General features: G+C 48.2%; 11 protein-coding genes, 1 long non-coding RNA gene and 3 other non-coding genes across 15 annotated transcripts in view; 6 read left to right on the top strand and 9 right to left on the bottom strand.

Annotated features, from left to right (window-relative positions):
• Positions 1–12,498: 12,498 nt before the first annotated feature.
• DEFB108B (defensin beta 108B) lies at positions 12,499–13,994 on the bottom strand. The gene is made up of 2 exons (XM_065731108.1): positions 13,607–13,994; positions 12,499–12,760 (listed from the first exon to the last, which is right to left on the bottom strand). Exons 1-2 carry the CDS (start codon positions 13,665–13,667, stop codon positions 12,639–12,641), a joined length of 183 nt encoding a protein of 60 aa, XP_065587180.1. The 5' UTR covers positions 13,668–13,994; the 3' UTR covers positions 12,499–12,638.
• Positions 13,995–19,731: 5,737 nt separating this feature from the next.
• LOC136045276 (gallinacin-12-like) lies at positions 19,732–20,721 on the bottom strand. Its single transcript, XM_065731107.1, has 2 exons — positions 20,517–20,721; positions 19,732–20,133 (listed from the first exon to the last, which is right to left on the bottom strand). The coding sequence occupies exons 1-2, from the start codon at positions 20,647–20,649 to the stop codon at positions 19,985–19,987; spliced, it is 282 nt and encodes a 93-aa protein (XP_065587179.1). The 5' UTR covers positions 20,650–20,721; the 3' UTR covers positions 19,732–19,984.
• A 14,355-nt stretch (positions 20,722–35,076) lies between these two features.
• On the bottom strand, positions 35,077–35,149 carry TRNAR-ACG (transfer RNA arginine (anticodon ACG)). The gene has a single exon. It is a non-coding gene; the product is annotated as a tRNA-Arg (tRNA).
• A 1,079-nt stretch (positions 35,150–36,228) lies between these two features.
• On the bottom strand, positions 36,229–36,300 carry TRNAW-CCA (transfer RNA tryptophan (anticodon CCA)). The gene has a single exon. It is a non-coding gene; the product is annotated as a tRNA-Trp (tRNA).
• A 267-nt stretch (positions 36,301–36,567) lies between these two features.
• Positions 36,568–36,639, top strand: TRNAW-CCA (transfer RNA tryptophan (anticodon CCA)). Its single transcript has one exon. It is a non-coding gene; the product is annotated as a tRNA-Trp (tRNA).
• An 18,189-nt stretch (positions 36,640–54,828) lies between these two features.
• On the top strand, positions 54,829–56,172 carry LOC136044926 (gallinacin-9). Its single transcript, XM_065730462.1, has 2 exons — positions 54,829–54,967; positions 56,039–56,172. Exons 1-2 carry the CDS (start codon positions 54,910–54,912, stop codon positions 56,170–56,172), a joined length of 192 nt encoding a protein of 63 aa, XP_065586534.1. The 5' UTR covers positions 54,829–54,909.
• Positions 56,173–58,419: 2,247 nt separating this feature from the next.
• On the bottom strand, positions 58,420–59,199 carry LOC136044961 (uncharacterized). Its single transcript, XR_010621869.1, has 3 exons — positions 58,762–59,199; positions 58,601–58,703; positions 58,420–58,496 (listed from the first exon to the last, which is right to left on the bottom strand). It is a non-coding gene; the product is annotated as an uncharacterized LOC136044961 (long non-coding RNA).
• A 4,406-nt stretch (positions 59,200–63,605) lies between these two features.
• On the top strand, positions 63,606–64,275 carry LOC136045274 (gallinacin-7). The gene is made up of 3 exons (XM_065731106.1): positions 63,606–63,663; positions 63,861–63,990; positions 64,219–64,275. The coding sequence occupies exons 1-3, from the start codon at positions 63,606–63,608 to the stop codon at positions 64,232–64,234; spliced, it is 204 nt and encodes a 67-aa protein (XP_065587178.1). The 3' UTR covers positions 64,235–64,275.
• Positions 64,276–68,459: 4,184 nt separating this feature from the next.
• On the top strand, positions 68,460–71,245 carry LOC136045237 (antimicrobial peptide THP2-like). The gene is made up of 5 exons (XM_065731065.1): positions 68,460–68,510; positions 69,752–69,830; positions 70,277–70,397; positions 70,597–70,609; positions 71,058–71,245. The coding sequence occupies exons 2-5, from the start codon at positions 69,773–69,775 to the stop codon at positions 71,130–71,132; spliced, it is 267 nt and encodes an 88-aa protein (XP_065587137.1). The 5' UTR covers positions 68,460–68,510; positions 69,752–69,772; the 3' UTR covers positions 71,133–71,245.
• A 2,053-nt stretch (positions 71,246–73,298) lies between these two features.
• LOC136045273 (gallinacin-1 alpha-like) lies at positions 73,299–73,719 on the bottom strand. The gene is made up of 2 exons (XM_065731105.1): positions 73,643–73,719; positions 73,299–73,429 (listed from the first exon to the last, which is right to left on the bottom strand). The coding sequence occupies exons 1-2, from the start codon at positions 73,698–73,700 to the stop codon at positions 73,299–73,301; spliced, it is 189 nt and encodes a 62-aa protein (XP_065587177.1). The 5' UTR covers positions 73,701–73,719.
• Positions 73,720–82,040: 8,321 nt separating this feature from the next.
• LOC136045272 (gallinacin-5) lies at positions 82,041–82,741 on the bottom strand. The gene is made up of 2 exons (XM_065731104.1): positions 82,467–82,741; positions 82,041–82,171 (listed from the first exon to the last, which is right to left on the bottom strand). The coding sequence occupies exons 1-2, from the start codon at positions 82,522–82,524 to the stop codon at positions 82,041–82,043; spliced, it is 189 nt and encodes a 62-aa protein (XP_065587176.1). The 5' UTR covers positions 82,525–82,741.
• Positions 82,742–93,783: 11,042 nt separating this feature from the next.
• Positions 93,784–97,673, top strand: XKR5 (XK related 5). Its single transcript, XM_065731103.1, has 7 exons — positions 93,784–93,841; positions 94,270–94,453; positions 94,757–94,935; positions 95,404–95,613; positions 95,715–95,884; positions 95,977–96,088; positions 96,624–97,673. The coding sequence occupies exons 1-7, from the start codon at positions 93,784–93,786 to the stop codon at positions 97,595–97,597; spliced, it is 1,887 nt and encodes a 628-aa protein (XP_065587175.1). The 3' UTR covers positions 97,598–97,673.
• A 3,626-nt stretch (positions 97,674–101,299) lies between these two features.
• TRAM2 (translocation associated membrane protein 2) lies at positions 101,300–113,264 on the top strand. The gene is made up of 11 exons (XM_065730525.1): positions 101,300–101,487; positions 106,218–106,281; positions 107,388–107,497; positions 107,731–107,847; positions 108,838–108,896; positions 109,231–109,315; positions 109,418–109,488; positions 109,794–109,898; positions 110,257–110,415; positions 110,954–111,117; positions 111,359–113,264. Exons 1-11 carry the CDS (start codon positions 101,368–101,370, stop codon positions 111,430–111,432), a joined length of 1,128 nt encoding a protein of 375 aa, XP_065586597.1. The 5' UTR covers positions 101,300–101,367; the 3' UTR covers positions 111,433–113,264.
• A 3,331-nt stretch (positions 113,265–116,595) lies between these two features.
• EFHC1 (EF-hand domain containing 1) lies at positions 116,596–134,873 on the bottom strand. Its single transcript, XM_065730533.1, has 11 exons — positions 134,552–134,873; positions 128,217–128,438; positions 126,481–126,768; positions 124,554–124,703; positions 122,889–123,081; positions 122,391–122,611; positions 120,927–121,067; positions 119,559–119,772; positions 119,165–119,312; positions 118,125–118,341; positions 116,596–117,130 (listed from the first exon to the last, which is right to left on the bottom strand). The coding sequence occupies exons 1-11, from the start codon at positions 134,561–134,563 to the stop codon at positions 117,023–117,025; spliced, it is 1,914 nt and encodes a 637-aa protein (XP_065586605.1). The 5' UTR covers positions 134,564–134,873; the 3' UTR covers positions 116,596–117,022.
• Positions 134,874–137,353: 2,480 nt separating this feature from the next.
• PAQR8 (progestin and adipoQ receptor family member 8) overlaps positions 137,354–137,755 on the bottom strand; it is an 11,694-nt gene continuing 11,292 nt past the window's right edge. Inside the window, exon 2 of the mRNA XM_065730461.1 lies at positions 137,354–137,755. This exon is cut by the window's right edge and continues 3,166 nt beyond it. The gene's annotated coding sequence lies outside the window, so the exon portion shown is untranslated.

The following is a 137,755-nucleotide window of genomic DNA, read 5'->3' as shown; positions in this document are numbered from 1 at the left end:
CCATCATAGTATCACAGAATCATTCAGGTTGGAACAGACCACTAAGATCCCTCGGTCCAACCCCAGCCCACCCCACTGCACCCACGGCCCTCAGTGCCACATCCCCACGGTTCCTGAACACCCCCAGGGATGGTGACCCCACCACATGCCTGGGTAGCCCATTCCAGTGCCCAACCACTCTTTCAAAGAGGAGGTTTTTCCTCCTCTTCAACTTGATCCACACTTTTAAGAGGGATCAGGACCTTTGGGGCAGACACTCTGGCTTCATTTCCCTTTGGGTACCTGTCTGCCTTTGGTCTTGCTCCTGTCATGTCTCAGATTCCAGAAAATTCAGGAGGAGCTATGGTAAGTGTGGACCAAGCTCACGTCAAGCTCAAATCCCAGAGAGATTGTGGATGCCCCCACCCTGGGAACATTCAAGGCCAGGCTGGATGGGGCTGTGAGCAACCTGGGCCAGGGGGAGGTGTCCCTGCCTATAGCAGGGGCTTGAAACCAGGTGATCTTAAAGGTCCCTTCCAACCCAAACCACTCTATGATCCTATGATTCTGTCTCAGCCCTTTCTGTGAGCACCAGCACCTTACCTCCCTTTACTGCTTGCTGAGCTTGCACTCTGGGGCCACCTGACTGCCATCTCTGCCCTGGCTTGTGATGGAAAGTGAGAGCTGGCTCTCCTTCCTGTGGTCTCCCCCACTCAGATGATGGATTTACATAAGAGGAAGTGGGGTGGGACAGCTCTTGTGCTTCAGATAGAAACCTCCAGCTGGCCCTGGGGGAGGAAATCCATAGAAAAGAAGAAATGAGAGAGCAAAGAGAGCTCTGACACATACTGTGAAAATCTGCCTGCAGAGTATTTTTCTGTGCGTGCTTGAGACATGGACAGAGAGAGCAAAATCCCCTTTTGTGTCCCCTGTTCTCCTGCAGAAAGGGCATCTGGGGGCCTTCCATTGAGAGCAACCCTGTGGCACCCTGACTGTACAGATGCTGGGGGAAGGATGTAATGGTTCTGTCTTTCTCTGGGAAGATGATACAGGCACGGAGGCTGTGTCATGTAGGATTCAGATGCAGGGAGACACCAGTTCTTTTGCAGAGCCATTGTCAACCAAGGAGCAATGGTTTTAAACTGAAATATATATATATATATGTAGGTTTAGGTCGGCTATGAGGAAGAAATGCTGCGAGGTGAGGGCACTGAGGCACTGGCACTGCTGCCCAGAGAGCTGTGGGTACCCCATCCCTGCAGTGCCTATGGGCGTGGATGGGGTTGTGGGCAGCCTGGGCTGTGGGAGGTGTCCCTGCCCACATCAGGATTAGGGCTGGGCGGGCTTCAAGGTCTTTTCCAACCCAAACCATCCCACGACTCTATCCGCTTCCCCTCTGCAGAAGGGAAACTGAGGCACAATCTGACAGTGAGCCCAGATGGAGAAAGCAGCAGCCTTGGTCTCTGGGGCTAAGATACAGCTGCTTTGCTGGGCAGCCTCCCTCCTTCTGCCTGCAGAGCTGGGACAAGGCTTGCTGCCTGCTCTCAGGGAGGGAGACGTCCCAGTACTCTTCAGGAATGGGTGTTCTTGGTGCTCCAGTGAAAGGTTATCTCACCAGGCACCGTGCCAGGTACTCAGTGACGTGTGTGTGTCCTTGGTGTGCTGCTGGCCGCCCGGGACCCATTCTGTCCCTGTAACCCTATTCCTTGTTCTCTGCTTTATTTATACATGAGCCCCAAGGGGGGAAGTGGAAATAGGAAGAGAAACGGTGGGACTGGAAACTGGGGTCACTCCTAAGGAGCTGGGACAGGAAGGACAAAGGGCCAGGAGGGTTTGCTGAGGGACTGTGGATTGGGAGAGATGGCTGCCTACCTAGCAACCTGGTTTGGGTTGGAATGTATTTAAAAAAGTAATAGAGGAGAGGGAGGCTGATGGGGAGGTACCCACAGAAGGAACGCTCCCGTGGGAGCTGAGCCCGGCTGCATCCCGATGGGGACCTCTGGGTTTTACTGGTTGGAGGGGAAACCGTTCTGCTTGGGGCTTCGGTGGTTCTTAATGCCATCTCGTGGTCTGGGGAGGCTTTGCAACGTGCTGAAAGCCGTCCTGCTCCTGCTGCGCCTTCCCAGGGCACGGCGAAAGCTGCCCCTGACCACAGCTATGGGCAAGTGCCGCTCCTCGGGGGCGATTTCCATCATGCCATCCCGTAGCACTGGGAATGGCTCCCCTGGGGAGCTGGGACATTTTGCTATTCTTATCCCATCCTATTTTACCTCCTTAAGGGGAAGGTCCATTCCCCAGCAGTGGGCAGAGATGGGCAGGGGGTTCAGCTCGCACTTACCCCAACCCTACACATTTGTGCTCATCGCCTCTGTCTTTGAGGGAGCTCAGGTGGTCCACTTCTCTTTCTCCCCTTCTCCAATTGAGACCAAAATGCCGGAGGTGTGTGCATCAGGAATGAACAGGAAGCTGAGCACCTGGCAAGAAGACCAAACCTCCTCTGGTGCAAACCCTGTTGCCTAATGGGAGCCCACATGTTTGTGAAGCTTGCTCAGCCTTTGCAGCTGCAGAGATCTGAGCAAATCGCTCCTGAGGCAGCAGGGCTTCCAGCTGGGAACAGGGCATGCCAAGGGATGCAAAAAAGTGAGGAGCAAAGTGGGGTTTTGAAAGGTTTTGTGTGTTATTCTTCCTTGATCTCATCATTACAGGATGCTGAGGAGGTGACAAGGGTACTTAAATGCAATGACCTTGCTTTCAGCAGCAAGAATTCCCATTTTAGGCTGGGAATCCCTTCGCTGTGTCCGAGGGACAGTGAGGAAGGATGGGGGAATGGAGACTTGCTCCAGATCATCTCCTGGCAAAAGAAATGGGAAAGAATCCTGGAAAACTCCAGCTGGAGATGAAGATCACAAATATTTAGGAAGCCTGCACAACAAGCCCAGAGGTGCTAAAGACCTAACAATGATATGCAGAGCACAAGCTAATGAGAAACAGCTTGCCAGCTTCCCAGGGGGATGATCTGGGGGAGAGATGGGAGCATCTCCTGACAGCTGTGCTGGGACAGAGCAGTCAGGTGGCTGCAGGTTTCTCCCAGGGCTCATTTCCAAGGTCTGGCCACCCCCACTGCCTCCCAAAGCATTTTTCTACCAGCTAAATATATACAGCAGGAGGAAGGTAACAAGTTTGATTTGATGGGAACACTGAGCATGTAAAATTGTGGTATTCTGGAGCTTTGAGAAGTATTGGTTTTTTTTTTTTGGGGGGGGGAAGTCAATAGTTGAGTTGATTCCTAGCTGATTAGGTAGCAAGTTGGTTACACTGAAATGAGTCTTTTCTGTCATAGAATGGTTAAGGTTGGAAAAGATCTCTGAGGTCCTCAAATCCAACCCCAGCCCACCCCACCGTACTCACTGCCCACATCCCTCAGTGCCACATCTCCGTGGTTCTTGAACCTCTCCAGGTTCAGTGACTCCATCACCTCCCTGTGCAGCTGTGCCACCGCATCACTACTCCTTCTGAGAAGTTTTTCCACAAGGTTACCTTCTTCACATAGAGAAAGGAAGTAGGTGTCCCAGCACATGGCTTGGACAGCCCTTGTGCACAGTGTTGTTATCTCCAGATGTGTCTGCACTGTGGAGACCTCAGCTCATCATCCATGTCTGACCCTGGGCCCTCATCCTGGGACATCACAGTGGTGCAGGAGGTTCCTGCCATGGAGAGTCATAATAAAGGATGGTAGCCATTGTAGAATCATAGAATGGTTTGGGTTGGAAGGCATCATTTAGTTGCAGCCTCCTGCTATAGTCAGGGACACCTCCCTCCAGACCATGTTGCTCACAGCCCCATCCAGCCTGGCTTTGAATCATCATAGGACTGTTGGAGTTGGTAGGAGCCTTTGAAGTTCATCCAGCCCAACTCCCTGCAGTGAGCACCCACAGCTCCATCAGTGCTCAGAGCCCCGTCCAGCCTGACCTTGGATGTCTGCAGGGATGGGGCATCCTCCACCTCTCTGGGCAACCTGTGGGGACCTCTTGCTGGGAACTGCTGGGCCCTCCTGACGTCGTCCCCATCTTCCTCCCCGCTGCAGTGCTGTGCTGCACGTCCCAACAACTCCCCCACTCCAGAAAGGATACAAGCACCCGCTGAAAAAGCCAGGACCAGTGTTTATGCCAGATGATGCACAAACATCTCTGATGAACTACCCTGACCTCCAAAGGAGGCATATTTTTGCTTACCTCTGCATCCCCGGGGTAGCCCTTAGCAGAGTTATTCTGGGATCCCGGTGCTGTTGTTTCCGCCTAATGCTATTTCCTTCAGTGTGGGGTCAGAGCTACCACTCTCTCAGTGAGGTCCCTGTATTGCCCGTGGTCCCCGGGATGCCCGGGGCTATCTCCAGGAGGACATCAGCCAGAGGAGGAAGCGTTTTGACTGGAGCCAGTAGTGTAGGAGCCAGGGAGGCTGGAGGGTGCTGGGCGAGGAAGAAAAACAGGAAAGTGGTGGTAGATAAGGAGAAGAACCTGGAAGAGGAATATAGAGCAATAATGGAGGAAAGGATAGAAACTGAAATTCTGGCTTCTCCTACAGCAGATGTCGTGCTGCAAGATGAGGCCGCCAAGGCAAAAGCGGACCAGAGAAGTCTTTGTCATTGCGTTAAGAAAATGGCCCCCAAAGTTGGTGTGGGGTGAAGGTTGGGGATCCTGCAGGTCTGCGTGTGGGGATGAACGGGCTGCACAGGCAGGTGGTGTCACCGACCCTGGAGGTGTTCAGGGAATATTTAGACGTTGTGCTGAGGGACATGGTTTAAAGAGATCTTTTGGTGACAAGTGGACAGTTGGACTGGGTGATCTGGTGGGTCTTTTCCAACCTTGGTGTCTCTATGATTGTCACACACCTGCTGGGTCATTCCTGCCTGGCTGACTCCACGTACAAAAACTGATAAGCCCGTTGTGAAATCTTGCTAAGTGATCTGTTAGGGACATGCTTCCATCATGGCATGACTGAGCTACTGCTCTTGGGATAGCCAGCCCAGTTGAGGGGGTTGTCTCGGGGACAGGGCTTGATGGGAACCCACAGTTTTGAATGAAACATCCCATAGTGTTACATAGCAGATTTTTGTGTCCATATCCCCACTCTGTCCAGCCTCCGAGTTCCCTCTGCATGTATCCTAGTCACGTTAGAACATAGCAACCATGTTTCCCTATTGATTTCTGTGAACAGCAGCACTTTCCTGCTGGCCCCTCAAGCCTATTCTCTGAGTATCACATTTGAGCAGACATCTCTCGCTTGTGCTACACAAAAACCTTGTCCTTTTGCACCGTTTTTCCAAGGTAAAACCTTAATCCAGGTTCCTAGAATCATAAAATCGTACCACTGTTTAGATTGAAAAAAGCTGATGATGTCATCAAGTCATCAACCTAACTGTACCAAATCCACCACCAGACTGTGTCACTAAGCACCACGTACACATGCCTCTTAAATACCTCCAGGGAGGGGGACTACAGCACCTCTCCCCATCTCTCTGGTGCAGGATGGGACATTATATGATGATAATATCTGGGTTATGGTATCCAAAGTCTCCTAGCATTTCCAGGCATGGCTTGGACAGCTGTGGGAATGGGGAACTCCAGGATCCATGTGGTCCCTCAGCGTCCTGCTGCTCTGGGTGTCTCCAGGGGTGTGCACCTTGCATCCTTGTCTGGTGGGTCTGGATGTGGACATGAGATCTCGCAGTGGGCATGAGATGGGAAGTGAGATATGAGGTGTTGCTGGCTGGGATGGGCAAGGACAAGATCCCTTGTGGCCTTTCAGGTGGTAAAATGACTCCAGAAAGAAAGCCTGAAAGCATGAGAAGAGAAATCCCTGCAGCGAAGGCAGATCCAGGACCACACTCTGGGAGTTGCTCAGTTTGGGAATGGGTTCATCCGAAGAGAGCAGAAGACATTGTCTGCTCCTTGCAGTGCTTTTGCTTCTTCTGTACACAGGAAGAAGAGAAGGTGGGGAGCAGGGGGTAGTGGTGGTTGTCCTGTCCTAGGGGGGGTGGGGAGGCTGCCTTTGTGAATGGAAATCTGCCACCGTGTCCCTGCTTGGGGCTGCTATCTCTGCTGCTATTTTGGTCAGCAAGAAGCAGGCAAGCCCTTGCCAGACCCCGGAGAGGAGCCTGGAGAAGCAACAGGAGAGGGTGGGGAGTTGGGGCAGCTCCTCTGTCGTCAGAAGACGCCAGTTCCAGCCAAGGTCTCCGCCAGTCCAGAGATAGCGGGGTCCTCTGGAGACGGGGCTCGGCCCGGGGTCATTGAGCTAAGTGGGATCGGTGACAGGCTGCACATGAGTGTTGATAAGAGCTGGATAACAGTAGCCAAACTCCCACGGCCTCGGCAAGCACGGCTGGGCACCCTGGGGACCAGTCAAGGTGGACCCTTGCATTTGTTTTCCCTGGGGTGGGGAGGGAAATGGGTTCACATCCCCCCCAGGAGGGAAAATTGCATGGGAAGGGGTTGAAATAACTTTTTTTTAATATTTATTTATTTATTTATTTATTTATTTACAGGAGGGATTTTTGTGCAGAATGCTTTTACTTTTTGGTTTGCTCAAGGTTAAAAAAAAAAATACATCAGAGCCACAGTAACAATCTGTGTCCCAAGAAAGCCTCTATTATTTTAAAGATATAACAAAGATATTATTCTAAGATATTTCTGAGAAATGGTGGTTTGACACCTTCAGCTCCCACTGAGAGCAGGTGATCTAGGTTGCCCTGACTGGAGCTGGGGTGGATTACAGACATATGAGGTCCCCTCCAGCCTCAATTGCCCCACATCATCATGAGCATTCATCTTCGGGACGCTGCATTACCTTTGCCTCTGACTCACAAGTGGGTAAACTGAGGCAGGAAGATCTGAAGAGCCATTCAGAGGCAGAAAGACCAGCTCACCACGTGACTGAGCAAATGCTGTAGCTGAACGAGTGCCAAACCTTAAATACAGAACTTTCCCTTGCCAACCCCTTCCTGACCTCTTGTTTGCTGAGATATTGTCTGAGGCAGGCGCAGCCAAGAAAAAAAATACTGTTTGTTGATTCAGTATTTATTTCACTGCCTGAAAGATGGATCAGCACCAGAGATGCTTCTGGACTGGTGCAGAACCCTCCTGAAAGTTTCCCTGCATGAACTTACTGATGATGTAGCTAAAGGAGTCAAAAACTTTGCTTTAAGATTTCTCAAGGAGGGCGAGCCCTTGGGGGAACCTCCTTTCCCTTCTTCCCATGGCTCATATGAGTGATTCTTAGAGCTGATCCATGCACAGCTGAATGTTAATTTGGGATCTGTCTGCCTCCAGAACCATCATCATATCAGCAAATTCCACCCTATGTGTTTTCAGACAATATATTTCTGTCCTGTTCCCAAATCTGGTGGAGTTGTGCCGTGGTCCATCCAAGCTGGTTGAAGTTCCACTTGCGTTATCTTTTCCATGACCCCAAAAGTTGGGCTCTTACCCCATGTACCATTAGCCCATCATACTTCCCTGGAGCAGATATCACCCCTTCAGAGCTGATCCCCCCCCCCCCCAACTTTGGTGACCCACAAGAAGGAAAACAGTAAAGGAAAGAATAAGAGGCCTTTGGGCACGGAAGCAGTGGAGGTGTCTCTGGCCTCTGCCAAACTCCTGCAGTCCAGCTGTACTGCTTATCTTCTGGATGGTTGAGTTTGGAAGACCTTCTGAGGCTTTAAGGGAAACCCTTCTACTCTTCACTTGCCTGGACAGAGAAAGGACAAGCTGACAAGAGTCTCGTGTACACAAAAGCTACACGACATGGATACAGATGCGTTGTACTTACGTGTAGATATGAGAATTAAAAAAAAAAAAAGAAGGACTTTCTCCTCTCCACAGTATCCAGTTGGCTTTATAAGACCACTGCTACATTTCATAGAATCATACATCATAGGATGGCTTGAATTGGAAGAGTCCTTAAACCCCATCCATGTCCCAGTCCTGCCATGGGCTTGTTGCCCATCACCAGACTGGGCTGCCCAGGGCTCCATCCAACCTGGTCTTGAGCATCTTGAGCACCTTCAGTGATGGGACACCGAATTTCCTCTTAATAGTTAATCTATATCTCCTCTCTTTTAAGTTCACCTTCCCTTCCCTTCTCAGTATCTGCCTGTGTAAAAAGTTGGGCAAAAGATGACCACTACTGCTGCAAACTCATCCATTCCAGTCTCATCCATCCATTCAAACCCATTTTCTCTCCAGTGTTTGAGACACAGAAGGGCTCCCTCCATGTTCTGAGGGTCATTTTTGTCTCAGGATGTCTCAGCTGGTGGCACAGGGGCTGGCAATGGGATGATTCTGCCCATCCTCCAAAGGCATCTCTGGCAGTAATCATTTCACTGAACAGAAAAACCTGCACATTTTTTCCCCACCTTGTGCTCCCGTGTGTTTTCCCGTGTGTTCAGTGACCAACCCCCTGAAATCTCACCTATATATAACCTCACTCAGCTTCTTGCCCTACAGACCAGGATGTGTCGCCATCACAAGTATTGCCAGCTTGAGACTGCAAGGCTCAACAAATGTCTTTTCCTAAAGCTGTAGCGATGAGTGGTTCCTGGTGTGGATTTTGTTGTGTTTCTAGTCTTCTCCCAAGACTGAGAAAGCCAGGTTTCAGGCTCTGCTCTGCAAACCAGGACTATGGGCCAAGACCCTTCCTTCCCAGAGCTTGACAATCTGCTCACTGCAAAAACATGAGACACAATGTGCAGTTGACAACTGGGTTTGTACTCCATGGGGTCTTGCGAGCCCAGCCAATATCCCTCCAGAAGGTCTTTCCATTTGTACGTACACCCGTATGAATTAAGAGATATGCTTTCAGGAAGAGAGTTTTAGGATCTTACCCAAGGAATTCAGTATGGTCTCTTCTGGGCCAGCAGGCTGTAGGTCTGATGTAATTATGTTGCCAACATGTTACTCCAAAAATATATTTTCCTCTCCTTTCATAGGCCTGGGAGCATGGGGTGAAAGAAGGATGGAGCGGGTGGGCAGTCATCCCCATCCACCTCCCTTCCTTTCCCCCCTCCTCTCCATTGCCCTCCCCAACCCCTTCCCCTCTTCTCAGCAACGATAAGCTTGCCAACGGAAAAAATGTTGTCACACATATCTCACTTCCAGCGTGTGGGAGTCACTGATAGCAGCCTGAAGATCTGGACAATAAAGCCTCCTGACAGCTTTCGTGTCCCTCCCAGGCTTGGGGAAGGGTCCTGCTCTGCTGTGTGCAGCACTGAAAGTTTAGGGCTGGAAAAGGGCTGCTTGCTGGAGACTCTGGGAAAAGGAGGATGGGGAGGAAGAAGGGCTCACCTACCATCCCATGTCTGGGGTGAAAAGCCTTCTCCTTTGCTTTCCCCACATTCAGTGCTGCTTTCCATCCTGGGGTATATCCAGACCAAGAGCTGCAAGTTTTGGCAGCATCCTTGGAGCCAAATCTTAGATTTGCAGCCTGGGAGCTGCCTGCGATGTTTGCTTTGGAGCCATCCCACCACTTCCATCCTCAGGGAGCTGCATTGCTCCTGCACTGTTCTTTTTACACGTGGCCCAGAGCACCTTGCCAGGAGGATGAAGTCATTTATTTATGCCTGGAAAATGTACTTTATTACACACTGAGGCATCAGCTGTGACCAAGTGACATGCTTTTCTCTGACATGGACAGACAAGGTCAGCATGGAGCAGCCTCTATGGCCACAGAACCAGAAACTCAATCATGTTGGAAAAGACCACTAAGATCCCCCAGTCCATCCCCAGCTCACCCCACCATGCCCACTGCCCACGTCCCTCGGTGCCACACCCCCTTAGTTCTGAAACACCTCCAGGGACAGTGACCCAACACCTGCAGAGTGGGGTTTTCCTCTCAGTTTTCCTCCAGAGCTCTGGCATCCTAAGGGGGATGTGCACAAGACAATTCGTCGGGGTGCAGCAAGAAAATATTTCTGTATCGCTGATCAGTAATACATACAACTAATGTTCATTTCATCTCATCTTTAAAAAAATAAATTTCCCTGTTTTGAGTAGGTTTGATAACGTATGCAATATACCAGGACAGTATTGTAAGTATAAAATTTCGTAAGTACATAAAATTATGTATACTGGGGCACTTCACACAGATCTTCTGCTGACGAGGTTCTCAGTCAAAAATGTTTGGAGGTCATGGCTCTGTGGAGCCATCCCCCTCCTTGGTCTGCATCTCCCATCTCTCACCAGGCTTTTCCTTCCCTGGGGCTGTGTTGTAGGAGGGGAGAGGCACAGTTTGGTTCTGGGTTTATCTGAAAATGCTTTGTTCTTTTCTGATCTTTTCTGGATGGGACCCTGGCCAACATGATCCAGTGGGTGGCAACTCAGCCCATGACAGCAGGGTTGGAACTGGATGGGCTTTAAGGTCTCTTCCAACCTGAGCCACTCTGTGATTCTATAATCTAATGATTCAGTGATTCAATCATTCAATGATTTGATGATTCTAATATTCTAAGATTCTATGATCAAACCTTATTTCTAAGGGAGAGAAGAAAAGAATGGCTGGTGTTAGATATTATTGCTTTTCTATGGACAGTGAAGATTTTCTCTTCTAAGTTTGGGGAAAAAATGCTAGAATCCTTTGGAGGAGGACATGCTCCATCTCACAATAGTTCCTATTGTACATTCACCTCTCTCCCTCTCTGCCCACAGGGCCCATCCTCCTCCTTGGATGGGAGAGAGGATCTTTTAACCCTTCAGAGATGACCCTGTATGATTTTCCAGCTTGCCTGCCCAGGATGGGAGAGGTTAACCTCAGCAGGAGCCTCACTGACTCCAGCACACAACTGATAGCTGGCTCCATCCTGCTGTGAGCTATTTCCCCCCTTGGCTGCTGCCAGGAGCTGTTTCCAGCACACACACACACACATACACACACACACACCCTTCTCACAAGGCTCCCATTCAGCTCTCCCACCTTCTTCCCCACTTGGGTCCCCGAGATGTCATCCTGCACTGATAAGGCATGGAGGCAGCTGCGGGAGGAAGGCTCCCAGTTGCTCCCGGCGCCAGGCTGGGTAGAGGCAGACGTGTCGACCCTCACCTCCTCCAGCAGTGCCTTCTCCTCTACAGAGCCAAAAACAGATGACATCAACCCCTCACTCCCCCCCTAGAATCCCTATCGGCCTCGTGGAGCGCCGTGAGCATGGAGGAGCGAGGAGGAAGAGCAGGGAAAGGAGGGAAGAAGAAGCCTGGAGCTGGAGGTTGGTTACTTTGGCAAGCGGACAAAGTTCTGCACAACTTCACCAGGCAGACTTCAAAAAGGTGGAAAACTGGAGGCTTGCTGCTGGCAGGTCTTGTTATCGAGGGGAGCCTTATCTGCTCCATGAGGCTGATGGCTTGGGTAAGCCAGAGCGGCTGCTAACCTCTGGCTGAGCTTTCCCAGCTCCCCAAGGAGCTGCACTGTCACTCAGAGGAGAGGAGCAGCATCCTGAGATGGGGCAGCATAAAGAATCATAGAATCCTTAGAGCTGGAAGTGACATCTGAAAGCCATCTAGTCCAACTGCCCTGCAGTGCTCCATCAGGTTGCCCAGGGCTTGATCCAGCCTCGCCTTGAAAGTCTGCAGGGATGGGACATCAACCACATCACTGGGCAACCTGTGCCAGTGCCTCACCACCCTCACTGTAAAGGCATAAAGGCATCCTGTTTGCAGCCATGGAGCAAGGGGAGCAAGGTTGGGGTATTCCCAGCCCCAGGGCACATGGGTGCCCTGTCACACGTTGATGTAATTGCTCTCTCAGGTGATGCTCTGCTCCTGCGAGTCCAGCTACAGAGCACTTCATGATGAGCAGCTCTTTCTTCCTGCATCAACAGCTGACCACATTTCTCCCTGGTGTAAATATATTTGGCCCATTCCCACTCATACTCCCACCTACCAGATCCCTTCCCTTCCCTTCCCCAGCAGAAGCAGGGAAGCAGGCTGGGACTGCCACCTGCTGTCATAGCCTGACACATCCTGCCAAGCCTGACATAACCAGATTTTTTTTTTCTCCTAATCAAGCAGCATTTTTTCATCGACTTATTCGTCCCCCACGTCAAGTGCTTCACACATGTCAGCATCCTGAGCCCATCCAAAGTCTGGTTGGTGGCTTCAGCCCCCCTTCTTCTGTCCCATAGTCACAAACACACTCAGCCTGGGGTATCCCCTGCCAGCAAACGAGACCAGAAGATCTCCTTTTGTTTTTATCACCATCTGTGTGGAGAGCTTCCCTTTTTACTTAGCTCTCCCACTGGGCAAGCAAGATTTCACATGAGGGTTGTTCCGTGCAGATACAGCATCATGGGATCACTGAGCCACAGGACTGTGGAAAGGTTGAGGTGGGAAGGAACCTCTGGGTCCATCTGGTCCAAGTGGGGACACCCACAGCGGGGTGCCCAGATGGTTTGGGTGCATCCCAAGCATCCCCAAATGCCTCTGCGTGGGCAAAGAAACCTAACCCCAAGCATCACGAAGGAAGGTCCAGATGCAGAAAGACGTTAAAAACTCAGTGCTTTATTGGTGGCAGACAAAACCAGGTGTGGATGTAGTCATGGTGGTGTCCGAGAGCAGCTCCTAAGTATGATCCTGGTTGCGTGGTCCCTGGGGTGCTGGTCCATCCCAGTGCAGTCCCTGTCACCTGCAGCAGCGCAGGCGGCCGTTCATGCAGCTCCCGGCCCAGCTCTCCATGTGGAAGCAGAGCCTCCGGCAGTGGCCGTGGTTGTTCCTGCACAGCTGGCTGTCTGAGAAACCTCTAGCTGGAGAGGGAAAGGCGATGGGTGAGCTGCTTAGGAGAGGGCTGGAAACCCACACAGAGCCCCACTGAGCAACCAACACCTGCAGTTGGAACAGGGAGCTTCGTGGTGAGTGCTTGGGAACTTCACACCAAACACTGCACACATCTTAACAGCTAAACCTAGGCAAGAAAGCCAGCAGTGTGTTGTCTGTATCTGGTGAGGTGGATCTCTTGGGCAACATTTCTACTCGTAGCAGGAACACCGGGTTTGGGGTGAGTGTAAACACACCAAGTCAATAAATCTCTTCTTGATTATCAGAGTTGATTTCTACAGAAGTCATACCGTCACAGTCCTAGTAACACCTCAGTGACCCTACAGCTGGATGAGACCTGAATTCCTAACTTGCATTAGCCCAGAGAGGTGGTGATGTCCCATCCCTGCAGATAGCCAAGGTCAGGCTGGACTGGGCTCTGAGCACTAATGGAGCTGTGGGTGTCTCTGTTCACTGCAGGGGGGTTGGACCAGATGGTCTTTAGAGGCCCCTTCCAACTCAAACAACTCTATGGTTCTATCTACAAGCAACCAGTTGAACAGCACAGCTACGGAAGACTTCCCCATTAAAACAGATACCCAGAAGAAGGGAATCAAACAAAAAAAAAGTCTTTCTTCCTACTTTCTTTCCCAAGAAGGGTGCCTTTTGCTTGTCATGGGGCTTTGCAGAGAACAGATTTGTTCCCTGGAAACAAGACTCAGCCAGCCTTGACTTGCCTTGACTGCTCTTTCTTGCCTGCCTCTACTTGGGGATCGAGTCCAGTCTCTTATCTCTTCACAGTCATATACAAACCCCTGCAAATATTTGGTCCTTACCTGGAGCATCCTGGAGGAGGATAATGATGACAATGGCAAAGAGCAGTTGGAGGATCCTCATGGCTGCACGTGGGTGGGCGTCCTGCCACCAGAAGGGCTGTAGGGAGATAGAGAAGAGGGAAATCCTGGATTTATAAGGCCGGGAGTTGTGTAATGCTCCTGGAGTGGATGGAACTTTGTCAATCTCAGATGCGTTTCAACATGACAGCAAACAGTTGCTCTGGGAACTGCCTGCTCTCGGACACCTCACGTTCAGGGGGAGGAAAAAAAGAAAAGAAGAAAAAAAAAGTGGAAAAAAGGCAGCATATTTCTGTCAACAAACTGCACTGAGCACTGGGGAGTCTGCTCCTGGTTGCTTCTGGAGACAGGATGTTGGGGCTGACCCAGTCTGGCCGTTGGTGCATTTGTAGGCTCGAGCATGTGGCGTTGGAAACCCATCCAAGTGCTTGCAGGGTCAAAGTGTTTTGCTTTTTTTTTTTTTTTTCATTTCCAGCTCCAAGTCTCAGTACACATTTGACAAAGTCCAGCATGAAAAAATCCAGAGCCTCCTGCTCCTCGACGCTCCCCAGCAATGCTAGGTTGGCTTGGAAAGCATGGGCTCCTTAAAAATCAAAGGTCTGCTCGCATTTCCCAAATTCTGGGCTGCAAAGAGATAGTTTGCCAAACTTCTGTTTGCATCTGTCGAGAAAATGGCAATTCAACATATTCCTTTATGAATTTATTACATAGGAAAGCTGGGATATGTCCCCATAATTAGCAGGATCTTTAGGAGAAGCGTGTGTATTGCTGCTTGCTGGTGGTTTATTTTAGTTCTCCAGACCAGTTCCAGGAAATCAGCAGATATAGGACCTGAACTTCAACTTTGGCAAACAACACAAAGCAAACAGCGAAGAGAAATCTCCTCCAAACAAAAAAGAAGTGGGGCAAAAAACTGAAGAGGAAACGTAGAAACGTTATAAAGGTACCTTTTTACAGCAATGAAGCAGCAGAGAGCATCACTAAGTCTTTCATTTTCCCTCTGTGGGTCACCTTGATGGCCTTTTATTTGCAGGCTGGGCACCAGGCACTGCTGGAAAATGCACAAGTGCTGTAACGTAGTGGGACATGACACGGCCTTTGGGCTTCTTGAACAGAACAGGGATCACCTTCATCAAACAGAGCAGATAAGGGGCCCTTCACCAGTTGGACTTTAGGTCATGGGACACGGTGTATTTAAACCTGATGTCCTATAAGCCGACCACATGCAGCCTGGAGAAAGGGAGCAGGCCTGTGTGCAGGAGAGGTGTTTGCAAGGGTGTGTGTAGACTCTGGGCATCTTGTTGCTCTGCGTATCTGATAGTAGGGCAGCTCTTCTGGCTTTAAACTAAAAGAGGAGAGATTTAGGTTAGGTGTTAGGAGGAAATTCTTTACTTAGAGGGCACTGAGGCCCTGGTGCTGCTGCCCAGAGCTGTGGGTGCCCCATCCCTGGAGGTGCCCAAGGCCATGGATGGGCCCAGGGCAGTCTGAGCTGCTGGGGGCACCCAGCCCACCACATGGGGTGGGACTGGATGGGCTTTAAAGGCCCTTCCAACCCAACCATTCTGTAATTCTGTGATACAGTTCTACAACCCAAGCAGAGAGGAACTCCTGGGCACTTAAACGAGTGTCTTGCTCTGATGATAGGATTGAAACACGTGCATGCAGACAGTGGGAGGTACTCTGGATATTGATTTTAGAGCAGAACCAGTGTACCAGGTGCACATGGTGTACCCGATGATGTGCAGCAAAAAGCCATCATTTATTCCTAGTTGGCCAGCTCAGAGGGTGAGCTCTATGTGGAACCATCAGAATGCTGCTGGCTGCACAACTGTAGGCACAAAGGTGGTTGAGATGCCTCCACCCCACTTCTGCAAGTGGTGTCCTGCCTTCCCTCAGATGTTTTTAGTTCAGAAACCACATCACACAAAGACCAGTTTGTGCTCTGCCACAGCAGTGAGCTCTGGGGTACCTCAAGGGTTTGGAGCCTGTGAAGAGTCAGGTCAATCCCCATCCACTCATAGCTCCCCATGGGAGGGGGTTTCTCGCTGCCATCCTCTGCCTTTGGGTCAGGACCTGAGCAACCCAGAATTCAGCCTGTGGTATATTTTTATAAGGCCGTGGGCAGGCTTTCATTACAGACCATGATGGGGGGTTGGAACTAGATGATCTCTAAAGCCCCTTCCAACCCAAGCCATTCTGTGAGTCCATGATTCTACAATAAGGGATGTCCTTGCCCAGCCTGAGGGTCCGTCCACCTGCTGCCAACAAGGGGCTGTAAGGGGAGGCCTGAAGGAGAGAGAAAATTGCACTTCTGTGATATTTATCCCAATTTTTCTCCTAATCCCAGACTATTGTCTTCTCTGAGGGAGAGAAATTCTACATGGCAACGTCCTTCAATAAAGATGTTCCTTGATCATGATCCATATGACCATGGCATAAAGGAATATTTTTTCCCCTAAATTCAGTTCCCACACTTCTCCCTAAAGTTATTCTTCATGATGAGACCATGAACAGCGAGGACACATTCACCTTCAGCTCATTCCTTGATACTTTCCTGATCTTCTAGGCTTCTGGCATACTTCCCCCCGAAGCCAGCTGATGCACTGAAGGGACAAACTCTGCCCAGAAGGCTGTTGTGCCTCCGTGAGCCAGAAAAGATGTTTGGGGAACAACACCAAAACCCTACGCATGGTCAGGCTCACAGATATCTTATGCCCACCAATCCTATCCTCTGGAACGTGTAGGTTGTCAAGTCCATAAGATATCTGAGTGCTGACTGAAGTCAGTGGGGACTTAGCACCCACTCCAGTTGCCTGAATACAACATGTGTTACCGTGTGGGATGCTTTGGGGTTCCTGAGACAGCCATGCTGGCTGGTAGGTGTGATCCTGGACCTATGTCCCCTTTTCTTTTGGCAGCTGGAGGTCACCACGCCCCTGAAGATGGGTTTTTGTAGGGGTTTTTGGTGGTGTATTATCAATCAAGTGACAAGAGCTGGAGGAGGAGGAAGAATAGCCAAGCACACGGGGTTAGAAAATGCCTTAGTATGTGTGGGGCTGCTTCGTGTGTAGGGGACAACCAGGATGTAGGGGACTTGCCCACACATACAAAGCTCACTAATCCCAAATAATTCTGGTCCTGATTATGCAGCTGCATTTACAATGGCATTTAAAGAGCTGGATTTCACTTCAGCCTTGGCTATCTCTGCCAAACCAACACTGGCCTGTTGCTTGGGAACAGCAAACAAATTCCAGTCAAGGTGACGTTCAGGCCAGCGGTTGATGAACTCATATCTCCAGTCATTCAGGAGCAGGGGTGAGGGCAGAGCTCTGCCCTAGCTGTCCATATGGCTGCAGGTACCCAAATGGCTGCAGAGACATTCATCTCCTTGGAGGGGTGGGCTGTTTCTGTATATTTTTTAGGAGCTGCTATAGGACTGCTGGCACTGAGAAGCCACAGTCTTTGTAGCCACCTGAGCTACATGATAGGTACAAGTAGCTGAAGTTTAAAGATTATCCACAAATATTCTTTTGTTCATTTGACTCTCACCCATAAGGACAAAAATCTTAACGACATTTCAGAGTACACCCCCGGTCTGATTTAAATTCTCTCCATCTCTCAAAGGATGGGGGACTTCACCTTTCTGTGATTCTGTGGTTTCGTGACTTCACTGGGGTTTACACTCTCAGAAACAGCCCTGCTGGCCATGGGCAGATGTGCTGTGGTTGTAGCAAAGAACCACACTGGCCATGTCTTCCACTGTGTGCCTCCAACAAAGAGTATAATTTCCTTCTGATTATGAAGCGTTGGAAAATGGCATTTGGATATAAAGAGCTGCACAGAGAAGCAGTGGGTGCCCCATCCCTGGGGCCATGGAGGGGGCCCTGGGCAGCCTGAGTTGGTGGGAGACGCCCAGCCCACAGCAGGAGGGTGGGTGGTCCTTAAGGTGCTTCCCAACCCAAACCATTCTGTGATTCCATGGGTGAGATATAAAGAGTTGGATTAGAAAGGGTTTGAAGGGTCTGCTTTGGGATATGAAGGGTTGGAAAACGCCTGTAGGAGTTTGGTGTTGTGTTGAATGGAAACACATCGTGGGGAACAAATCTCTGCTGGGTGGATGAACACGTTCAGTAAGACTGAGTTCAGCTCTTCCTCCCTGGGGTTGCAGGATACGTCATCCTGGAGGACATTACTCTGAGCAGCATCCTCTATAGTACTTCACTTACACTGAAGCATCTTATATTGCTGTTTTACTTCAGGGGAGTGAATGGGTCAAGGAACCATAGAGAAGGGTTGTGTAGGGTACTGTAGGGTACTGCTGCTCTCCATTCTCCATGTGTGTCCTTCGTCCTTCCTCTGGCCTGCTCTGTGCATCTGTTCATCTCATTTGTTGGTCAGAAATAATAGTGGGTTTTTGGCTTTTGTGTTGATCTTGCTTTTTGGTTTGGGTTGGATTGGGCTTTTTTTGAGGATGATTTCCAGCTAGATTGGTGAGCAATGGAACATACAAATGGGGGAGAATGGGACCATGCCTGGTTGCATCAGCTTGCATCTACCGTCCCAGTCCCATTACGATCTTGCCTATAGGAGGAGCATTCCCACCTGACCCTGATGGAAGTTTGGCTGGCTGACAGCTTCAAACCAAAGAGGCAGAGGGCCCAGCATCTGGCAGGGAGATTTATGGGATGATCTGATGAGCTCATAGACCACGCTTTCGTAGGAAAACAGGCCATAAATATGGCGGCTAACAGTCTCTCAGATAAGAGGCGTGAATCACAAACTTTGTGGACAAATCTGGGGAAGAAACTGTTTGCTTTGGAAAAGAAGCTTGATTTAAATGCCCGCTGTGCTGCGTGTGCTGGAGAGCTGGGCTGCAGCCTGCTGGGTGGGGAGGAATTTGGCTCTGGGCTCTGTTTGCTGCAGCAGTTCCCAAGCACTCCTATGTGTTTGTAGGGATCTCCAGGGGAGGGCTGACACCTCCCTGTGTGCCTCGGTGGCCTGGACCGTGCTGTGATGACCCAGGATGAAGATCCGGGCTGCTCGTGAGTCAGGAATCGAGGCAGATGATTCACTGCCAGACCTCTGGCTCTGGGCCCTGAGCGTGGTGAGGTCGATGGGAATTTTCCTGTTTGGTTCATCAGAGCAAGAATTTCATCTCCCATGGAGGACTTTTCCCTGGCTGTGGCCAACGCTTCAGCTAACTGGCATAACTCTGTACTTACATCACTGTTTTCTTGCTTTCACAGAAGTGACTGACCCAGAGAGATGCAGTTTTACCTGGAATTGGAGACCAAGAGCATACTGGCAAAAGGGAGGGAGGGGGGAATCAACATTTCCTGCTGCAGACACACAGAAGGGCACAGGGTGGATCTAGAGAGCGAATGGATATTGGCTGGTGCAGCTTAGAATCATGGAATCGATTGAGTTGGAAGGGACCTTTAAAGAACGCCTGCACCAACTCCCCTGCAGTGAACAGGGACACCAGCAGCTCCATCTGGTGCTCTGACCTTGTATGCACGAAGCTGCTAGGTGCAAACCTGCTAATTGCTTTGAGATAATTGCCGGGAGAAACAGAGGAGCACCAGAGATGCAGCCTAATTGCAGCATTGTACAACATTCAGATCCCTCCCACCACTTTAAGCAAGCAAGCCTGGGGTCTCCCTTCCTTCTGCTGCTTTGTGGAAGAGGGACAGTCCTGCTGGGCTTTGCATTGTCTGATCTAGCTGGAGGAAGAACTAAGAAGTGATGGCACATTTGCTCCTGCTATGCCCTTTGCCAGTGGGGTGTGGGGTGTGGTATGCATGTAGAGCATCCTCGTTCCCTTTCAGTGCCTTATTTGTTATCCAGCCCTTCCCGTTGGAGCCTGGCACATTGTAGGAAGGGTGAGTAGGTATGTGCAGGGGGTGGCACTTGAATGCTGTTGCATGTGAATATGCATTCTGTGAACACACAGAGTGCACTTCTATTTATATTAAACCAGGCTGCACTGAAAATGATGGAGGAGAAGGCTGCCCCATTGCAACTGTTCTCCCCAGGGTGGGATGGGAAGAGTGCTGGGTGTCAGCAGGAGTGACAGACGGGCACTTGCTGCTCTATTAAACCTTGGGTTTATTGTTTTCATGTAAGGAGAAAGGCAGTTTCTCACCTGTGCATGACAGGTAGCAGCTGGATGCCAAAAGGAACAACATATAGTCTGTGTGGCTCCGCTTTAGAATGTCACAGTGAGAGGAAAAGGTCCACAAGCAAAACCAAAGCCACTGAGAGCTGGAGCAGTCCTCCTGTAGAAAGGCAGAACACATCCTCCCGACCTGTTGCCTGCTAGAGGAGCTCTCCGCCTGCTGCAGACATCTTCAGACATCTTCAGCTCTTGGTGGAAGTCGGTGACAAGGGTTTACAGCAGAGAATGACAGGTTTAAAGCAATACTTAGCCAGGTATTCCCCGGGGATGCAGTTCCCCATTCGGCACAAGCCCCTGCCGTGGTTGCAGCTGCCTGGGCCGTGAGTGCTTCCTGCAGAGAGGAATGAGATGGTGAGTGAAAACACACAGTGCTTCCTTGGGCACTGTATTCGTGCTGCAGTGGAGCCTGGGCACAGCAAGGAGCACCCCCAGCATCCCTGGGAAGGAAGGAGGAAGTTTTCTCCCAGTGCCTCCAAAACCCAACCCCAGAGCAGGAGAGAGTGCTGAGATTCCCCAGCCAGGCTGCTCCCAGGTTGGCTGTATCATGTTTTAGCATTACTCTGGGGGATGATATCATGCTTTTCACCAAAGTGCCCCACTACCTCATCCAGAAACCTGAGGACACCTTCCCCCATCAATACCTATAGTGTTATGGTTTGATTGCACAGCGAGGAAAGCTTACTCCTGTCCCCAGCTTAGTACCCCCAGACTTACCGTGAGCGAGCAGGGAGATGAAGATGAACACGAAACAAAGGCTCCCCATCACTTTGCTCCTGCTGGGGAGCAGCAGGGCTGAGCGTGAGATTGTGCAGAAGCCTCTGCATGGCGTTGGCAGGCGGGTTGGCATCCTGGAGGAGGGAGGGTGCAGGCAGGAGTTAATTATATCCCGGTGACATTCACTGCTCAGCAATCTGCTATGTCGTTCTGACCCAGCGCCGCAGCTCCAAACAATGCTGGTTTGCTTCACTTTTGCTTCCTCTACCTGGCAGATGGTATTTTGGATGGGTGGGTTGCCAGGAAAAATGAGTTGCAGGGGTTCCTCTGTTCTCCACCGGTGAAGTGCCCAGAGAGGAGATGGGCTGAGTGGTGGCAAGCTGCTAAGGAGGGCTCCGGAGTTGCTGCAAGCTGGGAGTGGTTCATTTCTATCTGAGCTCCCGTGAATATTTGCTAAAACTGAAACCTGGGTGTGATTTTCCTGCCAAAAAGGCCATTCTAGCTCTGGCTTCTGAGAAATCTGGGAGGTTTCATTCCTGAGCCTGATGACCACATAGTATTGGTGGAGGAGGTTACCTCAGCAGTGTGCCACTCGATGGGAATTATACGAGAGATGTGATATGCAGCTTTGGCTGCAAAATCTGCATGTGATATTCCAGCTACCCTTGCCTGGCTGCTGTCTAATGCTGTCCCTTCCACTGCATTAATATAATTGTTCTTGTGAATACACCTTAAGCTGGGCAACTGAAAGATCGAGGTATAAAATTTGGGCTAGATGACCTTTTATGGTCCCTTCCAACTCAAATGGTTCCCTTCTCCCTCAAAAAATGTAGTTTGGATGCACCAGATAGAGTCAAAGTATGCTCAGCTGGATTAGTGACCATGAAGAGCCTGATTTTTGCCACTTGAGATGCCCAGGAACTGGCCAATTCTGCATGAGTGACAGTGGCAGTCAAGACATTCCTGAAGCATGGTACCTTGGTGGGGATGCCTGAGTCCGGCCCTACAAAGCCTAAGAAGGACAAAAGGCAAATTTCACAAAGTTCTCTAATGTGAAGTGGGTTCAGACTTCTTGATTAAAGGCTAATGAGTCCTGATCTAAGGCAGTCAAGTGCCAAAACCTGAGCAACCTGTTCTAGCTGTAGAAGTTCACTGGTGGGAAGCTGGACTAGATGGTCCCTTTCAACTCAGACAATTCTATGATTCAAAAAAATCTCTCATTTTTTTTCTTGTTCACTGATTACTCCTTTACATACGGTCATCTGCTGCATCAGGAGTAGGTCCAAGACCCTCTTGGAGTGAGAATTAGTCCCTTGGGAGTGGGACTGGTCCACAGGACTTGAATATACGTTAGGCAAGGAGTTGACCTGGGACCTTTTCACAGCTGGTTGCACTGTGAGTATTTGGATTTGCCCCTCTGGGCTCTGTGGTTGGCAAATGTGCAAGGCATGTCTGGCAGAAAAGCTTGTAGTTATGGACCATTGAGTCCAGAGGGAGACTGGTGTCAAGAAACTGCAGATAAATGACTGTGTGGGTGTATCTGTCAACAAAAACCACAACAGAGGAGCATTTATCATGAAGAAAACACTTCATGGCACCATCTCCTGTCTGCCAGCCTCAGTCTTAGGGGAAATTTTAAAAACACTTACCAAAAATGGATCTGAGAGCTTCAATTCCTAGTTCCATTGGATGGCTGAATGCATGGGGAAGTGGAGAGGAGGCTCCTGGCTCACTGAACTGCCCCATTTCCGTAGACCACCATGTGTCAACAAGGCATTTTTCTCTGCTTGCATGGAGCTTTTAGAGATACTGCTTTTGTTCTGGGGCTGGGTAAAGGTTTGTGGGCTCAGACCTGCCCAGGTTTTCCAGCTGTGCCAGTCGGCCTTCTGTTCATGTAGATCTTGCTCTGCCTGTGTCCTTCAACCAACACAGTTGCGTTGAAGTGGTGGAGTGACCTCAGAGCAGCCTCTCACCTTCAAACTAACTTTGGGAAAGGTTCTGGTCTTTCCAGATGAATTCCTGCTCCATTTGTGATACAGTCTCAGGGGACACCTATACAATATGCACCTTGAACTACTAGCAATAGGTTTGGCAGAAGAAAACCTCAGAAATGTTAAAAGAGCTCAAAGAATGGAAGCATGAACATCCTAGGACAAGAGGTGGTAGCCCCAAGTCTCACCAGGGGATGGTTGGGTTGGATACTAGGAGGAACTTTATCTCACAAAGAGCAGTGATGCAGTGGCACAGATGCCCAGGGAGGTGGTGGGGTCACCGTCCCTGGAGGTGCTCAATGTGGAGATGAGGCACAGAGGGCCGTGGTCAGTGGGTGTGGTGGGGATGAGTTGGGGTTGGAATTAAGTTTTTTGCAACCTTAACAATTCTATGATTCTATGATTTTTTCCTTGTCCAGGCTCCTTTAGCTTCCATATGAGCTCCTAAATCTCTAGTGCTTTCCTTATCTCTTTTATTTTGCAGCATTTCTGGGTGACAGCATGTTAGGTATGCACATTCCCTTTGCTGAAAGAGACTCAGAGTCTGACCATTATGACTTCATCCCACAAGTCCCCATGTCTGCTGGCCTACAAGCTCACCTCTTGCAGAGAAAAGGCAGGTGGATCCCCGTTTGCTTTGCTCAGAGTGATGGATAGGAGCAGTGAGGTTTGGCTGAAGAGTCTGTGAAGGCTTCTTGGCTCTTGTGTGCCTGAAAATGTCTGGGCTTTTCTTAGCAATATTCATCAGTCCCTCTCCACAAGCCTGTCCTTGCTGGCACAAGGAACATTGTAGGAGGACAGTGTGGGTCTTTGGGTAGAAATTATGATGTGGGGTGAGCTGAGAAGGGCCATACCTTTGTCATTTATTGTTGTATATAAGGGCTTATTATCTATGGGACATTTCTTGGAGAGGATCTGCACGTGGTTCATGCATCAGACTGATTCAGTCCTTTAACCTGGCAGCTTGATGAACCCATGAGATGCATTTATCTTGACTCAAATCTTCCTTGCTTACCTGTCCACGTCATCAATCAGAGGGATTTGTCAGATAAGAAATATCAATCAGATCAACATTTGGGACCAGTAAATTGTGAAGCCCAGTCAGGCAGCACTTTTTGGCAGAGAGACAAGAGTTTTCGTGCAGAGGGATAAAACATGTAGAGTGAAAAATATAATCACAAAACCTTACTGAGATGAAAATCTATGTATTGATTTCCACATCCATAAGCAGTCTTTATATAGACTTCTTTTCAGCAATTCCCTCATAAGAGATGTTGCTGTGACTGAGGAACTCTTTGAAGTATATATAGGGAATGAATTTCAAAATGATTTATTCGAACATTGATGCAAAGACAAATAAATCAGGAGTTGACAGTAAGCTGGAAATGCTTGTGCTCTCAACCAGTTGGGAAAGGTGTACCACATGAGCAGTATGGAATGGATTTGGAATATTCCCTCCATCCAAAGAAGCCCACAAGCTGCATCTGTATGAGGCAGAAAATGGATAGCATTCAAAGAAATCACAGCTCTTTCCTACCACACCGATAAGTGTGAAAGAATAGTCACCGTTCCCATTGTTTTTAATAGAAGGTAAAGATGCCATCTTCACAAATGATCTCACTTGCAGCACTAAGCACAGAGGCTTTGCTTTGGAACAAAGGTGGGATGATCTTACGAAGCTGTCTGAACAACAGCTCTCTCCACAAAGATGAATGAATAACATAATACAACGTATATAAATAACATAAAGATGATCAAGGTTTTATCTTCCCTCACAGCTCTGCACACATGGCTGTAACAACTGCCATGGCTCTCGGCACTGCAGACATAGGTGACCTCCTGAGAGACTCCCCTAACTACACTCTTCTCTGGCAAAGGGCTCAGGAAGAGGGGAACACTGTCACTGTTTATCAGGATTTGCCTTAGAGTGTGAGCATTGGGAGCAAAGAGTGTGTCTTGAAGGAAGACATCAACTGGAGATCTCCAACCAGGACAGTCTGCATGATGGGACAGAAAGAAGAGGGAGGTGAAGCTTAGGGTGGAGGAGGATGTGGTTTCCAAGGGCTTAACAGCTGTGTTTCTGTGCATTTCTACATGTGGGTGTAAGACAGAAGCCTTCTGCCTCTCCATGTATATATGGGACTGTTCTACTGTTTATTCAGTGTTTATTGCATTATGTAGATTTAAAAAGCCTATTGCCTCTAATGAGTTTGCAACACTTCATATGTTGAGAAAGCAAGAGTGTTTGTTCGTTCTCTTGTCTGTGCAGTTCTGTGGCTTCCTGCAGTTCCGCAAGGTCTTCATTATATTTCTTTGCAGCACTTCCATTTCTTCAGACGGCAAAGTCCCCGCTGCTCTTGCAGACATCTGATTTTTGGAGATACACAATGGCCCCCCTCATCTTGACAAGAATGGAAGTCTGAGGTAGTGTCTGGAATGAAAAGGACTGAAGTCAAAATGGGAAACGTAATTACAGCACCATCTGAGTCAGTGGTACACACCTATACATAAAATATTGTGAAGTTCTGGTTCATATTCCTCGGAAGCAAAGACATAAAGAAGGACTATGGGGCTATTCAGGGCACTTCTGTGAAGGGATGAGTTTGTGCCATATCACCTTGAAAAGGAAAGTGAAGGGGGGATGTTATGAAGCTATGAAGAAGGTGGCTGCACACTGACTGCTCATCTCAATTGCAGCACAGAAGACAATAATGAGAGAAGTGGTTTTCAAATATGCAGAAGAAGTATCCAATATCAGGGGAAAAAATCCAGTGAAGGCTTTTAAACACAAGGATATCTAGATCTGAAAGCTGCAAATTCATGAAAGCCAAGAGAAATTGTAATTATATTGCTGTGAAGTTCATTATATCTATTTCACGCTCACACGAAGACTGACCATATAGAAGCATCCACTTCTGACTATGGTCAAAAACAGGATGCTGGATGAACTTTGGGTCAGATTAGCACACCTGGCTAAATAAAGCGTGTATAGATGCACTGACATTCATTGATCATTGAGGAGCTCCAAAAAGAAGCAAGTCCATAAAGGACTAGACAAAGTTACATGAAAGAGGTCAGCTGGTGTCTATATGCGATCAGCTGTCCTCCAATAGATGGTGGATGCTGGGAACACATATCAGTTAAAGTGTACTCTGTGGGGGCCACAGTTTTTGTGTTCTTCCACCAAACAGCTGTTCTGTGGGAGACAGAGCACTGGGCTTTACATTACTGTGACATGGCAACTCTATTCTTGGGCTCCACGCTGCCATGAGCACAGGGACAGCCAGATCCATCTGTGTAGATGAAAGGAGAGGTCTTGAACCACTTGGAGACAAAGAGACAAAGAGATTGTTTTTCTGACTTCAGTATTCTCCTCTCCAGACACTGCCTGCCTGGGCAGGGTTCCTGCACATACCTACACAGCAGGTTTTCTGACGCCAAGAGCAAGTTCCCAAAGCAGCAAATGGCTTGGGGCAGACTTTGGAACGGATGCAGTACCCATGGTAGCCAACACAACGTGAGGTGTCTCTGGGCAAGCCGAGACCTGCAGGAAGAATGGGATTCCCAGTTGTGCTGCAGGATCAGCCCATGTCTCGTGATCTTCCTCCTGCTGAAACCCCGTGGACCCCTATTAGGGTTGCGACACAAAAACCCCCAAAGCACAAGACGGCTTGTCCAAAAGTTTTGAGAATCCTCGTGGACCTCACAGGACACCAAAGAAGGACTTTGTACAACCAGCTATTGATGCTGTGAGTTTCTGAACATATCCTACTCACTGCACATCATAAGGGGTAGTTTTTTGTTCTGCAGAGCTGGTCATAGAAGGGAGAGCAATGGGCTCATACGCCCCGAGCTGTACCTATAACTTGTCCAAAAGTAAATGTTAGGTTCTGGTCCCATTACCACTGACGAGATTTGTCTGGTTTCTTCCTTTTTGAAAGCCTTACCCTAAGATGGGGAGTTTCATGAAGCTTGAAGGAAAGTTAGGCTAAAAGCACAATCAGTAAATGAATTTTTGAACAACCGAAGGGCTGGGGAAGGGGAGCCAGCATATTCAGAGAGCTAAAGTGGACTTCACTGGGATAGTTCAACTTCAGTAATGCAAGGGAACACCTCTCCCCCTCTGCTATAGTTCCCCAGAGAGAGGACCGGTGACCCTGGGTTATGGGCTCCTTACCTGGAACTGCCTGGAGGAGGAAGAGGAGCAGAGCCATGAGACAGGACAGGAGCTTCATGGTAGAAGGTCTCAGCTGCAGCATGGAGTGACAACACCAGAAACGTGGAACAGGGGAGCAAGGAGCACTCTTGTTTTTATAGAGCATTGGGAACAGCCCGGGCTGTCCAGGGGACTTTGGCATAAGGAATGTGGAATGCAGGCCATGGAGTAACAAGTACAGCTTGACCGCTGCACACGGCTAAGCCTGAACAATGGCAGAGGGTCAAAAAAGGCAGCAGAGAGGTAACCATACCTCCTCACCGTGCCACAGAAAGGCTGCTGCTCAGAACCAACCCATCCCAAGATTCTCCTTACTCATTAACTTCAATTTGTTCTTTGCTGATGGGCCACTTGGAGAAAATGAGTCATTGTTTTGGTGGTGGAGAAAGCATCTGGGAATAACATCAGATTGTTGATGATGTTGAGTATAGGAGAGGGCCCAAGGTGCTGCTGCAGTGTTTGCAGACTTCATGTATTGGTGCTTGAACAAACTAAACAACCACATTTCTTTCTGAAAACATTAGTTGGTTGATAGAATCACAGAATCACAGAAATCCAGGGGTTGGAAGGGACCTCTGGAGATCACCTAGTCCATCCCCCCACTAAAGCAGGTTCCCTAGAAGTAGGTTAATGTGGACTTAATTCAGTTGCCCAAGTATATAGGCCTAACTCCTCTGTGCTGCTCTGGGGTCTCCAAGATATCTTACAGATCTATTAGGTAAGACGTAGGACTTTTGGGGCAGTCTGCATATGACTATAGGGGCAATTGAGTGCCATTCCTGGCACTGAACACCTGTGCATGGTCAGTTGATCAAAGCCCAGTGGTGGTGGAGGCATCTACAATGGATACACCTCACAGGAGTAAGATAATGTTTAATTAGTGCTTCTAGGACTGAAATTACATGATTGGCCTCACTGGGACCTTAGGGGGCAACACGTATACAGTAATTTGTGCTGTAGCTACCTGTACTTAGCTGACCAAGTACAGAACTGAAGGCATCTGTTGGTCTGTAAAGATAACATAGGGATCTCGTGTGGCCTCCAGCTGCTGCTCCACAGATCCCATGCATGCCCTATAGCTCCTGCATGAAACCTACAGCCTCAGGCAGATGTTTTTAAAATCACAGGGTCTGTGTGTAGGTCATTCCTGAGTGTTTTGTTCAGTTGTGAACTTCTGCTACATACAACAGGGTCAGGAAGGGAAAGTGAACATTTTTTCTTCAGTACTTTTCAGACTTGACAATCTGAAAAGGAGCAGTAATGGATGTAGATGCTCCCAGGGTAGAACAAAACTGTGGCTATGTCTCATGCATCCTAGCTACACCTTGCATTCGTGTAACAAAACACACATTTATTTGTGAGGGGCAAGCCTATGCCTAATTATTGTGCTTGGGTTCTAGTATTTGAATCAACGTGGATTTTAACTCAGCTCTTCTTACAATCCCTTGTGTAAGATACAGGAGATGTTCACTTTGTCAGAACAATGTGTCTTTATTTGCTGTGTCTGCAGTCAATAAAATTGGAATTATTTCCCTTCAAGCCATCCATAGAAGTAATCCTAACTAACTGGATGAACACCATGAATCAAATATGGAAGAATAATTCTTTTATTGAGGGATCATGGAAGAGCCTAAGCTGAAGAGCAGAAATATGTTTGATGCTAAGAACACAGATCCTTTTTCATTTCTTTCCTGTTTGGGAACATACATTATTCCTGTGTATTTCTTACAGTATTTGTATGCATTAAGGAGGCATTCCCTAACCCAACACTCATTTATAGGGTAGTAGATTCTGCAGCTGCCTCTTCTGTGTGCACCCTGGAGAGCATCAAAGATGTTCTTGCAGCCTTCACATAGAAAACAATACATACTCTGACGAGAGAGGGGTAAGCATGAAATGTTATCAGATGAATGAATTAATGGCTAGGTTGCCTGCAAATAATACATAAGTAATATATAAGCAGTGTTGCACACATAGCTAGACTGAATGACTCTAACCTGGAAAACAGAAATGGGCTTGGTTTGGACTGAAGTGAGCTGGGACTTCCCCAGCTTGTTGCTATGAATTTGTCACTGGGAGAAAAGAGGAAGAAAATAAGAATTTATTTCGCTTAACATCAAAATATCTTCACTGTGCAAGTGCAGAACACAAAGGAAATAAGTTGGGTCTTCGGTGGTGCCCCCATAGTTTTATCATCTTTCTAGCAACAGAAAGAACCACACTCCAGCCTATCTTCTACACATAGAAAGTAATTGAGCAAACTATTTCAGTCTCTTCCAACTGAAACATCAGAAGTTTTTAACCTTTTTTTTCCCCAGAATTGTCTAACAGACAATTGTGAGCAACCTGCAGATTTCACTCAGAACTTTGGGGCCTCATAGAAACTTTCAATTATTATTTCTGAACTATGAAAGGACCCGGGGTCCACTCTAGGATGAAGCCATGAATTTTATGGACAGGGGTAGGACAGATAGATTGAAGACTTCCTCCTCCTAATCTTGTAGGTAATTTTAGCCTACAAGCTCTTCTGGAGCACCTCATTATGTCCTCTTTCAAGGAATAGTCCAGATACTTGACTATTTCCTACTAGCACCAAGTTTAGGCAGATGAGGCTTGCTAGGGAGAATAAGGCCTAGGCACTCAACAGCACCAGCACAGCAACTCAAGTCACCCTTATGGTATTCATGAGCCATAAACAGACATAGAAACAAGCCCTACAACCTGAGGGCTCCACTGAGGCATCTGCCTAGAGGACATAGGGCCATCTGAGGTGGGCTGTGGTGCCCTGCTGCCCTCCAGCTGTCCATCCAGAGTGGCAAACCTCTACCATGCCCCACTGGATCGTAACCATGGATGGGTCTCTGGGGAGGAGTTGGAAGACTCAGCATTTTCATTTGCATTCTGGAAAAATGAGCCTTTTTACAGAATGTGTGAGTTTAAAGAAGACAGTCAGGTGGTGCTACAGATGGACTTATTTATGGGAGTAAATAGCCTGTTGCTGCTGAAAAAGCTTACAGGATATAAGTGCACTGAAGCTCTGCCAGCTTCTGGAGACCTGGATTTCTCTGTCTTTCCATTCTTTATAAAGAAAATCAAGAGCAGAGCAATCAGAAGGTATGAAGAGGTCCTCGTGGCCACAGTTTGGTCTCAGACTCACAGAAGATATACAGAAAACAGCTTCAGCAAGAATAGAACGGTGAGGCCCTGTATTTGTATATGCAGGCAGATGAAAATGACACAAAAGGTCCATAAAATCCATAGATAGCCCCATGAAGTTGCCATAAACTTACTTTTCACTGTGAGGTGAGGGCTACATGGCCCTTTAAGAATTCATCTACTTGCACTGATAAATGGGAAGTTCACTTCGCCTTGGATCCCTGATAATTGCTGCTAATGGCTCTACCAGTAACCTCTGTCAACCTGGGGACACTGGAAACCTCTCTTTCCCTCACAGTGGCAGATGATGAAGGAGATTATATAAAGTCACATAGATGATGGGCTGTCAGGGCTGTCATAAAGCATTGTCCTTCTCATTCATCCCCTACACCACAAGAACCAGGGCACAAATCCCAGGCCTTGTACCTCCTCCACCCAATTTCCCTACCTAGCACATGCTTCCTAACTTGAAAGCCAAATCCACCTCAGACACTGATTACCTGCAATTGGAAGCACAAACCTTGGCACAGAATACATCTCCTGGATCCTGCACTGGCTCATTTTGCTCTCAGACACCTTGGAAAACACCCAGACGGTTATTTAACTTACTCAGGTCAAGTCAGCACGGACCACTGTCGATTACCATCTCCACTCATTTGTCACATCAGAATAGAAAAGGACTAAGAAGAACTTATGCCTCAGAGGTGAAGATTGATCTTAATATTCTTCTCATGTGTTTTTGGTCCAAATGTGTCATATATCTCGTGGAAAACGTATGTGTCAGTTGAAATGCTCCAACCTGGAATCCTGGGGACAGCTCATTTGGTTTTATCACGCATGTGGAAATTGCTGGAAGTGAAGTTCCCACTCACATTGCTGCAGAACTTCCTATGCTTCAGTTTTTGGCCATTTAACATCATCCTATCGCCACACACTGCTGAGAAGAGTCCGGCCTCGTCCCTTTGCCTCCCACTCCTTAGATATTTATGGATGTGGATCAGATCTCCTCTGAGTCTTCTTTTCTCAAGGCTGAACAGCCCCAGGTCTTTCTGCCTCTCCTCATAAGGAAGTGTTCCACATCCTTTATCATCTTTGTTGACCTCCACTGGACTCTTCCCAGGAGATCCCTGTCTGTTTTGTACCGGGGAGCCCAGAACTGGACACAGTACTCCAGGTGAGGCCTCACCAGGGCAGAGTAGAGGGGGAGGATCCCTCCTTAGAGTTAGTGAGCAGCACTCTTGGTTTCACAGATGCGCAAAGAGCAGAGGACAAGTGATTCATGACAGCTTTCTCAAGAAACCATCCCCTAGTGCTCAAGTCACTCTGCTGACAATACATTAGAACTGTCACTTATTTGAGCCTGTTCCTGTGTATGGTATTTATTGATGTTGTTCCGACCCAGTGACCTCGATGTCAATAATATAAACATTCCCCTTAGCCCACGTGCATTGTTCTCTGCCCTTCTGGTTTCTCTGTTGGCTTTTCTTTCCAGAGTTGCAGGTGCCATTGTGTCTCCCACACTGTTCACATCCATTTTCACACATTCCAGAGAAACAGATGAAATGAAGGCATTGACAGGGAAACCACAGCTGTCCCAAGCTCCAGCTGAAGCCAAGACCCAACTTCATTCTTCACCAGACTAGAACAGGAGCTTGGCTTTCTAATTCTGCAAACTTGTACTTAAATTGCAATAAAATGGCCCTGTTCTGCTTAATTAAGGACTGAAATGTCTGCTTTATTTATTTATTTGTTTTTCCATGGGAAAGGAGTGAGAAATGCAATACCTTGGGTGTGTTAATAACCTGCTGGAAGAGGAGTGCTTTTCCAACAAGCTAACCTTCCAAGTCCTTCCCTGTTATTTCCAGCCTCTGCACATGTCAGGCTGTAAAGTTTTGTACAGCCATGATCCCTTGCAAATTATGATCACAGGCCCTGTAAACACTGAATTCTCCATCACCACCTGCTGGGAACTGACTTCTCATTCACACGTGGGTTGACAGTTGCACTAGATGACTTTACTGGCTTTTTCAAACACGTACAAATTTTATATGGGTTTCTCCTCATCTCCCTTTCCTGTGCAACCTGCTCTAGGGAGCCAGCTTTGGCAGATGGGTGGGTCCAGTGATCTTCCTTCCCTCCCAACCTCTAGGACTGTGGGATTCTATGATATCATGGCAGACTCACCTGGTGCTTGCTTCTCTACATCAGCTACAAAGGGAAATGCAGAGCTCTGGTTCAGATGAAGGCATTGTACTGTCACTCTCCAAGAGAACTACAGTGAAACTCAGCTCATCTGTCTAATTTAACACCATTTAGTTTTTCTGGGAATCAGCAGAGACACAGAGACTTCAACCCTGCCCTCAGGTATGTGTCCGTGCTATCTGAGATAAGCAGTCTTTAGAAGAGGGTTGTTTCTTTTTTCTCAATCTGTGGAACAGAGATAAACCCTTTGGTGATTATTCTGCTGCGGAGCTGATGTTGCTAATCTAACATTCCACACCAATGCAAACAGTCCATGTAACAGCATCCCTGCTTACTTCTGCCAGCCACCTTAACTAAGGTTATCGAGGCCACGGGCAGGAAAAGGTACTGTATGGCTATCAACCCCCAAATGTACATGCAAGGTCACTTCTGATGGGAGCATGGGAAGCACTGAGTGTGTATTTCCAGAAGGTGCCTCCATCTGTGCTGCAATTGGTGGGCAAGAACTGTGCATCAGTGATCAGTACTCACCTTCTCCCAGGGAAGCATTAGGATGGATATTTGGAACAATTTATGCTCAGAAAGAGTGGTGATGCAGTGACACAGCTGCCCAGGGAGGTGTGGGGTTGCCATCCCTGGAGGTGCTCAGTGTGGAGATGTGACACTGAGGGATGTGGTCAGTGAACATGGTGGAGGTGGGTGAGGTTGGACTGGGTGATCTAAGATCTTTTCCAACCTGAATGGTTCTATGATTCTATGACTATAATTATTATTATAATTAAGGGATAAGTACAGTGAGACCTAATGAACTAGTTCTCCTAAAGCTGCAAGGGGTTTGCTGTGGGAAAAACCTCTGGTACTGCAGAGAGCAACCCAGCTGTGGGCTTGCCAGCTACAGCATCTCCACCAGGCAGCTCTCCCTATGAAATCTCTATGATGGCTCCCAAGAAGAGTCCACCAGGTGGAAACACTGCTGGTGTAAGACCTGGAGTAAAGATATGCTGAAGAAGAAGACAGACAGCAATGAGGGAGAAGCATCTACCCTTGAATGGAATGTCTGATCTCCTCCCGTGAACACTCACACCATTTGGAAGAGTGAAGAAGTGGAGCATGCACAAGATGGGAAGATTTCTCATTCATTTTTAAGCTTACATTCAATGGCCATGGGGCAGTCCTGAAGTAGCCTGGGACACGACAGTTTTGGGAACCAGCTGCTTTCCCCAGGTTTGCATTCTAGCAGTGTAAACCAGCAGAATTTGGCTGCAGTTGAGGTTAAATGCTTCTCAAACTATCTGATAAGATGACCTTATTTATACTATTGCAAGGGGGTGCTGAGTGGGAAACTGGATATTCTGGTGATAAATTGGAACAATTTGGCATTTGTCACATTGATATCACACGCACACCAATATATACTACTTGAAAACAGTAAAGTTAAGTATCCAGAAATACCTTCTGCATCTCTCCAAGACGCATCATGACCCGAGGGTTGTGTCAGGAGTCTGACACACAAATACAGCTCTGTGTGGAGGGATTTGCAGCCTGGCCTAGGGATGGCTGACCCAGCACTGAGCACAGTGCTCCTCCTGCAGCTTGCAATCCCACAAGCTGTCTCCTGGCTCCCTCTGGTGGAAATGGCTCGGTGGGAAATGCTGGCAAAGCCTCTTTACTCCATCTTCAGCATTGCTAGTTTATGTGAAGGCATATGATGGCTGGCCGTTTATGGGTCTGGAGAGTAGGGAAGAGGTTTGGTTTCTGACACCAAGCCCTAAGGAGTGAGCTCCCCACATTTAAGTATATAACTATAACGTTAACTTTTGTGCAACTTTATATAATTGTATCTAATGTGTAATTGTATAAAAACAGGTAATTGTGGCAGCAGATCTCCCACTACTGCTTAGTGCATCAGTAGGCACCTTCCTCAAGCAGATTCCAGCCCAGCAGTGTTTCATGCTGCTCATCAGGCACCCCGGTGGGGCAGAGCTGATGCACAGATCACAGCCAGGGGCACCATGACAAATTCTACAGTGGAGTTAGACCTTTCTGAACCCCCTATAGGGGAAACAGCCCCAGCATAGGGAATGCATCAGTCAGGCCTCTCACCACTGGGTTGGTTCTGGCCCCGCTGTGGTTCAGGATCCACAGGAGATTAACGTGGATGAAACAAGAACATAATGACATTTGGTCTGAACAAGCACCACCAGGATCATCAGGCTTTCTTATCTATATCCCTCCCAAAGCTCATGCAGCAACAGAAGCCCCCAGAGTCAATAGGGGCTGGGGCCGGTGGTGCAGTGAACAACACACCTAACTACAGATCAGGAGACCAGGATCAACTCCTGCCTTGCTCACCCCAAAACATCCTGGCTGCCACGGAGGGGACAAAGGGAACAACCTTCCTCCTCTGAGGCCTTTCCCCATCCAGGCTTTTGAAAGCCCATCTCTCAGACATCAGCACCACAGGAGTAGGATCTTGTGACTTATGTCAAAGCTGTGACCATCGCCTGCTTTGAGAGCCACTATTCCTCAAGACACTTTCAGTCTAGCATGATGACTTCCTAGGACTATGGGGCAGCAGGAGAAATCCCGAAGTCTGAGTGTCTGTTCTCCTCAGGAGCCCTGGGCCAACCTCCTCTCTTTCCTCCTGAACTCCACTGAGCGGAAGCCAGCAGAGGACTGAACATTAAAGGGTGGGTGGAAAACAGGATAGAACATTGGGATTGAAGTGCAAATAGGGACTAATTGCTCCTAGTGCTCAACAGAGCTCAATGTTAACACTGTCACTATTAAACATCTTCACTAAATTACTCAGTAATAGGATGGGGTGAATCCTAAGTGAGTCCATGAATGACACCAATGGGGTCAACCACCATTCAAAGTGATCTGGAGCTCAGCAAAGGAAGACATAACTTACATCCTTCAGCTGGGATGGGATAATCCCAAGCAGCACTGCAGGAAAACCTTCAAGGAAGAGCTCTGAACAGATAAAAAACACCGAGCCAGGCAGGAGTCGAACCTGCAATCTCCTGATCCGTAGTCAGGCGCGTTATCCATTGCGCCACTGGCCCAGGCCCTGGGGTGTCTCTGGGGGCTTCCATCACTGCATAGGGTTGGGTGGGATGTAGATAAGGGGGCCTGGTGATCCCAGTGGAGCTCATCCAGCACACAGTGTCAGGTGCAAGCATCTAAGCCACTGCTGGATCAGAGGGATTATTCTCACATCTAGCACGATCCCATGACTGCACTGGAAGCTGGAGTTTTGTTTTCATTTCTCTCCATTCCATTGACTGAAGGTACAGATTGTCAAGATGAGGGCAAGGTCAAACCTCTGTGTTATGACCACACCTTGACCACTGTGTCGTGGTGGTCTGGGCAACAGCTCTGCTCTCATAAGGGCTGAGGACATCTTTCCTTCCTGCAGGGCAAGATGTCTCCCCATCCCTCATGCCCTACAGAAGAGAAATTCCATGGTGATGTACGAGAGCCAGGAAAAGGAGGAAGCTGATGGAGGGAGTAGAGGGGAGTCCAAGCAGACTGAAGGTATCAAGCCAGGCAGGCAGGTGACAAACATGCTGTCTCCTGATCTGTAGTCATGCACATTATGTGTTGTCCATTGCACCAGCTCCCACCCCTCACCAGCCTGGTGCCCTGGTTGGGCTTCTTGTTTCCTTCACTCTATACGGCCCTCTGTGCCCATCAGCAGCATCCAAAGAAATACCAGGTGGTGAGGAACAGCAGCTGAACATCCAGTCACCAACTGCAGCCCACCAACCCACTCATCCAGATGCTTTGCCAGCTGTCTTGTGATTCAGCTGCATTTGGGTACAAGGATGACGCTGGAAGATCCTGTGGAGGACAGCTCAAAGCCATGGTAAACTGGTCCTTTGTATCCTTCCTGGCCACTAAGGAATTAAAGAACCTGGGAGCAGGATGTGACCGGGGTGAGCCCATGGTGACCCTTCCTGCAGCCACCTTCATGTCTTTGCTGTGTGTGGGCATGGCTCTGGGAAGCATTTTGCCATCGTTGCCCCAGCTAGATCCAAGGTTCCCAGCTGTGGGTGGGTAAAGGTTTGTCAGGATGCCCATGAATCGCAGGCAGGCAGAAAAGCAGAGGTAGGGGAAAGAGCACTAAGTGTCACCCCATGCTTGACCCCGATGTGATTTGAACACATAACCTTCTGATCTGGAGTCAGACGCGCTGCCCTTGCGCCACGAGGTCAGGGTGGTGGGCTCCACATTCCTGCTATGGCCCGTGGTGGTGCACACATCCTCTCCAAGGTGTTCATCCCCAGTGCTGGGCAGCTCTGCCTGAAGTAGGGCCGTGGGAGGCGGAGGGGACAGGGACACCACTTGGAGAGAAGGGGCCAAGTCACTGTAGCGCGGTGCTCAGACAGAAGGATGGAAAGCCAGGGCAGGATGGAGCTGAGATGCGGATGGAGCTGCATGGGCCTTGGCACAAAAATTGAGCAGAGAATCTTTCATCCCTGACCTCGTGGCGCAATGGTAGCGCGTCTGACTCCAGATCAGAAGGCTGTGTGTTCAAATCACACCGGGGTCAGCACTGTGCCCCTCTCTGGGCTGCTGTGATGGGATGGATGGTCCAAGGATGGCTCTTTTGCCCTCCTGCTCCAGATCTCACAGCTTTACAAAAGGGCAGCAAAGGTGCCCTGGCAAGAGACGTCTTGCCTTCCTGTGCCAGAATTGGGAAGTATCTGGATGGCTTCCATCTTCTTTCATCCCATTTTTGGGAGGGAGGCAGTGGTCATGCCAGCCTGCTGTCATGTCTGGGCACTGCTTCTTCCATCCCTGATACCCATCAACAAGGACAAGTATAGCTGATTCCAGATCAACATCTACAAAAAGTCTACCTTGCAGTCTCCTGATCCTTAGCAGGGCACATTATCTACCTCAACACTGATACTCGCTGGTTGGCACCCAATGAGAATCTGTCCTGTTTTGGTAGTTTGTACTTTTGCCTCATCTGATCACTGCACACTTTGAGAATAGTCTAATTGCATCCCTGTTAAGTGGAAATATCTGCATTAAGATCACTTTATCTCCTTTCAGCTGAACATAACCCAAATCTTTCCACTTCTCCTTGTCTGTCGTGTTCCCTTATTCCCATGCTGTATTATGCCAGTATGCCTTTCTATTGATCCTGCTGTAAGGAACGGGAAGTCAGCTATCAGGACTAGTCATCAGGATGTTTAAGTCTATACTTGCTCTCTTTCTGGTGCTCCATGTGCTTCTTGATGAGATGGGCAGAGCAGATGGAGGAGAAAAGTTTAATTAGTAAGCCTCACATTGCCTGGGAATCACATCCACAGACAGAGGAAAGAATAATCTGATGCACACGGGATGACAAGGTGTTTCCACAGGTACTAACTCTATGCCGAAAACGTGGAGTGTACACCTTCCTGTGACTCACATTCTCATGTTTCTGATAGAGCCTAGGCCAATCATAGAGAAAGAATCATAGAATCGTGGAATGGCCTGGGTTGAAAAGGACCTCAGAGATCACCTAGTTTCAACCCCCTGCTGTTGGCAGGGTCACCAGCCACTAGAGCAGGCTGCCCAGAGCCACATCCAGCCTTGCCTTGAGTGCCTCCAGGGATGGGGCATCCACAGCCTCTGTCCAACCTGTTCCAGTGCGTCACCACTCTCAGAGTGAAAAACTTCCTCTGAATCTCCCGTCTTAGCTTAAAACCATTCACCTTTTTCCTGTTACTATCAACCCATGTAAACAGCCTTTCCCCCTCCTGTTGATACGCTCTCTTCAAGTACAGGAAGGCCACAATGAGGTCTCCCTGGAGCCTTCTCCAAGCTAAACAAGCCCAGTCCCCTCAACCTTTCCTCATAGGAGAGGTGCTCCAGTGCTATAATGGCCCTTCCTCGTTGTCCCAAAAGTGTCTGTGTGTCACGGGTGAGTTGCATGAGCAGATTTCTTCGATAGCCGTCCTCCAGATGTCGCTACCTCATTGTGTTATGTCCTTGGCTCTTCCAAGAAGAAATCAGCAAGGGAAACACGGAAAGGCGGATGAGGTGGCACCTAAGTGTGGATAAGTCTGCACTGGAAACTGAAGTTTCATTTTCATTTCCCTCCATTCTGTTGACGGAATGTACAGTAGTCAAACCTCCCTGTTAGTGGCCAAGGTGTGGTCATTTTTGTTCTCCTGAATGTTTGTATGGACAAAGATCCTCCTGATTGTGGAGGGAAAGTAACTCTGAGGGAACAGTGTCAGTAACAGTACCTAAAGCCTCTTCTTTCCTCAGTGTCTGAACAGAGAGTTATTGATGGAGAAGGATGGAGGAGTCTAATGAGATCCCAGTGTATATTTTGTTGATAGAAAGTGGCTGTTCTCTGCAGTCGGGAGGCAGGATTTGCAGTTAGTACACTAATATCTTTAAAATCTGACCATAAACCAGATGTGACATGAGATGGATTATTAGCAAGGAATCCAGAATAGAGAAGTGCATGTCTGGAATGATTTCATGGCACAACAACAATGAAGAGGACTCAAAGCAACATCTTCTATGTCTTTGTTGCAGTTCTCAGACCTGAAAACACACATATACACACAGTTGCATTTTTCCCTTAGGATTTTTTCAGGAGTCAAGACTATCTAACTTCTTTATTCCATTGCTCCCACCAATTATTCACATCTTTTTATGATACCAGCTTCATGACCTGCATTCACAATGATTTTTAGTTCCCCTTTGCAATTTTTCACTTCTTTTTCAAGGCGCACACCCAGAACATGCTTGTGAGTGAAAGTCTTCTTAGAAACTGGATGAATGTCAGTGTAAATTCCAAGAAGGCCTAGATGAAGTCCAGTAACTCCCATAGTGGGCAGGCTCCAGTGCCAGTAGTAAGATTTACATCAGGAGTACATTATTGAAATGAATAAACGTCCAAATGGGAAGGGTACAAAGCAGAGGACATTCATTTGCAGGTAACTGTTCCTCTAAGAGCATTCCGTAATCTATAAAAGTTGGTTGAGTTTTCAAAGCCTCAGAAGTGTGTCAGGAGCTTCTTGTCCCATATGCTTGCAGCAAAAGAGATAAGATGTGAATTTCTGCCTAGAATGCAAGTGGTAGGACAGAGCAGGAGCACTCGGCCCTGATCAGGACACCACTCTCTCTCTCATGAGGCTGAGAGAGTGATAGCAGTACCAAGTAGTCCTTACATCATATCACCATGCCATCCACAGAAGGCTCTGCCCTGACCTAATTCTGTGCAATCTTATTCAAGTCATGTCTTAATAAACTTAGGAAAGGTTGCACAGAGTTTTTCCACATCTACTCCAGTGGTCTTCATGTCCACAGAGAACATTAAGGACAAGGTGGCAGATCTTCAGATTTTCCTTCATGCAAGTCCTCTGAACTTCCCACTGACACTTGCTTCCAGAAATGGGAGACTCCAAGGTGTTTTCCTAGGAGTATGCCCGACTGCTTTCAGATACAGACACTGCCAGACTGTGAGCTATTTTTGTCATTGATTGGGAGACAAAAGGACACAAAGATGACATTGCCAGGGAAGGTCAGATAACGTGTGTATGGCTGGCTCAAACCAAGTGCGTGGGAAGCAGCAATTAGTTACACAATTACCCAACAAGGCAAGTTCAGCAACCACTGCATCGTGTGTAATGCCCTCATCTCAGCAGATTCCTGACTGCTCTGCCCTTCTCTGTCCAAACAGTACTAAATTTCTGATGTTTTAATTAATACTCCTACATTGAAAACTGTTCTTCTGTATCACCATACAAGCCCTCTGCTCCCTATACTGGCAAAATAACTGATCAGTTTGAGAACTGTTCTAATCCAAAGGGACAATTAATTGGTAAGCTGCCCTAAGGAGTGGTCTCAGTCACATTGAGTTGCATGATCAATACAACTTTAGAAGCCTCTATCCAACCCACTGTTGGACTGTCCTCACTGCCCCCCAGCACTGCCCCCTCCATCAGTAAAGCATCCCAGAACGACTTCAGGCATCCCAAAATGTCTCCGTTCATCATGTATGAGAATGATGGGACAGGAATAATAGGTGTAAACTAAAAGAGTGTAAAAGAGTGTAGGCTTACATTAGATATTAGGAGGAAATCCCTCACACTGAGGGCAGTGAGGTTCTGGTCCTGCCTCCCAGAGAGCTGTGAGTGCTCCTTTGCTGGCAGTGCCCAAGGCCATGGATGGGGCTGTGGGCAGCCTGGGCTGTGGGAGGTATCCCTTCCCATGGTAGGGCTTGGAGGTCTTTAAGTCCACTCCCAACTCGAACTATCCTAGGATTCTATCCTCTTGTGCATCCTTCTGCCCCAGCCCAATGAAGGAGTCAGGCATGAAACAAAACCTAGGTCATAAGGCAAAGAGGACATATTGACAATCAACTCCAGGTGATCTGGATGGGCAGCTGAGAATTCTGCCTTGTAGGTAACACCTGAAGAGATGTGATCCGCAGGACTTTCCTGTGAAGAGGTAATAATTCTTTTGCTGTGAGGAAGAGACAGCTTTTTTTCTTCTCTGTATTTCCATAATTCTTTACCAAGGCCAAACATTTACACATGCTCTTTGTACCAACACCCACAAAGCTATCCACAATGCACCTCTGAAGGACCAGAGATGAGAGTGAAGGGTGGCTGAAACCATGCTTTACACCCCCAGCAGAGACGTGGGTGTGCAAACCACACTCGGGACTCATGAGAAATGCAGCCTTGCCTGCTGCAAGCAAATCCTGGCCTTTCCAAAGGTCATTGCCTGCTGGAGTCTGGGCTCATTACCTGGCAGGAATGCTGTCTGAGGCGGGGGTTGAGTGGTGCTGCTGTTACAGGCTTGGTTTCTCAGCAAAGTCATGCACATGGGAGCAGGACCTATTAGCAGTGGGTGACTCTGCAGGGACCTTTATGCCGAAGGCTAGAAGTGACCCTCTTAGGTGCTGTGGTAACAGGGATGAGAGCTTGCAAATGGCCTTGAGTGTTTGGTCAACTTCAGCAGATGAAATCTTGGAGGTATCTAGGGGGCAGACAGAGTAGATATCAAGGAGATTTTTAAGGTCCTACCTCTGACACCTAAGGAATATCATAGTCCTACACTGAGGCCCTTTGAACCCACAAATGGAAAGTTTCAGCAAGAGTGTGACCTGAAAGTAGCTGCCAAGACAGAGCCCTGAGCACCTGGTCTAGCTGTGGGTATCCCTGTTCATTGCAGGGGAGGTGGGCTAGATGACCTTTAAAGTTCCCTTCCAACTCAAAACTATTCTTCTCTACTCTACTCTACTCTACTCTACTCTACTCTACTCTACTCTACTCTACTCTACTCTACTCTCTACTCTACTCTACTCTACTCTACTCTACTCTACTCTACTCTACTCTACTCTACTCTCTACTCTACTCTACTCTACACTCTACTCTACTCTACTCTACCCTACTCTACCCTACTCTACCCTACTCCACTCCATTCCATTCCATTCTTCTCCACTCTACTCCATTCTATCCTAAATCTCAGAGTCAGCACTCGCTGTTGGTCTCTGGACCACAGCCATCACCATGTGTTTATCTCTACACATTAAGGGGATATAGAGGCATAACATGACCAGCAGCAGTGGTAAAAGCTCTGTCAACTTTGCCTGGCCTCCAGTTTTGTACAAAAATTCCTTGTCTCAAGATAGCAAGCGAAAAGCAAACATTGTGGTAATGAAGGCACAAGGACAGAGATCCTGGTCCCCAGCCAGGTACTGCCCCTTCTCTTCCTGTCCCCAGCAGATGTTGCCCAACCCCCGCACACATTTCAGAAGGCAATGATTTGTTCATTGGAAATTGATTGTCTTCTTGATTACATCATGGACTACGTAACCAAGTTTTGTCTGTGACATTGACCTCAGGAGACATAATCCACTTTCCAGAGGACTAGAAATGGAGGAGCCACATGTATTGAACATACCAGCTCCTTACTCAGAGGGAGCCCTTCAAGTGGCCTGTTTTCTTTGCCCCTTAAAGTATTGTACTTCAAGGCATCTTTTCTAGCTCCATGGGCATGCTGTATTTGTCAATAAACTTGCTGTTAGCATTATCCCTCACAGCATGTCATCTGCCCAACTGGGAGGCTGAGATGTTTGATTTCCAGCACGGATTTTAAGAAGCCACTCACAGGCAGGAATGCCTGCAATATGATTGGTTGTACATACAGGCTGGAAAATTGCATTTCTATACTAGCAAGAAGTGCCTTTCTCTGGGTCCTGGGATCCTACAGTGTGGTGCAATGATACCCATATTATGCAACCATCTCAGCTTCCTGAACACGGTTACAACACCAGACTGCCTGCTGGAATCCTTCCTAGCCTGGCCTTAGCATTGAAACTGCACAGGAATTTTTGGCAGAGTGCTAGCAGAGGTCAAAATTGCCAGGGCCGTCCCAATAATTTATTATGGATAATCAAGCTTCAGTGCTTCTGTCATGACACTGTTTAATCTGTTAGAGCAGACTCAGAGAGGTTGTCTGAATCACTGTCCAGACTTCACTGTCTGAATCAGCTACACCTCAGCAGGTTATGATGAGATTTTGGACACGACAGACACAACAGACTTGTCTACTACCCATGCCAACTATCATACGTAAGCAGGTGAAGGTCAGTGCCACGCTGACCTGTCTGATGTATGTGACCCCATAGGATCACAGAATCATTTGAGTTGGAAGGAACCTTTAAAGGTCATCTAATCCAACTTCCTGCAATGAATAGGGGAACCCACAGCTACATGACTCCAGTTCTTGTGGCTGCAGCATTAGCAGCCTCCTACTTTACAGGAACTGCTATGGATTTTCTTTTTGATGACAGAGCCAGAGTCAGAAAATCCTCTTGCTACACCATATGGACAGTCCTTCTGGAGCTGCATTTAAACACTGCTCATTGTTCAGTGAAAATGCTTCTGGTGTTTTAGTTTCTAGTCAACTGCACACTAATTCTCAACATTAATGTTTCTGTGCTATGTCCTACAGTAGCATCTGCACAGAAGACTCAACATCTCCAGGTGATGCAGCACTCCAGAAACACTGATGATGTATGTGAGATCAGGAAACACATCAGACAAGTGATGGCTGTGGGGAGGACTCATTGTGGCTTTCTAGTACTTAAAAGGATCTTATAAAATGGAGAGAAATCAACTTTTTTCATAGGGTGATAGTGACAGGACAAGTTGAAATGGTTTCAAACTAAAAGAGGGGACATTTAGATTAGGTGTCAGAGGGACATTTTTTACTGAGATAGTGGTGAGGCCATGGCACTGCTGCCCAGAGCTGTGGGTGCCCCATCCCTGGAGATACCCAAGTCCATGGATGGGCCCTGGGTTTTCCCCTAGCTTGAGCTGCTAGGGGAAAACCAACCTGTGGCAGGGGTTGGGACTAGATGGGCTTTAAGAGCCATTCCAACCCAAGCCATCTTATGATTCAATGATTCTAGGATAAGACCAGAGAAGAATTTGCTTCTCTCTCTAACAAACAGCAGCTCCTGCCTCATATCCTTCCTCACAGACACTTGTGGTTATTCCTTCTAACTCCATCTCTACAGAGGAATCTTCTTTTTGCACAGAGCTCAGGGGACTTCACATTGGCTGTGTAGTTTCTTAGCACCACCACGCACAGGTTTATTTAACTGATTCACTCTATGGATTGCAACACAATGACAAATGCAATAGGGATTAAAGCAACCAAGGGTAGCCAAGCTTCCAGTAGGTAATAATTGACCAGGTTGACAGACTCCAGCAATACTGTCCTTGAACTCAGTGCATACAGCGGCTTTTCAGTCTCCTTTTCTGCCTGCCTCAGATCTGTGTGCCTTTCTGAGGATGCTAGGAATTTTTTCATCCACTGGCATTCTCTCATTTAGGAGAACTTGCATGTTTTTGTTAAAATTCCCTGTGTTTACTCAGTTATAAGAGGAATGTAATAATTCAGTCCATGTTCTTGTATCTGCTTTGCTAAATCTTGGGAGCTTAAGACAACTGGAGAGCAAAGTATTGTCAGATTTCATTAGCTTACGTTGCTTTTGACCAATGAAAGATGAAGCATCAGAAAAATAAATCCCTCTGTATGTGTTGCAAGGATTTGTGCCATAATTAGGAGTGTAAGGGGAATACTGAAGTATTTATTAGCATAAAGATGGTGTTAGTGGTAAGTATACACTCTCCTAAATAATCATGTGCCTATGTAGCTTTAAATGCATATTCCTAGTTAAAATGATTTACCTGTGCCCAAATACATGTACACCTGTATCAGTAAGCATTCCTCAGAGCATAATAGTTCTCAGATTCTACAAAGAGCTGATCCTGAAATTTTATTAGTCATTAGCTCTTAAGATGTTCTTGAGAGAGCTCTGAGAAAATGATGACACAAAAAGCAAACAGCAGCATATATGGCACTTATAAAGTATATTTAGCGGGAGATAGCTGGTCAGTCAAGAAAGGAAGAAAAGAGGGAGATATCTACACAATCCCTTCCTCTCACTGACTACCAGTATTTTCAATGAATCCTCTATGCCCTTTATGTTCAGATTGGCCATGAGCAGTGTGCCCTGGTGGCCAAGAAGGCCAATGGGATCCTGGGGTGCATTGAAAAGAGAGTGGCCAGCAGGTCGAGGGAGATGATCCTCCCCCTCTACTCTGCCCTGGTGAGGCCTCACCTGGAGTACTGTGTCCAGTTCTGGGCTCCCCGGTACAAAACAGACAGGGATCTCCTGGGAAGAGTCCAGTGGAGGTCAACAAAGATGATAAAGGGCATGGAACAGCTCCTTATGAGGAAAGGCTGAGAGACCTGGGGCTGTTCAGCCTTGAGAAAAGAAGACTCAGAGGAGATCTGATCCACATCTATAAATATCTAAGGAGTGGGAGGCAAAGGGACGAGGCCGGACTCTTCTCAGCAGTGTGTGGCGATAGGACGAGGGGAAATGGTCACAAACTGAAGCAGAGGAAGTTCTGCACCAATGTGAGTGGGAACTTCTTCACAGTGCAAATGATGGAGCACTGGAGATGCACAGAGAGGTGTTGGACCTCCTCCTCTGGAGACATTCAAGACCCACCTGGATGCCTACCTGTGCAACCTGGGCTGGGAGCTGCTTGGGCAGGGGGTTGGACTCAAGGATCTCCAGAGGTCCCTTCCAACCCCTACAGTTCTGTGATTCTATGATTCATGAGCATCACAGCATTCCTAAATAAGATTTTCAGTGAAACCTCTTAAAACCTATTTGCTTAGCTCCATTCCCCTGGGACAGGCACCTACAGCTCTCAGAGCTCCCAGCTCATGTCTGGAAGTCAGTGTTCAACAGAGGTTTCAGCAGAACCCTTTCCTGGCCCTGGCGTGCTGTGTGAGCAGCTCTGCGCACACACTGGCATGTTCCAGCCAATGTTTCTGCTCTTGGGGTGTTCTGTACACGTTTGGCCTGGTTTGAAGCCACCAGTTTATACCTGTCTTTTATTTTTGTCAGCAGCCAAAGTCATGGAATTTTCCTATCGCTCTGAATGAGGTGGGTTTTCAGGCTGGGTGCATGCTAGTGGGGTTTAAAATGTTGCTTGCTTTCCTGGAGTGTTGCTCTCCTTCTCTGAGAATTAAGGGTTTGTGTCAAGACTTGTGAATCCTATGGTAATTTTAACCACTGAGATTTCTTTTTGTTTGATAATAGGTTAATATCACAGGTGGGGCCCAGCCCAGCCCTGAAAGCGAGCAGAGCTTGTTTAAATACCAGTTTACCAGGACTAGAGGGGATGGCTTCAAGTTGTACCAGGGGAGATTCAGGTTGGATGTTAAGGAGTACTTCTTCCCCAAAGGAGTAATCATGTGCTGGAATGGGCTGCCCAGGGAGGTGATGGAGCCACTGACCCTTGAGGTGTTCAAGGAACGTTCAGATGTTGTATTGAGGAACATGGTTTAGTGAGAGCTATTGGTGATGGGTGGACGGTTGGATTGGATGATCTTGTGGGTCTTTTCCGGCCTTGGTGATTCTACTGTTCTGACTCCATAAATGTGGTAGCAAAGAGTCCTCACCAGCTCATAATTTCCAAGGCAGTGGTATGAAAAAGAACAGGCAGTACCTGGTGAGGACTGGTGATTAGATTTTATGGATGAAAGAGTAAAAACGGTGTTTACATTATTGTTATTCACTACATTAGCAGGTAACTCACCTGGCTGCTACCCTTTTACTGCTTAAACTTGCTAGTTAGCATGCAGATTAAACATAAGCACCAGTCATGTTTTCATCTTGCTACGAATTCTTAGAACAAAAATAGCATTAACTTTCACTAAAATCTAATAAATGAAGGAACAAGGAAGCAAACCACTGAACCAGAATGCCAGAAGCAGGAACTGAACCAACATCTGTGCTTTGAGCTGCATCAGGGGAGGGTCAGATGGGGGTGAGGGAAATGCTCTGCCCCAGAGGGCAGTGGGCATCAGCTCCCAGGGCAACGGGCATGGCCCCAAGTTGCCAGAGTTCAGGGAGCACAGGGATACTTCTGAACTGTAGGGTTTGGGTCTGGGGGGTGTTGTGTGGGGGCAGAGATTGGGCTCAGTGATTCCTATGCATTCCTTCCAACTTGGGGCATTCTATGATTTCTGTGGCACTCAACTGGGATGGTTCAGTCTGGAGGAGTTGCAGGGGAGACCTCACTGCTCCCTACATCTCCTGGAAGGAGGTTGTGGTGAGGTGGGGGTCGCTTCTGCTCCCAAGTAGAGATAGGACAAGAGGTGATGGCCTCAAGTTGTGCCAGGGGAGGGTCAGGTTGGAGATTAGGAAACATTTCTTCTCTGACAGAGTGGTGATGCCCAGGGAGGTGGTGAGGTCACCGTCCTTGGAGGTGTTCAAGAAATTTCAAGAAATGTGGAGATGTGGCACTGAGGGACATGGGTTCATAGGCAATATTGGTAGTAGGTGGACGGTTGGACTAGGTGACTTTAAAGGTCATTTCCAATCTTAGTGATTCTATGATCCCTCCCTTATTATTCATAAAGCTCTTATGGGTTCATAGCATTCTCTAAACCCTTTGGGGCAATAGGAGGGGAAATAAAAGTGGATTTCAAAAGCTGGTAAGAATGCAAAGCACTCAAGATGGGATATGAGTGAGAACCCCTGACTAAACCCTGATGTCTGTGTGGTTACCCCTCCACAACAATTAAGGGAGGGAGAGACCTTTATGTCAGCCCTCTGCACTGGATGAGGATAGTCTGGAACTTGTATAAATAATGGCAAAGCAAGGTTGGCAAAGCAAGACTGAAATGTTTCCCACTGCTTTCCCTCAGTAATGGGGATGGGGAGACAAACACTACAAGACTCATCAGCAAACAGTAGGTCCAGGGCCAATGCTGAGACTGGGTCTCACAGCTGACTCCCAAGGCCTCTGTGTGTTCCATAACCATATCCATGCTGGGAACAAATCTCCAAAAGTCAGAGGTATCGGTGCAGCTCAGTGTGGCTTGGCTGATGGGCCCATTATACAACTGACTGTCATGGTCAGTGGAAATTCACTGTTGCAGATTGCAACATTTTCATCAGACATTTCACTGCAGCCTGCGATAAGGGGGATAACCAATTGCTTGCCAAAACGTTGGGTGCAGTTACTTATTGACAGATCACTCAGCCATCAAACTTTCACAATCCCACAACCCCTATAAATACCAGGCACCTTCCCTTGCCTCTTCCTCAAACATCATCCTCCTTTGGTCTTTCAGGAATTTCATAGAGGCACACAGTCACAGCTGAGCCATGAAGATCCTCTACCTGCTCTTTGCTGTTCTCCTCTTCCTCTTCCAGGCTGCTTCAGGTGAGATGCGACATAAATCCAACCACTGAAAGTGGATGCAAGCACAAGTGTGTGCCTAGGAGGACGAAAGGCTGCGGCCAACTGATAGGCAATATATGATGCTGGTGCTATGCACTGGGGAGGACTCTATTCTTGACAAAATCATCAGCATATGATTAATTGCATATTTATCCTTTACTGCATGTTTATCCTGTATTGCATATTTATCCTCTACTGTTTAAAACTAAAAACTGAGATTTCAACACTTTCCTCTCCCCACAGGCTCTACAGATCCGCTTTTCCCTGACACTGTAGAGTGCAGGAGGCAGGGGAATTTCTGCCGTGCTGGGGCATGCCCCCCGACCTTCACCATCTCTGGGCAATGCCATGGGGGGCTGTTAAACTGCTGTGCCAAGTAAGTGCTGCAGGGTGGAAGGGAGAGCATTTTCTTTCTGCCATTTGCCCTGCTGTTCCTTTGTGCAGGATGCACACATCCATGGGGGTCTTGCAGAGCAGCTATTTGTGAGAAATATGTGCGGAGGGTGAACATAAATATATTGTGTAGAATCATAAAATCATAGAAACACCAAGGTTGGGACAGACCTCCAAGATCATCCAGTCCAACCATCCACTCTCCACTAATACTTTCCCACTAAACCATGTCCCTTTGTACAGTATCTAAACATGTATTGAACACCCCCAAGGATGGAGACCCCAACACCTCCCTGGGCAGCCTGTGCCAATGCATCATCATTCTTTCTGAGGAGAAATATTTCCTAATATCCATCCTGACCATCCCCTGGTGCAGCTTGAGGCCATTCCCTCTTGTCCTGTTGGTAATCATGCTGGAGAAGAGGTTGACCCCCACCTGAACACTTTGTAGATGTATGTTGAAAGAGTTAATTCGTTTTGATGGAAGTTATATACAAGAGTAAAATTTCAAAAGGGTCAGCATCTTCCAGAATTCAGCATTTTCTTCTTGAACTTGAATTTAGATGGGGAAAAAAAAAAATCAAGGAATTAATTAGAAAAATATCACATGCTATTTTCACCTGTTAGAGGGAAAAACTGTGTCCTCCATTCCTCCATACTTTTCCTTTCCAAAAAGACCTAGATTTCAATAAGGAAAACATCACTACTTCCTCCTACAGCTGTGCATCTCTTAGGTGTGCATTTGTAAGTGAATGAAGGTAATTACATTTGTATTGCACTTTTGACCCTGGAGATCAACTTGTAAAGTCTGTAGCTTCCCTCTTAGCAAGACTTTTTCTTTCCTTAAGGATTTAAACGCACATTTGAGGAGTGCACTTCAACTTAGGATCAAACATAGTTCTCAGGCATTTACTTATGAAAATCAGGTGAGATGCCTGTGTCATTTCACAGAGAGAATCAGAATCATAGAATCATAGGGGTTGGAAGGGACCTCTAGAGATCATTGAGTCCAATCCCCCTGCCAAAGCAGTTCCCTAGCCCAGGTTGCACAGGTAGGTGTCCAGGCGGGTCTTAAACATAGGTTCATAGGTTCATTAGGTTGGAAAGGACCTACAAGATCATCTAGTTCAACCATCCAATCACTATCCCTATCCCTACCCACTGAACTACTAAATCAAATCCCTTAGCACCTCATCTCCAGAGAAGGAGACTCCACCGCCTCTCTGGGCAGCCTGTGCCAGTGGTCCATCTCATTCCCTCCCCTGTCTTCATAAAATATGATTCGCTTTACGTTACAAGTTCTACTGCTAATAAATAGAGTGCTAAGAGCAGATGGCAGATTTTCAACACTGAATGTCTCTAAGAACTTCTGTTAGGCCTGATCCAACAGGAACTGGGGCTGGGAAATGAACAAGTCCTTTGAGGGGTTTTTTTTCAAGAATATTTTTCTGCAGAAATACTCCTTGTGAGTAGAATGCACCATGAGTGATATCGGTGGATGCTAACGTTCAGGGTTAAATCTCCTCTGATTGAGATTCTCGCTTGATTCACTACAGTAGAAACTGAAACCAATAACGTATTCTGAGGTACAATATCTTTTCTTTCCAACTGAGAACTCAGACTATTTGGAAAGAAATATGAAATGGGACACAAAGGGTTTGATTCAATAAATAAAATCGTGGTGTTCAGTGGCATTTGAGGTACTTTGGAGTATCTAAACCACATTTATAGGTCTGGGTGATATGACCAAAGGAAAAACAATGCTGGAGGCCAAGCAGATCCCCTCAAAAGGCAATAGACTTATGTGTTTAAATCATGAAACCAAATCCCTAGTTTTTATTTTGAGGTGAGCTGAATCAGTAGTTTACTTCCAGTGGTAATAGAGCTAGTTTGCCAGTGAGCACAGTTGATGTGGACTGGTTGTGTGCAGGCCTATATGCCCAGCATTCATAGGGACCCTTCTTTGTGGGCATATACATGGAGGTTTTTAAACACTGCAACTCATTCTCAACATATACTTTTATTCTTAGAGGTAATTAGCAGCAATTGAGTCTTTCAGAAACTGAGCTTGATTCCACTTCAGCAAAGTAACGAGGTTCTTTGCATCTTTACAGGATTCCAGAGCAGTAAGGAAAGGCTTTCACTTGGTCAGTGCCCTTGTACCAGCAACATTTCCACTGCCTTGAGGAGATGATTTTGATGGATTCCTCCTCTGCCTAAACCCTCCTGCAAATGAGCATTCAAAGAAGCTTCCAGAGGGCACGTCCTGTTAGCACACTGCTTCTGGAGATCCAGGTTTTCCTCGCTGAAGTCACTCCTTTTTTCGCTTTTAATTAATACACAAGCCACTTTGGCACCTTGGCCACCTATTGCAGCCTACCTCACGGGATGTTTGGATGCTCAGTCACTTTGGGTTCATGCAGCTCTTGGAGCATATGAAGCAATACATGTTATTATTTTATTCACACACCCAAATAAATGTCATCTTAAACCAATGACTATGATCTCTTATTGTTGCTAAGCATCAGTCCTGTATTCAGTAGCATTCATGGAAGAATATTAAATGTTACATCTTCTAAGAAGAGGAATATGTAAAAAGAAAAAACATCAAACTGTTCCTAGTAGATATGTTGGGTATGACTTCTCTGTGTTTTGGAGAAGGTAGGGAAACAGGTACAGCCAAGAAATCTACAGTGCTAAAATGCAAAATAGAAGTGTTTTACATTGTATCCTCCTAAAATTACAGCCTCACAATCAACTTCTTTTCTCCTATCACAACTAGTCATGGAAACAAGAGATCTGGTTTTGGAGCCAATTTCTTACATCTATGATCATGAAAGGTTGTTAGGGCAACACAAAGCTGATTTCAACTGGTTGCATTAGAAACAAACTAGGAATTTCCTCATGGCAGTGGAGCCTATTTTTAGGAAATCTGCATGATCCCCATATCTTTGAATCCAGATTTATATCCAGCCAAAGAAACAGCTCCATTTTCGAAACTGGAGCTTTTTATCTGTCTGTCTGTCTGTCTGTCTGTCCTTTTATTTATCCATCTATCTGTGTTTGTCAGTTATGTGGGAAGGTGGAGAGACTTCAGTCTAAGAAGAAAACATTCTAAGAAGAAAATCAGAAAAAGAAAGGAAATGCAGAAATCAGAAGTCGAAATTAACACAGAGGCTGTGTGGTATTTTATTTCCTCCCTCTGGTCTTAATTCCCCCATTGAACTCTGCCATCTTGATAGTCTGAAGAGCAAAACACATCCAACTTTTATCTATTCAGATAACTGGGTGCAGACCCAGAGAGAAGAAGGAGAATGACCAATCTTCAGATGACTTATTTTTTCACAAAATAGATGCATCTACTTTTAGATGAAATGTCATAAAGAAATTACAGAGTCTCTCTCAGATACCCTAAAGCTTGCTAATCAGTGGCAGTTTGTCACAAAAATATTTTCTTAATTCTTGACATACTTGAGGTGATGCAAACTGTTGGGGTACCTCTTTTGTTACACTTCTTGAAGTGTGGTGACCTACAGAAGCACTCTTTCCTTATAAAGACTCAACTACACCTACACCACTGACTAAAAAATGCAGGAGCAGTTTTCTGGAGAAGTGTAAGACTGCTTACAAAACCTCTTTTCTTCCAAATTCAAATGGTTGCATTTGTGGTGCATAGCAGAACAGTCTCTGGTATGTGCTCACCCCCAAGCCATGACTTCTTCAGGTATTGCCTGGTTGACCCACTCCTAAGCTTCAGTGAAGACCCTGCTGCCATGTAACCATCAGCAAACATGTCTCACTCCCATAACATGGTCCTATTCTACTACTGCAGCCACTGCTCATCTGTTTTCCAACCTTTAAGTTCCCCCATTATTAAGTCTGGATAAACTCAGATTTCCTTCCTGTCCCAGTGAAGCACATCTCTAGTGTTTAAGTTATCCAAGCAGGGTAGTCACTACTTGCCTCTAGATGCTTCATCTCATGTCCATCAGGGGCTTTTGTTTCAACCAGAAGCCACCTGCTTCACTTTGCTGCCTGACTACAGAGTGCTCCCCTCAAGATGTCCCTCATCCCATGTCTATTGAGAGTGCCCATGGCAAGAATTTACTTTTTTCTCTTGGAAATCTACAGGAAAGCAACTGGGCCAAGTCTGTTTGATGGTGCAGCTCAATGATGACTCAAACCAGATGATTTGAACCAGAGGGAAAAATAGAGCCCTTCCAGCTCATACGCACCTCTGAGAGTTAATGCTGGACCTCAGAAAATCTTTTTCTCAACTACCTGAAGGATGGACCAGCCTTCAAAATAATGACTGTGGTATGGACTTTCCAATAACTTGCTTCTCAGGGACTTCTTCCCCTCGTAGCTCACTTCCATGGTAGGAAGTCAGATTGGAGGCAGTCCTATGGCTGGTCTTGCACAATCACTTCAGGCACTAGGACTGGAGAACTCCCTCTGAAACCTAGTTTTATGCATGAGCAGCCTCCATTGAGTGCTTCATCAAGGGTAACGAACATCCTGCACCTTCCGCCCACTGTTACCGTCATTGTGGCTTTCAGATGTCTGGTTTTCATTCCTCACCCCTTACCTTGGGACAGGGGAACTTAAAACCATGGCTTGCTGACTCCTATTTCTTTACTCTTAGGTCATAAAAGATTTTGTTTAAACTGTTCCTTCTGTTCCAACAGATTAATTGCCCATTAGTTGCTCTAAAAACAGGCTGCATTTCAGGCCTGGATACGTTTGCACTCCTTGCCCTACAACCCAGAATGCAGACTAAAAGTGACAAATTCCCAAGCTGAAAATAAAAACAAGAAGCCTGACAGGTCCCTGAAGGAATGGTGAATGAAAAGGATGAATTTATTCTTTCTGGCTGATGAATCTACCACTCTTCAGAAGGGCAGGGTCCATGCAAACTCCTCCTCCTGATCCCTTGTTGTTAGGTCAAATGTGCACCTCAAGATAGACAGCTCCCCATCAGTAACAGCCCTACTGGTTTCTCTGTGTGCTGGGGACTGTTTGCCAACATCTCCTCTTGGTTCTCGATGAGAAGGGAGAAGTGAGGCACCTTGCCCCTGGCTCCATTTTCCCAATCCCAAGCCACCTTAGTGGAGGCTGTTATTGCCTGGACTTTTATCTCTCAGTGGAAGGAGTTGGGGGTTGGAAGATGGAGCCATTCTCCCTTTCCTTCCCTCTCATGACAGTGTTTGGGTTCAAAGAGCATTGAATAGCATGTAGCATCATGTGTTGATATCAGCAGGGCTTGCTCAGCGGCATCGCTCCCCAAAACAAACATCCCTGGGACAGGCAGGAAAAGATTATGTAAGGAGGAGACAACTGTATTTTCCTTCTCCATCCATCCAGCTTCTCCTGATCAATACAAAAACCATAAGCCCAGGAGGTGAAAATGGGAGGAAGCATACATGCATACTCCACATACATCTGCTGGGTGTTATGCCTATCACATGGCACAGGAAGATATGAGGCTCACCACCCTTCCCTTGGAGGAGAAAGCAGTGCATGATCCTACTGTCTTATACACGGTCCTACCTGTCAACCCAGCATTACATAGCTCCCCAAACTGATGAGTATGGACAACAAAAAGGGACAGGAATTTCCCTGCTTGGCCCCCTGCCTCCTCTTGCCCATACCTCAACCTCCTCATCTGCTTCTACTGTAAAGAATATTTTTGCATGTTTCTAAAATCCTACTCCTGACATAGGCATGAAAAAACTGTGATGTGCTTTTACACAAACAGTAGCACCAGCTTAATTCCCAGTGCCCAGTTTGTTTCAACTTCTTCACCAGACAGAACACCATGCCCTCTGTGCACAAGCATAGCTGACTTCCTGCTATTTATTTTTTCACAGAAGCAGTAAAAAATTAAGCACTCTCATGACTTGATTTTGTTAATGATTCTCGACTTCCACTGTTGGCAAAAAGAAATACCAATAAAACGTGTGCATGCCTCAGGAGTGGTATTTCTGAATGGTAAGTATTCAGGCTGTAGCCATCAGAGTGAGGTAGAGGAATTCAGTGCAGGCAGGAGCCTTGAGGCACACAGTCTCACTGTGTCTCCTTCACATGCAGCCCCACAATTCCAAACCAAGAGAAGACTGAAGTCCTAAGCCACTCCTCCATCCAAGGAGGGGGGTCTATTGTATTCCTGTTTCACACAGTCTTGCTATGGTTGCAGTGCCCATGGCTAGGAAGGGAACGGTCTGTGACAACACTATGTCCAAGAGCCACAGGGCATCAGCAAACCTGTGTGGTTTACAGCGTTGTGGATCAAAGGAACCCACCTCCCTCCTGCTCCAATCCTGTGTCCTCTCTGGGTGCAGCCCACCAGCTGGCACAGGGCATGTGAGCACAGAGAGTCATGTGGGCCTTGTTCAGGTCAGGCATCTTCAAATGTGTTGGGTTGCAACATCTTCTTACATCACCAGTCTCCATAGTCACAGGGCAATGAACTCTCACCACTCCTCCTCCCCTGAAATGTATGTACTGCCCCAATCCAGAGCCTTTATAAGTGCAGGGACCAGCCATCTTCTGCCTCATCCATCAGCTTCTGGACACCTTCAGGTACCTTCAGAGCTGCAAAGGCTATACCACAGCAGAGAACAATCATGAGAATCCTTTTCTTCCTTGTTGCTGTTCTCTTTTTCCTCTTCCAGGCTGCTCCAGGTAAGATGGAAAATAGATGAGGCTAAAAGTGTACATGTAGAGAGAAGCCCTAGCCTCTATGCTCTTGGACTCTTGTCATACTTAAACTCCCTTTCCTTATTCATAGCCATAGTCTTTAACCTACTGAATCAAGGTCCTTGACTTGCCTCATTCTAGCCCTCAGCTTCTTGTGTCCAGTTATGTGACTGGAAGGATGGAAAGAAGATGCTCCCCCTGTGTATTCAGGCAGCTCTGTAGGGTGATGCTTAAGATATCATCTTGCAGTATGAGAGCTTTCTCTTCTCACATTCACACTTAACACATCCTGAGTGTGTATTCTAGGCCAGCAGACCTGTATTTTTTGAAAAACATACATGTGACTGTGGGATTTAGCCTGAGCTCTATTGTCTCTGTGCATTTAATGGCCTTGAAATGCTTAACTCCAGGCCATTTCTAAGTGCTTCAGAGAAGTTAAAGTTTTGGTTTGCAGTAGACTTACATCTGTACTTCAATTCCTAGCCCAGCAAGTGCCTGTCTACTCAGTGAAGGGATGTAGAACCACTTAGCCCAGCAGCAGGCACTTGCAGGAGACCCACTTAAATAAGGTACAAAGAGCACAATTTAAATTTCAGGCTGAACATCTCAGTGGGAATGAGTAATGTTTAACCTGTAAACACTCTGACCCAAACCTGGAGCTAGCATTTCACGTGGGATAAGCCCAAGCAGTTGTCCTGGTGATGATGGAGGTGCAGCCTGACATCACCTGAGCATTTGGTTCCTCAGTTCTGAACAAATCAGTAATGGTTAAACCAGCATAGCATCTACCTAAAACCATATACAGCACCAGTGACAGCAGTCACTTGGAAACTGTTTTTGAAACTTGGACTGAAAGCCTGAAAAAGTCCACTTAAGGCCCTTCAATTTGGATAACTTCACTTTTTTCTGGGTAGTGTGAGATTAAAGATATCCCAATCACAAACCTGCATGCCAAGGGCAGTGTCAGGACATCACATGCCTTGTAATCTTATGCTGCATCTCTCCTTATCCTCTGGCTTGGCAAACGAACGTGAATTTCCCCTTGCTTTCTTGCAGCTTACAGCCAAGAAGCTGCTGACACCGTCGCGTGCCGGCAGAACCGCGGCTCCTGCTCCTTCGTTGCATGCTCTGCTCCTTTGGTTGACGTTGGGACCTGCCGTGGTGGGAAGCTGAAGTGCTGCAAATGGTGAGGGAGTTCCTCCTGACAAACCCGGGGGTACCCACAAAGCATAACTAGAAGCAAGTCAGAACTCACGCTGGAATGTTCTCCAGCTGGGTTGTTGCATAACGTGCACAGTGCCAAATATCAGAACAAAGTGCCATAGGAGATCTTCCACTCTGTGAAAGTGGAACGTTTTCATCAGCACCATGAGAAGAACTCTCTGTCTATGATACCATGGAGCAATGCCATGATCCGATTCTGCAGCTGATTACATTTTATATCAGAGGAGCTGTGGCATACCTGTCCTTTTTTGGACGTCATAAATCTCATTAAGCTCCTCGTGGGGGATCTCCCACAGCCCCTGGCCGTGGTGCTGGGCACCCAGCTCCAGGAGGCCCTGCAGGGGCAGAGGGGACCAGAGGGACTCAGAGGAGTATCCAACATCAGTCATTTTGTGATTCTGTGAGCACAGATCAGAGGTTCAGAACACAAGGTCCTCTAGTAGTCTTCAACCTCATGTGTTACCAGGCGTCTACACCAGCCTGAGATGAAAAGGTATCGTTTGCTTGTCTGGATAGAGAAAAGATCACCTGATTTCTCTTTGCAGGACGCCCAGCTCCTAAATCTAACACCTCACTGACCAGATAAGAGTGTGTCTGAGACATCTCCTGCCTCTTGTCATCACTTTGAGTTTTGCTGCAAACCCAAGGAGCCTTTCCCAATGGGGTGAAGAGTCCTGGGAACACAAGAAGATCTGAGGAGGAGTTCTTGTACCTCTGACAGAGATTTGCAGCTTCAGTTCTAATAAAAACAAGTCACTGTGAAACCACATTGCTGACATTTGCTGGTGTATGTCAGGGTGGTTTTTGTTGTTGTTATTGTCTGCAAAAATCAGCTTGTAAACAAATTTTATTTAACTAAATTAATTTACATGCATGTGTCACCGAGTCCTATTAAATCATCTGTAAAGAGTGTGGGTTGCAGCAATCTGTGTGGCAGCACATTTTTTAGCATAGCAAAAAGCACTAATAGCTCAGAGCACCAGGGTGGGGTTTGGAGTCAGGACTGTTCTCCTGTTTTCTGCCAACCCAACGTGAAGTGCTGGGAATGTCAATGCAGAGAAACCCAGCATGGCAGAAGGACAAGTTCTTTAGGTCTTAAAGAGTCTTTAGGTCTAGAAACCAACTTGTTAAACCCACGTGATTTGGGTCCTGGTGCCTGCATTTTGTCTAGACCAGCAGCACGTCAATGGGATCTTACATCCCAGAATGCTGAATAGTAGTAATCTGCCACAGCACCATGCTGTCTGGATGTGTGACCAACAGCTGTTACTCTCCACTGTTATAAGGTACAGAAGTGTCCCCTGCTTCCTTTTCCCAGCCCTAGCACATGCTATTGCAAAGAACAAAAGGATCTCAGATGAGCAATGGATAAAGATTCCCATACTTTCCACCCCTTGAGCTGCTATGAGATGGTTTTGGAGTGCCATGGGCCATGCACACTGTCCCTTGGTGCCAGCCTTCTACTATCCCAGTCACAGGGGTTTGTACAAGTCATTGGCTGTTGCTAATTAATCTAAGAGGATCCGGCCATATCCCTGTCTGTATGCAAGTCTGGATTTTTACCACATCACACTAACCCTGGGTGTGATGGGAGCCAGAAAAAAAAAAACACAAACCAAGACAATTCCTTGCAGGTATCAGGATCAGACACAAGACTTCTGGAGAACACTTATTAAAATCTATAGAGATGCGTGGTCTACAAAATATGAAAACCTCGACTGTGCATTCAGCACCTCCTGGAGACTGTCTTTCAATGTTAATTTTGTAACTGTTAATTTGAAGCAGAAAAGGAAAACACAATCATCTGACCTGAAGGCCAAGACAAGAGTCTGAGCTGCATCTTCTCATGGGGATGCAGTGTAATTTTGCTAGAAACTGTTTTATTTTAGAAAAGAAGAGGAACAATAGTCACTGGGTGGCACAATGACCACCATCAGAGCCTCTTTAGCTCATTTCATTTGTTTGCAGAGGTGCTTCTTCTCTTTCCTCTTCAGTTCAGCCTTCGATGTGTGCACGTTAAACCCATATTGTCAGCCTCAAATTCCAGATTTTGTAGCAGGACGATGAACCTCTTACATCATCAGAAGCATTGCTTAGTTGGTCTGAGGTTCTGGCAAACACTAGTCATACTGAAAGAGAATCACCAAAGTTGGAAAAGACCTCCAAGATCCTCCAGTCCAACCATCCACCTACCACCACTAAACCACCTCACTTAGCAAAACATGGAAATGTTTGTTGAACACCTCCAGGGATGGTAACTCCATCACCTCCCTTCCAGCATCCAGCCACTCTTATGGAGAGAAGGAAGAGGAAAGAACCTTTCAGATTGTGTTCTCATTACCATGAAAAACACATTAAATTAATTCTTAATCATGAACCATGAAGCTTCTGTACCTGAAGCCTCCTCCACATCTTGAAATCTCTGTCATGGAGATAGAGAATCTCTCTATATAAATCCACAGCTTAGTCTGTTTTGTTCTGTTTTTTAATACCTCTGCTATTACTATTGAGCACAGTTTAAATGAGAACTTGCAAAACCAAGGTGAGCTGCAAACATCTTACAGCAAAATGAAACAGAAAATTAAATATCAGAATCAGGGGAAGCAGAGTACCCCTTTTCATGAAAGTTTCTTTGCTGGATTTTTTTCCCTGTCTTTTTGTATTGTAATAAAGACATGGGTGAATTCCTGAAATCCTGGAAAGGAATTGGATAAAAATTAAGATTTTAAGAATTTTTTTGTGTGTCCAATAAGAGGATAACTATGGCCAACATGACTTTCAGTTTTTTCTTCTGAACGAGAATGAGTTCTGAGAGGCTTTGCAATATAAAACACGCAGGTTTCATAAGAGCCTGACCCACAGGTCCCAGGTCTCCAGACAAAGTGCACATCATATTGAGGAATGTGTCCTCCAAAGGCATTTGAGTCAGCTAATGGGAACTGTGGAGGAAATAATTTCATAGAATCATAGAATCATTCAGGTTGGAAAAGGCCTCTGAGATACCCAAACCCAACCCCAGCCCACCCCACTGTGCCCACTGACCACGTCCCTCAGTGCCACATCTCCACAGTTCCTGAACACCTCCAGGGATGGTGACCCCACCACCTCCCTGGGCAGCTGTGCCACTGCATCACTGCCCTTTGGGAGAGGAATTTTTCCTTATGTCCAACCCAAATTCTAGCTCATTACTCTTCATACTCATTACTCTAGCTCATTAACTCTGCCAAGGAGTTTTGGCCGTGATTTTTCCCGTAAGGAACTCAAGATGTACTGACTGAAGGAATGAGAGGGGAAATCAGTAGGAAACCCTCTGAGTGTACGTGTTAAGGTGAATAATGGACCCATTCCCCAACGAACAGCTGATCTTTGCACAGCTGTAGCTCACCACAGTCCGGCAGCATGGGACCCCTCGCTGGCAGCGCCCAAAGGCTCTCGTTTGGAGTGGGAAGCAGTGGTCCTTGGAGCAGGAACCTCCTGCCTGCTCACATTGTGCCTCGTTGTTAGGTACACGCATGAAACCTGTGCCAAGAAGATGACTCTTGATTTTCCTTCCCAAAGTAGAGTAAGTATGAGCAAGGGCTGTAGTGTGGCAACAGTATTCCAGTACTGCTCTCCGTCCACATCTGCACCGTGATATTCTCTTAATTTCCAGTGCCAGAAGCAGTCACACCCTGTGTGTTTAACTACTACAGCAGTAGCCCAGGATGGAAGATGGAAGCCATTTCCATTTCTATTTTACTGTGTTTGTACTCACAAAATTCCCTTGGTGTTTCCTTTGACTTTATGTTGCTCTTACCTGAAGAGCTTTGGAGCACAGTGAGGAGAACAGCCAAGAAAAGGTAAAGGATCTTCATGTCTGAATTCAGTCTCACAGAATACAACAGCCTCTAGGGGAGGAAAAAAACACACACACAAAAATCATGCATTTATCCTTCATGGACTATTGACCCAAATATCATGTATGACTTATAACCTGCAAATTGCATATAGAAGTTATAATTTATGCAAGAGTAAATTTTCTAGAATCAGTTTATTGAAATATCACTTTTTAAGGAAAGATACATTTAAAAGCATATGTCATATGATCGAGAACGTATTGTATGTCTATAAAATTCAAAAGAATGCAAATACAGTGATTTTATCTCCTTTATATGCAAAAACAGCCAATATCAGCTGCTACATTTGAGTCCCATGGACTTCATATATTTTATTTATATTTTTCAATTATAACAAAAATAAAATCAACATAAAATAAAGCTTAATTAATAGCCTTCAAGGTTTATCCAGTTCTTATAATTTAAGCAAATTCTTCCTAGGTCTCTTTTATAACTCATAGGCAATGCTTCCATAAACACAAAATCATCAGTACTTCCATTTGGAATTTCATCTTTTTTTCTTTATTTCCTTTTTTTCTTCCTGTGAGCAGCTGTAGAGGATATGGTTGGGATGCCTCGTGGCAGCTTGTGAGATGCAGTATGCAATTTTTGTGGCATGCTGTTGAAAGATTAAAATGCCCATCCTACCTATTACTTATTTTGCTTCAGGTATATGTTAGCAATAACATAAACCAGGATAAGGAATGCTCAGAACCTTGAATTATTCAAGTAATATTAATTTTTGTTGCTTATGAAGAAGTAGTAAGTCCTTAATGATCTCTCTACAGAAAAAGCCAAGGGATCATCTTTCCTTTCTCTCCATAGCACATCTATGACATATACCAGCCAAAAGCATAAAAGCATCTCTCCACCATAGTTGTTTCTGCAGACTCCAATTACATTTTGCAGATAAAACGATTGTAATTATCCAGAGCCATCATTACTGAGTATAATGATCAGTCAAGCGCATTGCTCAATTATCAAGTAGTATTCATTTTCTTGTTTGTAAGATTTTAATTAAGCTGGAGAAGTAGATGTCTTGGAATGATGGATTTTATTTTCAATACAAACTGTGACTTACCACTGATGAGGGCGAGTCCTCAGCAAACTTCACACCATGAGGTTCCTTCACTTTCTCTTTGCCATCCTCTTCCCCTGGTGTCCTTGCTGCAAATGACAGGAAGGTAGGAAAGACCTTTGGTAACATTACCCAACACTTGTCCTCATGGTACGTCCATGATTAGCAGGAACAGCATGAAATCCAGATGGGGAAATGTCCTGCTGTCAATGCTGGCCTTGGCCTGTCCCATGGAAACCTGCCCAGACGTGGCAGGGCCAATCACCTCCTGGAAATCACATCTCCTGCCCGGTATTTTCAATGCATTTTTCTGCAATGGCATGGCACACTCACAGTGGCTGCTGTCTTCCACACACAGAGACACTCAGAACACCATTCAGAGAGGGGGAAAAGCATCTGAACTGCCCTTGCTTTCAGCCCATTCAAGCAATTATAAAGCTGAAATCTGGTCTTGAAGAAAAGATTCTGAGTACTGAGATTTCTGAAAATCATCCAGGTTGTTGGCTCAGTCTGTAGCAGGGAGACTGAAACTTCAGGATCATTGGGGTCCAAGCCATTCTATGATTCTGTTATGTTCTTTATTCTGTGTGTTCTTTCTTTCAAATAAAGCAGTCATCATTATGCATCCCCTGGGCACTTCTACCCCAGCCCAGCATCTGCAACAAATATCCCAGAAAGGTCCAGGTAGCAGCATCCTTTTTCTTTGAGTGGTGCAGATGACACACTGGAGCAAAAGGGAGCAGGACAGGCACGACAGGTGGACCCATGCCAACCTCAGGAAGCTCAACAAGGCCAAGAGGAACGTCCTGCACCTGGGTCGGAGCACTCCCAAGCACAGATACAGGTTGGGTGGAGAACAGCTTCAGATCCTAGAGTGGAGAAGGCTCCAAGGTGACCTTACAGTGGCCTTCCAGCACCTAAAGAGGCTTGCTGGAAATCTGAGATTTTTTAAAATGGACTTTTTATAAGGACATTTAGCCACAGGACATAGAGGAAATGGTTTTAAACTGAAAGAGAGTAGGTTTAGACTGGATATCATGAAGAATTTCTTTACTGGCTAGGTGGTGAGACACTGGAACAGGCTGCCCAGCAAGGCTAGAGATACCCCCTCCCTGGAGCATTCCAGGCCAGGCTGGATGGGGCTGTGAGCAACCTGGTCTAGAGGGAGGTGTCCCTGCCTACAGCAGGGGGTTGAAAATAAGTAATCTTAGAGGTCCTTTCCATCTCAAACCATTCTATGATTCTGTGGTTATCTGGGAAATAAATAGGAGGTTTTCAGGTGTGCTGGTTATTCTGCAAGGGTCTGGGCAACCTGAGAAAGATTCCATGAAAGGTGATGTCAGGAAGGACTCTGAAACAATGGCTGTAAAGGAGAAAACATTATGCAGGCAAATGATGGCCAAGCTGCTGCCGCAAGCCCAATTACTAAGCTGCACAATGAAGGCAGAACTAGGATGTAAGCAGCAGACAGTGCCTGTTTCCAGGTATTTCACATAGCCCTGTGGCCTAACGTCTCTCACAGAAAGCGAAATGCTCTACAGTGGATTGCACCAAGACCTGGGGATTTGTGGTCAAAACTGTCCCAAAGTGCAGCCCCATTGGAAGACACCAAAAGGTAGAACAAATTGGGAGGCACAAGTCTTCATTCATTGGCCTATGACTGCTTTGTCAGCAGCCCTAAACTTAATATAAAGAGGTGTGTGTGGGGTGGGGAACCTGCTGGAGGAGAGAGACAGAAGGCAGTGGTGATCCTCTACTTCCTCTGCGGGTAATTCCTCCTGTTCCTGCTTCTGGACAGCTGCCCTCAGCTCCTTCCCTTTAGCCACTTCTTTTGCTTTCATTCCTCTTCAGTCCATGGGCATTGGAGACATAGAGGTTATGTCAGTTGGGAATTGGCCAGCTTCCTGCACAGGCAGGCATGAGGCCAGCACCTGGTGATCCAACCTGCCTTTCTCTCTCCATATCTTTAATTCCAGTTACATTTTGGTTGAGGATATGCTTTTAGTGGTGGTCAAGAGATACAGGTGTCTTTCTCTAACTTTGGGAATGATGATATTTGTCTTGGTCTCTGAATACTATGGCAGGTAGGAGATGAACAGTTCATGGGTTGGCACTGGTTTCAGAGTAGCACATCCTGTGTGATAAGGATGTGGAATAAAATTTTTCAATGCAAGAAGGCCAATACTCAAGAAATCAATCAAAAATAGGGTTCTAGAACAACTGTGGGTATAAGGGGCTGTAGGAGCTTTAAGTCTCAAAAGTCTTGGAGGCTCAAAGAAGAGTTAGTTTGGTCTGGTTGCCTGGAGATGCACTCAGAGATGTTTTGAATACATGCATCTTCATTCAAGTTCCTTGTATTGTATAAGATTTTGTCTTGGATCATTCCGTGTCTCTTGGTCTTGTGTCTGTTCATTGCAGATAAGGACTTCACAACCCAGCTGTGGCCATGAGGATCCTTTACCTGCTCCTGGCTGTCTTCTCTGTGGTGCTCCAGGGTGTTGCAGGTAGGATGTGAATTGGACAGGCTGGAGAAATGCTCTGGTGGGAGCCTCGTGCAGTCCAAGAAGGGGAAGTGCAGTCCTGCACCTGGGGAAGAATAGCCTCAACACAGGAGACGCTGCCGGGCAGACAGATGGAGAGAACAAGCATCCACTTCTGCTCACTTGCATAGTAAACGATTTTACTTTTGTTCACTGTTCAGGTCAGCCCTATTTTCCTAGGCCCATCGATACTTGTAGGCTTCGAAATGGGGTCTGCTTTCCAGGAATCTGTCGGAGGCCATATTACTGGATTGGAACCTGTAATAATGGAATAGGCTCTTGCTGTGCAAGGTACGTGGAAGTGCAAAGCATCCTCGAGGCTTTAGAAGCACAGCTGCTGACACAATCTCGTGCAATTTCTCCAGTGACATCCCTGCAGGCACAGAGGGTCCTCAGGGGTTATTCACTTCCCATGGCAGTTTTGGTGCCATGAAATACAGCAGATAGAGCCCCTCAAAAGAGTGTCACCACAGAATACTTGCTGTCGGGCAAGCTAAGTCTCTCTTCTTCATCATGCAGGAGATGGAAGGTCTGATGCATCCCTGGATTCTCCTTGAAAATCCTTCCTGTATCTACCAAACATCCTCTCTCGCACTCCAACTCCATTACACCAGGTGGCACCAGATCCCCCTGAAAAAAAAAAGAAAAAAAAAAGTTTTCAAAAGTTTCCTTTGCTCTGAAGCAAATATCAGCACCTGTGAAATCATAAATTTGAACCAGCCATCACCATCAAAATTACTTCTTTGTGCACTTCAATAAAATGACTATCAATAGCATTCGTGTGGTTCACCCTTGAATGTGTTTGTTGAGGATGATGGGGTTTTTATCTTGGACTGCTTACACCAGAATCAGAAACACACAGATGGGCACGTGCCTTGTAGAGCTAAGCACTGTGCAGAAAAAGCTAAGACCTTATGGCTTGGGAGGTGGGTGTTGGTCTCTGTTCACAGGTGACACATGATAGGACACAAGGTAATGGTGTCAAGCTGTGCCAGGGCAGGTTTAGACTGGACATTAGGAAGAGTTTCTTCATGGAAATAGTGTTTTGGTGTTGGAAGAGGTTACACAGGAAGTGGTGGAGTCCTCATCTTTGTAAGTACTTAAAAGACTTACGGAGGTGTCCCTAAGGGACATGGTTTAGTGGTGGCCTTGGTAGTGTTAGGTGAGTGTTGAAGATCTGGATCTAGGTGATACTCAAGGTCCCTTCCATCTCAAACCATCCTTTGATTCTGTAGTAATCTGGGAAATAAATAGGAGGTTGGCAGGTGTGCTGGTTATCCTTGACACGTTTCAAACCTCCTGCTGTATGCAGAGACACCTCCCTCTAGATCAGGTTGCTGACAGCCCCATCCAGCCTGGCCTGGGATGCTTCTAGGAAGGGGCACTCATAACCCCTCAGAGCAGCTTGTTCCAGTGTCTCACCACTCTCACGGTAAAATGCAGTTACATCCCCTGCTGATGAACTTATGAATATGGAACACGATCCAGGCACTGGCTATCCTCCATTTTGTGGATTTAGTTTGACAGTACAACAGCTGGTAACAGCTTTTGTAATTAATCTAGAGCAATCTGAATTTCTGCACTGTACAATCCACAGTAGCACCTCACTGGCCATGCCTTATGGCTAGAACTAAATCCAGTACACATGAAGGGGGTTAAGGGATGGCATTATCACACAACTGAGAAGCAAGCTACAGTTTTCTGGGCTACCAACCATCACTGTTGTTTACTGCCATGAACAAACTGTCCTCTGGAGGTGAGAGATGGGACAGCAGAAAATCCAGGTAGTAGCATTTTAAACAGGAGTTACATTGCACAGGACCTTCTTAATACTTGCCACTATTTTTTTTCCTCCAGAAAACCATTAGAAATCTCTTCTCCCTTCCCCCCACCCTGGTTGAGGTATTTCAGTTGTAACAATGGGAGTGATGGGTGTCAAGATTGCCCAGCTTTAAAGCCAAGTCCTTGGCATTAGCTGGATGTAGGACCTTGGACATGGTAAAAATCAACGATGCATCTGTTTCCTTGAGGAATCAGGTTGAGTAACAATAACAGTCAGTAGGCAAGTGGACCACAAACTCTTGGCAAATTGTAACTGCATTTTATGTCATTTTGTTTCCCTCTATTTTTTCTGAATTTTGGTCAGAAGTTCATGGACACACCAGACATTTGTCTATCACATCTTTCAGACTGAAAAAAAAGTTAAACTATGTAGAAAATAAAAAGATCTCTTGTTCATATCAAGATAAGAAATTCAGGGAAAACAACTGTAGGTGTATTTCCATATGCATGTGTGTGTCCATGTTAATACACATAGACGTATATTTATACATGCTTAATAAACTGATACCAAAGTATTGAATAAATTACCACATAGTAATTTAATCGAGGAGCCAATAAGCAATTAAATATCTCTGTTATGGTCTTACAATAAATGATCTGTGAGCCACAGTGCCATCTGCAGAGGATTTTTGTCAATCAGATTCACTGCTCAATGAAAATAACAGAGGTATCATAGCCTATCATGATGCAATAACAGGCATCATACTAAAATAATACGTCTTATTGACTGAAGAGAGGTATAAAGTAAAATAAAATACAAAAAATACCTAGCGTTGGTGTCTTTGGATCATTGTTGGGCATGCCAAAGTCAGCAAGGGACTCGGTGCAAGGGAAGATCAGAAGATTGGAATGGACTCACAGATCTCAGAGATTGTGCCTATATTCCTCAGATTTTCACTGTGTGGATTTGCACACTGAGTTTGGGCTGGATTTGGCTTCCGAATAGAGTCATAAGACAAAGTGAGTTTGAATGGTTGTTTGGAAGTGCAGCTGTGCCCTCAAATAAAGCCAGTTTCAAAGATAAACAAGATGGCTTATGTATTTTGAGTTTGAATGTCTAGAATTAAAAAGATCCCATAAATTCACTGGGAAGCCATTCAACTATTAGACAGCAATGATTGTGAGAGGTTTTTACCTCATACCTAATTGGAATCGCCTCAGTTATACTTTGCACCTGTTACCTCTCATCCTTCCTCTGTGAACCTCAGATGAGAGCATGTCTCCATCTTCTCTATCATGACCAATAGGTAATTATGAGCAGCAATTCAACTCCCTTTCAAGTGTCTTTTCTCCAGGCTGAACAAAGATGAGTCCCTCAGCCTCTGCTCATATTGCTGATCCAACCAAGCCCTCGGTGGAGGAGTGGACCACACATTGCTCCATTTCACTTCAGGCATTGGAGCATCTTCAGAGAACCTTCAAAGTCCTTGAAAGCGAGACTCCAGGTTCACTTCCCTCCTAAGGAATCCAGTTTGCATGCATGAAAGCCTCTCTGCCAACTGAACCAGCAGAAGATTATCTGTGTGTCACTTCAAAACTACGCTGACACAATTGAAACCTTCACTGTGGCTACTTGACTTGGTGTTCACTGTGAAAAAAAAGGCAAGGCGAGCATTAAGAGCTGGGAGAATTAAAAAAAAAAAGCTGAAAACAAAAGAATAAACACCACTGGGCACTGTTCAAAGTCAAGTTGCCTTTTGGTTATTGCGTGCAATCCTAGTTTGTCTATTCCCAAAACTATGTGCAGAACTGAAGAAAAATAGAGAAATGTACAAAAAGCTGGATCCCTCTGACAGATGTGGTGCATAGAATCCTTATTCTCAGCGTGAAAAATCCATCATGTTGATGAGGTTGAGAAAAATCCACCATGTTAGTAGCAATGAAGAGAGGTGAGAAAAGAACGTGCACATGCTACGTGCCATGCTAAGGGATTTAATTTAGTACTTGGGTAGGGATAGTGATAGGAGGATGGTTGGACTAGATGATCTTGTAGGTCCTTTCCAACCTTATGAACCTATGAACCTATGACACAAGAAGCAGCAGAGCTCTTTGAGATGATCAGTTGGCAGACCTAGAGCAGACAAGCAAAAAATGCATGTTCAGGGCATAATGTGGCTGTAGAATTATTGGCTGAAGGTCCTGTGGAGGCCCGATATGTAGGATCAACCAGAGCCTTGGAGAATTGCTCAATCAGGAGCTTTGCAACCTGAGGGTACAGAGGCAGCCTCTGGCTCTGTATTTTCCTAAAGTGATGCATCTTCCATTAGTTGAATGTACAGGGTTGTACAGGGCTGTACAGGGACATGACCAACATGAATTCACCCTGTTTCTGTGCATTTTGTACTCTTTACCAAAGCATCCTTACCATACACTAAGCTGATGGACTAGGCACATAGCTAGTGGATTGATGGTTGGACTAGATGGTCTTAGTGACCTTTCCCAACCTCAACGATTCTGTGATTCTATGAATCTAATGGTCTTTTATTTGAGTTTCCTGGGTCCAGTCTGTGTTCTTATATTCTGTAGTTATTGAACAGAAATTGCACACAGTGCAATGTGTATATTGCAATGGATTAGATTGCTCCTACCCAGGAACAGTTCAACGTATGTCCCAATGTGTTTGACACATATTACTGTGGCTTAACGTGCCTTACATAAACTGGTGTGTCACAAGAGGTGTTGCATGAAGAACCTGGGATTTTCCAGAAGAAAATCTATGTAGGTTCAGAGACCAACACTACTTTTTGATTGGGAAGTGAGAAGAAACTTAATTCTGGTTGGATTGGAAATCACCAAAAAGATGGGTCACTTTTTGATTGGCTTGATGTGTACTTACTGAAAAGAGAAAGCAAATGGCACTACCCACAGCAAATGTTATAAAAGAGGGCCTCAGTCCCACAGCTAAAGTCCTCTGGAGGGAAGGGACCAAGAAGTGTTCTTGTTTGGCTTTTGAGCTCATCTAGTATCTGGTAACTTCTCAGTTCTTTTCAGTCTTTCTTCTAATGTTTGTGCTTTTGAAATATTTATGTGTGTGCATGTATATATACTGTGTGTGTGTCCTCAGCATTATTAATCTAGATTTGTAGATTATTAAGAAAAAAAAATGGATATAACTTTACCAGCATTACAAAGGTTGAGTAAGAAGTTCAAGCATGTGCTAATATCTTTGTAGGCACTGATAAAATAGGCTTTGGTAAAGATACCCCACTTGTTAATTCCAAGGAGAAAAATGGGGTGAGGTCAGGCTGAAAAGCTGCTGGTCTCTTTGACAGAAAACAAAACTGATAATATATTTGGTATCAGTGTTAAGAACTTAATTTCATTTTCAGAATTAAGGACTTTTTGCTTCCTCATTTCTCAGTATATTTTACAAATACAGAGAATTTTGCTCCAACTTCTGATACCAATTTGGGTTTCAGCCCTGCTTTGGGCTACTCCTTACCACTCCATTTGCAGAAATATAACATTTCATCACAACTTCATTTCCCTGCAGTGCTTAAGAGAAAACAATTTGTGGTGGATCAGAAGATTCACCAGCACCAGAATGTGCTGAGGAATGCTGATGATATTAACTACCTCCCTTTTACCCATAAGCCCAGCTAGGATATCTTATCCCACTTTGTTTCCGTGACTTCATTACAGGATTGCTTTTTAAATGTCTATTGTCAGCTGGGAACAGATCTGGTTGTTTTTGGAATTTGGAAAGTCCATTCCTCGGTGGAAAATTTCAAAATGGAAATTTCCATTATAAAATGTGGAGTTTCCATTCCTGGATTTTCAGCTTTAGGCCAAAGCTGAAGATCCTCAGTGAATTGCTTTTGGTAAGTTTCAACACTGCAAAATGAACACGTGTTTCTGTCGCTTATAAGCACGGTTGCAGAATTACCTCATTGATTTAATTTATTTATTAGATAAATCATTTAGCCAGGCATAAGGTGATGCCTGCATTTTGGCCAAGGAGTATTTGCAAAGTGTGACAGGAGATCTGAATTAAAATAGTTTAATAAATTCATATCATGAGAACGTGCTGCTCCTTGCTTCCTTTTCCCCAGAAATGCCCACAGAGCAGCCATGAGGTCATGGAGGTAATGCTGGTTATTTCTGAATTTGAAGAAAACATAACATAAATGCCATTTTATCTGTACAGCTCAGAAGACATTTAATCCAGGGACTGCCTGTCACACACCTTTCTTCTTCCTCTTTCCTGTAGCAGATCAGCAAATCTGCAGCCATGAGGATTCTTTACCTGCTTTTTTCTCTCCTCTTCCTGGCCCTCCAGGTTTCTCCAGGTAAGATGCAAGGGGAATTAAAGGATGCTAAAAGGGGATTTCTGTGTGCCTGAAGTAAGCTCTCTGGCACATGTTAGGCATGATGAGCTAAAACTACTGGAAATGAGACAGGAGTTAATCAAATATTCAACTCGGTGTTTGTGCTGTCCACATCCCTTATGAAAACACTACATTTTAAAGTTAGAGAAATGATGACTGCTGAAAAACATCATTCCTCCTTGGTGATGTCTTCCTGAAATGTAAATGTTCTGGAGTTAGGCACCTGGCTGTGTGGTTTTTTCAACACCAAGCAAGTGTATCCATGGGCAAGATGAAGACTGGTGTACTGCTTTGGGATGGGAAGCAGCACTGAAGCCCAAGAGATGTGTCTCTTTTCCATAAGGGGAAGAACCAGGACTTGTAAGGTTGTCATGGTTTTGTGACTTTTTTTTATGCTGTTGTTGCAGGGTTGTCTTCACCCCGGAGGGATATGTTGCTCTGTAGAAGAGGGTCCTGTCACTTTGGAAGGTGTCCCAGCCATCTAATCAAAGCTGGAAGCTGCTTTGGGTTCCGTTCTTGCTGCAAATGGTGAGTCTGATGTTCACTGATGCTCATCCAACTCGTGAATAGACAAGTACGTTTTGCCCAAGATGTCGTTGAACGCTCAGTCTGGGTTTAAGGAAACAATATACCACGAGGACAGCCCGGTGCAAGCTACTAGCAGAGCTGCACAGTTCTCTTTCTCCTGAGATGTGCTCCTGAGATAGTGCACCATGATGTGTTCAAGCACAGAGGGCAAAGTGTGGCCATAAACGCCAGCCACACGTAGCCCCAGCACTCTCTGACCCCTTATAGCTCCTCTCACAGAGCAAAAGATCAGGGTTTCATATTTTCAGAACTGGGCTGCTGTGGTGCGTGGGGAACAAGAGGGTGAACACAGATTCGAGCGCTATTGGGTGCGTGCAAAAAGTGAAGCTGTGTCAAATGAAAATCTAATACGACTGGGAATGAATGCATTCAGCCTGAGAGCAGGGGATACCAGTTCAGCTCCCTGCTTTTCCCAGAGAGATAGGAAAACACTGCTCCCAGTCAGATGGGACTTCACAAGGCTGATCCAACCTGACTTGCACGTGACATTCAATATTTTGGAATGTATATACCCAAGAGGAAAACATGCACGGATTAAGAGTGAGAGAAGGAATGTAAATACAAAAGGAATCTGATTGGGGTTTTTATTTCTTTGTGCAGGCCATGGGACGTATAAAAACTTCACGGACTGCCCACTCAAGAGCTTTGAAAATTTCTTCCAGGAACTTGCTTTGAATTCCCTTCATGCGACAGCCACAAGAAGACACCTCTCATGTTTAATGCAATATGCCTTGTGTTGTAAACTAAATACAAGTAACTACTGCATTGCCTTTCTTCCTTTTGAATAAATAGTCATTGTGTAGCATCCACGCTGGTGTTGGCTGCATATCAGGGTCGTAGGAAACATTTCTCCTCATAAAGTGTCCAGGAAGGTGATGGGGTCACCAGAACAGTGGGGATGTGGCACAAGGGATATGGTCATGGTGGGGGTGGGCTGGGCTTGGGGATCTTGGGGGTCTTTTTGAACCTGAATGATTCTGTGATGATATGCGTGGATTGAGGGTAACAGCTCTATCTGGAAAGCATTTGTATATCCTAAATCTGTTTGTTTGCACTTCTCTGGTAACAAGCTTATCCTCAGGTGTCCCAGCAAACTTCCAGCCTTCTGTGCCACAGTTCCTTATATAGGGATGCAGAAAATATCCTGTTTTATTTCCCCATTATTCCAACAAGTGGCAGCACTGGGGCTGTTTAGTGGTAGAGCAGTAATGGGCCTGCTGGAAATAGGGGTGATCCGGGGTGAGGAGCAGCCTGGGGACTCATTGGAGCTGCCATCCCATTTGGAGGGGAACCACAGGGAGGCTGGGACAGGTGTGGTGGCAATGACTGTCATGCCAAATTCAGGTAGCCTGGAATCTAATAGAGCCCTTAAATAGGATAAGGACTTGGCTATGTTCTCCTTGCCCTCTTAAACACTCCTAGAGCCTTCTCACAGTGACTGATGTCACAGGAGATGGGATTGCTTTGACACCAGCAGGGATATCCAGCTGGAAGCAAATACAGGAAGGCACCAGCCCCAGGGCTATGGGATGGGTTGCACACTCAGCTGGGAAGGGAAAGGAGGGGAAGTCAGAGAAGGAGGAACAGCAATGGCTTATTTAATTGGAATAGAAAGGCTTCAGTAACAAATTGCTGAGACACTTGCATACATGGATGTACACACATACATTTAACTACACAGGGCTGAGGGCTGCATTTGCTGAAAGGTTGAGGTTATTGCCTAATGATAGACAGTCCCAGCGGTGCAATCCCATAAAGTCTAGACAGGCAGAGAGGTAAAGACACCCTGCTTAATCTTTGCTGGACTGTGTGTTTCCAAGTACATGGGTCCCGCTGGAGATCTCACATTAAATAGAAGCTGGAAAGCCAAACGGGTGGACCTATTCCTCCCCAAGAAGTACACAGGTCTCCCTGTGGGCTGCCTATGGGATCAGGCCCCTCCAGCAGGTGTGTGGGGCTGGGAGAAAGGTGGGTGCTGTGGGACTGGCAGCTCATGAGGAAGATGAAGGACCCACCACCCTGTGTGTTGGTTCCTCCAAGACAGGTTGGGTGGGCAGCTCTGGCCATGCTGCCCCAGTGCTGATGGAAAAGAGAATCCCTGGGCACCCACTGACACAAGGATGCACTCACACTTCCCACCAGCTGCAATGCCAAACTGCACACCTTTATTCAGAGGGGAAAAGCAGCCTCTGGCCTAACTACTGCAGTACAGTGGTGGGATGTCTCCAGCTTCCACTGCCACGGTCTCATCATTGGGAAATTGCAGAGGTGGGAAGGGGAGAGGTGAACTGGGGATGTTTCCAGGAGTGAGAAGCAAGGGTGACGTCCTGCTTGGAATGTCCAGCTCTTCAGCCCCATATTCTGCAGAAAGAAAACACTCTGTGAAGTCATCCACTTTTATTTTCCTTCTATTTCTGTCTCTCAGGGTGTACCACTTCTCCTGGATAACACTGACATATGGGCACTAATTGCAATGCAACCACTCTGCACAGCAGTCTGGTTGTTATCAGCATGGCTCCCAAGGTTTTGCAGAGACATCAGGGAGTGGGTTCTGTGCTTCACACTGCCCAGGGGAGAGCCTTTACTCTTCTCCAACCTGAAGAAGCATTTGTGAAACCAACAGCCCCCTGTAATTGAGGCGAATGGGATGGGCAGTGTCTGGTTTGGGGTTCCTCCAGCCCCTTCAGTGGGAAGGTCCTAACACTTTCTCCTTTCCTCCCCAGCCCTCTGCTCTGGACCACGTATAGTCCAAAGCCAGTAGCTTAGCTTAGGGCTCAGACACAGCAGCAGCTGTTTCTGCCACCACAGTAGCAGGTCCAGTTTTGTCCCCAATCCCAAAGCTTACTTTTTGCAGCAAAATTGGAATTTTGTACATTTCCCACTGATGACAAAGGGGAAAGGGCACTTCAGAAATGCACAGAAGCCATTCTGCCGAAGACATTCTGACTTATTTCCTGGAGCCCGAGAGGATCCTGCATGGAGCAAAAAAAGATGAGATAGCTGTAAAAACTGTGTGTGGTTCTAGAGTGGCTGGTCCATGGATCTCAATCTAACGTGCACAAAGCACCGAACCCAGAAGCCCATCCATTCACCCAAACCAACAGATCAGAGCCCTCCTAATCGCTACCCACCCCTGAGAAGCCACTTACTGGGGTATGGAGAACCCCACAGAGCTCACACCTCACCTGCAGCACCCTGGGCCAGGAGGAGGATGAAGGGGAAGAGCAGGTACACGATCCGCATGCTTTGTGCCTGTCCTGGGTTTTCACAGAGCTGCAGAGGGGAGACACCAAAGCAACACCAGATACACTTTCTAGCACAGACAACATGCTGAAAGCACCACTGGTGCATTTGTTTCCTCACTTCAGTCTCTACTTAATCAGGTGCCAGAGCAGAGAAGGTTTATACATCAGGAGATGCTTGTGTCAATAGCCAACACAATTCCAATTGTTAGGGTCAGTTCCAAGGCCCAGGCTCTGGATGCTGGGGAAATGCTTGCACCTGGAGATGTCACACTACATTGGAGTAGTGTTGGTGCATCAGTGCAAGGCTGGCCAACCAGAACACTCTGCCCAAGCACCTCTGTTTCCCCAGGCTCACAAAGGCATCCTGCCACATCCAGGTCACTCTCAGCAATAACAGAACCCCCCGGCCCCATTCTCACTGCCACAGCCCTGCACAGCTCTGCCCCAGGGAGGAGCAAGAGGATGGGGAAGCTTGGTGGCCAGAAAGAGCAATACAATTCTACCTTGTGTTAACTGAAACCTGAAAGGGTGGAAAATCACCCTTGTGCTTGAAAAGAGGGAACCCCTGTTCTCCCAGAACAGATCTTAGGTGTCTCCTCAAGCATCAAGGTATCTTTCCAATCTCTCCTGGAAATAGGAAACCCTGTCTCTGGCTTCCACGCATTCTGAGCTCCGACACTCATATGAATATCTTATCATCCTTCCCAGCCTCCTGTAGTTCTTGTTTCTATCCACAGACACATCCAATAGCTTGTAGTGCAGAGGGCTGCAGGAAGATGGGTTTGCACAGGAGGGCTGAATGAGCAGCTTTCCTGCAAGAGAGCACAGGGTTACTCACCTGATGATGGTTTCTCAGAGTACAGCAAGGCAGTGAGGACCCCACCAAGAACAGCGTGCACCCAGGTGGGTTAGGATCAGTTATTATTGCATTGCCCCACGTCCCCTGGTTTTATACTGAATGGGAGATGGGCTTATTCTGGCTGCCACTTCTCCCTTTGGCCAATCAGAAAGCGACCCATGTGTGCGTGCAGGGATGGAGCAGCTGCTCCTCATCGCTGCTGGCTGAGGTGCTCGCTGGTGCTGTTGCAACAGTCACAGTTACCCTCATGCAACACGTCTTGTGACATTGGCTCTCAGCAGGAACATGAGCTGTGGTGGAGTGCTGAAAAGTTTGGGGGATGTGCAACGTGACTGCAGGCAGCAAACTGCAGCCTGGACCCCCCAAAAAAGAGAATCTTTGTTTGCTTCCTCCCATCTGCTTAAACAGTCAGTTTGGATGTGATGTGCAATAGCATGCAAGATAGTGAAAATCCTCTCACCTTTGGATGTTGCAAGGACACCTTCTTCTGGGATGAGATGGTCGTGCAGCTGATGTGTTGAAGGTGAGAAGCACTACAGTTTCTGTCAAACAGAGTAACACCAGGATACGTGTTACGGTCAGAAAACCTCTCAGCCCAAGCTGTCTGCATCCTCTCCCAAACCATTCAAGCCACAGTGGCAAAACAACAGCAAAAGTACATAGAGGGAGAGTGCCAGATCTTCTACAGGCACTTGGTCTGGGGCCTTTTGCAATTCAACAATGGGTATGCAGAAAGGGAGGCAGCTGGTTTTGCTTAAGGACTGAAGGAACCTCTAGTCTCAAATTGCTCAAGCAGAGGCACCCAGAGCAGGGTGCCCAGCACCTCACCCAGGTCCCTGTGCCAGGGCTCCAGCACCACCCAGCTCAGCAGTGCTGCCAACGAGCAGCTCCTTGGCTCCGGGCTGTGCACTGGAGAAGCAGAGCTCTGTTCCCTTGCCCCTGCTGGGGGGATTTATGACCTCAGTGGGGCCCCCTGAGCTGCCCCTGCTCTGTGCTGAGCAGCCTCTCCTCCCAGCACAGCTGCTCCAGGCCCTGTTGCACTCTCAGATCCTTGTGCTGGGGATCTGCAGCATGGCCAGGTCTCTCCTGTGCTGGGGGGCTCAGAAGTGGCACCAGCACTCGAGGTGATAAGCAGAGGGGAAAGGCCACCTCCCCTGATGTGTTGGCAGTACCTTGTCAAACGTGGCCCAGGAGATTGCTGGCCTTAACAGCAAAGGCACATTGCTAGGGACGGGAACCAAACTGATTTGGAGCAGGTGAGAATGTGTGATTTTAATTCCAGCAGGGCTGGGGGACTTTCACTCGCAGGAGTGGGGAGGAATTAACCTTCCAGCAGATAAGAGGTGAACCTGGAGGGCAGAATCTGTAGAGCTCTGTGAGTTTATGGAGGATGTGCAGGGGAAGGGGAAACAGGAGGAATGAATGAGGACTGTCAGCCTCTGTCACCTGGCTGATGCACTCTTTCACGTGGCTGTTTTTGCCTTCGGCCTTCTTGCTTAGAGTGGCTAGATCAGGTGGATAACAAGACAAGGTGTTTTCCTTGCTACCCCATGTCAGTGCAGATCACCACTACTTTGTGCCCAGTTTCCAGAGTGCATACACACAAACATACAAGGATGCATCACACTTCCCACCAGCTGCAATGCCAAACTGCACACCTTTATTCAGCAGGGAAAAGCAGCCTTTGGCCAAACAACTGCAGAACAGTGGTGGGATGTCTCCAGCTTCCACTGCCATGGTCACACCATGGGAAACTGCAGGGGTGGGAAGGGGAGAGGTCAACAGGGGACATTTCCAGGAGCAAGAAGCGAGGGTGATGTCCTCACAAAATTCAGGCCATCAACTTTATATCCTGTACAGAGAAAGCAGACAAGCATGTCACCTGCCTGCAACTCACTTCTTGCTGTTCTCTCTCGCCTGCTCTCTCCCACCTCCTCGTCAAGGACAAACAAGCCTTGGGACTTGTGAAACAAATGCCCAGAGGTTAACTCCAGCCCTTACTGCTCATGGCTTAGTCCTGTGCTCCCTTTAGTGGTGCTAAGCCCTGAGTCCAAGTCTTCACAGTAACATCAAGAACATGACAACGTCCCTCACCACCTCCAATGTTGGGAGAGCCCTCTGCTAAAGCTGGGTGAGCCTCTAAGGAGGATGGAGGGGTGCTGGCTGAGTGTGGGTTTCCTTCAGCCTCACACAGGGCTCTTCCAAACCCACAAGGGCTGTTCCTTTCCTGGGCCTCTTGTGGAGCATCTATCATACAATCATTAAGGTTGGAAAAGACCTCTAAGATCATCTAATCCAACATTATGCCAGACGTTGTCTGCTAGATGTTGGCAAGAGAGAGATGTAACACAGCTATTTCAATAGACAGAGGAATCCCTTTCCTCAGCCAGGAATCCAGATCTTACCTTCTGCAGCAAGGAATAAATGCTGAACATTTCCCAATAGTTCTGTGCATGACGCGGCAGCCCCCAAAATGACAGACTCCTCCTCTTTGCCTGCACTGGAAGGAATTTCCTGGTACATGGAGAGTCATATGGAGGGAAGATACTGTAAAAAAAAAAATTGCAGGAGTAGTGTGTGACTCCAAATGGAAGTGACTAATATTTGTGACTTTCAAAGCAAGGTGTCTCACGTAGAAGGATTCTCTCACACCGGCGTGGGAATCCACAAGAGCAGATGGGAAAGACCAGCAGGAGTCCCAAGGGGAGGAGTGCTGGCTCCCCTCCTGCATGTCCACCCCACCTGTATGTCCACTTCTTCCTGGACCAGTGGAGTTAGCGAGTAGGGCACTCCTCACATACCTGTCACTACCACACCCAGAGTTCAAGCGACCTCTGATGGAAACCCAAACCTCAAAGAGGTCATGGCTCAGGGCAAGGAGACTCAGCTGAGACCTATGGGACAGCTTGGTGTCTCAGTCATCCCACTGAGTCAAAAGACACCTAGGGCTCGCTCCCAACCCTGCACAGGTCTCACTGAAGGATGAGAGAATGGACTTAAGTTACACCAGGCAAGGTTCAGGTTGGATATTAGGAAGAATTTCTTTGAAAGAGTGGTAATGCATTAGAAGAGGATGCCCAAGGAAGTGATGGAGTCACCATTCTTGGAGGTCTTTAATGATAGGGTCGATGTGCTACTTAGGGACATAGAATCATAGAATCACTCAGGTTGGAAAAGACCTTAAAGATCATCGAGTCCAACCACGACCTAACCATACTACCCTAACTCTATCAAATCTGTTAAATCATGGTTTAGTGGTAATACTGATAGCAGGTAGATGCTTAGGCTGTATGATCTTAGAGGTCTTTTCCAAACTTATTAATTCTAGAGACACCCACAGAGGAGCGGCTGGACACAGGACTGCAGCCTGCAGGCAAAACCCTTCCTGACACACAGCAGAAGCCAGGCTTCTATTTATGGGGTGTTCCTGCACCTCTTGGAAAGGGCATTAGTAAAATGTATTTCATCAACTGTGTTGTTCCAGCAAAGGTGATTTCTTCCCAGAACAGGGAAGACCCTAGTGATACAGACTCACACCTCACCCCATCTTGCCCTCTCACCTGCAGCATCCTGAAGGAACAAGAGGAAGAAGGGGATGAGCAAGTACAGGATCTTCATGGCTGATGCCTGGAGCAGGTCTTCACGAGGCTGCAGAGTGGGTGAACAGAAGCAACCAGGACATGGCAGAACAGAGGTGGTTTAGAAGCCTGGGCATAGTGGTATGCCAACTCATAGCTGACCTCCAGCTGAAGGAAATGATAATTTCTCTCTCTATTTTTCTCTTAAGAACAATTATTTGGTGTGCACCACCATGCAGATATTGGAGCATTTCAAGCGGTCTCTATCTCTTAGGAAACTTGACCTAAGGTGGAGTTTTCCCATTACCTATGTAAAAGATCTTTGATAGACATTCCCCTACAAATTGACTGGAGACCTCAGGGCCACTTGCCATTTCAATCAAAGCAACATCCAGTTAAATTTAGAAAATGTAAATATAAAACTCCCACTGAAAGTTGAGGGGCTGGTAAAGATTTTATCCCCCATCCTTCATGCATCTGATACTTTTCTTCTTGAAAATATATATACACGCTCCAATTTCTCCAGTTTCCAGGAGTTGCAGAAAGTACTACATTTGTATGACCTCACAGCTGGCTGTCTCCAGAGTTGATCACTATCAAGGGATGAAATAAAATAGGATTTCAAACAGAGCAGAGGATATCTGAACATCAGTAGATGCTCGTGCCAGCACTCAGTGCAAAGCCCATCACCAAAACTAGAGACAAGAAAGGATCTGGGCTTTGAGAGTCAGGGAAATGCTTATACCTGGAGCTGCCACACTGTATGAAAGTTTAATTAGCATTGCCTACCACCACAGGCAGGTCAAAGCTGGTTGCTTAAATCACACTGCCCAATTACTCCAGCTTACCCAGGCTTCAAGAAAGACCTTCCAGCTCACCTTGGGACATTAGGAAAAACTTATTTACTTAAGAGTTAGTCAAATATGGGAAAGGGCTTCCCAAAGGGGTGATTGATGTCCCATGCCCACCAGTGTTCAACAGGCATTTGGATAATGTCCTCAGTAATGTGCTTGAACTGTTGGGTAGCCCCAGAGTGGTCAGGCAGTTGGGCTAGATGGTCTTTGAAGGTCCCTTCCAAATGAAATATTCTATTATTCTACTCTACTCTACTCTACTCTACTCTACTCCTATTCTATTCTATTCTATTCTATTCTATTCTATTCTATTCTATTCTATTCTATTCTATTCTATTCTATTCTATTCTATTCTATTCTATTCTATTCTATTCTATTCTATTCTATTCTATTCTATTCTACTCTACTCTACTCTACTCTACTCTACTCTACTCTACTCTACTCTACTCTATTCTCCAACTCAAGATTGTTCCCACGTCTGCCATCAACAAGAAAACTCCTCAGCCCACTTTTACTGCCAGTGTCCTAGGGGAGAGCAAGAGGGTAGGGATCTCTTGTTTAGAGGAGTCTAGGACTATGGGACTTGAGCAGAGAGGCAGTGCTGGAGGCAACCCTGCTAGTACCTACCCGATGAACGCCTTGGTGTTCAAACACGAAGACACCCAACTGGAATCTCTTGTGTACAGATGAGCCTGAAGTCAGGGAGTGCAGCTTTGACCTAAATACAACACTTTTATATCATTGCTGGGGGGTGGGACATAGGCTTAACCCTGCTGATACCTCTCTCCTTGGCCAATCAAAAAGTTGCCCTTCTGCGTGGGGATGCTGGAGCTGCACCTCATTCCTCTCAGCTGCCGAGGTGCCTGATGGGGCTGTTGCAATCTTCACCATTATTCTCATGCAACAGCACATCTTGTGACACCCAGCTACTCTGAAAGCACGCAGGCTGCAGTGGTTTGTTATGAGCTGCTCAGGATGGGCAGAGATTGGCTGGTGTAGATGCCAGCAGCAGCCAGTCCCTTAATAGGATAACATCTTTATATGCCCTTCTCCTCTCCGTTTATTTAGTAATCAGCTTCTGTGTGATATGTAGAATCATGCATAATTTACTTTCTTGTATTTGTAAAATTACAAGGACTGTTTCATCTTTCCGAGACAATTTGCATTTGACTTGCCAAGATGTGAAAAGTATAAGACTATCTTTCTGATGGCTACTCAAATTAATAGACAGTGGGCACACAGCAACTGGGTTGGTCCACAGATATACTAATTCTGTTGGGATCTATTGTTTTTGGTGCAAAAAACACAAATATTTTTCAGCCTTCTTGTGGGTTTCAAGTCAAACTACTTGATAAGGAAACGTTCCAAGAGTGCTGGCCCAGATGTGCTGGGAGTTGTGTCCTGAAGAGATGAAGGGTTCCACAAGAGACCAAGGGTCTAGTGCCATGTACCGGACAGACCCATGGCAGGATTCTTCCCAGAGCAACAATCTGTGAAGTGAGTACTCGATGTCCGTGTTGGTTTCTGTGGCTGTAGGGACACTGAGAGCATCCCCTCTCTTGCAGATTTGCTACCTGGCTCAGCATAACCAAGGGTTGCCCCAGCTTGCTAATGATGATGAGGAGAGGGCTCCCAGCACATGGTGCATGGAGACTGTGGTCAGGGTTGATCCCTGCTCAAAGGAGCTGCTTTAAGCCGGGTCCCTTGTGCTGGATATCCACTTGAACTGCATCCTGGACTTGCTGATCTGGACCTGGACCTCCAGCACCCAGCATCCTGATCTTTCCTTGGGTCAGTGCCATGTAGGTGCCAAATGCTCCAGGCTAGAGATGTCCTCAGCCCCACCCTGGTCTGCTCTGCTCCCCGTTTTGGGACACTGGAAGGATCCCTGCTCTGCCAGCTTCCATTGGAACACTTCCCAGTTCTGAATATCAGTGGATATTACACAGTCCCTGTGTAATAGCTTCACAGGGAACTCTTGATTCTGCTTAGGATCAAGTGAACAATTTCAGGCACAGACTGAACTCAGAGAGTTGACAGCAACTGGGGGCATCCCTGGCCCTTGACACAGGGTACGGTGTTGCCCTTTCTGCAGGTGAAAGCTGGAGTCAGGGTCCCTGCCTCATGGGACTGGTGCTGAGACTTGGGGACAACTTGAAGAGAGGGAATGTGAGGGTTGTGCACATTTGTGGATCTATCTGGAATTCATTATGTTTTCACTGGTTTGGGCAGGGGAGGAGATGGTGCTCCCCTTTGATTTAGGGCAGAGAGGGAAGACCCCATTGGTGTTATCCACCACATTCAATCCCACACCTTTACAGAAGTTCACATGTGCAACAGTCACAAGGAACAGGGTCCCTCACTATTGCTTTTCCCATGCTCTTCCTTTCTTGGGCTACAGGCGCCTTGGAGGTGACCAGGTCCAACACAGTGGTGTTGTGTCCCAGAGAAGGAATGAGATGGAAAAAAGAGGTGCATCCCCACACACCGTTCCCCTAGGACAAATAGACACCTCCATAGTGTTAATGCACGCTACCACCTTGTATTGGGAACAGAGGGGTTCTCATGAGGCTGAGATCTGGCTGTCCAGGGTCACCACAGCTCCCAGTGGTGATCGCTGCCTCTGGTGCATTGCGAAGGTACATGGTGGCTTCGATGCTCTGCGTGGAGATCAATGTGAGGGGACATCAGAGGCCATCAGGGATACCATCGGCTGTGGGAGGAAAGGTGTGGCAGTACCCATCCCAGTTCTTTGAGGCCAGAACCCTCAGTCTAAATGCCCATCTCCCTTTGGGACTGTTTCTAAACTACGGTCCCAGGGCTGGTGGAAGCCTGGGAGGAGTCCCCACACTCTCTACAGGTGGTGGTTGGGCTGCCACCAGTAGTGGTGAAAGGTACTGAAAGACACCAGATTGCTGCATCCCCAGCAGCATCTCCCAGTTTGAATAATACAGCAACAGGGACCCAGGGATGCCCCCATGCCCTTGAGCTGTGTGCTATTCCCTTTCTTCAAACACCTCCAACCCCAACAGGCAGCAGCCCTGAGCCTACCTCCGACAGCAGAAAACTTCCTCAGAGCAGATGCCAATGCGGCCGATGCCTGGAGGGCATGACCTATGGGAGCAGAAGCCCCCACGTCGCTCACAGTCCTGGGGTGATCCTCGAGCAAGGGACAGCCCTGCAGAGAGCAGAAGAACATCTCAGCACAGTTCTGCACAGCTGCTGAGCACAGCCTTCTGCCCCTGTACAGCCAACACTTTCTCTGCTGAACGCAAGAGGAAAGCTCTCCCCATGCCCCTGGGCTGTCTGTTCTCCCCTTTCTCCAGCAGCCAAGGCAAACTTTTCAAACCCAGGGTGTGCCACAGTAACAGGAGAAGGCATACGACTTATCATCATCAAACTCTCCATTATCCCCTACAAAATATCAATAAATGGTGAATCAAACACTTTCTCACAACGTATACATATCTTACCTGGTTCTCCCCGGAGCATCAGGAGGAGGACAGCAAAGAGGAGAGGCAGGATCCTCATGGCTGGGAGATATCCAGAGAGTCACAGCTGTGGGGAGAAGAAGAAACAGGGCAGGCTCCTTTCGTGCTGGCAGCAGCACTTTGCTCCCAGCTGGCGTCCTCCTGCCACGCAGGCAGTATCCCCAACACCACCAATTGTTCCCAAAGCACCTATTCCTGTTTCTTCCCCTGACAGAGACGACAAGGAATGTCTTTCCTCCTAGGCCTTCAGCCCCAGGTCTTGTGTCATTCCCCCTTGCGAAAGAGAAACGCAGCGCTGTGGTTTGCTGGACACGACTTGGGACACACTCCATCCCCATCCGTTAGCCTTGGCACACAGCCCTCTCTCCCAGCACAAAGGAGCTCTGTGTTCCTCTCCTCCAGCAAAGCGTGCTCTCTATGCTTCACTTGAGAACTGCTGGGAAGACGCTGCACGGGATGACATCTCCATTCAGCTCAAAGAATGACAAGCTTTCATTACTGTTTGGCTCAAGAATTTGCTGTGTGTCAGCCATTGTTGGTGTGCAAAACGTGGATGGGATGTTTTTTAAATCTAGTTCCAGGCTCATCAAAATTGTGTGTATAATATGTGCTTGTGCATATAAATATGGATGTAAAGACACGTTCAAACATAATGTACAGTCACCGGGTAGGTCCAGAAATAAACCTTACATCCCAGCAGGGAGGAAGGGGGAAGATCTCAGCCTCTGTTTCAATGCAAGCTGTCTCTAGAAGCTGTTCTCCAGCTAGAAACGTGTCTGTTTGTGGTGGAGAGAGAAAAGCCTGATGCTACAGCATTCTGCATACTGCTGGCTATAGATATTGGACTGGCTTCACAGCTGAACCTAAAATACCCAGGGCTGAATCTCCTCTGCAAAGTCCTCAGCCTTTGCGCAAAAACATCTTGTGCCATTCCAGTTTGTGAAAGAAGCACTCATCTGCTGTGGATTGTGTAAAACATCTTAGGACATAAACTGCAAATTGCTGCTTTGGTTCCACTTGACAACTTCCTGAGGTCTCTATCCAGGGAAATCCCTGCAAGGTGGCTGTTGGCCTGGTTTCCTGCCCTTTGCACACTGTGGTTTCGATGTTGGCACTCTTGAGTCATTTGCAGAAATATCCCTTAGCAGAGAGGCCCAGTGCTCTGCGACAAACATCGGCCTCTGGGCTTCAAGTCAGCCCTTGGCATGTAGCCTTTGGGTTGCTTCCCTTAAAAACCAACAGTCAGCGCTCCCACCTTTGCTGAGCACACATGAGCACTGAGCTTCACACAGGCAGTGGGAGAGATGGGGTGAGTTCCCTCTGAACTGCAAAGACACATATGTTCCCCTTGCCACCAAATATGTGCCCTCAGAGCAGCTAGCACAGCCTGACCATATTAACTCCTTGTGTCGTAGGAAAGGCTGCTTTCATCCAGACAGAGGTTTCACAAAGGTCTTCGGTCTCAGCTAAACTCATAGGGTTATTCTATTCTACTCTACTCTACTCTACTCTACTCTACTCTACTCTACTCTACTCTACTCTACTCTACTCTACTCTACTCTACTCTATTCTACTCTGCTCTACTCTATTCTACTCTACTCTTCTCTACTCTACTCTGCTCTACTCTGCTCTACTCTACTCTGCTCTGCTCTACTCTGCTCTACTCTACTCTGCTCTACTCTACTCTACTCTGCTCTGCTCTACTCTACTCTATTCAATCCTACACTGCTCTGCCCTGCTCTATTCGAACAGGCTGCACAGGGAGGTGGTGGTGTCACCATCCCTGGAGGTGTTCCAGAGCTGTGGGGATGTGGCACTGATGGATGTGGGCACGGGACATGGTGGGGTGGGCTGTGGTTGGACTGGGTCATCTTAGAGGTCTTTTCCAATCTGAATGATTCCAAAGTCCTGTGATTCTACTCTATTTTACTCTGTTCAGGATACTCCTGACCGTAGAAGACCAATTGTGGAGACAGAGGAGCTCACAGAGCAACGTGCAGCTTTGGAGTTTTCCATCAGGGCTCAGGTTGGGGCAGGAGAAAACTTTTGAAAGAGGAGAGAATGAAATAGCAGAGGTATTGGGCTTTCATACACCTTGTTTGATTGTCATGTTGTCAGCCTGAATCCAATCGCCTGACTTGTTACTTCAGCTGATGTGAATGTTGATATTTACTGGAAATTTATGTAGTCCAAAATAAGCAAGAGTAAAACCAGGATTCGAATCTTAAAATGAAATCACCTGCCCTCTCTGCTTCCCATAATGACTGCTCTTTCCAGGTCTGACATTTCTGGATTCAGTTTGTTCAGAACAGACATTTTACAAAGAATTAAACGAGAAAAGACTTTCATACTCCCTATGGAAATGATGGCTGACTCCAGCTGTGATCAAGACAGTGGTTCCTGGCAGGTCTGGGTGGAGCACATGCTGGTACCCATTCAACCAGCAACATGAAAGGGGAAAACATTTTAGCAAACTAAACGTATCTGAACCTGATTTCAGAATTCTTATTTTGTTCAAGTTTCTAAATATTAATACTATTTATGATGAAATGAATAACAAAAACACACATGGCTGGCACACAGTCTCCCCAGATCCTGCTTTTATTAAAAGAATGGCATAGGTTTATTAAAAGAATGACTGGTACAATGGTTCCCTGAATCCAGCGATGCAAGAAGTGATCATTCCCAGATTTCTGGAGATCTTGTGCAATTACTCACACTATAACCTACAAAAAGGGAAGAACGGTACAGGGTTTTCACAGCTAAGCTGTAGGGGAAAATCCCACCAGACTGAACTTAAAATTTGGGAAGTCAGTTTAGCTCTAGTCAAGTCTTAAACTTACCATCTACAGCAAGAATACCCAGAACGGCATCTCCCCAGGTAAGCATTTCCATAAGGGCATTTCCCAGGGGAGCAGAAGGTCCCACGATATCCACACTGGATACGATATCTTGGAGGACGGGAAAAGCCTTTACCATCAAAGAAGAAAAAGAAAAAAAAGAAAAAAGAAAATTAGAAAAAGAAAAAGGGAGATAGCTGCTTCTAAGGTGCTTCACATCTTGTTAAATTCCTATGCACTATCACCAAGCCACAGCAGTGCCCAGAGTCACTACAGCAACCTTTAGAAGGAAGAAGTCTAAGGCTGTAAGTGGAAGATAAGGAAAAATAAGATGAGCCAAACTGATATGATGCTTCTCCCACTTCTCCCTTCTCTTCTGCAACCCATCACAATCTTTTCCCATCCTTAATCACCTGGAGGACACTCATCATCATATTCATGGCATCACGGAGAACTTCAGGTTGGTAAAGACCTCTAAGATCTCCAAGTCCAATCCCAGCCCTCCCCCACCATACCCACTGCCCACGTCCCTCAGTGGCACATCCCCATGGTTCTGGAGCACCTCCAGAAATGGTGACCCCACCACCTCCCTGGGCAGCTGTGCCACTGCATCACTGCTCTTTATGAGAAGTTTTTCCTAATATCCAAGCTGAACCTCCCCTGATGCAACTTGAGGCTGAGTGGAAGCTACCAGTGTGATCTTCACCCTCACTAACCCAAGTTCAAGGTCCTGAAGCAAAGCATATTTGGAAAGCATGGGACCTGATTTCTTTTTTTTCTGTGTGGCTTAAGACCGTTTTATTAGGGTTCACCTGTTGTAGTCGTTGTAGGGTGAGCTAGAGAAAATGAAATTTCTTTTAACCTCCCAAAAGGGCCAGAGGGCCTCTATGAGACACCAGTACCATATAGCTTCTATATAGCCTTTCATTTTCACTCATGTCTTACCTGCAGCTCCGTGAACTGCCACAAAGAGGAGCACAAAGAAAAAGCAAAAGATTTTCATGGCAAAAGGCAGACTGGGAAATCCTATCACTGCAGAGAAATAACACCGAGATGTTAAAAAAGAGGGTGGTCCACCTACAAACACAGTGGGCTGAGGAGTGAAGTACAGAAATTATCTTTGGGAATCGTATAGAACACAATGTCTTCATAATCATGCACTTTGTCCCAGGAGTTGCCTGGACCACACATAGGATCATGACACAGGAAGAAGCTTCTGTGCAGAAAAATCTTCCCTTTAATTACCATGTTAATTAAGTAGGTGTTTATCCTAAGTTGCTTGATACGTTGCAATACATTGCAATGAATTCAATCTGCCTTGAGATAGTTGTTAACTCAGAAACCAAAACACGACAGTTTTTACTACATTCATGCAAGGCAACATGAAGAGCATTTCAAACTTTCCTAAAATAGAAGTAGATGAAGTTCCTCCCCAGATAGCTTAAAATCCATTTTCTCCCCATTCTTGCTTATAGGCTGCTGTTTTTCATAGAATTATGGCTGGAGAGACCACAGAGATCATCTAGTCCAACCATCAACCCATTGCTTGTGGCCACTCTTATGTTCACTTCCAGTGCTTCTTGATTTCCAAGAGAAATTTAAATCTCCTGCAGCCAACAAAAATTCTTCTTTCTGGTCAGTATTTGCCTAAATTAAAGCTTGATGGACTGAATCACTGCACTGTTAAGGTTATAACAGAGCAATGCAGCTATCCATGGAAGAGCTGAATCTCCAGCCATATTCAGAAGGACAGAGCTCAGAAGAAAGGCTGAATAACGAGAAGATTTGGGTCATTACCGTGAGAGGAGGCTCTGGGTTGGAGTAGTTCTGCAGATCAGCCACACATATGCGTTAAGATGGAGGAGCAGAGCGTGGCTCTACGTGGTTTCTGGAGGCTCAGAGGGATGCTTGCTCTTCACAGTTTTCTTGGGGCCAATCAGAAGATGTCTGCAGTGTTGGGGAGAGTCGAGGCACCGTTCAACAGACCCTCTCTGTTAGCTCCCTCCTACGAGGGACCAAGGTATTGCTTTCAAAATATTGCAGCCTCGCCTCTAGAAATGTGCTGAGCTGCCTGCAAACCACCTTGGGACCTCTGTTGGTGCAACGTTAGACCACAGCAACTTGCTCAAGGTTTCTGTGCCACGGCAGCTGCTCCGTTCAGGTGGGCTTTGTGGTTAGCGGGAGCAGTGCTAGTTATTATTACTCAATTTAGCACCTTGTTTAACACTGAAGTGTGAGCTACAGGAGTGCTACAGCTCCTGGAGAGCAGCCCTGCAGAGGAGGACTTGGGGGTCCTGGTGAACAAGAAGCTGCACATGAGCCAGCAGTGCGCATCTGCAGCCTGAAAGGCCAACTGTGTCCTGGACATTAAAAAAGGGGTGGCCAACAGGGAGAGGGAGGGGATTGTACCCCTCTACTCAGCTCTGTGAGGCCCCATCTGCAGTACTGTACCCAGACCTGGGGCACCCAGCACAAGGAAGATGGAATGGGTGCAGAGGAGGACCACTAAAATGATCAGAGAGCTGGAGCACCTCTCCGGTGAGGAAAGGTTGAGGGAACTGGGCTTGTTTAGCTCGGAGAAGAGAAGGCTCCAAGGAGACCTCATTGTGGCCTTCCTGTACTTGAAGGGAGCGTATCAACAGGAGGGGGAATGACTGTTTACATGGGTTGATAGTGATAGGACAAGGAGGAATGGTTTTAAACTAAGACAGGACATTCAGGTTGGATGTCAGGAGGAAGTTATTCACTCACAGGGCGGTGATGCACTGGAACAGGTTGCCCAAACAGGCTGTGGATGCCCCATCCCTGGGGGCATCCAAGGCAAGGCTGGATGTGGCTCTGGGCAGCCTGCTCTAGTGGCTGGTGACCCTGCCAACAGCAGGGGGTTGAAACTCAATGATATTTGAGGTCCTTTTCAACCCAGGCCATTCTATGCTTCTATGATTCATTGATTCTATGATTCATGCTGTTAACCTCAGCCTCCACCATGGAGTGGCTTTGCCCCCACTGCCTGCTGGAGGTGGTCTGAAAATAGATGAAGACCATGCTTCCTCATTAGAAAGTTGTGGCTATTTAAGGAGAAACTCCTGCTGGGATTTGTTTGGTCAGTGAAATAATTGCCCAGGTCATAGGTAACACTCAACTGCGCATGACTGAGTGTTGTGTGGGATCCTGGGCAGCTCGGTCTGGTGGAGGGCAGCCCATGGCAGGAGGGTGGGAACTGGATGGACTTCAAGTCCCTTCCAGCATAAGCCATTCCACGATTCTATGACTCTGCCCTCATCAAAAGCCAAAGCACATTGCTGCAGAAGGCAAAATTAATCCTTAGAGCTGGAAATCATACAATCACAGGATCACCAGGGTTGGAAACGACCTCCAAGATCATTCTGTCCAACCATCCACCTACCACCAATATTTCCCCACAACTTTCTAATGAGGAAGCACGGTCTCCATCTATTTTCATTGCTTTCCTTTGAATTCTTTACAGAGGTAAGAAATAGGTCACCATAAAATGAAATACAACTTCTACTCTCCCCCCAGGGATATGTTGTAAGAGGATCTTCACCCTCCTTTTTAGGCCTCTTTCACTCCTATTTGAATCAGACCTGCCATGTTCTGTGGGAGTTACTGTTCTCTGTCAGCCCTTTGCTCACCGCCAAGACCTTCCCTGTGGGAGCCCCCCCCAGCTGCCTTTCATGCCCTGCGGGGATTTTTCTTAGACCTCTTTGTTTTCTTTTTGAGTCAGAGCAAATATTTTACCAAGGTCTCTAGCACAGCCTTCCTTCAACAGCTTACAGGCTGCCTGCAGGCTTCTTGCTCCTCTGGGCTGCTTTTTTTAGTGCTTTTCTGTGCTCATTTTCACCTTTTTTCTTTCTTTTTTTTTTTTTTTTTTTTTTTGAGGCTGAATATTCACATGTTAAATATATATGATCTCATCGCGCAGTTAAAGCTAATTGTACTGTGGCTGTTGTCACAGAGAAGCGCTCCAGCAAACAGCTTCTGCATGAGCTCCTTTGTACCACTCATCTCCAAATCCAGAAGAAAGTTTCCCTGGAGGTGCCAGGATGAGTTTTCCCAAGAATTTGCCTTTTGCATCAAACTTACAATCTCTACACCCTTCTGATATCTTGGCCCACCCCTCACAACTGCTCTGAGTTTCATGCACTGGGGTGACCCATTCTTTGGGTCCATCAGGGAGGGACTGTTGCTCAAAGCTCCCACTCAGGTGTTAACAAATATTTGGGTGTGTAGCGACACACCGGGGTGGCTCAGAAGGTGAGGGCCATGAGATGGGACATCTCATCTGTAGGTTCTCTTTGCTTCTGTCACCTCCTGTCCTATGTGGGGACAGTGCTAACAGGGACATGTGGCTGTGCAGTTGGCTTTGATGCTTGCTGTTGTTCTCGTGGTTCCCTTGTACATCTTCCCAAGCCTCAGGTTAAAGTTTTCAAATGATGAAGGCATTTCCAGTTCAGTATAGCCCAAATCATACAGCATCCATCTTTCCAGTGAAGGAAATCCACCTTAGTTTTGCAATAATAAAAAAAAAAGTCTTTCCATACCTGCCCGCTCTTTTCTTAAGAGTGCCTGCACTTATTCTGGAAAGGGATAAACAGAACAGGGCATCAAAGCAAGAGACTCAAGATCTTTCTCCTCCTCCTGGCAGGAGACCAGGAGGCAGTGTCCTTGCTGACACTTCCCCAGTTCATCCCCTAGTTTCTTCATCTGTTCATAACAAGCAGAGATTTTTGCATTCCCTTTAAAGCCCTTGATTTCCTAATTGCAATCGTTCTACAACAACTATTCCTGAAAACCAGCCCCACAAGAGTCACCACAGCTTTCTGGCATCCCACCAAATTCCTGCTTTTTTGCTATAATTATTTCTTCTTCCTGAACGAAAGCAGTTAACCTTAATCCTGGGTGGAAGAGCGTGGCTGAATCAGAACAGCAGGAACTTTGTGTTTGCTTAGCTGCCTCCTACGGGCGGTGCAAGGCCCAGTTCACGAGCACAAAGGGCTTTCCAGTCCCTAGATGGAAGGAGTGACTAAGGTTCACATAGCACCTCTGGGCTCAGAGAACCTGGTTATTATTAACAATTATTTCTTCGGTTGTGTCAACATGCTATACAGTAACACCAAGTGAAGTGCGTGTTTATTCCAGGCTGAATAGATCCAAACTCTCCAAATGCAGAGTTAACCAAACCCCCTCCTCACGTGGGTCTTCATAAGGCATGACCTAGAAAATCTTTCCCAAGTTTTATAGGTGCCCAAGAGCTGTGGTTGGATATCACAGAATGGCTTGGGTTGGAAGGGACCTCAAAGATTATGACCTAGTCCCAACTCCCATGCTATGGGCAGGGTTAAAAGTGCACCCCAATACTGCAACCCAGCACCACATCCCAGTAGCACATCCCAATACCAACCCCAATAGCACATCCCAACCCCACATCACTCCCCACAGCTCCACAGCCATTATGGGTAGGGCTGAGGAGAATGTATGACCTCAGAATCCAGAGGGATCAAAACACACTTCGCCAATTAATCATTTAAAAAGCATTGTGTTATTTGTTACCCATGCTTTATTAGATATTTACACAAGTCAAATAATTTGCAAAGCAGGCTCTTTGAATACACGTTACAAAAGAGAAAAAGAGCACACATCACTATGATTCGGTAAGGCTGAGATATTTTTCAGAGCCTGAAAGAGAGCAGAAGACTTCAGTGTCCAGCTGGGTCACAACAGGGAACAGGTGGGAGTTGGCCAGAATATGGGATGAGATAGGTGGAAGAAAAAAGGCCTTCAGCTGAGATGTTTAATAGAAGATGTGAGGAAATTTAGGGTCAGCTGAGATGTTTAATAGAAGATGTGAGGAAATTTAGGGTCAGCTGAGATGTTTAATAGGAGATATGAGGAAATCTAGGGTCTAAAAGAAAGGGAGATCCTAGAGTGAAGAAAGGAAAATGAGGGTGATATTTCACATTCACCCATCTGTTCAGAAAATACTGCATGAAGAAGATGGGCAGGTTAATAGACATGAGCTTCCTAAATATGACGTGGCCCTTGGGGCTCTGTGGGTGACTGTCACAGGAAAGCATACCAGGTGTGAGAAGTCTGCTGGGGTACCCCAGCACTGCAAGGGATACATGGCACTCTGTCCCTGACACAAGTTGGAAATCTGCTCAATTTCCACCAAGAAATATCTTTGGAAAAGAGAGAAGATGAGCTGTCCCTTTTCAAGCACGCAGCTCAACCCTATGTTGGTGACAGTGGAGGGGCAGCATCCAGAGGACAAGGAGTGCAGTGATTTCCCAGGTATGGATCTCTGGGCAAAGAGTAGACGTAGGGCATCCTGCCAGAGTGCCTTCCAGCTCCAGCTGGGGGCTATGTCAGGAAGGACAATGCTGCACTGCTGCTGCCACTGCTAATGACACTACCAAGGCTACCAGCTCAGCACGGACCATGGAAGGTCACCAGAAGGGTCTGCAGCACTTTGCCAGTCCATTGTAGCAGGTACCAACGGATCTCTTGAAGAAAGGACACAGCAAGAATGAACACTTGCCCCTTATCTTCCGACATGTGACAGTGTCCGACTCTGGAATGGAGAAAAAGAACCTGTGAGACTCTTCCTTTGGATTTCCATGTGTGAAGAAAGCTGGTCCCCACGCTACCAGCTTGGCCTGCAGGTAGCAGGGATCTGTTCAACAAGAGGAGTGTCAACTCACTGAAAAGTGCCAGTTTTCAGTCTTTCAGTGCTGAAAACAGCCCTGAAAGTGCCAACTGGAGTTTGCCCACTCAGCACTCATCTATGAAATCCAGCACATATGTCATGAACTCGTGCTTCGTTTACAGAACCATTCCCTGTTTCCCAAACATAAAAATGACCGTCAATTATATTTACACCTACCTGAAGCAGCCTGGGATACTGCAAGGAGAACAAGAAGCAGCAGGAGAATGCCCATGGCTTTGGCTGACATTGTCATGTCACCCTGAAGCTGCTGAGCCCAAAAGGAATGAATCTCTCTTTATAAAGCTCTGTTGAATGCAATCACCAGTGATTTAGCAATCCTATAAATAACACGTTTAAAGGATGTGTGTTGTAACCTCTAATTACAATTCCTGTGTGGATATATAGCATGAAATGCCCCAGCCCCACCCCCCTAAGCCTGCCAAAAATGGGGCGGGTATCCCATACCACGCTGTCCCATGCCATCCCCTGCCATGCCATGTGCAGAGGGGATTTCACCGTTGTCTGTATTTGGCTTCATTAGAGATGTGAGTGTTTTTTAGCAGAACAAGAGGAAAAACAGGCTATAGGCCATGCATCACTTATTTCATTCAGTGGCTGCTTAAATGCAAACGTTGGAGGATGCAAAGTCCTCCCATGGTTGGTACAAAGCAGTGCTGGAGACAGAGACCCAATGGCACTCCTTCTAAAATCAGAGTAGCTTGGCTACCCAGATAGCAGCACATCCCTGAGAGCACAGGTTTGGATCAAGTATCAAGAGGGAAGCATAGAGCATGGAGAGACAGGCATCATCCACTGGGGACTGAGTTGGATGGCAGACTGCTGTTTTAACCATCAGAGTCCAGGCTTAGTTCCGAGGGTTGCCAAGAAACCTGCCAAAGTTACAAAAAAGACCAGCAGAAAAATGAGTGAGAGCAACCAAACACACTGGGATTGGATGGGATGGGATGGGATGGGATGGGATGGGATGGGATGGGATGGGATGGGATGGGATGGGATGGGATGGGATGGGATGGGATGGGATGGGATGGGATGGGATGGGATGGGATGGGATGGGATGGGATGGCATGGGATGGGATGGCATGGGATGGGATGGCATGGGATGGGATGGGATGGCATGGGATGGGATGGCATGGGATGGGATGGCATGAGATGAGATGAGATGAGATGAGATGAGATGAGATGAGATGAGATGAGATGAGATGAGATGAGATGAGATGAGATGTCCTGACATGGGGTGAAATGGGATGGGATGGGATGCGATGGGATGGGATGGGATGGGATGGGATGGGATGGGATGGGATGGGATGGGATGGGATGGGATGGGATGGGATGGGATGGGATGGGATGGGATGGGGTAACTCCTGACAGCCCAGTGAACCCGCTGAGCTTCGAGAGCATCCCGCGTGCTTTTCCAAAACCACTCAGAAATCTGTGGACGCTTAATTAGCAGCCATCTCTTCCTAGGGAGATGCAATTAATCTGCATCTGCACCGCACGCCGTGCCCCGGCTGCCACCTAGTGCCCAGTCCCGAGGGGACATCAGGGGCCATCAGGATGTACGAACCGTCCCCGTGATCCACGCGGGGCCCCAAAAAGCCCGCGTGAAGCCAGCAGCGTGACGTAACAACCCCGCGGTGGGGCGGGGGGAGGCATTTGGGGAGGTGCTCCCGTGCTTCCTCCTCCTCTTCCTCCTCCTCCTGATGCGCGCAGGATGCGCGGGGTCTGCGCGGGGCTCTGCCTGGCGCTGCTGGCGGCGGAGCGCGGAGCGAGTGAGTGAGCGCGCAGCGTGCGCGGGGATTGCGCGGGGATTGCGCGGGGAGAAGGGAATGAGCTCTGTGTCCCCCGCCACCCCTAGCCTGGACCCCCCTGCTTGCCCCTCCTTCACTCCCTAAACGAGGGATTTCGGGATCGACGCAGACTCTAATCATATTCTCCTTAAAAAAAAATAAAAAATAAAGAGGGAGGGAGAACACACTGACATTTTGGATTATTTTTTTTTTTAATTTGAAGCTGGGCACACTTTATCTGAACCCGCCTTTAGCCACGTCCCTGGGTGGTGGTGGCTGTGCTGCTGCTGACAAGCCCCGAGGAGCTGCTCGGCAGCTCAAGATAAGAGTGGGACACAGGCTGAGAACTTTCTGGGCATGTTGTGGGTGGAATCTTTCAGGGGGTGTGGCATCGTTCTCTTATTTTCCAGGGCTTTGCACCATCATCCATTATCATTCCCATGGGCAGCTGAGCTGTTTCTGGGGGACCATCGCCTGTCTGTTACCTGGCTACGTGGCTCAGCTCCTCAGCATCCTCTGGTTGAAGGCAGATGGACACTCACTGGGCTGCAAGGTCCTGGTCCTCCACATCCTACAGTTTGGCCTTTGGAAGCGGTGAGAGATTCACCCTACAGTCCATCCAGCCTCCCTAAACCTGCCCAAAATGGTGTGGACATCCCACGCCATTCCGTGTCATCCTATCCCATGCCATCCCAACCCATGCCTTGCATCTTCTCCAGTCCCATGCCATGCAATCTCATCCCATTCCATCCCTTCCCATTCTATGCCATTCCATCCCATGCCATCTTGTCCCATCCCATCCCATCCCATCCCATCCCATCCCATCCCATCCCATCCCATCCCATCCCATCCCATCCCATCCCATCCCATCCCATCCCATCTGGCTGATTCTTGCAGGTATTGGGATATTTTGTGGATGGAGGTGAAGGCAAACAGGAGCGTGGGGAGCGGGGAGATGCTGATGCTGATGGACGTGTGTGTGCTGCAGCTCCTGGAAGCCCTGCTGCAGAGTCTGCCTCACCTCCTGCTGCAGGTGTATGTTGTCGTGTCCAGTGAGCCAGCCAGCCTCATCTCTGGTGAGTTTCTGGGCTACAAATGGATTTTCCCAGGTGGCAGTGTCATGCCTTGCAGTGTACAGGGCACCTCTGTGGCACACGGGGACCTGGTTGGGTTTGAACGCAACCAATGTTCCTTAGGTTCATCCCAAAATGTGCTGTCATACTGAGCAGCTAGGGTTTGGGGCTGCTAAATGGAAAAGGTGAATTTTCAGCTTGGTTTTGCAAAGGGAGAGGCTGGGGTGTGAGCAGGGTCGTGCTTGCTGGTTGGTGTTAAGCTCTGGTAAGACTGGAGGTGGAGTTCAGGATTTGGGTAGGGAGATGTGCAAAGGAGACTCAGTCTGGCAGGAATGGGTTGAAACCCTGCATCTGACAGGACCTGCTGTCTAGCCTGCATGGGTGCTGTGCTACAGATAGCTCCTGAGAGCAGAGCTAGGATCCTACAAGCCAATCCTTCGAGCCCTCACTACTCTCCCTGTCCCCATACAGCCATCAGTGCTGGGCTGTCCCTGCTGTCCCTCTCCTGGGCTCTAGTCTCCTACAGCCGTTCCTGCTGCCTGCTGAGACCTGGCCACACGTGCCTGCCAGCCACAGCCCTGCTCTGCCTGCTGCTCTGGAGGACTGGGATGCTGGCAAGCAGGGTCCTGGCCCTGGTGCTTTTCACCAGGCTCTATTCCTGCTGGGTTCTCGCCGTGGCAGGTAAGAGCAGCGCTCATCATCCTCACACCCCATCCCACTGCCAGCCGTGGGGGTGCTCCCACTGACCCCAAGACCCTTGTGGATGCCGTTCCCCCCCGCAGGCAGCCACTGGGTGCTGATGTCCTTCTGGCTGGTGGCCCTGCAGAGCGACATCGTGGCCCAGCCCTGCTGCTGGAGGCTGTTCAACGTCCTGCTGGGAGCTGTGTATGTCTTCTGCTACATCAACGTCCAGCCCGGTTCCTCCAAGCTCCGCATGGCCGTGTTCTACGTGGTGAGTAGAGGGCTGGAAACCGGGTGCTTTGAGTCATCAGAAGCACATCTGAAGCACTCAGAGGATGTCATGACAGCTCCTCTGCCCTGTAGGTAATGCTGGTGGAGAACACGCTGCTGCTGCTGCTGGCCACCGAGTTCCTGCAGGCAGAGATGGGGCACAGCCTGCGTGTGAGCGGGGCTGCCATGGTGGGGTCTGCCCTTGGTGAGAGACACTGCGGTCTGCAGCGTGGGTTGCATGTTTCGAGAGCAGCTTTAGCAGATTCCCCTCATGTCTGCTTTATTTCATCAAGGGTTTGTTGGTTATATCTAAATCCACCTTGAGTTTCAAGAAGGTGCCGGAATATCAGTTGGGAACGGCCTCCTGGGCAGCAGCAAAGTGTCTGATGAGGTCCTTCAAAGTCATGGGGGTGGGGGTTTGGGATTTCAGAAAGACCCATGCCATGTCATGCCATGCCATCCCTTCCCATCCCATCCTACCCCATCCCTTCCCATCCCATCCCATCCCATCCCATCCCATCCCATCCCATCCCATCCCATCCCATCCCATCCTACCCCATCCCTTCCCATCCCTTCCCATCCCATCCCATCCCATCCCATCCCAAGGCACAAGAGGGTGCCTTGAAGTGAGGCGGGGATGTAGCTGGACGATGCTGCAAGGCATTGCTGTCCAGCAGTATCTTTGCAAGGAGAAACCAGCCAGGATTCATCCCTTGATGCTCTCGTGCTCTTCTTCGCAGGTGTTGCAGCCATGGTGGTTTATTACAGCCTACTCCATCCCAAATCCACCACCATCTGGCAGGGAGTCCTGGAGAACTCCATCTGTGCTGCTGGCAATGGTCAGGATGCTGGAAGTAGCTCCTGCGTGGGGCAGAGCTGGGGAATTTCAGGAGATGGAGAGTCCTTGGCTGTGGAAAGGACCACGATAAGTCCCAAAACTGGGACCAGCTCATCGCTCTTCCAGCTCCAAGAGCATTTGGAGGACGGATGGATGGATCACCACCATTGGCTGCTGGTGAAGCTGGCCTTGAAGACGGGAGACATGTCGAAGATCAACGCAGCTTTCGGGGATGCTGGTGTGGGAGAACTTTTCCCTGATGGGTGGGCCTTGGGAAAACCCCAACCTGAGGCAGAGCCTTCCCTCACCACAAAGAAAATCGCTCCTCTGGGCCTTGGATTGGGTCTATTAGAGGAGAAAATGATGGTGGTAAGGAATGAAGGAGGCAGCAAACACGAAGTCAGTGCTGGAAGGGACAGAGCAGGGCAGGAGGCTGCTGGCCAACCTGCCACCTCCACACCCTGCAGCTCCTCCACATCCCTGCCCGAGGGCTCTTCAGTGTACTTCAGTGCCAGCACAGGTGGCATCACCTCTCCCAGCCCACTGATGGTGACAGCCACCTCTGTAGCTCCACTGGAAGGGGACAGTGAAGCCCACTTGTCCCCAGGATGCCCAGCAGGAAGAGGGGGAAGAGGAGAGGATTTATCCCTTGGGACAGTGAGCATCAGCCCCATCCTGGGCTCTTGTACCCACAGGCACCTGCAGAACACAGCCCCTGAGGAGCTGTGCGTGGGGACAGAGGGAGCCCTTCTAGGGTGGCACCATCTGCAGGACACCCAGCCCTGTGACACGCAGGGGGTTGTTGGCCTGAGGAGCAAGCTGAGGCCACCACGCTTCACCTCCACCCCCAAGGCTGACCCCAAATGTCACCAGTGAGGACTGAGGTACCTGGGAGAGGGGAACGATGTGTCTGGGATAGTGGAGTGAGCCTGCACTGCCACCGTGGGTAAGCACTGGGTTGGCTGCTTTGCTCAGTGAGATGCAACAGGGATGTTCATGCTGACCTCAAAGGCTGTGCCCACGCATCCGTGCGGTCCTTTGTCACCAGGAGGTCTCCTTCCCTCCTGGTGCAGCTTCTTCGTGGATGGAAGGGATGAAAAGCATGGGTTATGGTATTTATTACATTTATTCAACCCTATGGGCAGCTGGAGCATCCTGCCTTTCCTGTATTGGCGATAATGTTGGAAAAGTTGGCCTTTAACAGTCACAGAATCTTAGGATCATTTGAGTTGGAGAGGACCGTTAAAGGTCATCTAGTCCAGCTCCAAGTGCCTAGACAAGCTGCTGCCCAAAGCAGGAGCTGCTCAGGATAAGTGCCTAAACCAGAAACATGATGGGTTTTATTCCCAGACATTCACTTTGGGGCAGAGCAAGCCCTGCAATAAGGCTTGATCAATGCTTCTCCCTCCACGGAGAGCTTGACCCTTTGCTGGGACAGCACTGGAGCCTGGTCACCTCCCTCTGCACCAGGCTGCTCACAGCCCCATCCAGCCTGGCCTTGAGTGCTTCCAGGGAGAGGGCATCCACAACCACACTGGGTAACGTCTTCCAGTGTCTCACCACCCTCGTGGCAAATAATTTCTTCCTGATATCTCAGTCTGCCCTCTTCCAGTTTAAAGCCTTTTCCCCTCATCCTGTCACCATGCGAGGAGTGGTTAAACAAAGCTGCCAAGCAGCACTGGCTGCTCAGATGGGCCCCAACCAGACGTGTTCTGTCAGGCTGAGCTGTGCTCTGGAAACCCGGTTGGACCGTTTGGGACTGCAGCTGCTTTCCAACGTGACAACAGCTCCGTACCTCCGCCCCAGCCCCAGCACAGCTGTATTTTGCTTTGCTCTGCAGGGAGGAGCAGCTTTTCCTGAGCCCCCGTTGCTGGGTGCATGGCGTGGAAGGCAGCAGGGCTGCCGGAGCACGACTGAAGTTTTGCTGCAGTTTGTTTTTCTTATCTTTGACAATATAGAATTGCTGCTTTAAAAGAAAACAAAGCGGGCTTTGCTGTTGTGTCTGCGCGTGGTGCTGCTGTGCTCGGCAGCATGCAGCCCCCAGGTGTTGCAGTTGTACTGTAGAATTATAGAATCACAAGGTTGGAAAGGACCTCCAAGATCATCTCGTCCAACCCTCCACCCATTGCTACCACAAGCTGCTAAACCATATCTCGTAGTTCCTCACCCAGATGCCTCTTGAACACTGCCAGGGATGGTGACTCCACCACCTCCCTGGGCAGCCCACCCCAGTGCCTGGCCACTCTCTGAGAGAAAGAGTTTTTCCTTGTGTCCAATCTAAACCTCCTCTGCTACAACTTGTGGCCATTTCCTCGGGTCCTGTTTGTTGCATGAGACAAGAGGCCAAACCCTCCTCACCACAACCCCCCTTCAGGAAGTTGTAGAGTGTAATGAGGTCTCCCCTGAGCCTCCTCCTCTTCATACTAAACAACCCCAGCTCCCTCAGCTGCTCCTCACAGCCCTGTGCTCCAGACCCCTCTCAGCTTCATTGCCCTTCTCTGAACACGCTCCAGGGCCTCAATGTCCTTCTTGTAGTGAGGGGCCCAAAACTGAACACAGTACTCGAGGTGCGGCCGTACCAGAGCTGAGTACGGGGGGATGATCACCTCCCTGCTCCTGCTGGCTACACCCCCAGCTCCCTTTCCTCTTCGCAGTCATCCAGGCACTCATCCCCGAGCCTATAGCATTGCATGGGGTTCTTGTGGCCAAAGTGCAGGACCCGGAGCTTGGCCTTGTTGAACCTCATCGCATTCAGCTCAGCCCAGCGATCCAGCTTGTGTAGATCCCTCTGCAGGGCCTCCCTACCCTCAGGCAGATCGACACCACCTCCCAACTTGGTGTCATCTGCAAATTGACTGAGGGTACACTCAGTGCCCTCATCCAGGTCATCAGTAAAGATATTAAACAAGATGGGCCCCAGCACCAACCCCTGGGGTCGCCAGCTGGACTTAACTCCATTAACCACTACCCGCTGGGCACGGCCTTCTAGCCAGTTCCTTACCCAAAGGAGAGTATACCCAGCCAGTTTCCCCAGGAAAATACTATGGGAGACCACATCAAAGGCTTTGCTGAAGTCCAGGTAGACTACATCAACAGCCTTTCTTCCATCTTCTGCTCCGGTCACCCAGTTGTAGAAGGAGATGAGGTTGGTCAAGCACAGCCTGCCTTTCATGAACCCCAATCCTTGGAGTCCTCTGCAGATAACCAGGAGACCTGGCTCTCCTGGTTGAATGGGACCTCAAAGACCATCAAGCTTCAACCCCCATGCCATGGGCAGGATCGCCAGCCACTAGAGCAGGCTGCCCAGAGCCACATCCAGCCCTGCCTTGAGTGCCTCCAGGGATGGGGCATCCACAACCTCTCCGAGCTCCCTCTGCAGCTGCAGCTGACCCTCCCCATCTCTTTCTGGAAGGGAAACACAAGGCATCCCAATAACCCGGTGCACTCCCGTTGCTTTCTCGAAGAAGAAATCGCACCAGGGTTTCTCCACACAGCTCCATGCTCCTCAGCCACCAGAGAGAGGTGGTGCTCAAGGCTGCCGGAGCACAATCCGCTTTCCAGGGGCCGTGCACCCCATCCCGCACCGAGATCGTGGGACGGGGGGTGGGGGTTGTGGGACTGTCGACGTGGGAACTGGTGAGGGCGAAACGGAGGGCTGTGGGATACTGGAGGTGGCTGATGCCGTGCACAGCGAGTGCCTGGATGGATGTGGCATCCCCATGTTGCAGTGTCAAAAAGCACCATTGGGCCATGGGGGAGGTTTGGGAACTTCTGGTGGGGTCTCAACGAGGTAACAGCCAGGGCTCGGCAGGGTCATATCCACCTGCAGCTGTCCCCAGCAGATGGGGAAGAGTGGCCGTGGCTGGGAAGGGTCGAGGCAGAGAAGAGACGAACCAACTGCTCCATCTGCAGAACCTCCAGGAGGGGGACATGGGTGTCTGGGTACATTGAAGGAGATTACTGTGCATCTAGGAGGGGGCTTTGGGTATCTGGGTATCTCGAAGGGGATAACTGTGTGTCTGGGAGGGGGATATCTGGTAGCAGATGTATCTCCATCCCACCACACCCAACCTATGGTTCTCCTATGCCCCCGCCTGCCCTGGAATAAAGGATCTGTGCTCGTTTGCCACCGATGAGCCCATTTTGCTCACGTCGCTCCCAAGAACCACATCCCCCCCCCTCCACCCCCCCTCGCAGCGCTGCAGAGAGGAGGACCTCAGCTGTGCCGATCTACGGCAGCAAAGGCAACCCAGGGCAGCTCGGCACAATGCAGGGAGTGACCCGAGGCCGCCCAGGACGGGCTGTGCCGATCTGGCAGAAGGAGCACGAACGGTGCCTGCGTCCGTTAACAACGCGGACACGCGCGTGCGGGGCAGCCAACCCCCCCCCCCCCCACACACACACACACACACACACACAGGGTTTGGATGAGGCTTTGGGCTCCTCTCCCCCCCGCACCCACCCGCGGAGCCTCGGGCCAGCGCGGCCGCCACGCGTGGGGCCGTGAGCCGCGGGGGTGGGGCCGGGGAGGGCGGGGGAGGGGCAGCGCCTGCGCGGGGCGGCCGCGGAGCTCCGCGAAGTTGTGCGGGGGCCCGGGGAAGTTTTGCGGTGGGACGGAGGTCCCCGCAGCGCTGCCGGGAGCGGCCATGGCTTTCCGGCGGCGGGCCAAGAGCCACCCGCTCTTCAGCCAGGAGTTCCTCATCCACAACCACGCCGACATCGGCTTCTGCCTGGTGCTCAGCGTGCTCATCGCTCTCATGTTCGAGGTGAGGAGCCCACCCCCGCTTTCCCCCCCCCGAAAGCCCCCCCTCCCCCCCCCCCCACGCCTTTCCCACGCGCGTTCCATCCCCACGCGCGTCCTACCCTGCCCCCCCCACCCCCACCCCGGCTCCGCCCACCGGGGACGACCCCCTGGCCCTCCCACCTCGATGTGCTCCCCTCGCTGTGGGTCCCTTCTGTGCACCCCGATGTGGAGGGGGTGTCCCAAGTGCCCCCCATAGGTGATGCCCGAGGAGGGGGGGCTGTGGGGCACAACCCCTTCATCCTGGGCTACCAGACCCCCTCTAATCTTTGGGTTGAGATCCTCTCCGTTCTTGGGGCATCAGACACCCTCCATCCTTTGAGCTGAGGTCCCTCCATTCTTGGGGCACCAGAGCCCTCCATCCTTTGGGATAAGGTTCCCCCATTCTTGGGGCACCCTCCATCCTTGGGATACCAAATCCCTTCCATCCTTGAGGTGCCAAGTGCCACCCCATTCATTCTCCATCCCTCTCAACAGTGGGATCCCTCTTGCTGAAATCCCCATAAGGATCCCAACTACATGCTGGCTTTTGGGGCCAGCCATCCCTTTGCCTCCCCCAGCCCTACTGGGGTTGGCCAGCGGCTAAAGGGCCTCAGGATGGGGGAGTGGTTGCAAACCTTGGCTCTCCTGCACGTGCCCCCAGATCTACCACCACCACTGGGGATGGGACGGGGATGCATCGCTCGCCCACCCCACGTGCAGAGGAGCACACTGGGAAGGAAAGGAAAAACCAAGCCCTGGATCATATGATCCTCCCAGTTATAGTGTATTTCTGGGTGTTTTTTTTTTTCTCTCAATGCCAGCCCCTTTCCAGGTGTTTTCTCTGTGGCAAAGCATCCCCCCACCCTGGCTCCTCCACGGGAAACTCGGTGGAGGCCAGGAGCTCTCCCCCTCCTCTGGTGCTCTCCCTCCCATCTTCTGTCTATTTTATTTATGTATTTGATTTGATTGCGATTTCTTTACTTATTTCTCTATTTATGCATATCCTCTTTCAGGGAGGAGGGCTGGAGGCCGCAAAGAGCGGCTTCTCCCACTGCCATTCTCCCCACCCCCCCCCCCCCTCGACGTGGAGACACCTCGGGTGGCTGTGGGCCGTACAGGACCCCCCCTCCCCGCCCAAACCCTCCCCTTCTGCCCAGTGCCACGTTTCAAAGCAAATCCGGCCGGGAAAGGGGTGGCCGGGGGCCTGGCGGAGGAGGAAAAGCTCCATCTGCAGCAAATCGCAGCCGGAGGAAATCCATTTCCTTCATACCCTCCCGATGGCAGCACACCCCCGCCCCATCCCTTTTTCTTTTTTTCTTTTTTTTTTTTTGCCTTTCTTTCTTTTTGTTTTTAATCCCTTCTCGTTTCTGCGCCGTTGGAGCGCGGAGCCCGTGAGCTCCATCGCGTGGGTTGGTGCCACGACTTCACCGACCCGGTCCCGAAACCGCATGCAAACGCTGCGAGTTTCCTTGCCGTGCTTCGGAAGGACAGGAATCCAATGAGGTTGAGGCTGTGGCAGCTCCTGTCTCTGCAGCTGTGGCATAGGCTTATGGGACCCGGGATTTCAGTGGCTGTGATGCTGCGAGGGGGCTGAGCCTCCCATGGGGCAGGGATGGGGGGGAGAGGATGGATGTGCTGGTTGCTGGGGTGGCTGTGTTGGGCAGCATCCTCCACCATCCTGCTCGTGGCAGAGGGCTTGGGACGCCTCTTTTGCTCCTCTCTTTGTTATCTTGCTTGTGCTCAGCCTTCCCTCTGGGGTCCCGTGTCCCCCCAGGGTGCTTTTTGGGATCAGCTTGGGCATTTCTGCCTTTTGATGCCTTTTCAATGCTTGGGTGTCCTCCCCCTTCCTCCTCCTCCTCCTCCTCCTCCTCCTCCTCACCAGGCTCCCACCTTTCCAGTGCGGAAGCTGCCCAGTGCTTCTCACAATAGGGCCGTTTCCTGCGGGGTGTGCAGATGGGATTTTTAACCTTTTCCCCGCTCCTGGAGACACAGGTGATGCTCGAAGGCCACTGGGCATCTCCCACTTCAGAGCATACATCCCAATGGGTGGATGTTACTGATGTGGCACTGAGGGCAGCGGGCAGCATGGGGGTGGCTTGGGTTGGGCTTGGGGGTCTTTTCCAACCAGAATGATTTTACGATGTGAAATCCTTCTCGAGCATCCCTCTGGTTCACAACTTCACCCTATCTCAGTGGGGCTGATAGCAGAAGCAGCCTGGGAGTTGTTTTGCTGCAGGGAGTGGGTGCTGGTGGTGATATGGGGACACGATGCTGCTTGCTGCCTGTTTGGGGGCATCCTCATGGAGGAAAAACAAGGGTTGTGGGGGCATTCCCCCAAAAGGAGCTGTAAAGGTTGTAAAAGCAAAAAGACCAACATGAACAAGGAGGTGGAAGGAAAGAAAGAAGGAAAGTGAGTGCTCACTCATCTCCAAAGATCTAGGTTTGCAAAGAAGGAACTCCACAAAGGAGAGATCTCCAACAAGAGATCCTTCCTCCATGGCAGTCAGCCCTTAAATGAGGTCTGAGAGGGGTGCAGCCTGGCTCCACCCCTTCTGGTCACGCAGGTGAATCACCTTCACCTGTACTCCCAGGGCTGACCAGATCTTTCCTTCAGGTGGTCATCCAGTGGTTCAGGCTGTAACTCAGCAGTTCCCATACAGGAGCCATCCCAAAAGGGGCCGTCCTTGCCTTCTCACCCAGCCCAAAATCTCCAGGACACGAAACCCTCTCAGATGTTGCCCGTGGAGGTAGTGATACCCATTCCTTGGGACACCAAGGTCAGGCTGGACAGGGCTGTGAGCGCTGGTGGAGCCGTGGGTGTCCCTGCTCGCTGCAGTGGGACAGATGGCCTTGAAGGGTCCCTTCCAACTCAAACCATTCTGGGATGGGGTCGGGCAGCATTTTTGCAGGTTGACTTTGGGGGGCATGGTGCCATTTTGAGGGTTTACTTAATACCTGAGCTGGAAGGGCTGCCCGTTCGTGGGTTGTGAGTGGGGCTTTGTGCAGGATTGCCTTACCCTGCTGTGGGATGAGCCATGTGTGGGCAGAGGGGCTGCACTGCCCTCGGAGGAAGGCTTTTGGGAACGGCTGCTGTTTACTTTCCGAAGCTCTGGTCCAAAGTTTGGCCTTTGGTTTACATATAGAGCCTGTGTCAATCCCTACTGTGGATCAACACGGCTTTCTTTCAGCAAACACTGCGGCTGGTGGAGGGGAGAAAAAGAAGAAAAAAAAAAAACAACGGAGAAAAGTCTTCTGACAGCGTTTTATCTGTAATTAGAGTTGTTTTTCAAGCACTGGAAATATTTTCCCAGCTTGGGCTGGAGCAGCTCCCCCAGGCTCCCCCACCCGCTCTGCAGTGATCAGAGGCTGTGAGAGCTGAGGCTGCTCGGCTTGGAGCAAGGGGGGGGGGGGGCGTCAGGGGGTCTATAAATCCCCACAGGAGGGGCAAGAGGATAGAGCTCTACTCTGCAGTGCCTGGGGCAGCCCAGGGAAACAGGCAAAGCCTGGAGCCCAGGGGAGCAGTGGGGGCTCCTCCCTGGTGGGTTTCCTGAAGCCACCTGGATGTGGTGGAATGTAAAGCACTTCCTATGTGGCGCCTCGTCCTGTGCAGGCAAATCCCACTCCCAGTATGGAGATCTTATTTCAGTGTGAACACAGTGAGCGTCCTCCAGCTGCGGGTCTTGTGCCTCTGAATAATCCTTGCCTTGCTCTTCACATTACCAACTTCTGCTTTCTGTGGCCTATCCACAGTGCTCTCAATGGGAGCACCCGGGGGGGTCAGGTTGGATATTAGGAGCAGTTTCTTCTCAGAAAGAGCGGTGATGCAGTGGCACAGCTGCACAGGGTGGTGGTGGGGTCACTGTCCCTGGGGGTGCTCCAGAACTGTGGGGATGTGACCCTGAGGGATGTGGCTGTGTTGGACTGGGTTACCTTGGAGGTCTTTTCCAACCTGGATGATTCAGGGGTTCAGGAATGGAGGCATGTCCATGGTGTGCTGGTCGCCACGTCCTTGCTGCTTCTCACCATCTGTTGCGTGCTCCATCTCCTGGAGCTGCTGCTCTGGAAGCTGCTGCTCTGCCTGTCCAAAGCTGTGTTTGAGCCTTTAGAAAGCCTGAGGATCGTCACCAAAAGCAGCAGATGCAGCTCTGGTGATGCACCCCAGCCCTTCTGGCTGGTTCAAAGACTTCATCCTGGAGATGGTGCTTCTGGTTGTGCTGTGCTCCAGGATGAAGTAACCTTGCTTTCTTTGCCAGCAGTACTTGCAAGAGCCAGGAGCATCTCCGTAAGCCAGCCAGGCAATGCACTTTTTCCATTACCACCCCAAATTCTGCCTGATGTCTCCCTGTCCTTGGGCACTGTGCTCCTCACTTCTCCATTTCTCCAGCAGCAGAGCCCAGCAGCATTTTGGCACTGGGGCAGCCGTGCTCCAGCCAGCAGCAGCCCCTTGCTCAATGCCCATAGGAACAGGATGAGAGCACTTGGCAAAGCCCCAGTGTTTTTTCCCCCCCCAATGACTACGTCCTTCAAGACATGAAGCAATCCTTCTAGCTGGATTTTTACTAGTTCTCAGCTCTTAAACAGTTGCAGTTATGTCTGTGAAGCTGCAGTAGAACGGATGGGTCAGATTGTAATTAACACAGCACAGTGAAAGTTGTTAGAGGAATGAATTTAGCAGTTAATTTGCTTTTTGCCCCCTCTGTGTGTCTCTGACAGGTTACAGCCAAGACTGCCTTCCTCTTCATCTTACCTCAGTATAATGTCAGTGTGCCTACAGCAGGTAAGAGTTGCCCACCCCAAATCCTTGCTGCTGGCTGCCACGGCCTCATCTCCCAGTGGGGAAAAAAGGGTTTGCTCCCTGCTTTGGCTGCTCGTTCCTACTTCCCAGCCTGGTGGGGCTGTGGGGGCAACAAGAAGTGGTTTGGGTAAAGCAGGATGCTGCTGCTCATTGAAAGGAGTTGAGTATTCTGCCAGCTGTAGAGAAGGGTGGTTGGGATTCATGAGAGTGCAGACACAAGGAAGATGGCTGAAGGACTCACCCTGCTCCCAAATTGAATTGTGGTCTGTGCTCTCTTGCAGCACAGTCCAGACAACTTCCTCTCCTGCACCTGAAGTGATTTACCCATCGTTAGCCTGGCAATGTTATCGTATACTGTGGTTACAAACTCTGGTAGAGGCATTATCTTAACCTCTGGTTTTGCACAGCACCCAGCTCCCAGCAACCAGGTCGTGCACATCTTCACGTCAGCTGTCTTCATAAACCCTATTCCAACTTTATTAGGGTGCTTCCAGTATTAAAAAAAAAAAAAAAAAACAACCATGGGCTGAAGCTTTGAGGGTTAAGAGGGTTGGTGAGGATCAGGGCAAGGAGAAGCAGCAGTTTGGCAGGGCCTGAGCTTCGCATTGCAATGCTTTCTGCAGCTCTCCCCAGATCTACTTCTTGTCCGTAAGGTGCAAGGCTGCAGACAGTTACTGAAATGCAGACACTGGAGGCACTTTGGGTGCTTCCTGTTGCTCTGGAAGTGCAGGCTGATTCTCATCCTTCAGCCCCGTGCTGCTTTCTTAGATCTCTTAATAGCACAACGCATCTGTGTTCAGACAGCTGAGTCCTGCTCCTGAGTGTCACCTCCCTTGAGGTGTGTGACCATTAGAGGAGAAGCTGTCACCACACTGACAGTGACCTAACTTAGGCTGAAGGCCTTTTTTTTCAGGGCTTTATTCCAGCCCTTCAGCTACTGGCACAGTCTTGACCTCTCTCTGCCTCCAAAATGCATGCTCCTATCCAAGGTGTATTGGTTATAGCCACCCTAAGGCTTCAGGTGGGCCCTAAGCCCTTGGAATTGGTTGGTGTTGGGAGGTCTGACCCACAGTTTGGTCTCTTTGCAGATGGGGAGCTGGTCCAGTATCACTATGGACTGAAGGATCTGGTCACCATCCTTTTCTACATCTTCATCGCCATCATCCTGCACGCGGTGGTGCAGGAGTACGCCCTGGACGTGAGTGCAGTTTGGTGTCTTGAGCAGATGGAGTGTCACAAGTACCATGGATGGGACATGGTCCTGCTGCAATGAAATGTGTCTCTGCTGTGGTCCAGAGGCTGGGGTGGTCATGTGTGAGCCTTCGTCTTTGGGGGGGTGCTTAGGACAGGGAGGAAGAGGAGGAGGGAGAGTTGTTGACCCAGTGGCTCACATTTTCTTTTCCGTTCTCCTCTCCCTTTGCTTCATCCCAGAAAATCAACAGGCGCCTCCATCTCTCCAAAGTCAAACACAGCAAGTTCAACGAGTCAGGGCAACTGGTTGCCTTCCACCTCACCTCCTTGATTTGGTGCTTGTACGTTGTGGTGACGGTAAGGCATGAGGCTGGCTGGACTTTGGGTTCCCTGGGAGGAATTTTGGGTTTCGGGTCAAGAAATATCTCAGTGGGAGCAGAGCATCCCCCATCAGCCCTTGGACAGGCTGCATTGGAGAGATCAGGCTGTTTTAGCAACGGGGAGGATTTGATATGCACTGGGGTCTAGCTGTGGACCCTGGCAGTGCTGGGAATGGATGCTTGGGGAGATGTCCCCTCCCTGCTTCTCAGGGGGTCCTGCCAGCTCCCTTAGAGGACCGCTGTCACCTCAGGAGCAGTCCCTTTGGGAACTGTCAGGCTTTGCTGCTGCCCACACTGCACAAAACAGGTCATCCTTTGCAGCCCTCACCCCTGCCCTGGGCTTTCAGGAGTCATGCCATCCAAAAAAAGGACTTGGGGCAGTGAGGGCACTGGTGTTGGTGACAACTGGCCTTAGGCAGGATGAATTTGCCATGCCAAAATGTCTTTGCAAAACCCAATGCAGACCCCTGTGGCAGGAGCTGTGCAAACGTGGAACAAGAAGGGATCTCCTGTAATCTCAGTGAGTGTGGGTGGAAAATTAAACTATGTGGTGCCTATGTAATTGATTTTGTAGGTGTTTTCTGTTCTCCTTTCTCCTCAGAAGCATCCCTTTTTTGCTAAGTGATACTTGGGCTGGAAATGCCTGTGGGAAAAAGTCCCCCTGACCATGCGTGTGATTCCCTGCAGCTGCACTACTGATATCCCACCCCAACATGTCCAGAGGATCCCCTTTGCATTGCCCAAACCCTGAAACATCCTATCCCTCAGCTCAGGGCCTTTTGTGCAACTGTGAAAGCACCTTTTGATACCCCAGCATGAGGATGTCATGAAACTAGAGACCTGGGGATGTGGCTGAGCTTGGAGAGCTCAGTCCTGGCTCACGCAGGGGATGTTAACCTTGGCCCGTTGTAACCACGTGCTGCCTTGTTCCTCTTGCTGAAGGCTTGCCTCTCTTCTCTTTTTTCAGGAAGGATACGTATCAAACCCGCAGAGTTTGTGGGAAAACTACCCGCATGTTTATCTTCCGTAAGCACTCACATTTTGTTCCCGGGCTGACCGCTTCCTTCCCCCGTACCGGTTTCCACGTGGCTGGGAGGGGGCTGCTGGCAGCACAGAGCCCTTTGCAAGCAGTGAGATCCTGGTCACGGGTGGGCGTCTCCTTTGGGGCTTTGGGGAGAGTGTTCCTGAAGGGCTTCCTCATGGTTTCGTTATTCATCGCCTTGGGGTAGGTTGCTTTGCTCTTAAACTCAGACTTGGCTAAATGTAGCCCCCTAAATCCTGTGGCATCTGAGCAGTGAGGGGGTTGCTTGGGGATCCCACAGTGCCCAAGGCTTGCTCTGCAGCTCATCCCTGCCTTCAGCTTCCAGGTGAAGTTCTTCTACCTGTGCCAGCTGGCCTACTGGCTCCACGCGTTGCCGGAGCTCTACTTCCAAAAAGTTCGCAAGGTGAGAGCTGCCTGATGGCTCCGGGCTCTTTGGGGCTTTGGGATTTGGGGAGGGGAGGACGGAGCAGGGTGAGGGGATTAACACTGCTTTCTGCCCTGCCAGGAGGACATCCCACGCCAGCTGCAATGCATCGCGCTCTACCTGGTGCACATTGCCGGCGCGTACCTCCTCAAGTGAGTCCTCTGTGTTCCGAGCTGGGGCTTTGGCAGGGTTTTTTATCCTTTGTCTGGGGCTGAGAGTCTGAGAGGATCAAGTAAAAAGCATGGAAGTTGAACTCCCAGCTGTAGGATGGTAGAAGAGCTGTCTTTGTGAGTGATAAAACTACTGGTTTGTTGCTTGGATGTTTTGGGGTCAGGGATTTCCCCGTGTGACCTCTGCTGCTGTGGAGCTGTCCAGGTTCAGGCTGGTGCTTGCTGCACAGATGTGAAGACCAAAGCTGACCAGCCTGGTGGTGCTTGTTTCTCTCTTTCCCTCCTAGTTTAACCCGCCTGGGGCTGATCCTCTTGCTGTTGCAGTATTTAGCTGAATTCTTCTTCCACATGGCCCGGCTGGTTTACTTCACAGACGAGAACAACGAGAAGCTGTAAGTGGGTGAGCTGGCCATGGCATTCCATCTCCAGTGCCCTCTGGGCTCTTGCTGTCACCTTGCAGCTCAACACTGGGGACAATGAGAGGGCAGCACACAGTGTATCTCCAGCAGAAGTTGGGTTGAGGATAGGGTGGGGAGAGTCGGGAGCGAAGAGTTTATTGAGCTGCACTGTGCTCAGTGTTGGAGCATCTCCAGGTCAGGAAGGGGTGATGTGCTAGGGGAGATGTCTGCAAAGTGCTTCTGCACCATGGTGCGTGCTGGCAGTGTGACCTTCTGCTGAGAATGGGGCACTTCATATGGCCATGAGGCCCAGAGGCTGCTCCTGTCCACACCTCTGCTTGCCTTCCGTCAGGTTTAACGTCTGGGCTGTTGTCTTTGTGGTCACCAAGCTGTTCACGCTAACCCTCTACATCTTGGTCATCGGCTTTGGGCTGCCACGCGTGGAGAACCAAGCCCTGGAGCCAGAGAAAGGGAATCTCTTCAGCTTTCTCTTCAACCATATCCTCTTCAGGTAGGAATGTCCTGTACCATATCTATTCCTTCTTTGCATCCTTTCCTGTGAATGTCTCGTGAAAATCTTTTCCCTCATATTTGCTGAAGGCAGCAACCAGTTACAAAGGATGAGCAGAAGCAGACACCTTAGGGAAAGACTTGCATATTCTCCCTTCTGGACCCATAACTGTGTATTGATGAGGTCAATGAAAAGGAGTTTCTCCATCTACTTGTATGTGTTTGGATGCCTGTTGACGTGGGAAGCAGGGGGTGGGATGGGCTCCCTGGCCATGGTGTTTTGGGCAGTGCTGATGGAGATGATCCTTATCGCTCTCTACGACTCCCTGAAAGGAGGCTGTGGTGAGGCAGGGGTTGGTTTCTTCTTCGCTGGTAGCAGTGACAGGATGAGAGGTGATGTGCCAGGGGAGGTTCAAACTGGATATGAGGAAGCATCCATCTGTCCGGGGGAACCTAGGCCACCGGCGTGGGGTAAAGGCCGGGCCGATGGTTGCCTGGCTCCTCTCTTCTCAGCCTTGCCTCTTCTCCACCCCTGCCAGAATGAGTGTGCTGCTGTTGGTGTGCCTCTTCCAGGCCTCGGTGATGTGGCGCTTCATCCACTTCCAGCTGCGGCGCTGGCGGGAGTACTGGCACGAGCAGAGCAGCCGGAAGCGGGCCGCAGCCTGCGCCAAGCAGCAGGCCAAGCCGCTCAAGAGAGACTCGGGTGAGCAGGGAGTGCTGGGAAACAGGCTGCCCAGAAAGCCGTGGGTGCCCCATCCCTTCAGTGCCCGAGGCCAGGCTGCATGGGGCTGTGGGCAGGCTGGGCTGGGGGAGGTGTCCTTGCCCGTGGCCCATGGATGGGCTTTAAGGTCTCTTCCAACCCAAACCGTTGTATTGTTCTGTAATTCTATGATTCCGGCCCTCGCAGGATGATGTGGGTGAGGTTTTTCTCTCTCCACCCGCAGGTTACCATGAAAATGGAGTGGTGAAAGCAGAGAACGGCACCTCGCCCAGAACCAAGAAGCTGAAGTCGCCCTAGAAGCAAAGCCTTGGCTCCTCGGGAGGAGGGAGAGGTGCCAGGACTGAGGGCAGCCCCTCCTCCCAGTCCTCACAAGGTTGCCTCGAACAACTTGGGAGCAGGTCATCTGCCCGAGGTGTCTCGCTCTCCTCCCTTTCTTTCTTACTCTCTTGAACCATTTGCAATAAAACCAAAAAGGTCCCTTTCCCCTGCTCCTTCCCCCTTACAGGAGCCTTTTCCAAGCCTCCTGGTTTTGCCTTCCTCTCTAAAATCAGTGTGCAATTTTATTGTTTTCCTTTCTATTTTAGTGTTTGATTGTTTTGGATTTTTGTTACAAAGGCATTGTAGATGGTTCCAAAATATTTTTATTATTTTTTTTTTCCTACAGCATGTTTCTCCCCTCCCTCTGTGCTGATTCCCCCAGCCCCTGGGTCAGGGCTGTGGCAGTTTGAAGGCTCTGGGTGTTGGCTATGGGAACAGGCTCATGGGGAAAAGCACTGGGACTCTGAGACCCACGAGGTGCTCACGGTTTCCTCTCCTGGAGCACTCCAGCCTGCACTTGGCACGTGTTGCATGATGTCAGTGCTGCAAAGAGGGACTAGTGTTGAGGGAGGAACCTCTGCTGTGTCTTGTCTCACTCTGGTTGAGTGGGGTTTCTCCAGCTCCTGGCTTCAAGCTGATTTTGGTGATCTGGGAAGCAGAGAAGGGAGAGAAGTTCCTTCTTCCTCTATAGGACTCGCATCCTAGCCTTTGCTTGCCCCAGCTCTGGTACAGCAGGGTCCCCTTTATCCTCTGGACTGCCCTGTAGTTGTTCTGCACCCCACAGCACCGAGAGCTGGGCTCAGGGCTCTGCAGCTCATTGTGCCTTGTCATGGGGCAGTGGCACCCTCAGGTCCAGGTGAATCCTCGAGTCCTGCCCCATTCTGAGCCCTGGCCTGGCTCCCATCAGCCTTGTGTGCCTCAGACCTGGTGTGCTCATGGCTCGCCACCACCTCCAGACAAACCAAGTGGCTGCTGCAAAGGGTTTTGCATTCATGGGACTGTGCCCCTATTACTTAGCCATCCTCATTCCTACCGTGCCAGTCCAGCTGTGCCATCTGCAGCAACCAGCTTCTCTTTGTTTCCGAAGGATACACAGCTTGTATCCACCCAAGGTGCTATCAGACATAGGGTTTCTTCCAAAAACCCTAGCCCCTTCATCCCTTTCTGAGCTGTGAATGAGGTGACAGGGAAGGGGAAGGAAGCCAAGGGCTGTGAGGAGTAGCTTGCACATTCGGAAAGGCCTGTGAGGCATAGCTGTTGGCAGATGAAGTTGTCTCAAATCTACCTCAGAGGCCATCTTTTGCTACAGACCACTCTCCCTCTTGAGGTCTGGAGGAAGCCCAGGTCCCACTGGCTCGCTCCCCTTTGCTGGTGGGCAGAATGTCCTGCCCAAGGATTTCATGGGTGAGTGGGCTTCTCTGGGGTCTGTGCACCGGTTTGGATTTGGAGGATGGGTGCTTCTCACCCCGTAGCTCTTCTCTGGGTTGGCTCCTGTAGCTGGGCTTTGCTGTTGGTGCCTCTTGTGCAGCAAAGTCGGCTGTAGCTCCTGGTGTGTGGGGTCGAGGAGAGCCTGGCCACTCTCTGAAGTGCAAGGCAGGATGGAAGCCCACCTTCCTCGTGGGTAATGGGGTGTGTGGTCTCGTGGCACGTCCCTTGCTCAGCCCCTCCAGGCGTGATTCTAGCTTGGGCTTTTTGCAGTGAGGCTGGCACAGTTGTCTTTTGTATCTTCTGTCATTTGGAGAATGAGAGACGGTTGTTTGTCTGCCATTCTTTTGAATGGAGTTGCTTTTTTCCCCCTCTTTTTGTCGATGTCTTTTTGCCCTTCCCCCTCAGCTAATGCTGGAGGGAGAAAATGTGTAGGGACGTGAGTTCAGTTGGTCAGAATCCACTTGTTCCTCCGTCCCCGTGACCTCTGAGTGTCAAATGAAATGTCGGCAGGAGTCTGGGAGAAGGATTCCCCCTTTTTGAGGGGAACTGAGGAAGGAGACTTGGAAGCCAGCTCCTCACAGCAGCTGAGGACTGGCTGTGTTAACAGATGACACATACAGTCCCCTCAGAAACTGGCTGCTGAATAATCCTTCTTCCTGCCTGCTTCGCTTCGGGCAGCTCTTCCACTTGCACAATCCTGCATCTTCGTACAGTAGTTAATTATGCATTGTATCCCAAGTGCCTTATGTTGCCATGTAGCCTCTCATATGCTTGATCTGTGTACTGTAGCAGCAGCTGAATGCCCTTCCTCCTTACAACATATGTACGACATGCTACATTTATGGGGTTTTTTGTTTGTTTAGATTGTTTTTTGGTCTTTTGATAGAGCTACCAGTAAAAGGGACAGTTTGTTTTGGAAATATTTCCGTGTTTTCTATTTGTTTTGATGTTGTTTCTTTTCTTATGCCCGGAGATGATGCTCTTTTTTGCCCTCTTCCATCTTTAACCCTCTAAAATCCCCATCCTTCTCCTGTTTTGCCCAAGCACAGCATGACTTCTGTTGGTTATTTAGTGCTGAGCCTTTGCTATAATGCAATGTGAACCCTCATCCTGGAGGTTTCCAATCTGCCCCCCTCGGAGGGGCCGCCCCGCTTCTGTCTCTGGCTTTTAATGCAAACACCATCTCTGCTTTTAAGGCCATGGCATTTCTCAGCAGAGCAAACCTTCTTTTCAGCCCAAAGAGCTTCTTCCCAAAATGGAGAATTTCATTGCAGTCCCTTAGTGGTCAGTCTTCCCTTGACCACTTTGTGAGCAGAGATGCTGAGAGCCCTCTGTCATGGAGTGGATGCTCTTCTTGCATCCCATCCTGTCAAGCCCCATGTCTTGTGCAAAGTAAAAAACCCACAACCACACCAACACACCCAACCCAAAGCAGGAGCTCCTGTCTGCTGCAGCACACAAACTGGTGGAGACTATGCAAGTTCCGACTTTGTGTAATTGTTGCTTGCTCCGTGCCCTTCCTGTGGGCTTGAGGCTGCTTCTGCCATCTGTGTCTGTTACCAACGTAAGGTCAGGGACTGCCTAGTCTGTGATTTTTGGTGTGCAGCGTCGTGTTCTCCTGCCCTAGCCTGGAAACCTTTGAAATACCGGCAGTAGTTCTCTCTTTGTGCTGCAGGGAGTTGAGGGATGGGCTTGGGAAGAGAGGAGGGTTGAGGATGAGCAGTTGTAGCATTTCACTATAATATTTGAGTGACTCTTACTTATTGGGGCATTATGTGTTTGTTGTTGTTGTTGTTGTTTAGGATTCTTCTCACTCATGTTTGGGTTAGTGGTAAAGACGAGTTCCAGTTCCCCTGTAGGTCCCCTTACCCTTATCTCATTGCTTTAAGATGTGTTTCTGATGTGCTTCCCTGTTGGAGGGAGGACTACTCTGAGATCCTCCCCGACCCCCAAGTTATTCCTGAGGCCTGTAGATACCCCAGCACTGCTGCAGTGCATGGGGATTTGCAACAACAGCTGCCTCTTGCCTTAGATGAAGTCTTGGTAGATGGACCTTAACATGCACCGACAGGTGGAGATCCTGGGGTCTGATGTACAGCTTTCCTGGAAGCTTTGTGAGCATGTAGTAGAGGGATTGTTTGGCAGGCTTTGTACTCAAAGTGTGAAGTTTGTTACGTAGCCTCGGGGCTGTGGGTGGGGGTTTTGCTGGCAGAGAGGAAAGATGGCTGTTACAAAAGCCAGGCAGAGGCACGTAGCTTTCCTTCAGGTACGTGGAGCTCCATGGACCAAAACTTCAGCAAAAGGAACTCGAGGAAAATTTTTGTTCCTCCATATCGCAAAGTTTTGAATTTCGGGGAGTGGTGGTGGCGGGGAAGTCACGGTCTCCAGTATTTTATCTCGTTTGTTTCATTCTTCCTGTCAACGTAATTTTTTTTGTACGGTTGATGTTCATTGTTGTTCGTTGTTCAATGACTTTTGTGATAAACTCAACAGAAGTATTTTCTGAAATAAATAAACAAAAGGCATAGATTCTTCCATCGCTTGCTGCTTGCTGACACTTTACCACGCTGCTAAGTTTACAGAGCAGGCTGGGGTGGGTTGTGCTCCTCTCTTTCCTGGCACTCTGGATGTGTCTGCATCTTTGGTCCCCATATTGCCCACAGCTGGGGCTCACATTCTTGAATTTCCCAAGTCTGCAGCATAGGCAGCTGCTTCTGAGTTAGTTATCAGTGGCTGCCTCGCTTGCTGGGAGTGGAGGATATGGGCATTTGTAGGATGTGATTCATTTGATGTGGGTTAGGTGCATAGTTTCTGGTGAGCTCAATTGTACACTTTCTGCAGCTGGCGCTGAGCATGCTGCATGGTTTGGCTGAGTATTAGGTTACAGCTTCGTGGCATGTGCAGAAAACAAAATCTGACTTTCTTTTTCAACAGCCTGCAGCTCCCATAATTTCATCTGCAAGTTCTTGGCCTCTGGAAAAGCTGATTTAGGTGGCTGTTAGAAGTTAGTTTTTTACAGCTGTCCCCTGGAATGTACCTCATGCAATGCCAAGCCATGCTTTGAAATCTGAGGTGGACCTGAGATTGCTTTAACAATTCTCAGTCAGAGAGAAGAGCAGCACAAAATGGGCCCAAAAGGGAAGAGCAGTGACCTTTCCTGAACAAGGGGAGGCAGTGGAAGTGGGAACCCACAGCACAAAAAGCTGAGTTAAATAAGCATTTTGTTCCAAAGGGTTTTGTTCTCTGTGTGATGGCTGCCCTTCGTCTGTGCCCACTGGCAATATCTGGCAGGTGTCAGCTGGGCTGAGAAGGTTCCTGCCATGTTTCCCTTTGTGGAGAGATGAGCAGTCTGAGCAGACGTGTCACAGCCCTACTGCTGTGCCAGCCATTAGTTTTTCCTTCTCATTGGACCTATCCTATGAGATGACAGGTTGCGTGAGATGGGTTTAGATGTAATCTCAGTTCTGAAACCTTTCTCCAAACCCTTTGTTAAAAAATGCAAAGCTGCTGTCAGCACATCTGTGTACAGACCCTGCAATTTCCAGGAGATGTGTGAGAGCTAAAATACTACTCTACTTCAAGTAAAGCCAGAGTCAGAACTAGCTTCGTGGCGGTGTTTTGGTTTTTTTCTTACTTGAGCTGTTCCAGGCATTGAGGTACATTTATTTAAAGCATACATTTTAACGCTTTTACAGCAGCATAACTTGCTCATAGTCAGGTTAGCAAGTGTGCATTTATTATGGTTTCTGACAGGGCTCTTAGGTCTTCTTGCAATGCAAATAAAAATTTCAACTGGCAGTCTTCACTGCAGGCCCCTTTCAACTCTGTATGAAATCTAGGTGCTTAGCGCTCCAGGCTTTAGCTCTAGCAAGCCTTGCTGTACTGCATTAAAAAGTTGAGAGATCAATAGAAGAACCTGGCTGAGGTTTTCCAAAACGTTTATTTGTTTGTTTTCTTCTCGTGGATTTCATTTCAATCTTCAGCCGTTATGAGGTTGAGTTTGGTGGCAGCAAAAATGGCAGGGCGGGTTGGGAAGGTAAAAAAATTATCCAAGTGAGGGTGAAGTTAGGAAGGAAGGGGGAGAGGAAAAGAAGCAGAGGTAAAAAACAGAGCAGCCTTACTGTCAGCTCAGCTAAAGAAATTATTGCTGGTCTTGTGCTTCAGCTTCTAGGTGAAGATCACAGGGGAAGGCTCTAAGGAAGTCACGGTAGTTTATCTTGTCATCACCACAGGAGCACAGGTCAATCAGCTGCGGAGGAAAAAGAAGCAGTGCCATGAAGTGTTGAAGGAACCTGCAAACATGGTTTCGTAGGGGAAAAGTCCCCAGACAGAGAAGAAGAGTGGGCTGCCTCTGTAGTCCTGAATCACAGGTAACCTTGAGTGCCTACAGATGTCACTAACCTATGCAAGGACGAGAGTTAAAAGTGTTAAGGTTAGGTTTGAATCATCATTGCCATCTAAGCATCACCACAGTGACAACAGAGCCACAAAAAAACTGATCTGTGGCCAGAGAGTGGCAAAGGCCAGAGCACAGCTTTGAGGAACCTCACAGAGATCCCTGCCAGAAGTGTGATGGAGGCCCCATCTCCAAACGGGCACTGTTCGGTGGTGTCTCTTCGGTATGTGCACGTGGCATCAAGTGGAGACACAGATAATTGAGCTCAGTGACAGCCCTGCTAATGAACCAGTTCTGGTATCCATGCCTGACCCTGCATTGTGTTACAGAGCTATGATTATTTTTCTTGGTACAACACTATAGTTCTCAAATCTTCAATTCATTTGCTGTTAAGGTCACAATGTGTCTGAGTTCTCCTGAGGATCTCAGTGTTATCTCTACTCGTGCCCAGGTGTGCCTAAGTCACAACAGACACTCCATAGCTCTGCAGTAGCCTATGCCTCATCTCCATTGTGATTTACAGCCTCCTCTTCTGCTCTTCTCTAAGGTCTGACCAAGCAGCCACTTTCAAGTTTCACATAACAGCTGAATGCTAGCTCATGTTGGGGGCAACCTGCGTTACCTAAAGGACAGGAATCGTTACTTCCTCCTTGAAGAGAAAGGTTCAGCCCAACAGTTCAGAAGCCCTTCTGAACTGGGATTCTTTCACCCTTTTCTTGGAGCTGTTCCCCTTTGCAGGTCAGAATGGCTGTTGATTCAGCTTGGATTGGGTTGGTTTTTAAGAGAGATCTTTCAGAACACCTACAGGGGGTGAAATTCAGTATGCACAGCACCCCTTCCTTCTGACCTTGTTAACCAGAACGGCGCTGGTTGGCACATTCAAGCTGTCACAAACAGAGAAAAATTCTGCTTTGTCGAGGAAACCAGAGTCATCCTTGTCACAGTGAAGTAGTGCCTCTCTAATGCTGCTGTAGGTCAAGTCGTTACGGAGCTTCAGCTCTTCCTGAACCCTCGCAATTAGTTCATCCAATTCCTGCTTGCTGGTCCCTAGAGCAGGGACATCACTGTAGAAGGAAAGAGGAAATAGAATTTCATGTCAGTCCCTTCTTGCAGTCCTACAGTGATGCTTGTGTGCTGGCTGCTCCCCATGGCTGACCAGGCTGTAACTGTGAATGCACAGCAGGCTTCTGGGCTGTTTGGTTTTTATGGCAAGCTCGTCTCAGATTGGACTTGGACGTGAAGCTAAGTCCTGATGCTGGACATTAGGGAAATTGCTTTCCCTCTGCATGACATTTACCTTGAGCACCAAGTACTCTGGGACAAGGAGGGTTTGCTTGAGTGTTTCATATGGACCTGGGAGATGCACGCAGCTCTGGTTTCAACCAGAGCCTCTGAAATTCCACACTATGAACTGACTCTAAAGGGTGTCCTGAAGTTATAGGGTTGTTACTAGGTCACTTAAATGGGTCCAGACAGGCAGCTAAAAAAGGGGATGATGTCCAGGCTCTGACAGGGTGAGAGCCAGAGCAAACGTGAAAATGAATCCCCCAACCCTCCTCTGAGCCTGCAACCAGACGATGGCTCAGAAGATACTGTTAGCAGCACCTATCAGAATTTACTGCTCCCTTTTGGAACAAGATGACTGCATTCATTCACCCGAAGGTGTCTCTGCTGCTGAGCCAGAGCTGTCCCACAAGGTTTTTGGGTCAGCAACAGCCATCACATGATATTGTATGCTCTTGAGCTCCTGCTGTATCGGTTCAGACACGGCCTTGGAGCTGAGCAGCCACGAGACAGCAAAATGGAGCCCATGGAAGCTGCTGGAAATGGCCTTAGTTGTCAGCCCTGAGTCTCACAAAGCTCCGTATGCCATCCTTTGAAGTGTACCTTTTGGCAGTCTCCTCCACCACCCGCCGTGGGCGAAAATGATCCCTCATGGACTGTAATGTCGTCGCAGGAAATCTCTCTGCATTGCTTTCCATATAATTGAGCACATATTCATCAGCATCAGTGATAACAAACCTGTGGCCGAACACTGTTGGGAGAGGTATTAAAGTAAGAATATCTACTTTCCTAATCGTGTCTAAGGTTCACACACTGACGATAACAGAGTTACATCAGTTTTCACCAGCAGGTGACCTGGAAACTGAACAGCAGTGAGATCCAGAGGTGCAGATCTTCCAAATGATGGAAGGCATATATGCTGTCTGTCCAACAGACGACAGATCAGGCAGTGGAAGCTGATGCTCAGAGAGTATTACCGAGCCAGACTGGATCTTACCTTCAACGGTTGAACCAATGGTGAGGTCAGAGGGCCCATAGTACTCAGCCTTCTCTGTAGTAGAGCCTGGTTTGGCAACTCTGGTCTTTCTTAAGTATTTGCCTCCAATGATGCCAGAGTTACAGACTGGGGGTTCATAGATGCTGATCGTATCATTGGAGAGGAAATAAGAGAGGATGAAGCGTCGCTGTGTGTCCATGGGGTTTGGTGATTCCTAGAGGAAAAGTAGTAGCTTTGGAAAAGAACACTGCCCAGAGTTCATAACTTTTTCTCTAGCTGTGTAAAACTAAGCAGTTAATTAGGCAAAAGCCGCAAATACATTGTCATAGAGTAACAGCATTAAATACCTGAATTTCAAAGATTATTTGTTCTAGTCAGGCTAAGAGAAGCAGAATTTGGGCTGCAGTGACTAAAAGTATTTGGCGTTTCCAGACTGAGTGATCCAAGAGAAAGGAATATCCTATATGGAATGATTCATCATGCGGAGGAAGGCTGGCTGTAAAGTTTAGTATTCAAGTTATGTATTTCATTCTAATGATTGCCTGAGAGGGGTTGGTGCTGCTTTCAGCTCTTACTCACAGGAAGACACTCCCCTGACACAACAGTGGGTTTACTTACTTAGTTTAAAATAAAATTGATCTGAACTCATCAGCTGTGACCTTTAGGAACTCCTGAACAATAGGGAAAAGAAATCAGCCCTTATTCACCCTGAGTGTTTGGAGAGGGCAGGCACCAGGCAGCACAGGAAATGCCACGGCTGTTGCTAGACGTGCCAGAGGTTCCTTGCATAAACCAGCTGCAAAGCTGGCACAAAGGCCAGAGCCTCAACGCTGTTACTGTGGATGGAAAGCACCGTCCCTGCGGACTCCCCTGCTTATACACTGACTCTTGGCTGCTCTGCTAGCACAGCCTCTTGCTGGCTGCTGCAGCTGGAACTAGCCTGGAGAAGGGCAGGTGCTGGGAGCCAGCAGCAGAGAGGCAGCAAGCTCAGGCTTGTGGCAGCAGCTGGAGGCAGGCAGAGGCACGGAGCCCAGCTGCAAAGCTGTTTCAATTAGGACCATCTGTCACGTGCTGATGTCAGTGGGAGTTTTTCCATAAATGGCTGTGGTTTTGTAGCACATCTATTTTGCACTGCCTGGCCTTGCTGTTTGTTTGTTTTTTTTTCTCCTACCTTTGCGTGCCACTAATTGCCACAGCAATCACACAGTAACCCAGTGGGATCTCCTAAGGGTTGTGCACTCTTCATCTCTTGTCCCACCAGTACAGAACAAAATTTGCTACCACCCTTGTCTGAGCAGCCAGTTCCTCCCATCCTTCTAACTCCACAACATGAGCTGATACATGCACAGTGACAAGGAAGGGACTTACCAGGGCTACCTGGTATCGCAGCACTTTGCGGTCGTTCTCTAGCATTTTTATTACATCTTTCCGGGGAGGCTTTGGAAATAGAGAATAGCAGTTTTGAAGGGAGTCTTCAAGGATGCCATAACCGTTATATGGAGGAATTACCTGCAGCCAGAGAGGATACCAAATAGAAAGAGCTTAAACGATGAATAGGTTTGCAGGACAGCTTATAAGAAAGCATCTGTTTGGAAAGACTTCTTTTGTCGCCAGGTGGCAACAGCTGTGACATCCTGCCCAGCAGAGATGCTCTAGATTAGCCATGTGTTAGACCCCTTATTTATAGAAATATAAGAGCTAAGTAAATCTGAACGTCAGAAAGCCAGTTAATATCTCTGAATAAAGAGACAAAGGGTAAACTAATAACTAACCCATCCTGTGTACAGAATCTCAATCATCTGTATGGTTACACTGCGAACCTAAGCCCCATCGTGTTTGTGGACTAGGCCAGATAATACTCAGCACTGTTCCTTGGCTCATTCTGGGAGGTAACATGGGCAGTGACCACCACCAGTAGATATTTGGGACTTAGCAACTCTTTTTTGGAGAAGTGAGAGAGAGTTTAGTGGTATCACTGCAGCCAGACCGTTCCAGTTTGCTTTGCAGACAGAAAACAAACCCCGACATTGTGTAATTTTCCAGTACAAGCATGGTCAGAGTGCCAGCTCTGTCCTTTATATTACTAAAAATTGACATTTTGGCTTTCAATTTCATATTAATTTGACTTGCTATCCTTGAGTACTGCATCCCATTTAGAGTCCTCAGTAGAGGAGAGATGTGAGTCTTGTTGGAGCGTGTCCAGAGAGAGGCCACAAAAATGACCCAAGGGATGGAACACATCTCCTCAGAGCACAGGCTGAGGGAGCTGGGGCTGTGCAGCCTGGTGAAGGGAAGGCTGCAGGGAGATCTGAGAGCAGCCTTCGGTATCTCAAAAGGGGCTGTGAGAAAGAAGGGGACAATCTGTTTAGCAGAATCCGTTGTGATAGGGCAAGGGGAAATGGCTTCAAACCTATAAGGGGGGAGATACAGATTGGAGATAAGGAGAAAGTTTCTTATGATAAGGGTAGTGAGGCACTGGCAGAGGTTGTCCAGAGAGGTGGTGGTGGTGCCCCGCCCCTGCGGACAGCCAAGGTCAGGCTGGATGGGGCTCTGGGCATTGGTGGAGCTGTAGGTGTCCCTGTTCATTGCAGGCAGTGGGACCAGATGGCCTTTAAGGGTCCCTTCCAACTCAAACAGGACTATGATTCTATGATTCCTCAAGTTGTTCTTTTCTTTTACCCTTAGCTTCCTTTGATTTTCTCTTTGACTTGATCTTTTCTTTAAGATGAAACTCTCCTACAGTCTCTTACTCAGCTGGACTTATACTTTCCTACCAGAGGACACATGGACTGCAGATTTCCCTCTGCTCCTTTGGAAAACTGCTTGCAGTACCTGTGGTACTTCCTTGGGTGGTTTCTTCTTTATCTCCACTGGCTGGAAATCTGTGATGCCAAATTTATCGCGATAGAAGTTACGTGTGAACTCATCGCAATCGTAGATGAAGAACGTGCGCCCAAGGAGGGTGGTAGGTTTGCCAACAGCAAAGTCCTTAGCTGAGTACCACTCAAGTACCTCCTGATCAGAGATTTCCAGCACACAGCTTGGGAAGGTCTCTGAGGAGAAGAGAGCAAAAGGAAAAAAAAGCTAAGCAATCAGGTAAATGTTAATATTTCTCAGTGAAAAGGGATACAAAAGAATAAAGATCTCCACAGAGCTGTTTGTAGTGCTCTGCTTCCCAGAACATTAAGACTTCAGTTATCACTGAAAGGATCGGCCAAAACCTGAAGACACCTGCAGCTCTAAAAACGATGCACCTCTAAGACAGCTTCCACATCTTCATCCACCCACCAAGGTGCTTGAGCACAGATGTGCTGCCTGCTCTAAACTCACTTTTCTTGTCCACAAAGGTTTTCGGCAAGCGTTGGCGTTTTATCAGTACTGGGAATGGGTCCCTGCCATCGTTGGGCTTGTGGACTTCTCGAACCTCCACTGTGTCATCTGCCAAGTAGTAATGGATGATGTAAGGCCTGTTCTCACCAAACATGCTGTCCGTGTCATCCCACATGGCGTAGAAGCGTAGGACCTGAGGTGGATAAAAAACAGGCAGAAAAAAACCAAACATGGATCAGAATCACTAAGCGGTTTGTCCAAATGATTTTGGCTGAAATAGGCTGGGTGACTGAAAGTAGCTCAGCTATCTCCTCTGCCAAGTACAGAAGAACCAAGCCCTTGTACTGCGTCCACTGGGATTTTTATAATGAAACTTAGTAAAGTGAGGCAGAATCGAATTTTGAAGGTTTCATGGCAAATATTGAGGTTTCGTGGTCAATTCTTTACCAATCTCATACTGAGGAAGGCAGAGGGGTACGTCTGCAGTTGTTCTGAGGAGACTGCATTCATTCTAGACCCCATCTCACTTCTGTCTCTTGGAAATATCTTGTTTTAATGGCACAGAAATCAAACACCTCACACTGCAATGCTTCCAAGTCCCTCACCTACTGTTCTGGAAGTGCTGCACACAGTGGAGCAGCTCAAGGGTTCCTCGAGGTACAGCTCCTAAACAGGAGACCCAACAGCTGTGAAGGAGTTGGCCCAGCCTTGACTCATTAAGGCTAAACTATCAGCAGGCGTAGTCTAGCTTACATCCAAATAGTAAACCTGCTTGCCCTCCTCAAAGCAAGGCAACCATACCCAAAACAGCCACTGGTTATGATCCTGGCGTGTGTTAACACCCAGCTGATGGCCAGGAACTGTTTGGTAGTCAGGAATCGTAGAATCATGGAATGGCCTGGGTTGAAAAGGGCCTCAGAAATCATCTAGTTTCAACCCCCCCGACATAGGCAGTGTTGCCAACCACTAGAGCAGGCTGCCCATAGCCACATCCAGCCTGGCCTTGGATGTCTGCAGGGATGGGGCATCCACAGCCTCTCTGGGCAACCTGTTCCACCCTCTGAGTGAAAAACTTCCTCCTAATATCTAACCTCAATCTCCTGCCTTAGCTTAAAACCATCTCCCCTTGTCCTGTTGCTATCAACCCATCTAAACAGTCGTTAAGAATGAGCCCTGTTTTATTTACTACTCTTGGGTAGTCTATAGGGTTTCTCACACCGTTGTTAGATGATAAAAAGAAGAAGGATGACCAGGGAGAAGAGTGTCAGTCAGCTGTGTGCACAGGGAGAACGCAGTCAGAGCAACTGGTACTTGTGTTTGTCTGAAGGCATTCAATCTAGCACCTGCCTTCAATGTTTTTGGGGAAAATATGTGTGAATGTAGCTTCCCCATTTGTAATAGAAGAACATCGAGCTGGTCTGCTAACTTCCCAAGGCAGGTAGCCTGTGTCATCACAACAGAGAGCAATTAAGAAATGGAGGCTCTTTAGAACGGGCTCTGCAATCCAACTGCTTACGAGGCAGAAGCATGAACAAAAAGATAAAATATTTTGTTTTTCACAAATTCCAGGAAAGGAGCAAATTTGGAGTCTGCCCAGTGAGATCTTTTAGAATGAGTCAAGATCCAGGTTTCTATGGCACATATAGGTGATCGCTGATCACTCACCTGCTTGTCGTAAGTCAGAAATTGTTTGAGTTGGTCGAAATCTGATGGGGTGATGTACATGCGCATGGGCGTCTGACGGAGCTCTGTGTAAGGATCAAAAACCATTTTCTCCGGAGGGTTCAGTTCAACTCCTTGGCTCTCCAGGAATACCTAGGAAAGTCATCTGAGGTATTAATTGCTGACTTGAGTTCTGAAGATAAGAGATGGGCTGAAGATATCTGAAGATAAGGGATTACAGATGGGCCGAGATGAGTGTTGCCAGAACACTGCAAATTCATTCTGCATTGCTCGCCAGGCTGCAGGGGTTTTAGTTCATGGCAGTAGCAAATACAACAGGGACAAGTAAGATGTTTCTTTGCTGTTTTTTAGCTTTGTCTGACTTTCCATTATGGAGGGCAGTCCTGCCCCCAACACTCTAAGTCCAGTTCTACTTGAGTACATTTTCCTTGCCTTTGGGGCGTTAAATGGAGGATAACTATCAGGTTGGCTTCTTTAATGTAAATTAAAAAGATTACGTTAGTGCGTAACCGTGGATGTAGGCAGCCTGAATTTGCAAGGGATTCAGTGTTCTCCATTCTGTCAGACACTGGAAGTTTGTGTGCCCAGCACCAGGCCCTCCAAGGCCCCTCTGACCAGAAGGATGTGTGCTCAGAGTAGCAGCTTTAGTTCATCTGCCAGGAGGAACACACTTCCCACAGTAAGAGGACAATCTGTTTGTTTATAAAGGGATTTTTGATTTACCTTAGATGCATAAACAAACTCTAGGGTATTGTGCATTCACCTCAGTCACTCAAAACAACCTCAGAAGTCAATGGACTTCTTCCCTCTTTGGCCTGTGAAAATATTCAGCCCAGGGAGCACCTGTGCAAACATCTCCAGTGGGCATGTGAGATCACCCTGAAGACTCACCCTGAAGGTTTACGCTTCCAGTTGATGATAACTAGACTGGTGGCCTTGAGATGTAGATCCACCCAGCTCATGCCATGTTTTCCATCAGATAACCAACATTAGCAGGAGAACCAGCTCTTCATCTGACTTTTAGTCATCTAGTTCCAGCAGAGCAGGTCCCACATGCGCTCAGCAAATACGTATGTACTAACATACTACATGATTGGGAACATTCCTGGGCACCGAGGCCAACTGGCAAGGATCAGCCTGCATCTAAACTCTCTCAGCCTCCAGAACAAGTTGGCTGCATGGAACTCATCTACTGGGAACAGTCCCTGGAGTGCTCAAACTCTTGAACTGATCCTGGGAATTGCTTGAAAGAATAGCGATTGGCCAGGGCCCAGGTTGCACTGGGGACAATCTAACAGAATACCAATGCATTGGTATATGTTACTATTAGTTACTGTATTGTTGTTTTTTCATTTAACCAGCACAGAAATAGCTAGAAATAAAAAACGGGCAATGAATAAGCACTCTTTGACCAGTTTATATTATGATTCTAAATCCACTGACGACGCCCGTCCTTCTGGTTTGTTGCAGATGAGTGCTGAGTTAGTGACAGCATTCCCATCCCCTTTTTCTGTCAGAGGGGGATTAAGCTGGAAAACAGTTAAGCTCAGTAATTTCCCTCTCATGTATGCACAATGGGTCATCGGGACCCTGAGCAGCTAAACTGTTGTACACATAGAAGGTAGCTTACATCAATTCTCTTAACACAGAAACGACCTCAGAATTTGTACTGTACAGTGCAGTCTTCAGGACAGAGAATGGTGCAAAAGTACTGAACAGTAACTGTGCTCTTTGCAAACATTATGCCTTGAAATACCTGTCGCTTTGAGGAAAGAAGTCTCCACAGGTTGCAAAATGAAAGGTCACAAAGCAACCTCAGTGTGAGAGCTACAGGTGCAGAATACCAGAATAGACAGATTCTGACAGATCTGGGATTCTTCACATCAGTTTCTCCATCCAAGGAGCTCACCTGTGTGAATGGGTCACAGTCAACGATGTGGTATGTCCTGCTGTACATGGTGATGTTGATGCCTCGATTCAGATCCTTCCAGTGGTAGTGATCCCCGTGGTCATTCTTGGGCACACGATGACGTCTGATAAGTTTGCCTTGAGGAATACCAGAGTTCTTCACAACAGGCTCTATGACAGATATGCTGTCATCTTCCAAGTAGTAATAGATAACCACTTGGCGAATACGATAACGCTCTTCTGAAGACAAAGGAACATCTTCCTGGAAGTAGGCATCAAACTTCAAAACCTGCCAGGGGGACAAGATCCCAAAGGGAGAGAGAAAGAAACCATCTGAACACCATGGTTTGTCTGTTAATCCAGAGAACGTATTTGCAGTGGGCTTAGGCAGTGCAAGATACTGGACTGTAATCTATAAAATCATCAGAGCCAGCTGTTATCCTAACCTGTGGTTGATGGTGGAAGCTTCATGAGGGCTTTTATCAACATTTGCCCTTTCTAAGTTTGGTTGCACAAGACACTTGTAATAACTACAGCACTTTCTTTCCTTCATGATCATCCTACTAACAGAGTGCTTGGTTATTGTCAGTAATCTATTTCACAGACATATCTGACTTTCTTTAACAGTAAGTCTCCCTGAACAAGGGTCTACAAAAGGATCTGGTGATGATTTTAGTTAAGAGTTTGATGACATCTGTGGTTTTTAGGACCTGTATGGTTCGTCTGAACTCACATCTATCCAGCACTGGCAGAAGAGCCAGTCTGTGCTGGAGAAACAAGGAAAGAAATCAGGACGCAGAGGAAATGCATGCTGCATGCCCCTGCCAAAAGCCAGTCACTCACAGTCCTGCAAATGAAAGAAGCACGAGAAACACTGCCTACAAGAACATTCATTACTCCTAAGAAGAGGTAGGTGGCTAATCAAGCCTTGCATACCCAGCCTACATGAGCCCACTGAATCAAGTAGCAGCTACTACAGTTTGGACAGGGAAGCATCTGACATTAAAATAGCAACACCTATCTTACTCTGAAAGAATGGCCCCTGAGGCAGTAATTAACACAGATGTCTGTCCCTCACACCGTCTCCCAGGTGGGCTGCCTGGCAGGGTGCAACCCCTGCCTGTGCTCAGGACTGCTGAGCCTTGCATGCCCTGCAGGGACTGCTCTGGTTGCAGCTGCAGTCTGCACCACCAGCACGTTTAAAAGTGAGGGTCAGCTCAGGACTGCAAACACAGGGCCACCTCCTAGTCTGCTAGGATCACCAAGATGTAATGCGGGAAGTACGGCCGGAGCAGCAGGCTCTGACATGCTGCAGTGACAAGTACAGGCTTATATAGATAGACCAAAGCTAGAGCGTCTAGCAGGGACTGCAGTGCAGAGAGACTTCACAGTTTAAGCTCACTTACAACCTCAATACACTTTTGGAAATGCAGGAGGGCAGGCTATGTTTTGCAGGGCAATGGTTATAAACTGAAGCTTTTCAGAATTAATCAAATTTCTTTTCCAACTCCTGCTGGAAATGCTCCGGCGTAACTCGTGGGGAATGTCTTACATCGTTTATGTATTATAATCCTCCTCCTGAGCAAAGAAAGCCTCTTTCAGACTGGGGTTCAGCTGTCTCTGACTAAGGGCTATGGCATCTGAGAACTGCTGTACGCTGTCCCATGAACCCTGGAGCTGACTGTTTATGTCTCCGAACTTGGCCAGCCGATATTCCCGGAATAAACCCCTTTATACCTTTTTGTCAAAAGCCACGTGTGCTGGAATGAAGCCTGAAGGAGGAGCCTTCTTGGCTTGCCCATAGGTCAGAGTGGGTCCTGTGCTGGATAATTCATCTAATTCAGCTTGTGAAGGCTGATTCACATAGAGTCGCTCCCTGCCGATCCCCACTGTTGGCAGCCGAGAAAAGGCAAGCCCATTTTTGTAGCCCAATGTCTGTGAGCGATGAAAGGATGTTTTCTGTGGAAGAAAATCCAGCTGTTAAAATCCTACACGCACTTAGTAGATACTGCTACTGAAAGCACAGAAAAACAGTAAGAGTTTGATATCCAGAACAGCTCCACAGTGATTTATTATGACCTACTGCAGCAGTTACTTATGCTTAGATCAAGAAGGCTGAATAAACAATAAGTGACTGGATGAACAAAGCATCAGAGTCCACTCAAATCCTTGTGCTGGCACAGACTTACCACGAGCCTCAGTGTCCAGAACTCAACTGCACTTGATCTGCCCTACTATTTATCTCACTTTGTTCCCTACTCTGCACTACAGCAGTACAAAGCTCCAAGGGACCTCACTCTCTTACGCCCTATAGTGCTCCCTTGACTGTTGCATGAGGATAACAGAGCACTTTCTGTGTTTTGCATTGCTGTTTTGTTAAACCTCTCCTGGGGAAATGACAGGATTCCCCTTGCTGTGAGAAGTCAAGGTGTGCCATGCTTACAGAACTGGAATTAGGAAACACACCGAAGTGCATCCGTTGTTCCACCACCTCCCCCCACAGCTTATGTAAGGATCTGCATGTAAAAAAGCACAACCACAGAGTAAGGACCTACAGCAGACCCATGAGAAACCCGTTATGACACACAGAATTCTGTTTATTTGAGCACTGTATAACGTTGGTGATAGGATTCCCCTGTTATTTTTAGCTATGTTGGTTTATTCTGGGTTTTGACCTTCTTAGAGCCCTTTCCTGTCTTTGCTGCCTGCTTCACATCAGCTACCAAGCCATTCTTCAAGTGAAAAAATAATCCCAATTTCGAGGGAAGGTCCTCACTTTGCTTCAGGGCACACAAGAATAGGATGTCAGCTCTGACTGCCCAGTTGTGTTGTTCCCTGCTGAAGAGGAGGACTGGATTTGCCTGGCAGGAGGCTGCTCGGCTTGCAGCACAGCCCACATCTGCTGCAGAAAGCATGTGGAAAACACAAGGCTTTTGGCACTTCTCACAAGGAAAGCGGGAGAAAATCTGCAAATCCATGATCATGCCCCCTCCTTGGAAGTGTTGCCCCCTCCCTGGAAGCATTCAAGGCCAGGCTGGATGGGGCTGTGTGAGCAACCTGGTCTAGAGGGAGGTTTCCCTGCCTATAGCAGGGAGTCTAGAAGTGGATGATCTTGAGGGTTCCTTCCAACCCAAACCTCTCTCTGATTCTGTGATACAGTCTCTGCCTTTACCTTGAGTTTTGCCAAATTAAGCAGAATGGTATGCATTTCCAGCTCCGAAGGAAAAGGCTTCAGCTCCTTTGCCAGACTTAGGCTCTCAATCAGTCCAACCTCAGGCGTGTGAACCACTTCTCCTCCTCCCCCTCCCTCGCCCCCCATGGTTAAGCCTCTAATCTTATTTATACCTCCAAGGCCCCACTTGAATTTCAAGCAATTGCCTGTTTTCTCTCTGAGCTGGCACTACACATCTCGTAACACAGGAAAACACGTTCAGGTGAAAACAAGAGAGTTTAGTGGAGGCATTAACAAAATGTTTCATAAACAGCAGCCCTGCCACAGGATTGCCATTCCTTCCTGTTCAATAAATACCAAGGGAAAGCTGTGGGAAAAACATTCCAGGGAAACCAAGAAGTTTGTCCTTAAATTGGCAATATCAGTGCTTGTCAGAAGCATACAGGCTTTTATGGGCACCAAAGCCAGGCTACATCTCACAGTATCAGGTGAGTAATGCAAAACTGAAAGGGAAAACCCAGAATGTAAACTCCTAATCTCAGCTGCTGCCAGCCCATATCGAATAAATAGTACTGAATTAAGTCTTTCTTGCCTTGTCTGTAGAGCTTCATACAAATGCTGTTTCTCCTCCCAGGAGTGCATCTGAACATTGACCAGTAACTAACAACATTATCTTATCTGAATGCACAGCTTTCTTACAGCACATCTCAAAATGCACATGGAAAACAAGTATCACGATGCCATTTTATAGACTAGAGGCAAAGTGAGGTGATTGCACTCACTGTGGCTCATCCTGTGCAACAGTGCAAAGACATTTCTAGAGTCCAGATCTCTTTAAGCATCCCCAAGAGGGCAATACTTCCAGTTACTCTAAAATAACAATCTGCTCTGCTAAACCCTGTGGGTGTTTCTTCCACACAGTGCCACTGATGTCAGTAGAAGCATTCACATGATTAAAGCAGGTGGGGTTTTGCTGATAGAAGAAATAATATTTTGCTAGGGGCAGAGATTTGCATTGTAAATTTCCAAGTCGTTACTGAAAATAATGCTGAGATAACCTTTATAACTGCACGATGGAGAGTATTTGTTATGTGTGAATGACCCCATTTACTGTTGAAAACTCAGTCGTCACTGACTTTGAAAACAGCATGACTGTTTGTGCTGGAGGGCACCACTAGGATTGGTACAGTGGAAGTTAAGGGGCTCTGGGAGTGATATGGGAAGAACAACTCTGACCAACCTGCAGCAGGACTCACCATCCCTTGAGAAGCTTTGCTCTATCAGATCCCAAAATGAGGACTGGGTTAGTGTGATGGCCTTTCTTTTGTGGAGAACAATCTAGAAGAGGCATCAGGAGGACATGGAAGGGCTTGCTCAGAGGATCACATGCAATAGCAGAGCACACTGGGGCCTTTCTAGGCACCGGGAGGAAATGGAGAAGCCCACTCTTAAAGCTATTAAGTTCCACAGAGGCGTCAGGCGTGCCCTGGTGTATCCATTTCCTACTGATCTTGGCAAGCATTGCTTCTGAGCTAAGCAGTCAGAAAAATTCAAGGACATTGGTTTCTCAAACTGCCATTAGAGTAGCAGTGAGTTGAAGATGAATAACAGTGTCAGGACCTGAGATATTAACTTCCCAAGGAAAAGGAAGTGCAGAGTTGTCAGCTGCCCCAAAACAGCATTGGAAAGAACTCAGGGAGTATTGGTTTTCATCCGTGGTACTGCTTTTGCAAGAGGATACTGGGAGGATTTGGGGTTATCAGATCCTCATCATGTGGACCACTGGGAATGCGGAAAAGGAAAGTTTGCTTCCTTGTTTAGGTATCCATTCAAATGCAGAGGATGAGATTACTTCTTCCAAGGAATGAGAGCACAGCTGAGAAGTCTCTCTTCCTTGAGAATTCTGGAGGCTGCGATGGTATCAGTTCAGTGGGGAGATACCAGTTCTCTGAACAGACTTTCAGTTCTCAGGTTCCAGAGCATTGGCTCCATATGATCTACCAAGGATTAAGTTCTCCAAAGGATATAAGAAAGGCATTTATGGAAGCATCAGGTGACTGTATGGGTCCTGGTTGAGGGCGGTATCAGAACGAGAAGAAGGTTCAGAACACATCCCTTTGAGAAAACTGAGGTGGTTCAGAGAAACAGTGGTCTGCTTGTTTATTAAGTGAGTTTTGGAGCACTGCTTCCCTTGGGGTATCATATGAATTGGCAGGGAAACCTCCCTGAAATGGATTTCGGGTCACTGAAAGCTCCCTGTAGCAGCTGGGATATGAGGGGGCCCAGCTCACAGGGCTCTCTCAGCAGGGCTACCTGAAAGATCAGCTGGGAATTAGGGGGTACCCGGGATGGACGGGGGCTGAGGCATGGATGCGAGGGCTCCCAGGAGCCGGGCTGACCAGGGGCTGCGCTCACCATGGGGTCCCTGAAGGCACAGCCCGGGAGGAAGGGCAGGCCCGGTCTCAGCTCCGAGCTCATGGCGGCGGCAATCCCCTCTCGGCTTCCAGCGACGCCGTCTCCACGGCAACCACCAGGCACGCCCAATGCGCATGCTCACTACGTGCAGGGCCTGCGCACTGAGCCGCACCGCGCGCTACGCGAACAGGGAAGGGGTTGCCGTGGCAACGGGAGGGTGGGAGCGGCCTTGGCGCGGCCGAGCTCCCAGTGGGGCCGGGCCTCGGGAGCCACCGCCTCTGTTGTACGCAAAAGCGGCTGCCATGGGGTGGTGGACGGTGATCCTCGTCGTATTTATCTCAATTAAACGGCCTTCAGCCTGCTGCGAGCCGCAGCCATGCTCCTCGCGCTGCCCACCGCCCCCTCGCGTCCAGCCGAGGCCCTGATGCTTCCCGCGGTGTAAATGAGGCATGCCTCAGCTAGGCCGCGCAGCTGAGGCTGTGTGTGGGACTGCAAGCTCCCCGTCTGTGCCCTCCTCGTGGGAGAAAAGTTGCTGCGCAGGGGCAGATCTGTAGCTGAGTGCTGAAAGTATTCAATAGGAGAAGCAGCTGTGCTGACTTACCATCTGTTATATAGACAGATATGTATGTATAGAAATGCTGTGAAACAGTGGCTTGTAACACTGACACCGTTTCCCCTCTACGTGATTTTTCACGTATAGGAAGCAGCAAAAGGAAAGCAGGAAGGCCATCAACGGGAAAGTTCCTGTGGAAAAGTTGCTCTTAGAAGCTGCTCTTAAACGTAACAGATAAAAAGTCACATCAGTCACCACAGAGAAAAGACAGTTTTGTGTTTCTTCCCCTTTGATGCCTTTATCGTTGTTGTACAAGACAGAGCAAGCTGAGATTCAAGGGCAGGCAGCAGGATCTGAGAGTTTGTAAGCAGAAGTCAAGCAGAGAGAAACACAGCCGGACAGTCAGAAAGCAGCAGGGAGAGATAAAGGCGTCTGATGAGCTCAGAAAGGGAAATCATAACTTGAAGGCCAAGAGGGCTGAAAGGCAGCGAGCAGCCAGTGTGGATCTGGCTCGGATGCAGGTGTTGGGGCATAAGCAGTCTCTCTAGATTTCTCCTGGTGTGGTATTCAGACATCATTCAGCAGGTGTCCTAAGCACGAGAGCCAGCACTTTCCTCAGGGAAGGAAACTGGCCTCCTTGGGCCATGTGTTATTGTGTGAGATAGTGACAGCAGCTTTTTTACAAGGCAGTGTGGCAATGTGCCCCTTACGCACAGCTTGCAGCGGGGCAGGAGAGCTCCAATCCCACAGTTTGCAGGGGGGAACTAAAGCAAAGAGAGGCCTTGAGATTTATGGGAGATGACAAAGTAGAAGCTTCAGCTCCAGACACCAGCAGGGACAGGATCGGAACACTTCAGTTCCCCTGAATGTTTGAAAGCAGATGGGGATGAAGAAAGTAAGATTTAGGAAAGCTGTGGCAGAAAGGGGCATCCTTGATCACCAACTTCTGTACATGCAAATCAGTCTTGCCGAGGTTCAGACAAGCCTCGTTAGCCTCTTGGATTACTACAACTCTACTCCTGAAAAGCAAAAGGATCGGCGTTTTCCTGTATCAAGATTTCCTAGCTCTTATCAGCTTCAAGCCCGTGTATTTTGGAGGGAAGACTGTGCTGTTATGTGCCTTTACATCACTGTAATGTATGGCAGTAAAAAGCCCAACCTGTGAATCCCCCTGCTACAGGAATGCCCTATCTGTACTCTGAGGGTTTCCAAGGACTACTTACAAAGGGTTTGTTAAAAAACACTTTGAAGCACAGGCTTGCTGGCAGTAGGCTGAAATGTGATACCCTCGAGCCTGGTGAAATCAGGGATTCATAAATCACACTGCTCTCCCACACAGCTTTCTACACTGCTTTGTTGTCATACCCAGCACTTGTACACATGGGTTTTTCCTCTCTTCCACACCCTGTCTATCCCTCTAGCTCCGCTGGACAAATATTTGATAAATGCATGTTAGGGTGCTGCTAAAGAATGAGCTTAGTGCTCTTTGCTTCATAGCTTGAGGAACTGCTTTGGACCGAGAGCAGGTCTTACCTTCAACCAGAACAAAGCAAACAACAACAGGGTAAAGAAGCTATCACTAAGGACAGCTGCAGAGTTTAAGACCTAGCAGGTGGCTTAATCCCTTATATTTCAGGTATGTTCAACCCTCATTTTCACACCAGGGCTCCGCTTCTCCCTCTGGAGTCAGCAGGAGCAGCAGGCAACATGGGGAAGCATTCTTCCCCTGACCTAGTTGCAGAGACCAGCTTCAACAGCTGCTTAACAAAAGGAAGAAGGAAATATCTCATTTGGAGCTGCCTGCTAAGGCTCTGCCTCACGTTCCCGGAGATCTGCAAGAACAAAACCAGGCAAAGATTGCCTTGGGGTACAGGAATCTCTTCTGAAGTAACTCAGATTATCTGCTGCAATATCAGGTGCTGGGGATCATACCTTCTCTCTCATTCTCTCCTCTGTGACAAGTGAAGGGAGCAGATCAAAATGCTTTGTTCCTCTGACTCGGAAGCACTTGTATTTTTTGCATTTCACTTCATGTGCTTGGGATAAGCCAATTCCCTCCTTTGCGGATAACTTTTTCTGGCTTTCCAGGCACCAAGATTTGTATGCATAAAATCAAAGAGTAAAGGGCATGTAGTCAATATGCTTCCTAAAACAGCACTGGCAAGCAGCATACCACAAGCCTCTATTTTTGCTTCCTGTCAAAAAGGTTAACAGCCCTGTTGTTCTGTTCTGGTATATTGTCCCATTCTTCTTCAGTTTTTGACTTCATGGAAACATAAAATCTTTCTGCAGGCCTAACTCGTCTGGCAAAATCCCTGTCACTTACGCAGAGGGCGAGACGTTTGTAAAGCACATCCCTGGCTCGGAAATGCATCTCTTTGCAGGGCTGGCTGCACGCCTGCCTGAGTGGGAGCATTTTTTCCTAAGCCTGTCTGCAGAGATCCAGCAGAGCCTGGAGGCTGTGCTTTCGTGGCACTGGGGCCTCTGGAGCTGAGGCATCTCGCCCTCTGCTGGGTGGAAGCAGAGTAGTTCAGAGGCCTTACTCTGCATATGATGTTAAATAATGATTGCAATTACTAGTATAGTGCTAATAGAAGGAAAAAGCACAGACTTTCTTAGGTGACTGAAACTCCCACCAGTGTATACCCTTGTATGTGTGTATGTGATTGTGTGTGATCCCACTGTTAAGGAGGGCTTTAAATCAGGAATGATGGGAGAGTTACCAACAGCCCAGTGAGGGAGTGAAGGACAGAGCGAACGAGCAAAGGGCCTGGAGCTGCTGGAGCCACGAGACTGGAACCCCTCTGCTACAGAGATGGGGTAAGAGCTGGCAGTTTTCAGCCTGGAGAAGAGGGGACTGAGAAAAGAGAACACACAGCCTTCAGGTACTGAAAAGTATTAAAAACAAAACAAAACAAAACAAAAACCCTAAAGCTTAAGATGGAAATGTACTCAGTCAGGGACTGAAGTGACAGGACAAGGGAAAATAGCTTTAAACTAAAAGAAGGCAGGTGAGAACATACTAATGACCACAGTTACTTTGAAACTGGAAATTGCTTTGAAATACACAGCTAAAACCACATCCTATTGTTAATTATTGTTAAAATTACTGTCTACTCCTACTGTAAGGCCAAACTTCCTTATGATTCATTACCTTTTGTATTTGTGCACTTGGGAACTTCACACCACACCAATCATTTTACTTTCACAGTTTGTTTGTTTGTTTTCACTAAAGGTTTTTAAATAATGATCAGTACAGTACAAAGCTTAAAATATTACCAATGTTTTCAACAATAGTCAGCAGCTGGGAGGTGGGAAGGGGATGGTTAATAGCTAACACCCATACCCTTCTCTACTTCTCAGTAGAAAAAAAAAATACAAACTCTTTCATCCTTCTGTTTAGTAACAAACAGTGCTTAAAAATAATCTTGTCAGTAAAAAATGTAAATTGCAAGGCACATGAGGAACCCGTCCTTACCCTGCTACACAAATCACTAGGCAAAAATACAAGTTTAAGGCAAGTTTAAGGTCCCTCTCCCCATCCTCCCCCTTTTCCTCCATACACCAGGGAAATCCTGTCTCCTGTTAAAAACAACCACAGACCAGCAGATTACAGAGAGGCTGCCCCTGGTTCCTTCAGTATAAATCCCAGCAGGTAACAGCATAAGGCACATTGGGATGACTTCTCAGCTGACCTGTACAGATCCAGGTTGTGAGATCTGCTACAGTGCTACCTTGGGATTTATCTTGGGGGACATAGTGAGGACCTTCAGGATCCGAAAAGTGCTCAACCCCCTGCCACCAGGACACCCAGCCCAGCTGTGCCTCCCCAGAGGAGCACCAGGATGGACAAAGCCATGCTCCAAGCAGCAAGCCCAAGGAGAAGACTGTGGCAGGCTTTCTGTTTAGCACAGCTGCACTTAGTTACTGTCTCAGCAGCTCTGGTCTCCTCTAGATCAACAGCACGGCTCTCAGGAGGATGGTGGCAGCCACTTCCCAGTCCCTCCCTACTTGAGGTGGAGCAGAGTGCTCAGCACATTTAGTTTGCACAGGTAGGCAGCCAGGTGCATAAGGCACAAGTCCTGGGATGAAGGAACGAACCTCTTGGTTGGAGTAAGAGGAGGAGGATGGAGACAGAGATGGAGGAAGCTCCAGTGTAGAAAAGTCCCTTGGGACACCATGGGTGCACCCTCGCAGCAGCAGCAATCTGGGTGGCAGCTGCCTGCAAAACTGACCCATCATAGTAATGAGGAGGTCAGCTCCAGGTCTGAGTGCAGGGCCACGCGGGCACGTGAGTGGCTTCACTTGAGGAGTACCACGAGGACAAGCAAAAACACCACGGCTGTCACACAACACTTGATTCAGAAGGAGAAGTTCCACTTCTGCTGCAGCAGGAAGATGACATTTGACCAGAAACACCTCGGAAAATTCATGACCTCCTATCCCGCTGTGAACTGGACAGCATTACTGTAATCATCCTCCTTAGCCAAGGGCAGGACGTGTCACATATTTTCTCAGCCTTAGAGAAGCAAATGCCCGGGTGACTTGTCTTCTGATACCAGTATTAGTAAGTGCATACGAACAGCATGGTCTGCTGTCAGCAGTGATGCCCACTCACTCCATTTTAGTTCAGAAAAGAGCTGTGGACCATCCTGTAACTGGCATATTCTCCTTTATCTGCCACAAAAGCCAAGCAAATTTGGCTGTGAGAAGCAGCACCACTCCCACTGGAAGTCTTCTCCCAAACTGAGAGGAGACCCACATGTGCAGGCAGCACTGCTGGCCAAGTAAGCTGGCTGGAAGTGAAAACCAGGAGAAGATTACTGACATTTTTTCAGTAGGATTGGTTTTCTGCTGGTCCATCTCTCACCATTTTCTTGCTCCGAAGTCTAATTAACCTCTGGGCAAAAGATGGGAGTATGAGGAGGTGTAAATCAATAAGCAGTGTAGGAAATTAAGTCATTAACAATTTCTAAGTGCTCCTTATCTGGGCTACATGTGAACAAGGAAGCCTGCAGTGATGGGAAAGGGTGGACCGGATGCCTTCTCCAGATTTCTCCTGTGATTTCTTCTCTTGTAATCAAAAATAGCTTTCCTCATCTTTTGCACTTAATTTGTCAATCAGGCCGGAGTTTC

Source organism: Cyrtonyx montezumae, unplaced genomic scaffold (assembly GCF_038088225.1).
Source record: "Cyrtonyx montezumae isolate F1298 unplaced genomic scaffold, pur_monq_1.0 scaffold_13, whole genome shotgun sequence".
In the NCBI taxonomy this organism is placed as follows: Eukaryota; Metazoa; Chordata; class Aves; order Galliformes; family Odontophoridae; genus Cyrtonyx; species Cyrtonyx montezumae.
The sequence above is the reverse complement of the archived record's forward strand: the minus strand, read 5'-3'. Positions and strand labels throughout refer to the sequence as shown.

What these genes read in the sequence shown, in the direction of transcription:
- DEFB108B (XM_065731108.1), bottom strand. Translation starts at nt 13,667, where the DNA reads ATGAGGATCCTCCAACTGCTCTTTGCCATTGTCATCATTATCCTCCTC. An exon ending in CCTCCTCCAGGATGCTCCAG is followed by an intron (nt 12,761 to 13,606) that starts GTAAGGACCAAA and finishes TTCCCTCTCCAG; the next exon opens with CTAGAGGTTTCTCAGACAGC.
- LOC136045276 (XM_065731107.1), bottom strand. Translation starts at nt 20,649, where the DNA reads ATGCCAACCCGCCTGCCAACGCCATGCAGAGGCTTCTGCACAATCTCA. An exon ending in CATCTCCCTGCTCGCTCACG is followed by an intron (nt 20,134 to 20,516) that starts GTAAGTCTGGGG and finishes TCCTCTCTGCAG; the next exon opens with GAAGCACTCACGGCCCAGGC.
- LOC136044926 (XM_065730462.1), top strand. Translation starts at nt 54,910, where the DNA reads ATGAGAATCCTTTTCTTCCTTGTTGCTGTTCTCTTTTTCCTCTTCCAG. An exon ending in CCTCTTCCAGGCTGCTCCAG is followed by an intron (nt 54,968 to 56,038) that starts GTAAGATGGAAA and finishes GCTTTCTTGCAG; the next exon opens with CTTACAGCCAAGAAGCTGCT.
- LOC136045274 (XM_065731106.1), top strand. Translation starts at nt 63,606, where the DNA reads ATGAGGATCCTTTACCTGCTCCTGGCTGTCTTCTCTGTGGTGCTCCAG. An exon ending in GGTGCTCCAGGGTGTTGCAG is followed by an intron (nt 63,664 to 63,860) that starts GTAGGATGTGAA and finishes TTCACTGTTCAG; the next exon opens with GTCAGCCCTATTTTCCTAGG.
- LOC136045237 (XM_065731065.1), top strand. Translation starts at nt 69,773, where the DNA reads ATGAGGATTCTTTACCTGCTTTTTTCTCTCCTCTTCCTGGCCCTCCAG. An exon ending in GGCCCTCCAGGTTTCTCCAG is followed by an intron (nt 69,831 to 70,276) that starts GTAAGATGCAAG and finishes CTGTTGTTGCAG; the next exon opens with GGTTGTCTTCACCCCGGAGG.
- LOC136045273 (XM_065731105.1), bottom strand. Translation starts at nt 73,700, where the DNA reads ATGCGGATCGTGTACCTGCTCTTCCCCTTCATCCTCCTCCTGGCCCAG. An exon ending in CCTGGCCCAGGGTGCTGCAG is followed by an intron (nt 73,430 to 73,642) that starts GTGAGGTGTGAG and finishes TGCTCCATGCAG; the next exon opens with GATCCTCTCGGGCTCCAGGA.
- LOC136045272 (XM_065731104.1), bottom strand. Translation starts at nt 82,524, where the DNA reads ATGAGGATCCTGCCTCTCCTCTTTGCTGTCCTCCTCCTGATGCTCCGG. An exon ending in GATGCTCCGGGGAGAACCAG is followed by an intron (nt 82,172 to 82,466) that starts GTAAGATATGTA and finishes TGCTCTCTGCAG; the next exon opens with GGCTGTCCCTTGCTCGAGGA.
- XKR5 (XM_065731103.1), top strand. Translation starts at nt 93,784, where the DNA reads ATGCGCGGGGTCTGCGCGGGGCTCTGCCTGGCGCTGCTGGCGGCGGAG. An exon ending in CAGTTTGGCCTTTGGAAGCG is followed by an intron (nt 94,454 to 94,756) that starts GTGAGAGATTCA and finishes TGATTCTTGCAG; the next exon opens with GTATTGGGATATTTTGTGGA. An exon ending in CATGGTGGGGTCTGCCCTTG is followed by an intron (nt 96,089 to 96,623) that starts GTGAGAGACACT and finishes TCTTCTTCGCAG; the next exon opens with GTGTTGCAGCCATGGTGGTT.
- TRAM2 (XM_065730525.1), top strand. Translation starts at nt 101,368, where the DNA reads ATGGCTTTCCGGCGGCGGGCCAAGAGCCACCCGCTCTTCAGCCAGGAG. An exon ending in TCATCGCTCTCATGTTCGAG is followed by an intron (nt 101,488 to 106,217) that starts GTGAGGAGCCCA and finishes TGTCTCTGACAG; the next exon opens with GTTACAGCCAAGACTGCCTT. An exon ending in TACCCGCATGTTTATCTTCC is followed by an intron (nt 108,897 to 109,230) that starts GTAAGCACTCAC and finishes CCCTGCCTTCAG; the next exon opens with CTTCCAGGTGAAGTTCTTCT.
- EFHC1 (XM_065730533.1), bottom strand. An exon ending in ACTGTGACCCATTCACACAG is followed by an intron (nt 124,704 to 126,480) that starts GTGAGCTCCTTG and finishes TGACTTTCCTAG; the next exon opens with GTATTCCTGGAGAGCCAAGG. An exon ending in TTCTGACTTACGACAAGCAG is followed by an intron (nt 123,082 to 124,553) that starts GTGAGTGATCAG and finishes TATCCACCTCAG; the next exon opens with GTCCTACGCTTCTACGCCAT.